Source organism: Echiichthys vipera, assembly GCF_963691815.1.
Source record: "Echiichthys vipera genome assembly, chromosome: 7".
NCBI lineage: Eukaryota > Metazoa > Chordata > Actinopteri > Perciformes > Trachinidae > Echiichthys > Echiichthys vipera.
In genome coordinates, this window is record NC_139832.1 from 13,776,658 (window position 1) to 13,889,050 (window position 112,393).

The 112,393-nt window shown below is 40.5% G+C and overlaps 14 protein-coding genes across 16 annotated transcripts; 6 read left to right on the forward strand and 8 right to left on the reverse strand.

Annotated features, from left to right (window-relative positions):
- Nucleotides 1-11,183: 11,183 nt before the first annotated feature.
- kif23 (kinesin family member 23) lies at nt 11,184-21,390 on the reverse strand (the record flags this gene model as incomplete). The annotated part of the gene is made up of 22 exons (XM_083916760.1): nt 21,331-21,390; nt 21,020-21,086; nt 19,888-20,016; nt 19,303-19,408; nt 19,027-19,163; nt 18,795-18,907; nt 18,543-18,713; nt 18,343-18,387; nt 17,338-17,450; nt 16,943-17,064; nt 16,748-16,850; nt 16,587-16,666; nt 16,384-16,503; nt 16,114-16,273; nt 15,488-15,649; nt 15,207-15,373; nt 14,936-15,109; nt 14,506-14,769; nt 12,778-13,011; nt 12,095-12,183; nt 11,923-12,001; nt 11,184-11,258 (listed from the first exon to the last, which is right to left on the reverse strand). Exons 1-22 carry the CDS (start codon nt 21,342-21,344, stop codon nt 11,184-11,186), a joined length of 2,724 nt encoding a protein of 907 aa, XP_083772886.1. The 5' UTR covers nt 21,345-21,390.
- Nucleotides 21,391-22,757: 1,367 nt separating this feature from the next.
- On the forward strand, nt 22,758-28,645 carry ddb2 (damage-specific DNA binding protein 2). 2 transcript variants are annotated; one of them, XM_083915996.1, is made up of 11 exons: nt 22,758-22,812; nt 22,904-23,051; nt 23,133-23,242; nt 23,731-23,922; nt 24,076-24,221; nt 26,047-26,146; nt 26,289-26,466; nt 26,808-26,953; nt 27,818-27,973; nt 28,057-28,102; nt 28,207-28,645. In XM_083915996.1, the coding sequence occupies exons 2-11, from the start codon at nt 22,913-22,915 to the stop codon at nt 28,473-28,475; spliced, it is 1,482 nt and encodes a 493-aa protein (XP_083772122.1). In that variant the 5' UTR covers nt 22,758-22,812; nt 22,904-22,912; the 3' UTR covers nt 28,476-28,645. The 2 variants fall into 2 exon arrangements, with proteins under 2 accessions (XP_083772122.1, XP_083772121.1); XM_083915995.1 differs by lacking the exon at nt 24,076-24,221 and adding an exon at nt 25,459-25,625.
- Nucleotides 28,646-28,734: 89 nt separating this feature from the next.
- On the reverse strand, nt 28,735-29,583 carry LOC310949775 (protein FAM180B; the record flags this gene model as incomplete). The annotated part of the gene is made up of 3 exons (XM_083917324.1): nt 29,464-29,583; nt 29,208-29,281; nt 28,735-29,085 (listed from the first exon to the last, which is right to left on the reverse strand). Exons 1-3 carry the CDS (start codon nt 29,534-29,536, stop codon nt 28,735-28,737), a joined length of 498 nt encoding a protein of 165 aa, XP_083773450.1. The 5' UTR covers nt 29,537-29,583.
- A 1,844-nt stretch (nt 29,584-31,427) lies between these two features.
- On the forward strand, nt 31,428-35,451 carry kbtbd4 (kelch repeat and BTB (POZ) domain containing 4). Its single transcript, XM_083916295.1, has 5 exons — nt 31,428-31,472; nt 33,361-33,835; nt 33,916-34,057; nt 34,282-34,388; nt 34,486-35,451. The coding sequence occupies exons 2-5, from the start codon at nt 33,374-33,376 to the stop codon at nt 35,344-35,346; spliced, it is 1,572 nt and encodes a 523-aa protein (XP_083772421.1). The 5' UTR covers nt 31,428-31,472; nt 33,361-33,373; the 3' UTR covers nt 35,347-35,451.
- Nucleotides 35,452-36,728: 1,277 nt separating this feature from the next.
- Nucleotides 36,729-43,766, forward strand: rapsn (receptor-associated protein of the synapse, 43kD). Its single transcript, XM_083915986.1, has 8 exons — nt 36,729-37,332; nt 37,919-38,257; nt 38,882-39,040; nt 40,383-40,481; nt 40,636-40,758; nt 40,889-40,942; nt 41,268-41,467; nt 41,690-43,766. Exons 1-8 carry the CDS (start codon nt 37,108-37,110, stop codon nt 41,760-41,762), a joined length of 1,272 nt encoding a protein of 423 aa, XP_083772112.1. The 5' UTR covers nt 36,729-37,107; the 3' UTR covers nt 41,763-43,766.
- Nucleotides 43,767-44,051: 285 nt separating this feature from the next.
- LOC310949449 (zinc-binding protein A33-like) lies at nt 44,052-48,604 on the forward strand. The gene is made up of 6 exons (XM_083916924.1): nt 44,052-44,466; nt 44,791-44,886; nt 45,531-45,761; nt 47,368-47,390; nt 47,469-47,587; nt 48,044-48,604. Exons 1-6 carry the CDS (start codon nt 44,077-44,079, stop codon nt 48,601-48,603), a joined length of 1,419 nt encoding a protein of 472 aa, XP_083773050.1. The 5' UTR covers nt 44,052-44,076; the 3' UTR covers nt 48,604.
- A 167-nt stretch (nt 48,605-48,771) lies between these two features.
- Nucleotides 48,772-55,039, reverse strand: ighmbp2 (immunoglobulin mu DNA binding protein 2). Its single transcript, XM_083916923.1, has 16 exons — nt 54,913-55,039; nt 53,869-53,951; nt 53,590-53,759; nt 53,302-53,497; nt 53,116-53,213; nt 52,771-52,934; nt 52,330-52,530; nt 52,102-52,249; nt 51,838-52,012; nt 51,168-51,350; nt 50,952-51,070; nt 50,771-50,865; nt 50,404-50,527; nt 49,474-50,304; nt 49,180-49,379; nt 48,772-48,989 (listed from the first exon to the last, which is right to left on the reverse strand). Exons 2-16 carry the CDS (start codon nt 53,943-53,945, stop codon nt 48,792-48,794), a joined length of 2,979 nt encoding a protein of 992 aa, XP_083773049.1. The 5' UTR covers nt 53,946-53,951; nt 54,913-55,039; the 3' UTR covers nt 48,772-48,791.
- A 2,881-nt stretch (nt 55,040-57,920) lies between these two features.
- Nucleotides 57,921-62,438, forward strand: chid1 (chitinase domain containing 1). The gene is made up of 12 exons (XM_083916338.1): nt 57,921-58,085; nt 58,409-58,552; nt 59,931-60,063; nt 60,142-60,186; nt 60,308-60,414; nt 60,501-60,562; nt 60,657-60,746; nt 60,845-60,946; nt 61,108-61,257; nt 61,996-62,076; nt 62,162-62,204; nt 62,312-62,438. Exons 1-12 carry the CDS (start codon nt 57,984-57,986, stop codon nt 62,408-62,410), a joined length of 1,158 nt encoding a protein of 385 aa, XP_083772464.1. The 5' UTR covers nt 57,921-57,983; the 3' UTR covers nt 62,411-62,438.
- Nucleotides 62,439-63,187: 749 nt separating this feature from the next.
- Nucleotides 63,188-65,819, reverse strand: gatd1 (glutamine amidotransferase class 1 domain containing 1). The gene is made up of 7 exons (XM_083916339.1): nt 65,689-65,819; nt 65,421-65,497; nt 63,982-64,087; nt 63,782-63,889; nt 63,602-63,693; nt 63,417-63,510; nt 63,188-63,326 (listed from the first exon to the last, which is right to left on the reverse strand). Exons 1-7 carry the CDS (start codon nt 65,735-65,737, stop codon nt 63,211-63,213), a joined length of 642 nt encoding a protein of 213 aa, XP_083772465.1. The 5' UTR covers nt 65,738-65,819; the 3' UTR covers nt 63,188-63,210.
- A 151-nt stretch (nt 65,820-65,970) lies between these two features.
- On the reverse strand, nt 65,971-70,497 carry cd151 (CD151 molecule). Of its 2 annotated transcripts, XM_083917419.1 has the most exons (9): nt 70,359-70,497; nt 69,359-69,443; nt 68,624-68,815; nt 67,881-67,955; nt 67,473-67,493; nt 67,083-67,187; nt 66,717-66,872; nt 66,555-66,641; nt 65,971-66,418 (listed from the first exon to the last, which is right to left on the reverse strand). In XM_083917419.1, the coding sequence occupies exons 2-9, from the start codon at nt 69,440-69,442 to the stop codon at nt 66,359-66,361; spliced, it is 780 nt and encodes a 259-aa protein (XP_083773545.1). In that variant the 5' UTR covers nt 69,443; nt 70,359-70,497; the 3' UTR covers nt 65,971-66,358. The 2 variants fall into 2 exon arrangements, with proteins under 2 accessions (XP_083773545.1, XP_083773546.1); XM_083917420.1 differs by lacking the exon at nt 67,473-67,493.
- Nucleotides 70,498-70,794: 297 nt separating this feature from the next.
- On the reverse strand, nt 70,795-78,714 carry cracr2b (calcium release activated channel regulator 2B; the record flags this gene model as incomplete). Its single annotated transcript, XM_083917391.1, has 17 exons — nt 70,795-70,934; nt 72,273-72,349; nt 72,467-72,574; nt 72,805-72,919; nt 73,057-73,138; nt 73,237-73,363; nt 73,583-73,703; nt 73,812-73,891; nt 75,706-75,760; nt 75,957-76,028; nt 76,962-77,149; nt 77,230-77,325; nt 77,416-77,506; nt 77,628-77,774; nt 77,998-78,145; nt 78,259-78,370; nt 78,457-78,714. The coding sequence occupies 17 exons, from the start codon at nt 78,712-78,714 to the stop codon at nt 70,850-70,852; spliced, it is 1,962 nt and encodes a 653-aa protein (XP_083773517.1). The 3' UTR covers nt 70,795-70,849.
- A 4,831-nt stretch (nt 78,715-83,545) lies between these two features.
- tmem138 (transmembrane protein 138) lies at nt 83,546-85,085 on the forward strand (the record flags this gene model as incomplete). The annotated part of the gene is made up of 4 exons (XM_083916994.1): nt 83,546-83,736; nt 84,500-84,671; nt 84,811-84,886; nt 84,973-85,085. Exons 1-4 carry the CDS (start codon nt 83,609-83,611, stop codon nt 85,083-85,085), a joined length of 489 nt encoding a protein of 162 aa, XP_083773120.1. The 5' UTR covers nt 83,546-83,608.
- A 913-nt stretch (nt 85,086-85,998) lies between these two features.
- Nucleotides 85,999-87,964, reverse strand: tmem258 (transmembrane protein 258). Its single transcript, XM_083916316.1, has 4 exons — nt 87,893-87,964; nt 87,509-87,618; nt 86,239-86,367; nt 85,999-86,143 (listed from the first exon to the last, which is right to left on the reverse strand). Exons 1-3 carry the CDS (start codon nt 87,893-87,895, stop codon nt 86,241-86,243), a joined length of 240 nt encoding a protein of 79 aa, XP_083772442.1. The 5' UTR covers nt 87,896-87,964; the 3' UTR covers nt 85,999-86,143; nt 86,239-86,240.
- A 3,227-nt stretch (nt 87,965-91,191) lies between these two features.
- On the reverse strand, nt 91,192-110,806 carry myrf (myelin regulatory factor). The gene is made up of 27 exons (XM_083917053.1): nt 110,600-110,806; nt 101,582-101,672; nt 101,161-101,442; nt 100,557-100,618; nt 99,650-99,872; nt 99,423-99,523; nt 99,149-99,263; nt 97,947-98,142; nt 97,774-97,850; nt 97,558-97,668; nt 97,371-97,461; nt 96,173-96,373; nt 95,776-95,884; nt 95,494-95,603; nt 95,249-95,409; nt 94,533-94,605; nt 94,360-94,442; nt 94,186-94,254; nt 93,992-94,075; nt 93,700-93,767; nt 93,511-93,585; nt 93,206-93,433; nt 92,941-93,034; nt 92,396-92,458; nt 91,795-91,900; nt 91,536-91,610; nt 91,192-91,423 (listed from the first exon to the last, which is right to left on the reverse strand). Exons 1-27 carry the CDS (start codon nt 110,643-110,645, stop codon nt 91,343-91,345), a joined length of 3,075 nt encoding a protein of 1,024 aa, XP_083773179.1. The 5' UTR covers nt 110,646-110,806; the 3' UTR covers nt 91,192-91,342.
- Nucleotides 110,807-112,393: the final 1,587 nt, after the last annotated feature.

The window sequence follows — 112,393 nt, forward strand, 5'->3', positions numbered from 1 at the left end:
TAGAGTTTTAATGACAGGAATACTAAACACTCCAGCATGCTGATCAATAACAGAATATTGTTTGTCCAAGTCTCTAATCTTGTCCTTTCACTGAGATTGGCAGATAAAGAAGCTCAATGATTTCATTTGTTATCCAGAATCTCCTGTAGATTAAATTGTGCTGGTGGATGAATCCTGAACAAACAGAAGGTGCTGCGAGCTGATGGGTTTATAATTTCCTCTTATTTTATGATTGCAAATGAGGCAAAACTCAAACATTATTCGGCTGCCCTCTGTAATCAAAGCTTTATTCAGCCACAAATATGCTTTATGCCACTACATGTTACGTGTGGATAAATCACAGTTAATGGCCTTTAGTACCGACTTCGCTTGAGTTTATTCATCCACAGCGCATTTATTGAATGGAACATTTAATTTAGTAGTTGAGCAATCAGATAGCGACAATGTCATAATCAGACTGTTGATATTGGCAGCTGTTTGACCTTGAATAAACAGGGGAAAAAAGCTCTCCTCAAAGAGTGAAACCATCTGAAGTGTTGAGCTGTTCATGTAGGACTGTCAGCACGTCCAAGCTCGACTGCACAGAGCGCCCTCGTCCAGCGGGATGAGGAACTCTGACGTCTAACAAAAACATCCACATAAAAGAAATGTCACTCTCGTCAAACACGGAAGCCACTGGGGCAAAAGTAAGTAGGAGTTTACTTTCTTCCTTTTTCTTATTATCTTTATGATTATGACTGCACCGGGCGGTCAAGGTTCACTAACAGAGCACACTTAACCATGTATCCTGTCACACACACACACACACACACACACACACACACACACACACACACACACACACACACACACACACACACACACACACACACACACACACACACACACACACACACACACACACACACACACACACACACACACACACACACACACACACACACACACACACACACACACACACACACACACACACACACACACACACACACACACACACACACACACACACACACACACACACACACACACACACACACACACACACACACACACACACACACACACACACACACACACACACACACACACACACACACACACACACACACACACACACACACACACACACACACACACACACACACACACACACACACACACACACACACACACACACACACACACACACACACACACACACACACACACACACACACACACACACACACACACACACACACCTCTATGTCCCTCTCCTAACACCAGTCCTGCTCTGTGTGCTCTGCTAATATTGACTCTCCTGACTAACACTGCCTCTATTGAGTCAAACACAGAACTGTTTGACTAGAATTAGAACATCATTGAGATAACAGCCGTGGACCTGTCCAGGCCAGAGCTGTGGTGCTAATGTAAAGCAGAGCAGGAGAACCGCAGTAAATGTGCAGTGAGTGAGCTGAAGGTGCAGAGGTGGAGCTCGCAATCTGGTCCCTACACAAATGTTTTCTCACTCTGCGACTTTTATCAGCGAAGCACAATAACAGCCACTTGTGAAATATCTTCTTGGGAAATTACACACAGCATTCTTGTTCTGCGTGGTGCAAAGCTGTGTTTATATGCGTTTGGGTTTTTTTCAGTCATTAAGCTCATTGAGTCCTTGAGGTTGTAAAACTGGCTTGTCACTGGGGCCATTGTGTTGTTTTGGCCTCCGCCGTGAAAACAAAGTGCCATCAAACTTGTTGGCAGCAGGAATAAAAGCTTGCGTTGTTTGCCAAAGCAAGTTTTTAATCTGAATGCAGGTATTAAATTCTTATCTTCGGTTACACATTGCAGCTATAATGTTAATAGCTCTACCCAACCATAAAAACACACACACAAAGAACACACAGATAAGCAAACCTACTCAACTACTCACCACTTGCAGGCCTTCTCGTTCACCTTATCGCTTTATCTCTCTCACTTACACATTTCCCAGACTCAAAATCACTTCCTATTTATTATATTTACCCTTCGCCATTTTGAGTGTGTAATTTATTTAGTATATTGTGCCATAAAATGTCCTCAATGGAACAAAAACAGCAGTGTGCAGGTCATTTACACTATACTAAAGAGTAAACTACAGAGCGTCTATTAACGGGGAAGTGATTTTGGACAGTTGACTGTAAGCTAAGCTCTGAATGGGTCTCAATGCAGATGATTTAATTATTTGCTGCTCCCAGTCGTTATATGCCCCAAATCAGAATTATGTTGTTTATGGATTTAAATGACATTTTTTCATATCAACAGTTTAAGGCTGTAGAAAAAACACAAAGAAAGACTACGTCATGTCGCGTATGTGACGTCACGCCATCACCTTTTCTCATAGCGGGAGTCTCCACATACCCAGGTGAAGTGGAGCAGAGGTATCGCCACGTCTGTACCAGAGTAGCAAGCGCGGGTGGTGACTTATGTCATTCGTGTCGAGAGCTGCGAAGAGTTGTAGTTCACAAAAACCTACCATTATCAAACTTTTTTGCAATAAATCGTTGTTTTTTTGGCATGAAAAATGATCTTTAAAATCATGGCACAATTCAATCAGGACCATAAAACAATTTTTATTAGTCATGGGAATATGTGCATCAGAAATTCATATTGAGGTCCCATGTACCGTAAATACAAAGGCGGGACTTCGCCACTCTTGACTGTCAAACTATTGGTTCTCAGGCGGCACGCAATTTTACAAAAACAACGGTGGTAGATTTACCACTCAAAATTCATTGCAATTTATATAATACTTAACATTTTTGAAACAATGTAAAGCTAAAGCTAGTTGTTGCTGACTACAGCTAACTCGTTTTTAAAATGAGAATCTGCAGTTGATGGCTACATGGATAAAGTCAGAAGTTCTCCAGCGGAAAATCAATATGGAAATAGCATTTTTCTAGTACTGCAGTGCAGAGCTAGTTAGTCTTAGCATCATCAAGTATGATGGGGAAAAAATAATTTTAATGAAACCCTGTTTAGCCTCTTAGCTCACATGCATGTTACCACTTTTAACATCACAAGAGAAAATAGAATAGAAATATTTTATTGATCCCAAGCTGGGAAATTGCAGCGTAGCAGCAGCATTACACACAGACACATCAAAACAGTAATATAAAAACACAATATAAAAAGATACATAAGAAATGAATAGATAAGTGGTCTAATTGTAGTGAAAATGTAAACATAGAATAATATAAGGTGCAGTGGACAGATTATGTTAAAAAACATATAAGGTGCTTGAGATTGTATTGTTATTGTGAAGTTTGATGGCCCTTCGATAGCGGAGCTGGAGCAGCCTGTAGAGAAGGTGCTCCGCTGTCTGACCGCTGTATGATGGAGACGGTTCTGATCATTGTCAGTGATGGATAATAGTTTATTCAGCGTTCTCCCCTCCACCACAGACTCAAAAGACTCAAAAACCTCAAAAGGTTTTTAGGATGAAGACTAACCAATGAGTGGTTGAGTTAATAGAGTGTAACTATGTAAATGCATTAAAGAGCACGACAGAGCTACCAACGTTGTCTCAAATTATGATAGATGTGGATGTGGTAGTTGCTTTTATTTAACCAAGAAAACCCACAAACATATGCAGTTAGTTAGTTACTCAGTTATTGCTGTAGGTAAGCTAGTTAGCCGGACATGCTAATGTTTAACGGATTATGTTTGAGCAGTGTTGTAGCATGTTTGGTTTTAGATCCCTCTTGAAATGCCAAGTATGTCTCTTTCTATCTGCTCACTGCTTTAACATGTGGAGTTGTTTAGCAAAAGCTCTAAATGTTCATGTTTGCGTACATTATAACACACGTCGTTGGGCCCACACATCTGGGTGAGGGGCAGTCCATGTTTGTCAGCCACATGAAAAGGGAAGAGCTAAATAAAAGGCTGCTGCAGATGGCAGAGCAGCAATCTTTTCTGCTTATGTGGTTTCATTTTATCCCTCCAGGCCCTTGTGGTATTCTGAATTGCCCTGGGTTATGTATTCACTCAGTCATGTAAGCTAAATGAACCATCCATAATGTAAATGAGAAAGAAAGAGAGATTGAGAGAGAGACAGGGATGCTAATGTAGTGGCGCCCCTGGTGCTGGGAGGGAAGAGAAAGAGATGTCAGCATTTTCCCATATTTCCCTTTCAGATGAGCCACAGCTGACTGGAGAGTCATACCTTTTGCACTGCAGATACCAAATAGTGCAGTTACATACCAAAAGATTCAACAATATGTGAATTTCAAACATCAAAAGCTTCACAAATGCGGTTCATTGTGTAATTTAGAGAAAGTGTTTCTCACCCTTGTCTTGAAATTGCATGTTGACAGATGTTTCAACAGCATCCATCATTCACAGAGTTGCTTACTCTCTCTGATGGCTGGCAGGAGTTATGTGCTTTTGTGTTTATTGCGGTTGAACCTCCATCACCACTTCTGCTATACCCACTTAGCACACAAAGTCCCAAATGCACTGTTCTCCCATTAAGGAGACGGAAAACACTATTTTTAAATAGTTAATAGCTTTCCAGGGACACACACAGGTCATGTTTTGAGTGCAGAATAATCACTGTTGGTTTTTTTTTTTGTCCGCCCGTTCAAGTCACAACACAAGGTAACCACATAAAAACACTGCTGCCTTCTGCACTCCACCTCATTTCAATCAGTAATTACCCGGCATATTTGCACTTGGCAGCGTGAAACATGATGCAAGTTATTTTGTGTCCTCGATGAGAAATATTTGCTGGCATTTCACTGCCTCCAAAGTGTTACAGCCAATTTGATATTAGATACATATTTGAGCTGGCTTACAATGAAGCATATGTCATTTGAGTTAAAGAAAAAAAAACACTGGCACTATGGATGCATTTAGCTGCTCAAGGGGAGGAAAAAGACAAGGGAGAGGCCTTGTCTGTTCTCCATTAGATTCCACTCTAGGTTCCTCTACAAACAGAGAGGATGCTAGCCAAACAAGCTTATTCAAGGGGGTTCTGTGTGGACCGTGTTAGCTCAGCAAATCCAGCTCCACAAACATGCTTCAAAGAATCCTGCTATCTCCACAGAGCCTTTGATGTGGGTATTGATCATGCAGCGGCCTGTGAGAAAGAGGGATGCAATGGAGGTTTAATATTGTGTTCTGGCTCGGATAGAATAGATAATAGCAAAAACATGCACTCCCATCACGGCGCGCTGTGCTTCAGTTATGACAGCTGCACAACCATTTTTTGGCTCTGAGGTAGATGTGATTAGGGGTAAAAGATGAGGGAAGAGCAAATCAGATCATTTGCCCTGAGGACAGGTCACAGCGAATTATGTTTACCACAGCAGAGGAGCCCGGGCAGAATACAAATAAAGCCAGAGCATGAGTTGACAGACCTCCAGGTGACAGTATAAACAATCTGAGATTTGTCCACCCACTTCTAAAAGCATGAATACATTCTCATTTTATAAGGTCACCTCATTCTCAGGAGGGAAACATGAACAACGCCCTTTTCCATAGTTCCTGGTGTCACACTACAGTGGCAAGAAAAGCAAACATAAACAAAGCCAACACTTCCAGAATCACACAGTCACGCTGCACGCTAAAGAAAGACAAACAAAGTCTGTTCTTCTTAGCATGGTAAAACAACCACCCACAGCCCTGCTCCTGTCTCACACTGAGACCATTAGTCACGATGATTTCTCTGCCAGCTGTCCTCGTGTTTGCTTAAGCTAGCCTCGCAGGCAGGTTGAGCCTCATTTGAATTCTAACTTCAGTTTATTAGGCATGCGCTGGATCATTAGTATCCAGTAAGGCCCGTGCAGATGTGTTCCGCAGGTAATGTTCAAATGCAAATCTGAACGGCCATTAATCATACGGATAAACACACTGTGAAAATCGCATGCTCTGTGAATTATATGAACCCGCAGTCATCCAGTGTTTTTTTGCATTTTGGAGCAACTGTCCCGTTCACCTTGTCAACAGCAGTCGCAGCCAGTGCTCTAATCTTATTTGTGCACATGGATGCTGTAATCTCAGCCTTGATACTCATACCCGGGCCTGTGTGTTAAACAATAAGGCTTTATTAGAATTGATTTTGCAACTTAGCCATATCTAATGAATTAAATAACGACTTCTTAATGTGCCAGGTGTAATTTGCCGACTATTTACAAAGTGCAACGTGCAAGGTACTGGTAGAGCAGCAGTGGGGCAGATTATTTTAAGATAAACTGCTGATGTGTGTGTTGAAAGAGGCTTTTGTGTTTGCCTTTGCATGGGATTTTGTGTGTAGGACAAGGGACCTGACTGAGCTTTATGTAGATATGAAAATCACGTGGCGCTATTTCACTCTCTTCCAAATGCCACCTATGATTGTTCACAGATAAGCTGATTCCAGTGTGAGTAATTTGCATGAAAGCGCTGGCAGGACAAAGGTTTGAAATACCATTCTCCTTCTCACTGTAGCAAACAAGGACTCACACATATCAGTTTGGCGGGTTAATAAGAGGTGTTATTAACGCTCATTTATTCTTTGTACTTGCAAGAACTGAAGCTAGAAGATTCATGTGATGTGAGAAAGTTGAGTCACTCTCCATCACATCCCAGATACCATTTAGTCATCATACATCATCCCGCATTGTGTTATTGACAGCACAATCATTTCTGGCATCTCCTCTCCTTTTATGTCATCAGCAAACTGCTTCGAGCGCTGCTTAAATAATCAGCCGACTGCACGCAAAGCCCAGTTTACGCCGCAGCGTTAACTAGATGAGATCAACCACTTGTAAAAAAGCAGTTGGATTTTTCTGCGAGGGACACATTGTGGTTACAATGAAAGTGAGTCAACGGAAATCAGTCATGGCAGACTGTCACCACAGTAAGGACACAGCCAGCTAAAAGTGCAGCCAAGCCACATATACTGGGAAAGTAGAATACACTCAACTGACAGCTGCAAGCACTTAGTGGGCTGCCAAGAACAAAGACAGGGAGGAAAAAACACTATTCAGTCCAATTTGGCTATAATGGGCCTACAAAACAATGGCTTCCAATATTTTCAATAAGAAATCAGTCGTGTCTTGATTTACGTTGGTCAGAGGTCAACTCTATCAATGTTGATGTGTAACCACAACAAGCACAACGAAAAACGGATTCCTCATTACAACTTGAACTTGCAATGATAACGTCAGGAAAAAATGCCCTAACATCTGTTTAAGACATCTTATGGGGGGAGTAATCAACAGCATAAAGTAAGAAATAAGATCAGCAGGATGTACATCGTCTCGCAGATCGAGTGGAGCAGCTAAGTGACATATCGTACTCAAAAGCAGAGCAGGAGGAGGCGGCAGATGGGAGGTGATCTGAACCACTAACCACATGCGTTTAAGGGTCAGAGCAATTCTCATCCAATGTGCTTCTAAACAGCTGAAAAACCAAACTATACCTTCGGGAGTCTCTGCGAGTTTGTGTCTCTTTGACCCATCTGCTCGTCACCGCCGCACCAGCAGCAAAGAGAGCGTGGGAGCTTTTACCTCTTATTAACACTGAACACGATGCCTCATGCCTCCGCTCTGCGTTTTAGTATGCATTAAGGCAGAGGAGCATGAGGTGAGCAAGCAGTGAAGAGGAGCCCTGCGAAAAGAAAAAAAAAAACAGATGAGTCCCGAGAGGCTGGGAGATGGGCTGAATGACAATTGACTGGCTGTCAACACTCATCTACATTCGCATATCTTTCTGGCCCGACACATTTAGCTGGCAGGCAGCCAAGGCCCTGACATATGAAGATGTAGTGTACGGACCCGTGCTCATGAAGTATTTACTTGTGTTTCCCCACTAATTGGCTTTCATTGTCAGGGAATTGTTATCCTCACCACTAAAAGAAGGAAGGAAACCTTGTAATGGGTTCTGGTTTAAAGGACAGCTGTGGCTGTGAGTGATTTAAGTACTTGCTTCGACATGCCCTTCAAATCAGCAACCATTCAGTTGTTATGATACAGCTTTGGAAGCAACTGAAACCGCCATCATACCTCAGATGCTTCGTACAGCCAAGTTTAGAGTGCTACTGGATAGGGTTACACTTTCATCACACCTATTTAAACCCATGCCCACTTTTCACAGCCCGAATTCAGTACAGCGTGTTAATCATGTGAGCAGAACGAGGTCAGGAACCCTCCGCTCAAGTCAAATTTTTTGATATTAATAATAGATAGATTAGACTCTGTGTAATGTGAAACGTGTCACTCGTAGTGACAGACCTACAGCCCTACAGAGCTTTAAAGAGTCTTTCAGCTTATTGTTTTGAAGGTTGGGCTCACAGCTTTACTCTTTTGGTTTCTTCTTAACACTCTTAGCAGCTGTTTTCAGTGCAACATCTTTTAAAAGTCAATGCACACTACCTGCTCAACCCCGAGCCAGCAGACAGACAAATCTAACAACCAACTGATGAACATAGTGGAGCATTAAACAGCTAAAGAGAGATATTTCCCTCAGGAGTAGATGAGGAGTATTGGACTAACATTCAAGAGTTGGACACAGACATAACTCCAAATGAATCCTAATGTGCTCCGTGTTTGCCGGATGTTTGCTAACAAGATTGTCTTTACAGCATGTTTTTTTTTTTTATAAAGTCTAGCTTTTGAGCTGTCAGTGAGTAAAATAACATGTTATGAAAGTTAAAATGATTCTAATCAGACAAGTCTTGAGGACATGATCATACACATGTCAGGTAAAATAGTGTAAAGTGTTCTTTTTTGAACCTCTAAATAATGTGTGGCCCGCATCAGCATCATAGATAAACGTAGAAATCATTTCATCCTGCCAAAAGGCCGCTTAAGACCTCTTGATCTGAGTCATTCAAGCAGAGTCAATAAAACACTGCAATTAGGCTTGCTTTTTTTAAATCTGAGATGGTCTAATTGACTGCGTGTATTCAAGTAGAACATCAGAATTCCCTCCAGCATGTTTAATATCATCGATGGGCATAATGTATTATTATAAGCCTAAAGCTGCGAAATGCCGAATGGTGTTTTCTTACCATACAGTTGGACGAATGGTGTTGTCTTCAAGACTTGGTTTATGCTTATCGGAGGCCTTTGTGTGCAGTTTGCATTTATTTGACTCAAGTGTCTCTTTGAAACTGGCGCTGTTGATCAGGGGCTCAACAGGACCTGTGGAGGGCTCGCAGTCAGGAGCTGAGGATAATCGTGTGGTGTAGCACACCATACAGAGCCTGGTCAAAAAGCAAAGCACTCAATATCTCATAGGAGTGAATTTAATGGCCACTGGTTGCTCTGAGCGCTTGACCCTCTCCAAGAGGCTCCATGTTAGTCACTCTCCAGTGCTTTCCAATTGAAACCCAGCCAGACTGGTAGATGAGATTTCAACTGTCTACTCAAAGCATGGATGACTGTACCACGAGCTTCAGCTGGTCATTACACTGGTGATGCTCTGTATGCTCATAAGAAAGCCAAACTGGATGCTGACATCGTCGGAGTTTTGCGGCAGTTTCCAAGTTTAGGGCTTTGTCACACTCCAGTCTGCTTATAGGCCAAGTGGTTTGAAATGCGTTGCAGATTGTTTTCAATCAGTAATTTGTAGTACTTTGCCTTTTTCACAGTGATGGAAAGTAACTGAGTACAGTAACACCAGTACTGTAATTAAGAACAACTTTGAGGTACTTTTACTTTACTTGAGTGCTTCCATCCTTGGCTACTTCACATTTTCGCTACATTGACTTTACGAAAGGAGTTACTGCTTAATTTAAAGATCTCTATTTTACATACAAACCATGATATACAAAATGTGATGCATGTTATTGTTAAATAAAACAAAGATTCCTACTGGTGTAGTATTGCTACTTTTACATTAAAATACTTAATAATCCTACTGCTTTTTCCACAAATACAGGCATTGGCCCTTGCCCCTTCGTTTGCAGACAAAAGTAAAAAGAAAGAAATTAAATAACATTGCTTGTGGGTTATGACCAAGTTGAGAACGAACCACACAACAGTAAAAGCTTGGACATACTTGGGGTTTTAAACGTCTGGGACCCAGCTGACTTTACCTGAAGGCAGCCAACCAGACTCATTTAATGTGGATTTATATACAAGGTGTCTTGCTTAACATAATTATCTAATGAAGCATGAGCACGGGAAAGCAGTTTCTGCAAAGTAATTGAAAGCAGTCTTTGTTTTATATGACAGAATATTGCTACACTCACACAGAGCTTTTTTTTTAAGTATCATTTTGAAATAAACAGACAGCTTCTCCTTATCAGCCCATTTCACTTCTGCCAATGCTAATCTGTTTTAAAGAAGCACAAAATTGGCCCTTACAAGTGAAGGGAAAGATGCTAGAATAAGCCACAGACACTTACTCTGTGCTTCTCTGCAGTGACATTTAGTTAGCCTTTCTTGTCATATCGTTAACATGACTACAGTATAAGGGATACCTCTTCATAGCTGTCATGGGTTGGTATTCCTGCTGTGCAACTGAACCTGTGTGCAACATGTATAATGTGCTGCTGTCCTGTGCTGCCACCTAGCGTTCAGAAATGATCCTGGTGCTGGTTGCTGTCAAATTTGCATTGTATTCAATGTATTCTGTATATGTACGGGACGACCTGGTGCTTCAAAGGGATTTTATTCCTGAGTGTACAGTGAAGGCAGGAGAATTCAGTTTCATCAGTGGCAGAAGCTAATTTTATTAAGAAAGAACTGGATTATTCAAACTCTACTTTAAGCTCAAGAACCAGAAGCCGTATGTAGCAGAAAAGAAAAACCTATATTGTGCCAAGTAACAAGATGTGAATGTGTTACACACAAATGTGCAAACAGACTCTTTTCAGCAGCAACGCCACAGTAACTACATTTTTGCCACCATCCTTGACTGAATCGCAATACACTTGTTTTCTATTGACATACAACATATAAAATATTTTTACAAAACAGCTTTTGTGACCCATGTATATACACTTTTGCATATAAAAAAAGTGTGGAAAATGTTTAAATATCACTAGCGCTAAATATAAAAAAGTTCAGACTATTGCACAACAGCCAGGTAAGGGCAGAGGGGAGTGATCACTGGAGCAGCTCTCCGCAGCCTTTAGGGTTTTCTGCGCCTGTAAAAAGCAGAAAGTTAATCAAATACCGTGCTGTGTACTGTAGAGCACATGCTATTGTCAGGTGTGATCGGCAGACGGCTTACTTGGTGATCCCGTGATGCTCATAGCCAGGACCCATATTTGATCCGGCCCTCATCTCCATGGCCACAGAACACTGCAAACACAGCACAGATTACAAATCTACCTAAGTGTTTGCATTAATCTGAAAGATGGATTAGCAACACAATGAATAGATCTTATGAAGTGTGTGTTCAGTTCTCTATTTATTTAACTCTACTGAGAGTCTGTAGTTAGAGGGGGTTGTAGTGGGCTGCATTATATTAGGTGTTGAAATTATTCGTCATCTCACATAAAATGATCCAGTAACTTGTCATGTGTGTTTTAAGTAATTTGAATATCTTTTAGGTTTTGGATTTTTATGAAGTCCTAAGAAGCAATTTTGATAATATAACATTTTGCGTAATATTCATTGATTGATGGAGAAAACAATCAACAGATCATCAATAATGAAAGTAGTTGTTGTTCGTAGCCCCTAAATCAAAGCAATTCCAAGCTGCCGTTTCTGATGTTGCCAATACGACTTGATGTTTGCTCATGGGGGAATTGTTGAGTTTAAACCTACTCTATATGAAAAGTGTCCTGAGATAACTGATGTTTTAAGTTGACATTAATAAAATTGAATGACAAAATTTTAGTCAATGCGATTTTTAACTAAAAGATGTTCGGACGTGGCAACCTAGCTTCGATACACATGCAGAGTCAAGTTCATTACACATGAGAGAGAGATCATAGGAGAAAAATCCATATTATCATCCTACCCTCGTCTCCACATCAGTCCAAGCTCCATCTGTTCGATTTTCATTGGCAGGTGTTCCTTCTGAAGATTTTCTTTTGCGCCTTCAGACACAAATGTAAAGACACACAAAAAAAAAGTTGAAACATCACTATAACACCGGCTAATCTGTATAATAATTGTCTGCCGGCTTCTACCTTGGGACTGTGGTGAGCTCCTGTTTCAGTGTCTCGATGTCAGTGAACTGGACAGACTGTCCTCCCCCTCTGGTTTTAATCACTTCACCCTGAAAAACAAAGAATAGTGAGTTAACAGGTGGTGCACGTGTTAATATTGTCTAATACAGAAGTTACACTGGGTCACACCCTTGCCTCTAACCATTGTTTCATCCCCTCCATGCAAGATGTAACATACCTGGACTGACACAGAAAGATAACCTACTTCAAATACCAGTTCATAGATGACTACTTTGCCTCATTCGATCAACTATTTGAGTTTTAACCTGTCAAAGGCCCACTTCTTTAGATATTTACAGATCAGACACTTGGTGCGGTATCAAATATCCTGCTTTCCTAAAGGCACCTGACACCCAAAGGATCGGTATCAGTTCTCATAGCTTAATATCCGGCCTGAAATCTGCCCCTTTAACTAAAATAAATGCAGCAGCTATAGCAGCTTCCACTGTGACTGAAATGTTGGTGGATAACTGACTCATTATTGAGTAGTTCAAACAAAAGCCTCTTAAAAAGAAAACAAGGACATGCTAGCAGACTGATAATCAGAATTAATTTGATTACCATTTGATTTCACTTTATTACTCAGGCAAAGCATTTGCTTTGGAGGGGTGGGTGTGTCAAACATCCTGCTGCAGCTTACTTACCTTAATAAGTTGGGTCTGTATCTCGCCGTCAGAGGCGACCTCCTGGTGCGTTAACACGTATCTGTCACACTTTGACAGGGCCTTCTCACTCGGTGCAGACACCTGGATGGCATTGGGGATGACTGGCTGCAAAACTGTACCCAGGTCCATGCTAGAGGTGGGCTTGTGGTCCACCCACTTCTCCCCGCCAGCAGAGCGGGAGCGACGGTGCAGTGGCCGCACGGGTGTCACAGTCTACAGAGCGGAGAACAAATAAAACATAAATAACTAGTGCAGAGGATTAAATCACATCATGGAAAAGAGATCCATCATAAGACTCGTTAATGGCTGTGAATGTCTTCAGTTGTAGGAACCCAAATTTGGGGAAAACTGTCGAATATTCTGCCTGAAAATCTGCACAACACTTAAAAACCTAATCAGAGACGCCAGTTTTCACTACAAAATCTTAAGCTGCTTCCTGTAGCTAACTCACTGACCCTGTAGCTTCTCTCAATTATGTCTAGATCAAATGTAGGGGAGCTGGCCTCTTCTTCTTCCCTAGTTCGACCTAGAGCTCGCCTCCTGGCCCGGCTGGCTGAGGAGCCTGCTTTGGACTGGGTTCTTGTTGGCGTGCTGGGGGAATGGTAACCCTGCCTTCTATCTTGGGCCGCCCGATGCTCCCATGAAGACACGCAGGTGGCAACAGACAAAGAGCTACTGGTGCTGGGGGTGGGGCACGCGGGCCTTGGGTTCATTTCAACCTCCTCAACTCTAGTGGCACTGACAGGACCTGGCACTGGACTGGCATGAGGAGACTCAACGCGGCACTGGGGAGCAAAGTGTAAAGACTGCACAGTTACACACATGCACGGTTAGATACAGTTAGTACAAAGAAATCACATGAGGATCACAGGTTACAGCAGCAGCAGACACTTGTACAGTCTAATATAATCAAATACAACAGACTTGAAATTTGATTTAATCGATCGTCGGTTTGAAACTCAAATCAGAAATTATATATATATATATTATAACTTGTGATGGTTCTAGCTTCTCAAATCATACAATTGGCTGCTTTTCCTCACCATGAATTATATTAGATTGGTTAATGTGGGGTTTTGGACTGTTAGGACGAAATGCGTATTTCTTTTTTACAGATTAATGTGTACATAATATATTCCAACTGAAACCAGTGTTTTTTTTTAATTGATTTACATCTGTCTAATAAATAATCAAAGCTGTTGCCAATTAATTCCAATCATTCACAGCTTGTTTAATATTGTAAGTTGAATATCTTTGGATTTTAGATAAGACATTTGAATAAGACGCCTTGGACGTTGGAAAGGTGAAATGGATTTTTCACCATTTTGTGAGACTAAACATTTGAGTGGTTGAAGTTTATAGGGAAAACAATTGTAAGTTACAGCACAATGCAATTCAAAATCACAGACAGCTTTAAAAGTTATTATAAGTCAAATTTTAAGTTTTATAACAGTTAACTGCTGCAGGACTAATGCACTGTACTACATGTACAGGTGTTTATGTTAATGCATCTAATGCAATCACATTGGGATTAGTAATGTTAGTCCAGTCAGGAAATTGTTAGTTTCAGGGAGAAGAAAACAGTAGCTGTCAACTTTTGAGGGACAGTTCTGTTTAACTGCCACCGTCTTGTAACCAAACATTTAGTAACTAAATAAATCAAGACTTAGGGAGGTGCTCTAGATGTGCATTATCGGCTCAACGTACAGGGATAGGTGAGGGCGAGGCGGATCTCTTTGCAGGGAGGCGCTCCTCTCTGGAAGGCCGCTGAGGCTGTGTCTGAATCTGAGGCTGCGCCTGGCGCTGAGGCTGTGTCTGAGCCTGAGGCTGCGTCTGAATCCGCCGTGGTGGAGGATCAGGACGACCTGGAGTCTTGCTTTCAGTCACGATGGCTTTGAGCTGCTTCAGCTTCTCGTCTTTCACCCAGAGCTTGTTTTGCATCTCCAGCTGCATAGCATTAACGCGTCGGTCCTGAACAGCAAGAGGAATAAGGTAAATAAAGTTCAACACCACTGACAAACGACCATTGGGTAAGGTGAGGAATAACAAAGCCGGAGTGGTCAGGCTACACTGGTTTATCATTGGGGGGAGGGGGGGCTAAATGATTAGTCTCTGTGTTATAGGAGGCGTGACTCACACATTCTTTCTCCCATTTGTACTGGGTGTCTGTGACCACGCCGTGCATGCGCTGCTCGATGCGTCTCTTGTCAGACAGCTCCCTCTGCAGCCTCTGCTCTCTGGTTTCCAGTTCATGCTTCAGCGAGCGCTGGTCGTCCTCATAGATTTTAGTCGTTTTTTGTAGGATGTCAATCTGGAACAGAACAGAACCATGTTGGACGTTTAAGAAACTGAGCAACATAAAGTACACCAAACCAATCAGCAATATTCCAGGAGGTTTTTTGTCCCACCTTGTGTTCTTGCATCCTGGTTCTCTTCTCCAAGCGTTCAATCTCTGCCTTGTTGTTCTGGATGATTTTGTCCTTCTCCACTATTTTTCCGTTTTGTTCATGAATGAAATTGTCTTTGGAAATGAGGTTGTTGTCCAGGTCCTGAAGCATGGACTTCATTCTGTTGGCTACAGTAAGAGGAAGGAGGGAATATCAGAGCCAAGATGAGAAAAACAACTTTAGGAGTAACCTGGAGAGCCAACGCTGCGGGTTGAGGGTCGGGCTAGGATGGGAGCAGGCACCTGCGTTGTTGTATTCATCGATCATCAACTGCCTGATCCTGTGTCTGTTCTCCAGAGCTTCGATCAGCCTGGGCAGGGTGATGTCGTCGTGGGGGTCGGTCAGCTCAGAGGAGGGCAGAGGTGGGAGGCTGTGCACCAGGTGGTTTATAACAGAGGGCACATCTGAAAAGGAAGCAGACAATTAACACAACTGCTCTTTTCTGTGTTTATAAGTGTACAAATGCAGCATTGGTCCACATATGAAGAAACTGGTGAATATATTTCTGCAGATTATGGCTTTCTTAAATGAGGAGTAATATCATTATGCATAAATATACACAGTTAAACAGCAGTTCAGCTTTAAAAAGAACTAACAAAGACCTGAATCCACTGCACCATCCATGTTCTCTTTTAGATGGTAAAATTCAAATTAGAAATGTCAATATTTTCTGTGTTTCATTTAAATGACTACTTAAATCCATTGGCGATACATTTAATGTTTAATATACATGTGTTTTTTTTAATATTAAAGTTATTGCTCCTTTTCTCTGGCTCTTCATACATTTGTTCCAATGGGATTCTATAGTAAAACATTATAGATAACCAGTCATAATTAGCAGATTTGGCTTGTACCGTGCATAACATACCTCTGTCTATCGGACCGCCACGCTCGTCCAGCTTGCGAGACAGTTCCTCCTTAAAGGCCTGGTTTCTATGGCGACGGCCCGGGGTGAAGCCACAGATGGGCCTGTCCACTGGCCGAGCCACTTCCACCTCCTGGGTCATCTCTGCAAACCTCATCACCAGCTGGACAAACAAAAATAGTCTGGGTCTTTTGTACGTCAGACGGAAAGCGGCTTACACGTTCTTTCAGATTGAACGTAAAAGGACACAGTGATGGTGCAGGAGGAGTTTACCAAGGTTTCCTCATAGTCATCTGCTTTGGGATTGACACAGACAACCATTCTGACTTTCCCCTCTCCGTCAAAGTAGTTCTTGAAAAGATGGGTTACTTTAGAGTCTCTGTAGGGGACCATCTGTAAGAGGGAAACTTACATTAGCTACATAGTTCAGCAGGAAATATAATGAAAGTATTGAGCTTTATTCTGGTGAATCATACCCTGTTCGTGCCACACATCTGGTTTTCTCGAAGTATCTCGATGCATGTCCGCAGATTCAGCAGAGACTGATTAATGTTACCTGTGAGGAAAGAATGCCGTTTGATCTCATGAGAACTTGAGCTACAAATAAAACTAAAACTTTAATGTTTGGAAAACAAACCTGCTTCACGTATACGAGTGCCTTCTGCCCCGGTCCTACCAGTACGCTCACTTCCTGCCAAGTCCACTAGGCACAGCTGACTTACCGTCACCTGGGTTTTATCCTGAGAACATAATTCAGTATCAACACCTGGTGCTCACAATTCATCCAAATATGAAACTACATGGAAGGTGTTTGGTTTCACTTTCAACTGACCTGAAGAATGTTATCACCATCTGCATCAAGAGGAGCCTGAGCCAGTTTCACAATGAAGACACTGTGGGAGCGGCTGGACTCTCTGTTCAGGCGGGTGTTTGCAACCTTCCTCTTCTTCTGTCCTGGAACAACATAGTATAGGCAACTTTTCAACCATGCTAATTAACAGGCAGCATGTTTACAGGTAATTTGAACTACTTTTGACTATTTTAGGCACTAAACTCGTATATGACCTGCTCAGAGAGAAGATTAACCGAGGTCATTTCCTGGCCAGAGTCGACCCGGAGGCCAGCAATGCCAGGTCAGTCTCATCTACAATCATCACTGCACTGTTTTATTTTATTATCTCGAATGTGACTGTTTGACTTCTAAACGCAGATCTTACAAGAACTCACCTCTCCAGAACACTTGAAATGCCTCCTCAGGAGACTTGACCTCGACCTCCATACATCCAGCCACATACATGTTGTGGTTCTGATCCTCTCTGAGGGTTTTAGACTGAGGTGGTCTACATTGAGTATAGAAAAGCGTTAGTCACAGACAACATGGAACTAAATTGTTCATGCAACACGTGGAGTATCATACATTTGGAGGGGGATATTAACTGTTACTTGATTTCAGCCATGAAAAAATGATCAGTGATAATCATGAAGCGCCATACAAAGCAACAGACATTCAGGAGCTCTGCTATAACAAAGACTACAAGCAGCAGATGGGGTAATGTATCGGGTTTTAGGACTACGAGAACATCATCAACACTGGAGACATTAGCAGGTGCAGTCTGCAGTCAGCTGCTCTGTCAGTCCAATTATGGGGTAGGGCCGAGCAACAAACGTGGCAGCGAAATAAATAATTAAATAGTAGAATAGAATTAAATAGTTATTTTGTTACTTTGAAAGTATTTTATTCAGGCAAAGTTCAGCTGCTTTTGTTTACTATCACAAGACAAAGAAAAGAAAAGCAAATGCTCACAATCTCCATGTTGGGAGAGTATTTGGCATTGTTGCTTTAGAAAAAAACACTACACGATTATTAACATGGTTGTACAATCTGTCAATTAACTAGTTTTCTCTCAAAGTAACTTGGACCATGTAAGAAATAATTCATGTCATTTAAAAAAAAATATTCCTAATTGGTGTATTTTCTAGATCCATGAATTAAAAAAAATATTGTTGTGGCATCAGTCCTGAGACCCAGCCCTACTTCTGGGTAACTTCTTAAACTAGAGTGGGTTTTTTTAGTATAAGAAGTTTCCATTACAAGTTTGTAAGTCTTAAAATGTCTCCAGTGTTGAAGAGGTTCTATTTACACGCTGATCTGCAGATATTTGTGAATCAGGGACAGTTCGTCTTAATCAGGCTACTACTCTGATGATGTACGAGTGTTCACTGATCACATACATGAACTCAGTGTTCAGGCGCACAGGTGTGCCTCCACCATTCCACCTAGTAGAAAGAAAAGACCATAATTGTCTTCCAAAAAAAGAATCACCTCTACAAACCACTTCACTTTAAATCTAATATTATAATGTCTCTGACTCTTAAATGCATGTTTAGATATCTGAATTATGTTCCTTTCACTTTGCATTTCCGGAACTCACTTTGGTTTGATTACATCCTCCTGATTTTCCTCCAGCAGGTCATAGATGTAGTTGTTGTAGATTTCTATGTAGGAGACGAAGACACTGTAGCTGCTGTCCTCGTCCACGCCATCCATTTTATACGCCTCCTCTGCCTTAATCATGTCAGCGATTTCGGGATCAAGCTTTTGTCTGAAACCACAGCAACGATTTCAGGTTATACATCAGTTACACTGCAGCAGAACACTGGTGCTTAACAGGACTCAGACTTACCTGGAGGAGGATGTTTTAGGAAGAGACCAGTTGTTTTCCCGCCTTTGGCGCTCCAATAAAGCATCGACTTCATTCTGGACCTCCATACCATTTTTGTCATCAGTCTTGAAAACCTGAAAAACAAAAATATGATGATTCAATTAGATATATTAAGTTACAGACTTTACATGGTATTATTTAATTGCCTGGGTACAAGAGATGATCAAGGACTCTTGATTTTTTCCTCTCTTACATATCTTTTAGCCTGGTATGGTCCTACACTGTTGAAGATCATGTCAAGTGAGCGAGGTAGAAGTCCACCCAGGCCTGGCGATCCGGTCATGGAGAACGTCTTTCCACTTCCTGTGACTCCGTATGTGAAGAGCAGACCTGCAACAACAACGCAGGAAAACTCAGTGGAGGGAAAATACAGAATGACTAATTATTGTGCAAATTTAGCATCTGGATATAATTAAACAGTTATCGTTTGGAAAAATACAGTCTTTCTGGAGCTGGCCGGTGCCCTTACCGTTCTTCCCATGGATGAGGTCGTCGACAAGAGGTTTGGCCACATGCTCAAACAGCTCTATCTGAGATGTTGACACTCCAAAGACTTTTTTGAAGGAATACTGTGTCTGGGAAGTGAACAAGTATGGAATATTTTAGGAGAAATGTATTATATTAAAACATACTAAGGGACTGCCTTTATCATCTCCTTTTGCTGTTGTCAAATGCCATAAAAATACCAAAACCAACAATGTGCTATTTTGAAATTTCTGTGGCATTTCTCAATCCATTTTTTCCTACTAAAGACAAAAAAAAAAGACAAAGACTGATAGATGGATACAAAGTCATTTTCAAAATCAGGCATGCGCTGTCATTTTAAATCAAGAGCAAGTGCATTTTTCAGATAATAGATACAAATTTGGTAAGCCTACATTAGGGCAGCAGGATCGTCCGTTTGAGTTTGACTCAAAAAAGTGTTTTTCCGTAACAATGGCTAAGATATATATCTGGCTTTGGCCACACAGAAAATACTTGCTGATGTACACAATGCATTATTGTTTTTGGTCTTTCCATGTGATTTGTTTACACAAATTACTCTACTGGTTACCTCTTTGTACTCTCCATTGCGGTTTGTTTTGAAGCCTTCAGGGGCGTGCAGCTGGATGGTGGTGCTGCTGATCACCTCAATGCAGCACTCCTCATCCTCCACACCCAGAGGTCGTACGCGACAGTACACCTGAGCAAAAAGTACAGGAGGAGCTTGTTAATGTTTTAAGCCACTGGTTCTCAAACTGTGGTACTTGAGAGATCTCCAAAATAAAAAGAAAAAAAGAAACCGTAATTAATAAATATAATACTAAGCTAAAAACCAAACTTTTAAGCTTTGTGAAATGTAATTTAAAATACGTTTAGCATACCCTGTTATATTTTTGTTTTGATATCAGCCGGTTACGTAGCCACAGTCGTGAGTTACGAGCTAAACTGTGATGGAAGATAGTCAGCAGAGGTAAAATGATTGGTTTGAAAACACTGACATGTCAGTTCTGATGCTATCCCTTCATACAGCGTGGCTGAAGACCGTCAACAATAAGTAATCTGCTGATTAGGAGTAAACCTTCCTGTCCGCAGCTGAACTGTGTATTTTAACATTGGTCTTAGTGATGGTACTTGAGAGAGCCTGATATTTTCCCAGGTGGTATGTCATGTACAAAGTTACAGAACCACTGCTCCAAGCTCATTGTGTCTTCTGGGGGAAACAGTTAACTTGTAACAGACTTTCCTCATAAGAAACGTTAATACAACTTGCTACAGGTATTCACATATCACGTCCCAAAAACAATGCGCCTCCAGCATCAAGTGCAATCAAGAAAACCCTCAATATTGTGACTTCCTATGTACATACACACAGGTTGGGCCTATTTTTATGGGGGCAAGTGAAATCTTTTCTGTTCAATAAGAATATGCAGTTTCCACAAACTCTATTTTGTGACTGCTAGTTATTTTTAATAATAATAGATAGATAGATAGATATAGATGTGTGTATTACCACACACCCCCTACAATTATGATGCAATTAATCCCTCAGTGCAGTATTTCCCTTGAACGCATGCTCTCTTATGCACATTTTATTGTTTACTGTAGATACTTGTGTACTCTGTTCTATTGTGGCATCTCTATTGTGTTTTCTGAATGCTAGCGTCGGTGTTTCTGATCCTTGAACAAACTCTGGGGACACTCACCCCAACCGGGTCCTTTTGGTTGCTGGGAGGCTTTTTTGGATGAGGCCTGCGGGGGGTTTTACCCTTCCTGGAAATAAAAAACACACGTCATTAGCACAGTACATTGTCAGTGTTATCTTTTCATCACAGTGAGCGATGATGCGTTAACAAAGCTAACTGGCGAGACGGCTCATTAGCTCCGGGCTAACGGCTAAGCTAACTAGTCTTCCGTTGTTTTGAGTCATAAACTCGAAATTCACCACTAGCATCGTACCTGTGGGCAACGCGCCTTAAAACAAAGTAAATAAAAACAAATATTCAGCTTTACTCACGGTTGTCTGATCATGGTTGGTCGCTGCTTCGCTGCCGTTTCGGTTCCTACAGTTTTGAACTTTCCCTCCGCCTCAAACCAGAAGGAGTTTTTCAAAACCAGCTCCCAGCAGCCAATGAGGGTTCACGACACGCGACCACGTGCTTCCGCCTTCACCTCGAGCCTTTTATGGAAACTACAGAAAAATGAAACAGTCCTCTGATAGAAACGTGTGCTACTTTCACAAGCATCGGCATCCGTCTGAGAAACTATGCAAACAAAAGTAAACAGCAACGAGGAGAACTGGAATCCTCACAGTGACAGAAGCTATCATCATTACATTATTATAATAATAATAATTATTATTATTATTATTAATATTAGAATGATTACATGATTAGAATTATTATTAAAAGAAGAAGAATTCCTTTATTTGGCCCGCAGTGGGGAAATTCAATTTTCACTCTGTCATTAATTTTCATTTTACACACACACAGGCCCGAAATACACACACATGCACAAACAGGACCTATATACATGCAACTAATGGAGAGATGTCAGAGCGAGGGGGCTGACAATGACCAGCGCCCTAAGCAGGTGGGGGTTCGTTGCCTTGCTCAACAGCACCTCGGCAGATGAACTGGCACCTCTCCAGCCACTAGTCCACGCTCTATTCATGGTCCACACAGGGACTCGAACCGACGACCCTCCGGTTGATTACATGTTGACAACTTCAGTTGTTTGGGTTGTTACTATGATGATATATACTATTTGAATAGTAACGGATAATTTGCCATTATATAGAGGCCTTAAGATTAAGTGAATATTGCATTTTTTATAGACAGATTATAAATAAATATACATGTCGCGGCCACTTTGTGGAAACTAATGTTAATCCAAATAAAGAATAAACAGTAAATATACAAAAGCTACAAGTGTAATAGATAGATGGATGGAGATGTGTATATATATGTATATAATATTTGATGCAATAATAATGCATGCTAATCTCACCAGGGCAGTCCATTTTTATCCACACAACATATCCAGTGCTTTGTAAGTTGTGCAAATAAATAAACATAATAATCATGTATCATTATTATTATTATTATTATTATTATTATTATTATTATTATTGTTATTATGAGTAGTAGTAGTATTTGCAAACGTTTTTTCTGTTTGTATAAACACATTTTAACTATATCCAACCGTGGCCTATTATGTATTAATGTAATCTGTTCTTTGTATCACCCATCGATCGTCCATGATCGTGTTTTTCATAAATAAAGCCCCTCACTGATATGACGTCATTTTGTAGTCCTGCCTGAACAACATGGCGTCCACTGAGGGTTGTCGTCGGTAGACAAACACTGACACCTACCGGGCACCAGCTGCAACACACACACGTTACAAAACACACTGTGCAGCCATTTAAGCTCTCACGTGTCCAGCTGCGTTATGCAAACACTGTTCCTGCTGCAGCATTAAACACTGAACATCACAGGTAAGAGGTCTGATTTAACTTTATTCTGGCAACGAGATGTGCGAGTGTCGAGTCAAATCCTCTGCTATGTTTATTAATGCTATTGTTTTAGTGGAGAGAAATGAAAAGGAGAGCGACGAAGTCAGCAGCAGATGTACCTCGATCGAAAAGTAAAGTGAAGACCAGGACCGAGGGAAACTCTGGTCCTACTCCCTCCAAAAAACTACGCGACAGAAAAGATGGAGAAACATCTAAACCAGGTGTGCAGCCCTGACATGTTGCAGCCTCAGTATACTGCGCGTGAAATAAACTTGTGATGACAGTTGATTTTGGTCTCGCAGGGCCTCCTCTCGAGTCTGCAGGAGCCCAGAAGAGAGGAGGGTATGGGAGCATCCTGCACTACATTTACAAGAGCACTTTGGGACTAAGTCTTCACTCACAGATGAGGAAGGTGAGCATCGAAATGTAAATCCGTGGCTTAATGTGAATGAAGAACAGTAGAGCTGCAACGATTAATCAATTAGTTGTCAACTATTCAATTAACCGGCAACTATTTTGATAATCGGGTCATTTACTTATAGAAAAAGTAAACCTTCTCTTGATGCCAGCTTCTTAAATGTAAATATTTCTGGCTTCTTTTCTCCTCTATGACTGTTAAGTCAATAATCAGAGTTGTGGACAAAACAAGCCTTTGAGAACGTAGTCTTGGACTTTGAGAAACACTGTTCCACCATTTTCATGTAAGGGACCAAACAACTAATCGATTAATCGAAAATCTAATCAACTGATTAACTGACAATTCAAATGATCGTTAGTTGCAGCTCTAAAGCAGAGCAGTACAATGTAATGGCCGTGCATCATTTTTCGCGTAGAAACATATCCGCGGCCAGATTACACAGCAGGGCACAGTTGTACATTCAGCGCTGTTGTCTCTATTAGTGTCTGCAGGAACCTTTTGTGCGCTCGCTTTCGTCCTACCATTTCCAAGGTGCTACGAGCCCCTTCGACCGCAGAATCACCTGTCTGGAGTGGCATCCCACTCATCCCACCACTATGGCCGTGGGCTCCAAGGGTGGTGACATTTATCTGTGGGACTTCGAGGAGCCTACGAAGAAAACCTTTCTTCAAGGGGTGAGTTCCTGCACCTGATACCCGACCGACCAGCAGCACGAGCTGTTCACATAATGATCAGTTTCATAAACTGCTCCTTTTAAATCATGCAACACTTTGAGGACAATTACATTTTATTATTATTATTATTATTATTATTGGTTCTCTATTTAGATGGGGATTGGAGACTCAGTAACAGACATGAAGTTTAACCAGTTGAATCCCACTCAGCTGTTCATCTCTTCTATGCGGGGCACGACAACACTTCGAGATTTCAATGGGACCACTCTAGCTGTGTTTGCCAAAACAAACTTACGGAAGTAAGGCCGAGTCCTCTTGTGTTTCTGTGAGCTACAATCAAAAAAGGGTTGAAGATTTAAGGGTCTGAGCATCAGTCTTCTTGTCAGGTGGCCCTTATTAGATTAAAGGTCCCGTTTCTTTTTATTATAAAGCAGTATGCTGTATAAATACTGTGAAAGTGTCAAAACGAGAAATACACACAGGTTAGTATTCAGAAACTGTGCCTTTTTAAAGCTGCAGTTGGCATCGTGGCAGATTGAGTTGACTCAAATTTCGAATGTTTACAACTCTCACGCCCCTCTCCCTCTACCACCGAGCTCCTCCACGCTCTCCATCGAGTGCTCGTCAATGTGCGTGCTCGTCAATGCGCGTGCACAGATTTCTGTGAACACGCCCGTGTCTTCTCTCATCGATAAACAGCACGGCGTACATGCTACATGGAGGGAGGCTGGCTAACTCACTCATAGGTAGCAACTGCTAACGTTATTTAGCATATGCCGAGCTTGAGGTGTTGTGCCTGTGATATTGTAATATGTTGTCACGTTTTATTTAAGGTTTTTTAAAGTGTCACCACTTAAAACTTTATGGGTTTGGCCATAGTTCTTGTGATAAAGGGGATAACAGAGGAGGCGGGGGACCTGTGGCGTGTGAACAAACTGAGTGGACAGGATGACACGGGCGCTGTCGATTTTTTGCAAACAAACAACAGGCTCTACTTGCACTTAGAGCACTCGCGCATTTTTTTTTTTCTGTGACCGGATGATTTATGTTGTTCTATCAGAGCATAGTGTCGACTTCAGTGGATGTGATCAAACAAATGTTGCTGACTGGGACTTAAACGAGCCGTCAGGACTTCTGTATGGTTGTGATGTCACAACTATGCTATATATAGGTAGAAAGTGACGTTACACACGTTCTCTGACTGCAGTAACGGTGCAGAGACACCAGGAGTGACGCAGAAGGCAAATACTGATCAATCAGCGCAGACTGGGCTTTTTCAGGATGGGGGTCTTATAGAGACAGATGCTAAAATGAAGTATTTCACACAGACTGTGAATACAAGTATATTCAGACCGACAGTATGAGAAAAATAATGTTGTTTTTTTTTACATTAAAGCATGTAAACATGTTCTAGTAGAAACCCAATATACAATAATGAACCTGACATGAGCATATGTCCCCTTTAATGCTAAACGTTTGTGTGGTGCTGATAGCTGCCCTGTGATAGGCCCGCTGCATTTGTGTTTCTGTGCACAGAGCGGACCAGGGGACTTTATCGGAGGGATGAAGTTTTGCCCAACGGACCTTTCCAAAGTCTATGTGGCTTCTGGTGAGGGCACATTAACCACGCAGAGCTTTGAGGGCCGCACTCCCACCGTTCTGTCCAGAACTCAAGACTGTGGCCACGATCACCACAATGTGTGGTGAGAAAACTGAGAAGAAGACTGATGATCAGCTCAAAGAGATGTTGTTAATGTTATGCTAAAGTATAACGTTTACATCTCCAACTTTTCAGTTTTGCACGAAAGAAAAATCTTTTTTTAAGATTTGTAACACTGCATTTCTTTTAGATAATTCAATCTGTTTGTATCTGTGTTTAAAGACGTAGAAGCAACCTTCACTGTGTGTGAAAACTTTTAAGATAAAGAAACACTGGTCTACAGTTATATGATTATTACATTAATTCATGTGGTCTGTTTCAGGCTTTTCATGAACCCACATCCTGTAGATTTACTCTGTTGGATCATGCGTTTTATTGTCGCACTATGAATCTTTAGCTTCATCCTCGTTTCATTTTTTTTATATGTTTCATCCAGTTAACTCACGTTGTTCTGTTTCTTACAGTTACTGGTACTGCTGTGTCGATGTGTCTGTGAGTCGACAAATGCTTGTGACGGGAGACAACGTGGGACAGCTCGTACTCCTGGGATTGGATGGCCAAAAGGTGTCATGTCCATTATTCTACTGTAACAGTGAGCTTGTGTTGTCTTCAGGCCACTAAATACAATCCAAATGAATTAAAGAAGTCATTCGAAAGAGGTTTATTTTAATTGTTAATGCCCATTGTTCTGTTTTTAATGTTTTAGATTTTCAGTGAAAAGTTGCACAAAGCCAAAGTGACCCATGCAGAGTTCAACCCCCGTTGTGATTGGTTGTTAGCGACGGCCTCGGTTGACCACACGGTGAAACTCTGGGACCTGAGGAACATCAAAGACAACAAGAGCTTCCTCCACGAGATGTCTCATGAGAGAGCTGTCAACTCGGGTAACACTCATTCAGAAAACTCTCTTACTTAAGTTTCGCTTTCCATCTTTACATTTAGAATATGCTGCAGCATTTTTGCAATTTTAAACGACTACCATTCATGTTTCTCATTAATATATATGTTAATGTAGTGCTGTAAAGAAGTGTTGTTGGTGGGCAATTAATGTGATTTCTCCGTCTTTTCTATTTGTTTAGTTCTCTTTTCTTTATTTGATGAAAAGTTAGACGACATCATTTAGAAATGTTACAGCTATGATTTGTTTTACAGTTGTTATGACAACAGGATGTAAATACTATCTACATCAGTGAGTAAAGTTGTTACTGTCGTCGTCTCCTCACAGCCTGTTTCAACCCAGTGGACTGTTCCAAGTTGCTCACCACAGATCAGTACGACCAGATCCGGGTCTACTCGTCCTCTGATTGGTCGAAGCCTCAACACGTCATCCAACATCCACACAGACAGTTTCAGCATCTCACACCCATCAAGGTTGGTTTCTTCCCCAGATGTGTGCGCGTCCTCCTGTAGCTGATCCTGAGGGATCCTGGTCAAATGATACGCACGCACGCACGCACACACGCTCGCACGCACGCACGCAACCAGCTTGAACGCCTGACACACACATCATCATATTATCGCATGTCAGGGAGGATTCATTTCTTTCTTCTTAATTTCTTTTGTTCTTTCTTTCTGTATTTCTGTCTTTCTTACTTTTTTTAAATGTATTTTTGTCTTAATTTCTGTCTCCTTTCTTTCTTTCTTTCTGTATTTTTCTTCTGTCTTTCTGTATTTTTCATCTTTCTTTCTGTATTTTTCTTCTTTCTTTCTTTCTTTCTGTATTTCTGTAGTAATTTCTTTCTTTCTTTCTCATTAAGCCAAAAAAAGTTATTAATAAATCCCAATTCCTCAAGAATTCATAGCAACCATATTGCTGCTCCTTCCTTATATAAATACAAATAAATCCTGTTTTAGTGATCTTGTTATCTATGCAATGCTTTCACACATTTAAGTCCAAGAAAATAGGCCATTTTCATATGAATCAGTTATCATTGTTTGTCACCCAAAGGGGATTTTTGCTATCAACCAGATTTACACTTAATTTTTGTGTTTCAGGGTTTACACACACACACACAATTTAATAATGGCTCTTGAAATGTGTGTCGATACTGTTTTAACAAAACTTTGAACCAATCTTTAATATCTCTTGAACAATACAAACGCAGGCAATGAATTCCATCTGTACACGACTATTTTCTGTATCATACTTGTTTTCCCTCAAGGCAGCATGAAATCCTTCTTGAGGTAGGATACTATTTGTGCAGATAACAGAATAATGTTATTATTGCTCTGTAGGCCACATGGCACCCTTTCTATGACCTTATCGTGGCGGGCCGCTACCCCGATGACCGGGTTTGCATCGGGGATCAGAGAACCATCGACATCTACGATTCCAACACAGCAGAGCTCGTGTGTCGGCTGCAGGATCCCACCGCTTCAGGGATCAAATCTGTGAGTGTGTTTTTAAAAAAACACCGGAAAAACCTAAAAGATATGAAAAGTTTAGTTCTTAACACAGAAATATTTACCTACAGATCAACAAATTCAATCCAATGGGCGACGTGATTGGATCTGGAATGGGTGAGTTCTTGAAAAGTACATTATTGACTGATGTGTTATCTGATCAAACCATTTCTGCGAGAAACAGAAGTGCATCACCAAAGCTGCTTAATGTTCACTCACAGGTGTAACGGTGCTGGTGTGGGATAGAAACAAGTCACTGATCAGTGATAACCACACAGTGAAAGAGGAAACCTCGAGCTCAGTGAGCGGTTTAAGAGCCCAGCGGAGGAGTCGGCAGCAGCAGCAGCAGCGCTCCAGCAGGGACAGGAGAGGTCCTGCTGTGGATGCAAAGGTCAGGAAGAAACTGGCTTCCCTGGAGGAACTGGAGACCAAAACCAAGACTAAGACTGGGTGTACTAAACAAAAACAAGCACAGAAGAGGAAGAAGTAAACCATTTGATGGTGTGGATCTTTAAAAATCCATGTATATATTCCTTTGTTTACCATTTGTTGTGTTTTTAGCTTCAGGGGTTGTTTGTATCTTCAAAAGAAATAAGATGTTCTTTATAAGGTGTTTTTCTACTGTACTGTTACAAAAAAATATGTTTCATACAAATCTTTTGACCATGTGATATTATGAATAAACATTAAATAAAAATTTGAGGCAAGGGATTTATTGTATACACCTTTAGCTCATACAGAAAAGCTGTTTATGCATAACTGAAGAGATAACTTCCACGTAGCTCATGGACCGTGACATTTGCCAGCTGGAGGAGCACCTCACTCCAGGCCTCCTGTTCCTCTTTTCTCTCCTGATGCCAGGCCTGCTGGGCAGAGTACACCATGCTCAGGACGAGAACATCAAACTGATCCTGAGTCAGTGGCCTCTTGCTCCTCTGACCCATTAGCGTGGTCACCATCTGCACCATGGAGCTCAGACTTCTGGGGATGTTGTCATTGATCTGAGACAGAAAAGCCCGCCCGGACCTCATCGATGCCATCTCCTTGTCGAGCAGAACGATGTTGTTGTCCCGTTGGATCTCCACCCCGCCCAGCAAGAACTGCAAAACAGGATGGAAAAACAAATACGCAACACATTCTAGGTCCATGCAAAGTAAAATTTGGTACAATGTGTGATTTAGCTGCATGCAGTCTTCTGTTAACTCTAAAAAGAAGAAAATACCTCAAACATCAGGTTTGCATCAGAGATGGGTGAGCCAGTTCTTTGAGAAGTTGGACTTGTGCCTGCACCCACATCTAAAGTAGAAGATACTGAAGTTTACTAACATAACTGAAATGCAGAGAATCTGCCTGTGCATGCATACACTGACACATGTGCTGCTAACTGCATATCGATCAGTGCATGCAGTTAAATGATAAAACAACCTAAACATGTCTATACTCAAGTCAGCCCTGTTAGATTTTCTGTTTCCACTTACCTTGCAGCACTTGCTTAAATGAAAGCCACAAAATGACTCGGAGGCAGATTTTAAGTTGTATTTTCATCTTCATTCTTTTGATTATTGCCGAGAGATAAAAGTCCACATCCTCCTCTCCTCTCTCACTCCTGTGAATCCAGTCAGAGTCCGCTCAGCCTGAATACCATTCATTTTTCCACTTTGGAAAAGAGGGACTGTAAGCCAGATGGCCGTGATACAGAACAAAAGCAGTATTTCTTTTTATATTCTGGGTCTTCGTATCCACAGCTTGAAGTTCAAAGTGGCAACTAAACTTTTTCACCTTTTACTCCTTCGCCTCATTCAGGTACAAACATTTAAGTTATTACTTGAATTATATATTTTCCCCATGATATTCATGTTGAACAATACAAAATACATGAAAACAATCATTCATAAAGTCAGTGTCTAGGGTAACAACACAGACATAAATAATCAAGTCCAATAAAGGAAGAGGTTTTATGGTGTGTTCATTCTTCTATCTGTTCAAGTATTTGCAACTATTAATGGAATAGCAACCAAATACAATTATTCAGGCAATCACAAAATCAAGATTCTACTGCTTTAATTTGCACTGGAATAAGATGTGGTCTACAGAATCCACGAGTATTATTACCCTAGTCAAATATGTTCTGCACTAATGAATTAGATGGAAAAATGTCAATCAGGATTTTTTGGCTTAAGGTGGAATTGGATGAGACAAATATAAACAATATAACCTTAAAACATCACAAGCTTGTTTATCCTCGTTACATTTGCTTCCTATCAAGTTCAGGATCCATTTTAAAGTTATTGTTCTGACATAAAGAGCCTTGCATGGTCGGGCACTGATGCATATCTCAGACCTGCTCCATCCTTACATTAATAAGAGGTCTCTCAGATCTTCTGACCGAGGATTACTGGTTGTCCCTGCACTCAACTAAAAACTAAAAGTGCCTGTGCCTTTGAAGTGGTGGCTCCAACTCTGTGAACAGCCTTTCTATTGTTTCTGTGGCCTCCGACTCACTTGTTTAAACTGTTTTTTGTCTTATGTCTGTAGTTTTGTGTGTTTAAGTCTTTTTTTGATTTGTATTTCCATTGATATTTATTTGTTGCTTTCTCATTTTGATGTTTGGATCTTATTTTTACAATTTTATCATGTGAAGCACTTTGTGACTTTGTCTGTAAAAGGTGCTATATCAAACATCTTCTTCTTCTTCTTCTTCTTCTTCTTCTTATAATAATAATAATAATAATTATTATTATTAGATATAATATAATTAGCTGGATCGGATATGGATAAATAATGTCAATCCAGATTTCTGAGCCAGTCATTTCTTTTTTAATTAATATCATAAACAGCAATACAGTAACAGTGATCTAGTCACTTCAATTCTATCTTTACAACAGCGGTTAGGGTTTTATACTACATTTTAAAATATCTGTTTGCAGTGCACTTTACATGGAAGTGTTATTTATTTCAGTCACATGGCAAGGAGGTATACGGTTCATTCATTCAACAGTAGGATCGGTATCGGCCTATAGCTCAGCCCAGGTATCGGTATCAAAAAAACTGGACCGATGCATCTCTAATTATTATTATTATTATTATTATTATTATTATTATTATTATTATTATTATTATTATTATTATGCTGTTTTTTTTCTCACTTCGAAGTGTTTACCTTGTTTATTAACATCAACCTGCTAAAGGGACTGAAGATGGAAATGAGCTACAGGCTATAATCTTGCATATTTAAATGTAATGTTTATTAATATGCACTGTCCCTATTTTAAATACATCTGAAATCTGAAATCTTACATTAATTGTTTGTTGTTTTGTCATAAAGTATTTCCAGAATGACAGTTGTAGTAACGCAGCTCCGCCACATGGAGGCAGCAGCACCAGTTGACTCACGCGACTCTTTCTGGATCTGACTGATGCTGAAGTTTGTTTACTTCCGGTGAAGAGTTCAGCTGCTCCTGGGTGATAAAGTGAAGGGAATATAAAGGTAAGCACGATTGATTTACTGGTCATTTAAAAGAGTTACGGCTCTTTTGTCACATTTAAAGTCCTGGTTATAACTTTACATTCACGGTATCACGGTTGAATAACGACTCGATAGACCGTTAGCCAGCTAGCTGCTGTGGATGCTAACGTGGCTAACGTTAGCTTCTCCCCATCACACACCTGTGTGTGTGAGCCTCTGAAGATGTTATATATTTATTTTTAAATTATAATTTCAGCTAATGACAATTTAACCAAGCTTTTGTTTGCAAAATATAACGATAACCTCAAACGTTTAATTAATTTTATAAGCTATTATTATTATTGTTGTTCTTATTATTATTAGTTAAAACTAATGCAGTTTAATAAAGCTGTCATGTAAAATATCATACCTTCATGAAGGTTATAATGGGTTTATTTAGATTCTTTTGTCAAAACTAGTTCAGGAAGGTGTTGATTCAACTGTATGGTCATTTTTGAGGCTGTATTTGTTGTGAGTTGATAGGTATGTAATATTTTGTTTAAAAAAGGATTAGAAACGCCTTCAAGCAGTGTGCAAATTAGCTTTTTTGATCACCGGCTAATTGGCTATTATGGTTATTACTCAATACAATACCATTGTTTTTTTTTTGGCTGTTGAGTGGAGAAAATTCGCTCAAAGTTGTACAACAAAAGGCTAGTGGGTGGTGCTATTTGTGTACTCACCCTTGAAATATAAGTTAATTGGTTGGTAAGTTAATTTCAGATATTGGCTATTTCAGATATATTGTGTTTTTATATTTATTGGCTGATACTTAAAAAGAAATTGGATACAAAAAGGCCAAAAAGTGTTTGACTCTGTCACCATTACGAACACCCAACAGTAGGGCTCGGCGATAATGGAGAAAATCAAATATCACGATATTCTTTACCAAACCTTGATATTGCAATGGTAGTGTATGATTGACTATTTGTGCTTTCACTGATTATTTACACCCTGAGATTTTCCCTGAATAATCTTTAGTAATGTGGATATAATGACTAAGTATTTAAAGGCAAATATTAGAACATATATATAAACAGATGCAGATATACACAATCTAAGACAATGTCTAGTTTTATATCATCATTAGTATCATATCATATCATTGAGTATGTAAAAATACTCTTTTGTTTAATGTGGGTAAGCCACATGAAAAGTAAACAAAAAACTCTAAAAAAGGGTCTGGAAGCACATTTACTTTTCTGCCTCATTGAGAAATTCTGGATCTGGCCTCATGCTAGGTTGACGGGTGAAAGAGCAGTGCGCGTCAAGATGGCTAGCGTTAGAGGATGCCCGTTTCAGCCGTACATGTTTGAGCCTGAGTCAGACCCAGACGCAGTGTCAGATGAGGAGTCTGTTGTGCACTTAAATCAGCAACAAAGAGACGTATCCGAATGCTAAGTGTAGTTAGCCTCTTTAATTTGTTAGCTTGTTACTGGCAGTGACTGACACAACTATGATGATGATGTATTTTCGCTCTGTACTGACAAGGCCACTCTGCTCTAGAGGTTTCGTTTCTTATCCCGGCTTTTGCAGATTATATTAGACAGCAATTGGCTTTCGAATCTGTGACATACCAAATGTAGCTTGTGTAGGGTACCTTTGAATCTCAGATGTTAGGGAAGTGCACAGACATCTCCCCTTTCAGTAGAGGAATGTGAAAGCACCTCTCTAGTGAGAAACTTCACAGATAAAAGTCAGTTTAGTCAAGGTTGGACATTTTAGCTGACATAAACATGAGAAAATCACATTTTTGATTGGAGGGGGTCTTTAATGAAAGCAGGATATAGTATTAGACTGCATTAGTTTTAGCCAGGCATGTTTTTCACACTGGCAACTGAGTGCAAACGGATTCTATACTGTTTGTCAGGCAAGCAGCAAAGATGGAGTCCAGTGAGGAGGGGGGCCTCAGTGTCGGGGGCTCTGTGGGAGAGGAGAACTACTTCCTAGGATACACCTTCACTGACCGCTCCCACTCCAGCCGGGTGGTGAAGAGCATCATGGACCTGTGTCTGGAGGATGGGCTGTTCGCTGATGTCACCATCACCGTGGACAACAAAGAGTTTCACCTGCACCGACTAGTGCTCTCGGCACAGAGCAGTTACTTCCGCACCATGTTCACCTCCAACCTCAAAGAGTCCCACAACCGCTCAATTGAGCTAAAGGATGTTGGCGCCACCGTCTTTCAGCTGCTTATCGACTACATCTATCACGGCACGATAAAACTGAGGGTGGAGGAGCTTCAGGACACTTATGAGATGGCAGATATGTACCAGCTGACTGCACTGTTTGAGGAATGCTCGCGCTTTCTCTCACGGACAGTAGAGGTCAAGAACTGCCTGCAGGTGATTCAGTGTTTCAGAGTCCTCTGCTACTTAGTCACAATAGTTTAGTATCAGTGTAATGATTACCTGTTTTTGCTCAGGTTATGTGGCTTGCAGACAGACACAGTGACCAGGAGTTGTATACTGCAGCCAAGCATTGTGCTAAAATCCACCTGGCCCAGCTACATCAGACTGAAGAATTTCTTAATCTGCCTCTCTGTCTGCTCTTGGACATCATCAAAGGTATGACCCATCACGGTCCTATCACTATGTGCCGTGATGTCCAAAACAGTGAAGTGTGTATTATTTACACTACAGCTAGTCAAATCATAATGTCTAGCAGTGATGACATTATACATTTTTTGTAATTAGCTAAAATATGCAGTTACAGTCCTATTAAATACACATTTTGTGGGGCGTCCTGGTAGCTGAATGGTTATTGATCACATATGTCCCTGGTTTGGTAGATGGAGTTCCGAGCTCCCAGAATCCAACAGTCGCCATCGAGTCGTGGATAAACCACAACAAGGTGGAGAGAGAGGAGTTTTCTTGTATCCTCCAGGAAAATCTCAAGGTAACATTCTCTAATCTAGAGCTGAAACATACTCTGGTTTTATGTCTGTTGCATTTAGTTGTATCTCTGATGATCTCTTTACCTTGCACGTCCATAGGAAATCGGTGAGAACGTCCATATTTACCTGATTGGTAAAGAGGAGGCGCGGACTCACTCCCTGGCTGTGTCCCTTCACTGTGACGAGGACGACTCGATCAGCGTGAGTGGCCAGAACAGTTTATGCCATCAGATCACCGCGGCGTGTAAACACGGAGGCGACCTGTATGTGGTCGGGGGGTCCATCCCTCGCCGCATGTGGAAGTGCAACATGCACACCATGGACTGGGAGCGCTGCGCCCCGCTGCCCAGAGACCGCCTCCATCACACCATGGTCTCTGTCTCCACCGAGGACGCCATCTACTCACTAGGAGGCAAGACGTTGCAGGACACACTCTCTAACGCTGTCATCTACTACACAGTGAAGGACAACATGTGGACAGAGACCAGCCAGCTGGATACCGCAGTTTCCGGGGCTGCTGGCGTTAACCTGGGAGGTACCATCTACCTGCTTGGAGGAGAGGAGAATGACATGGACTTTTTTACCAAGCCATCTCGACTGATTCAGTGCTTTGACACCGCCTCCCAGAAGTGCCAGATTAAACCATACATGCTGCCGTTCGCAGGCTGCATGCACGCCGCGGTCCACATGGACGTGATCTTCATCGTAGCAGAGGGAGACTCCCTGGTGTGCTACAACCCTCTGCTCGAGAGCTTCACCCGCCTGCGCTTCCCCGAGGTGTGGAGCTGCGTTCCTTCATTGTGGAAGGTGGCCAGCTGTAACGGCTGCATATACGTCTTCAGGGACAAATGTAAGAAAGGTGACGCAAACACGTTGAAGTTCAACCCGGCCACATCTGTCGTCTCCGTTATCAGAGGTATAAAAATCCTCCTCACAAACTGGCAGTTTGTTTTGGCCTAAACTGTCCTCTGGATGTTCACACTGTGGTCCTCCACAGCCGCCGCGGACAATCAGGGAAGACTGTTGGATAACTTACCATGACTTCATGGTTCAGACATCCTGCGAGTAGACCTGCTCTAAATGTATTTACTCAGCTGGTTTCTGTGTCACTCATTCCATTCAGACTTCAGCAGTGTGTGTGTCACTTGCTTGTGTTATTCCAGTGGGTGTCATTGTGAATCCTTCAGCTGAGAAGTCAAATCATTTGTAGTGATGCCGTAATCAGTGATGGACTAATCGACATTGTTTCCTGTGCACTGCTTGTTTATTGACGCGCATGAACAACCTCAGTGTAATTACTCGACATCTTTCGGTATATCGTACATTAATAAATGTATCAAGATGTTGTAGGTTAAATATCTTCAGATGTCAAATGTGCATAAACATGATAACAGGATGTTTTCTAACTTTTTTTTATTTTTCACAGTTTCTTGTCTTGAGATTGTATATTTTGATGTACAACGTACATGTTCAAGTAAAACTGTTAACAGAAATGTCCAATATATTGCTGTAGCCCAAGCTGTCCCTGTTTATTGTAATATATATGGCCCTTTTATTCTTTAACTGTCTTTATTACAAGGGATTTAGGAGCCTTCGTTCTTGCAATTATACAGCTATGCATTTGGAAATTGTTTGCTTTGTTGCTGTGTAGCTTTGCCACAACAAAGACATGCCTCCTAACAGTATTTATCTTTGGACTGGTAATGCATCTTGTGAATGGAGAGTTGGTAAAGGTGCCTGTTTTGTCCTTGTGGGGGGAAAAGGAGGAGCTGAAGGAGAGAAAAGCTACTACAGAGAGGCCAAAACTTTGATCCCATTGATGTGTTGCAGGAGGCTGTGCAGCTGAAACCCAAGCCCAGTAACATGTCAGACTTTGTGAACTATTCTAAGCATCAGTTGCTGACGCCAAGATGAGGGGTGGGGGTTTCTGGGGGAACATATGAGCCTCTATAAGAACTCCCAATAGGAACTGACGGCCACTACAAGCACCATCAGACATGCAGTCCCTTAATGTTTGGCAATGATGCTGTTTATAGCCCCGATATCTAGTCCCACGTGAGTTTGGTGAGATTGATTTGTCGATGTGTGTTTAGATGCTCCAGAGGGTTGTAACGTAAAAATGTGTAGTTTAGTGAGTGAGTGCTTAGTGCGAAGGTAGATCGCCAGGAGCTGTAGTGACCTTGGGACTGCTTGGTGAGGGCAGGACAAAATTCCTGAAGGGACACATGGTCTAGAGTGACAAGGCCATCTGCTGTAGCGCCAGCAGTAGGAGGAAGGTGGAGGGGGGCTGGATGGGGTGCTGAGAATTCCTTTCGCTGGGGTGTGGAGGGAGTAGATATTCTGGGATATCACTGCTCACAGTCCGCGGGGGAAACGTGTTTCTTTGGCATTTTTCAAGCAAGAAATCTGAGGAAGAATTTTTAAACACTTGATGGTGAGAGGGGATCGTTGCAGGGTTACACGGGCACGGTATTTTTCTAGTCCTCCAGCTCTCCACGAAGCGACTGGTGATAATGATCTTCGTGTGTTGCCGTTTTACTCTGTTGGATCCAGTTTCCTCTCCATCTCAGCACAGCCGGAGCTGAGAGAGCGGGATCTGGTAGGCCTACTGGCAGCGACCCTCACAGAGGATCATCTTCAAGGGATCTTCTTTGGAGTTGTTCTGTGTATGGCAAGGATCTACTTTCTTGCTGCCTCACTGAAATTGCATGGCCTAAACGAATGAATATTTTTATGAGGCGCCTTGTACCAGAGATGGGCCAGGACCAAACCAAGCAGCAAATAGAGAAGGGCCTGAGGTTGTATCAGTCCAATCAGACGGACAAAGCCCTGCATGTCTGGACAAAAGTGCTGGAGAAGACCTCAGATCCTGGAGGGAAGTTTCGGGTGTTGGGGTGCCTGATCACGGCTCACTCAGAAATGGGAAAATATAAAGATATGCTCAAGGTAAGCTGAACAAAGAACAGTATGCTACATATAATATCTGTGACCAAATACAACTAATCTGTGTCCTACTCTTGTTATTTGTATTGTCACTTGGTTTAAATAATTCATGTTAGGACATTTCTCACATTTTTACTACTGTGTGATCATATTTTGTGTGTGTCACCGACTATCCAATCGATTTTATGTCAACACATCTGCTGAGGAGCCTCACAGTTCCTGCTGTAGTAACATTTTAACATTTCTACAACACCCTGGTGATTATTGAACAAGAAGAGGGCAAAGTTCACCCTGGTTGGTTCCATTTACAGTGATCTTGAGAAGCATGGGTTAATTTGTGGCTTCCACACGGTGCAGAGTAAATAAGTGTCCTGCAACCCGAGTATCAGTGCTGGGTGTCTTGTTGACATAACCATCTTTACTCAAGCAGCACCCACTCTCTTTCGCTCTGCTTTAATGAGGACTTTTAAAGTAGAGGCTTCATGTGTGTGAATAAATGTATCCTATTATTTATTTTATTTACTATCTATTTGACTTTATTCACAATTTGCAATGCAAAGTTCTTCATCTCCTCTCGCTCTGTTCGCAGTACGCTCTAGATCAAATCGACACAGCCAGAGAAATGGAGGACCCGGACTACCTGACAGAGGGCTACCTGAACTTGGCGCGCAGCAACGAGAAGCTGTGTGACTTCCAGAAAACAGTGTCCTACTGTAAGACCTGCTTGAACATGCAGGGTACCACCGTCAGTCTGCAGCTCAACGGCCAAGTATGTCTTAGCCTGGGCAACGCCTTCCTGGGCCTCAGCGTCTTCCAGAAAGCTTTGGAGAGCTACGAAAAGGCCCTGCGCTACGCACACAACAACGACGACAAGATGCTGGAATGCAGAGTCTGCTGCAGTCTGGGAAACATCTATGTCCACCTTAAGGTATACATCTAATGAGATTTGATTGTTCTGAAAGCTTTTTAATCTCCTTATCATTTTAATGCTTTTACTTGTCTTTGCTCTGCATTACATTTTCACTCATCATCATCATCATCACATATGATAATACGAGGAGTCTGAATAAGAACCTTTACTTTTCTGTGAAAAACAAAAAGAAAGACTTCCTATCCTATCGTCGCTGACTCCTCAGGTATTTTATTTGGGTGAAAGGTTCATTGGATTGCACGTGTGACATTGTGCAATCAGTACTGATGTTGCCAGCAGTATGATAACACCGCAGAGCATCAAAGGTTAGCTCATGTGGGGCTGGGCACCGTGAAACAGGCTGGCTGCTGGGGGCTTATGTAGTCCCCTTCAGACGTCAGATTTGTATGAGTGATCCCCGGCTGGGAAAGTTTGGTCTCAATGGGGTTTGGAGGAAGTGTTGGAAGAATGTACTCACATGTCACATTATTTAATGAAAACAATTGATATTTTCTAAAACACTAAAAGGTCAAAGGAATTGCAAACCAAAAGGTCCATGTCAGTAGTATCTAAATAGGCTGTTTGCCTTAGACACTGTCATTCGTGGACAAGATCTTACTCATCAAAAACCTCTGCCAACAGGACTATGAAAAAGCCCTGTTCTTCCCCTGCAAGGCAGCTGAGCTCGTCAATGACTATGGCAAGGGCTGGAGCCTCAAGTATCGAGCCATGAGCCAGTACCACATGTCTGTCGCCTACAGGAAACTGGAGCGCCTGCCAGACGCCATGGAGTGCTGTGAGGTATTGTTTTATAACGGTCCAGCACAAGATGACCGTCCTCAGAGACAGGACCCCCCCCGACACACAAACACACACACACACACACACAAAGGCAAGACTTGTATGACTTGTGGAGAATGTCACAGTTTTTGTCTCTGTCCCCTGATGTCTTTGGCTGTTTTGATGTCGGAGCTGCAGATACAGTAGATGTTGTGCTGCTTGACAGGTGCGAGCGCCAGTTGTTCTGTTGTACCGGGCCTTAGACCTCGACAAAAATATGCTCACAAGAGGCGCTGGTTTAAAGTGTTAATGAAGAGGGTGGCTTTAGTCTTTACTCTGTTCTAATTATGTACCGAGGGTGAAAAATAACTTGATGTCATTGCCTTGGAGTTTAAAAGTAAGGTAACAAGACAGCAGGATGTATTTCAGATTTATTACATTTGCCAAATGTATTTAGACAAACAATTTACACATGTTGTCATATTTAGAATACCAGAGTAGAAGAGGAGTCCTGAAGGTGAAACAACGACATGTCACGTTTTCACATCGAGTCTCATTTCATTTGAATATATACTGAAACTGCTAAATGAAATAATGCTATCTGTAAAAGCAGTTTGATAAAAGATGCCAGTCAGTTTCAGAATTCAAACGTATTTTCATTATAAGCAACTTTCTGCTTAATGCTCTCATCTACAAAATGTTAGTTTTTTATTATTAAATGCACCCAAATAAATATTATCATCCATAATAAGACTTTATTTCAAGAAAGATAGACATTCAGGGATCGTACAAAGTCTGGAAAGTTTGGAAAACACTTTAAAAATGTAACCATTTTCAAGGTTAGGAATATGCTTGAATTTGAAAAACATAATTTAGTGTTTCATCTGCACAATCACTCTTTTAATATTTGAAATGAATTGATCCTGTCGTGATATACAGTATGTTTCTGCTGTAGATAAATCCTCTGTTGATCCCTTACTGCGGAAATGATCAAGCACTAAATAATCATGATCGAAAACAAAACATACAATCAAAGTTAATATGAACAGCTGGTAAAATAAACAAGGTGTCAATATGCATTGATTGCTGTGGATAAATTCATTGTGTACACTTTATTTTTTTTCAGAGCTGCATTTTTGCATGAAAAGTGTTGAATTTTGCTCATAAAGCTGTATGAACACTGCATTTCACTGTAAAGTTTAATACTGCCATTTATTGTCAATGTATCTGCTGATAATACAGCCCACTAACTTAAAAGTCCAATTTCCAAATATCTAAAATAAGTTTTTGATAATTTCCTATCATTAGATTAGTTTTGGTATCACAGGTCAGACTCTAAAACCTCGGTCTCACACTTCAACAGGAATCTATGAAGATTGCTCTGCAGCACGGTGACCGTCCTCTGCAGGCTCTGTGCTTACTAAACTTTGCAGACATACACCGCTGCAGGCGTGACGTTGATGTAAGGTGCCACCGTTTTTGCACACTTGTCGGGTTAAAAATAAGATATGATCTTTCAGTTTATATATTTTTGTGCCCAAATATTTCATTTATTTCTTATATTGTCGCCATGTATATGGCGAGCTTCATCTTGGTAATTCTCTTCGTCCATCTAGAAAGCATTCCCTCGCTACGAGTCTGCACTGGGTATCATGACTGAGATTGGAAACCGTCTCGGACAATCACAAGTCTACCTGGGAGTCGCAAAGTGTTGGCTTCTGCAGAAAGAATTTGACAAGGTACCTATTATTAAATGTAAATCTCAGTTCAAATATCACAGTCTTTGTAACATTAACTGTTTTATCGTTTCTCAAAATGATTACTTGCATGGAAATGATGACGCAGACTGCTTCACTGTTTATGTTTCAGGCTCTTGATTCTTTGCAGCGAGCACAGGAATTAGCAGATGGGATGGGAAACAAGGTAAGTGACATTACACGGGACACAAGTACAAACAGAGCTGCAACGATCGATTAGTCAGTAAGTCCTTTTTTGATAACCGAATAACCATTTTGTTTGTATGTTTTTTTAAAGCAAAAATGCCACATATTGCTTTGTCATACATGATAAACTGAATATCCTTGGGGTTTGTGACTATTGGTTAGACAAAACAAGACATTTTAGGATGTCAACCTCAAGGGAAGTTATAGTAGACTAGTAATTTTTAGTTGCAGCCCTGCACATACAAGCTGGTATGACAAGAGTCTACACGTCACATTGAAAGTCTTTTTTTTCCTCTGATTTGAAGCTGTGCGCGCTGAAGGTGCACTGCCTGTGTGAAGGGGTTTATCGAACCCGGGGGCAGCAGGACGAGCTCAGAGAGCAGGTGGTGAAGTTCCTGCAGTGTGTCGAGGAGCTGGAGCTCTACTGCGGCATGTGCGGAGAGTCCATCGGGGACAGGGACCAAAAACTGCAGGCCTTACCCTGTTCCCATATTTTCCATCTCAAGTGGGTGTTTTGACACGTACAGTTTAGAGATAGGACAAATGACTTTGACTTTTATTTTAATGTTATTCATACATGACTTTGTATCTAAGTATCTGGGGTGGTGTAGACTTTATTCAGACTGGTGAACACAGCACAGGAATCTACTCATTAATATTCTTTATTCTAACATGTTTACAGGCCAACAGATAACACTGCTGACACTCTGTTGTTTTATCCTTTCAGGTGTCTGCAGACAAACGGGACGAAGGGTTGTCCTAAATGTTTCAAGTCCTCCATGAAACCTGGATTTGTGTGATTGTTGAGACTGTGTTTGTGCGTTGGATCTGCAGACACAGCGTTGAAGCCTCACCGGCTCCTGACTCATCTGAGAGAAGCAGGCAGCCTCGGGATGCGCTGAAGATATTTGAGGAAGAATAATCCACTGCTCTGTGAAGAGGACGCTGACCTGAACCCAGGATGTCACAGAGCGCGGCGGCTCTGTGGACACAATCGAGGCATCCATCTTATTAACAGACATCAGTCTGCGAGTTACGGCTGACTGATGAGGTATAACTGACAGTGTTACATTTCAATATAAGCTGAAGGAGAAAGAGCCTACGTTGTCTCTGGTGACTGGCCTTTTTGTTGCAGAATTTAAATCTAGAGGAATATGGACCGTCCAAAGAGCATTTGTAATGTGTATCTGCTATTTTATGCATTAGTTGTTTCATAAAGCCAAGAAGAAATTGTCTTTAGTGAGCTCGCGGGATTTGTTGTTCATTCTACCTTTTACACAACATCCACTTTTTCTTTAATCAACAGTTCTCTGACTTTTTTTTTTTTATCAGAACACAGAGCCATTTCTGATTTCATACATGGTATATTTATTATTGTATTCATGTACATAATGTTAATTTGTTTTAAAGGTTTGCTTTATTTTAGGAGTTTTGTAATACCTAAAACGAGCAAAAATCTCTTAACCATTCAAATACTAGTATGTCTTTACAGAACAGGTTCATGCAGCTGTTTTTTTCCTTTATTCATGGAGATCTAAGGAGCCTGATCAGCACACACTGTGTTCATACAAATTCATTTGCTGTCCGTGTTTTTCTCTTAATTCTGACGTCAACATAATATTGTTGTAATTTAAGGACAAACACTGTGGAGAACCTATTGGGAAAGGATCTTCTTTGACCAACCACACACTTGTCAGATAACTATCTAGAGGCGATGGAGTATGTTTTAATGTAGTGTTTTCATATCTGTAATCGTATGTAAATATTAATTAATCTGTAAAACGTCAGTAGCCAGATTGAGATTATTTACTTGCAGAGGCATTGTAATTTGAAGGTGGTTTTGAGAGAGAAAGCCAAAAAATAATCACAGTTAATGTTGCATGTTTGATTTAAAATGCCGAGCAACAAAGGATTACATCCGATTATGTATTCATGTAACTGTATTTACTTATTTCAGGATTGTTTATTATAGTATTTCTTAATATTCAGTGGCTTATATCATTCATATTCCTTATATATTTGTTCAGTTTATTTTAGACATATTGAGATTTGGGGGGGAAGCCATGCGAATCAAAATCATTGTTTTTTTTCATATACAATTACAAAAGCATGTAAACTACTTCTACTAAATTTGAGTAAAACTGTAGTTGTAGTTTACAAAAATACTCTTAAAAACATTGATGCCAAACTGGTTAAATTTTATGGTCAAAACAGGAAACATAATTTCCACAAATACGATGAACTTTTTCTGAAACATTTATATTTAAATCAAATGTAAGGGATAAACAATACTGTCGCTTTAAAACATTTCTCTCTTTATACAACATGTGAATAGGTGGAAAGCATGAGAAGAGAGAGACCAACACATTTAACTTTTACTGCACAAGCACTTAAATTTCTCACACATCACTACTTGACCTCAACTTCTGAACAGCGCCTGGTTCTTGTTTGAGGCCCCTGCATCCAAACTGATGTTGCTTCACTGTCTATCTGTTGCACAGTAAATGTAAAACTCTTTATTCTTGGTTCTGGGGTATAAGGAAGATTTCACAGACAGCGCAGCCACTCACCTTGAACGGTTTAAACTACCTCTGTTTTTGCCTCTAAGCTTTGCCCTCCTCAGAGGATTAATGCAGTAATAACACGACATTTAAATACATGTAGAATTGTTATGTTTTTCTAGACATCATGTTGATATATCCATGGTTTAGAGTCTGACTTAAATGCATTGTTAATATATTTATGCATTGAGTCAAACCATGTTACTATGTCGAATATGGAAACATGTCATTATGAAAAATAAAGCACAGTGAAAGTGATTATATGCCTGTGATCTTAGTGCTGCTATTGACTATTTGTTGCTGACTATTTGATGTTTCATTCTAAAATTCTATGTTATCTTATGTTGCTAATTTTCAAACTGAAAGTAAATGTCGGTGTGTTTAGAAGTATAGTACGTGGAATACATCATGCATATTTAACCAGTCGTACTAGTTTGCCAGCATTTGTAGAAGTTTCACCCAAGTGTTGAGGGTTGTACTGCCTGCAGTCACAACACAGGAAGGGGCAGGAAGGAAGTTCTCCTGTCACCTCACTTTACAACACTTCAGGTTGATGGCAGCCGTTTCATTCTCTGAAGAGGACTTGCTTTGTCCTCAATGCTCTGAGATCTATTCCCTTCCTGTTCTCCTCAAATGTGGCCACAATATTTGCAGAGTTTGTTTACAGGAATTCTGGGAATGGAAAGGATGTCGGGAATGTCCTGTGTGTCGCGCTGTGTCTGTCCCTGGGAGGCCTCCTATCAATTTGCAACTAAAGATAGCTGCGGACGAGTATCAAGTGCAAAGGAGCAGCAGGAGTCAAGAGGTTTGTCCTCTTCACAACGAGAGGCTGAAGATTTTTTGTCAGAATGACGAAGAGCCCATCTGTGTCATCTGCCAATCATCAAAACAGCACAAAGTTCACGAGTGCTGCCCAGTGGAGGAGGCTGCCCAACAGAAGAAGGTAAAATAAAAGCACATCCACTCAGGGAAACACACAGTCCTACCTGTGAGGGCAAACATCTATTGCTATGCTGTGGTTATAGTTCATTCAGGCATAGAAACGTATTTAATAAAGTTTTTTATGAGCAATTAATTTTTTTCTCAGTTGATTTCATTTATTCTATAAAATGTGTCCATCACAATTTCCCCAACTTTTTAAAACTGAAAATAGAAACTGTAGTTTACAATGACACAAGCACAGAAAAACAGCAAATTGAAGTTGTCTATCGACTAATAGATCCATTGTTTCACCTTGAGAGTTTAATTCTTTTTTTTGACATTTCAGACAGAAGTTTCCTCCACGCTGGAGTCTTTGAGGAAAAAGCTCAGAATACTAAACAAGACCAAGGAGCAGTGGGAGGAAACTAAAACCTATATACAGGTAAAAGTTATTCATTGAGTTTTGTTGTACCTCTACTTATAATGTACTATATTTCACTATTTATGAACTGTTGGACATTTTATAATTCTTAACGTTAGAGTCACTAAAGACTGCCCAAATCTTCTATGCCGATACAGATCATTTCACATCTCTATATAATATATATCACAATGTAGCATGTTTTCTGCTAATTCAATAAATTAATAATTATTAGTATATCATTTTTGTATACTCCTGTGTGAATTACATACATGAAAAGTGGAAAGTATGTTCTTTTCTTTTATTTATTATTTTATGTAGTGCAAAATGAACATAACGTAACCTTCTGAGTAACTTTGCATTGTTATATCAGTGTCAAATCGCTGCAGTCCACATTGAAAAGGTCTGTTTTCATTCTAGCTCAAAGATTGATCAGCCTCCATGTTGGTAGTCTGTGAATTTTTCCCCTCCAAAGTTGGTATTGGTATCACTCTCAAAGAACCCATATCGGTCGGGCCCTAATAGAAAGAATATACGAGACATTTTTATATTATTTGCCAAGTCTTAGCGTCACTCGTTAAATTCAGTTTCAGCCCAGAGAGAAAACAATCCTTCAAACATTCCTCTGGTGTCCTGCCAAAAGTAATCAGCTCTCAACCTTGCAGAGCCAAGCATATCAAAGTGAGGGAGTGATAAAGGAGGCGTTCTCGAAGCTGCACCTGTTCCTTAAGGAGGAGGAGAACAGTAGACTGAAGGTGCTCAAACAGGAGGAAGAAATTAAGACCCAGGTGATGTGTGAGAAGCTGGAAAACATCAAGGGCCAGATCAAAACCCTCTCTTCCACCATCGGTGATATCGAGACGGCCCTCAGAGCGAAGGACTTACCCTTTCTACAGGTACATTCACTGCCAGGTTACACAACAATGTGGACATTTAAGAGCTACACACTGAAGAGCACAAACCCAAATGTCTTGGAAAAATGTCATTCCCTCTTCTAAATGTCAAAATGTTTAAAACAGGTGACCACACCCTAATGCATGCACCAAGAGGCTAATGTGCTCTCTCAGGTGTGGCCCAGGCTGACAAACACCTCAATGAGCAATTAATTAAGTGCGCAATGAAAACTATGAACGCCCGTTTGGACTGATCAAGCATATTAAAAATATCTCAAATATATTTAAACAAAGAGGCTACACGGTGGTGTAGTGGTTAGAACAGCAAGAAGGTTCCAGCTTCGCATCCCGGCCTGGGCCTTTCTGTGTGGAGTTTGCATGTTCTCCCCATGTCTGCATGGGTTTTCTCCGGGTTCTCCGGTTTCCTCCCACAATCCAAAGACATGCATGTGTTAGGTTAATTGATGACTCTAAAATTGCCCGTAGGTGTGAATGGTTGTCTGTCTCTGTTCGTCTCTATGTGTCCTGCGATAGACTGGCGTCCTGTCCAGGGTGTTCCCCCGCCTCACGCCCAATGTCAGCTGGGATCGGCTCCAGCACCCCCCGCGACCCCGACCCCGGGATAAGCGGTTGAAGATGAATGAATGAATGAATATTTAAACAAAGTGTCCAAAATTGTTGTAAGTTACATGAAAGGAAAATCCTGCACAAACTTCTTGGTGTCCGAATCTGAATATGAAAATTTTTAGTAAACTTATTTAGAATTAAGATATTCGCTATTTTAGGTGTAACTTGAAAACAGTCTTGGCAATTACATACATGTGTGTTAAAATAAAAAGACCCTAAAAGTGTCTACAGACACGCTAACACCGCCTTGTATGTGACCGGGGAACAGAAGACCTTCTCCTCTGTTTTCACAGAAAGGGTCCTATGTTCCCCGGTCTGTTATTTATTCCACAATCAGGCAAATAGGCCTATGTAGAACCTAACACTACCCCCTAACCCTGACCCTAACCCTAACAAAATGAATTAAATCATAAGACCCTTTTTGGAAAAAAAAAGGGTCGGGGAACATAGGTACACTTCCCTGTGCTTTGAGCTACATGCTAACACCGGCATGCACACACTCAGGTATAACGTTAACATGTTAATGTTTAGCACATATATATATAAATTGACCATGTTCACCATCTTAGTTCAGTATGTTAGCAGGTAAACATTTGCTAACTAGCACAAAGTACAGCGGATGTTAACATCATTAATTTTGCAGGTATTTGGTCATAAACCAAAGTAATGGACACAAATATGATACATCTTTGAGTGAAGATTTCTGTCATGTAAAGTATGTTAATGTTTCCCTTCATGTTTGCACTTGATGTATTTGACGTATTGTTGAGTATTCATTGTGTATTTCTTGAAATGTTCAGTTTTGAAGTTTATCACCCTTGTCCGTCTAGATATATTTGTGCTTTAGAGTCGGTGTGCTCCTCTTGTTTTTTTCATCAGCGTTGATTTCCAAACACCTTACACCTACATGTGATGTGTAATACTGCACCCCTCACATTTTGTAAATGAGATGTATTTCTTTACTTTCCTTCTGTAACTTAAGGACTACAGGCAGACAAAGAAAAGGTATGCATAACTTATGATCTGTCACAATTACCACTGACTTTCTCCATAAGACAATGATGTAACTACGTCATGTTTCAGGGCCAAATGCAACATTCGAGAGCCAGGCTGTATCAGAGATATCCTGATAAACTCTGCACAGCATCTGGGACTACTTGGGTTTGGAGTTTGGAAGAAGATGGCCGACATCGTCACATGTGGTGGGTGAACAGACACTTGCATAAAGCATACATGTAGTTTCTCACAGTGTGGCCCGTGGGCCAATGGCGGCCTTCAGAAACATTTTGTGTGACCCTTGAACGTGACTTAAATACTTTTGATAGCTTACATTTAATTCACTACTGCATCAAACAGTGAGCCCCTAACAAGCTTCATAACCAGCGTAATCTAGCTGATGCCTGGATAGCCATTCAGAGACACAGTAGGGACGGGTCTCCCTGTAATGCATACAGAGCCACTTTATGTTCACGTGTGGTAGTTATCGGGGGAATTACGTTCTGTCATCAGTGCTAGTGCTGTTAGAGCTTTCTCTGCAGCTTACTGTCGAGGTGAGATGGAAAATATACTTTGATGTGTGTACTTTTCCTGTTAGGCCCCTGGCTTAAAGGTAAATTATGAAGTATTTCCATTGTACTGAATTGTGCTTATACTTTCAGTTCCCATCACTCTGGATCCAAACACAGCCCAATCCAACTTAAAGTTCTCTGAAGAGCTGACCCGTGTACAATACAGCAGGAAGCAGCTCCTCCCTGACAACCCTGAGCGCTGCACCAGCCGGCTGTGTGTGCTGGGAGCGACCGGCTTCACATCCGGCAAACACACCTGGACCGTGGAGGTGGGCCAGGGCAACAACTGGTACATCGGAGTGGCCCAAGAGTCCATCCAAAGGAAGAGTGCGGTCTTCCTCAACCCAAGCGAGGGTTTCTGGGTGATCGGCCTGTGCGATGGAGACTCATACTGGGCTCAGACCTCGCCTCGCACCAAGCTTGTGTTGAAGCAGAAGCCTGAGAAGATTACTGTACAGCTGGACTATGACAAAGGAAAGGTCGTTTTCATGGACGCTGCTGATTCGACCACAATACACGCATTTAAAGACAGATTTACGGAGAAGATTTTCCCCTACTTCTCCCCTGGATTGTATGAAGAGGAGAAAAACTCCAGCCCCCTGACAATCTGTCCTGTGACAGTGACAGTGTATGTAGCCACGATGTGCTAGACTTTGTCGTGTGTGTTACAGCAGTTACAACTGACACAAAAGATAACAAGTTGCATTTGAATTCAGCAGCAAATTGTATATTTTATCCATTGAAGGCAACATACTGTGTATTTGATGAAAAGAGACAAAGAGACTGGTTCAGAACAACATCTCCTGTTATGTTAATATATAGAGCTGATTTGTTCTCATTAACTGTTGTTCTCTTTGCTTTTTGGTTTCCTCTGTGATGACATATCTTTCAGTTTAGAGTCCAGTTTCCTTTGAAGATAGGCTTTCTTATTGGGGTCCATGGATTTGTCTTTCTTCCCACTCCCGGCGTAAAGAACGCCTTCTTTGCTTATTCTCATCCGAGCATGAGACTTGGCTTTATCTCCACAGCCGTGAACCTAAAGAGGGGTTTACAACATGACAATCAGATAGCAACCACAATTTCCTACATTTAAGCTGTCACTTATGGTGGAATATCAACACAGACTTTTAGGAATACTTTCCTGGTAATGTCAATGTATTTTCAATAGCCTAATAAAAAAATACACATGAAAACTCCTATTTGTTTGGGGTCCAATCCTGTCTTACCTCCGGTATATGATGACTGAGACAATACTGCCTGTTACAGAACAGGCAAAGCTGTCCAAGTGTCAGCACAGAAGCTTTACACTTGACAAAACTGCACACACTGTCAGCCTTCTTGACAGCGTTGATAAGTGTGTCAAAGTCATCATCCAGGGCGGCGGCAGCAGCGATGCCGCAAGCGCCTGCTTTCATCTGGCTCTTTCCTGTGAGAGAAACGGTAAGAGATGAATTGATGCAAAAATAAATCGCAGCAGACAGGTTCAAATAACTCTTCAAAATCAAGTTTCTACGACAAACCTTTAGCTGACTTCTTTGATGACTGGGCCTGAGCTGGTGGGATGTTGTTCTGTTGCTTTTTTTGTTGAGCATTTTCTTCCCTCTTCTGCCGCTCCCTCTTCATGCGCTCCAAATGTAGACTTTTCAGGTCTAATGCAGGTTGAAACACTGGCTCTCCTTGAGGATTTGGGACTGGTTCTTTTACCGGAGTTTCTTCTTTTTCTTCTGCTTTTGCTGGCTCCTCAGAAAGGGTTGACACCAGGGGCCTGGTGACAGTGATACACCTGTCTTTCCCCTCGCCTTTACTCTCATGCACCAGGCCCAGTTCCTCAGCGATCTGGTGGACCAGCAGGCGGTCATGAGAGTTAAACGATGATGGGAACTGTAGTTCACTCGGATTTGAGTCCTTCAGAAAGCTCTCCACCTGCGCTCTGATCTCAGCATATCGGTTCTTCTTCTGCTCTTCCTCCGTCAGTGCTGATGCGCTGAACTTTATGTGCTTCCCTGCACCACTACTACTTTCGTTACTGCTGCTACAACTGGGCTTCTTTTGCTGTTGCTTGACCCTGCTGGGAGGCTGATTTTTACCCGTCTGTTTGGTGGATGTGGAGCTGCTGGCAGACGCATTAGCCTTTGTGTCTTTATGGTCGCGGGTGTAGTTCTGTGGCACAATGTCTTGGATGTACTCAAATGCTGTTCTGACCTCGCCAAACTCAGTCATGTGATTGATCAGGGACTTCAGGAAAGCGTGATTCTGGACAGTTTGAGTGTCGCACACAACAGCGATGTGACGTCTCGCGCGTGTAACAGCCACATTAATCCTTCTGTCCTCTGCCAGAAATCCAACTTCCCCTTAAAAGTTAAAAAATTAATAAAAACAATAAATTAATGCTGCCAACGTTCATAGTGCAGCAGAAAAAAAAGACACGACTTCACAGCAAAATAAAATACCCTTTCTGTTGGACCGAACTAACGACAACACCACGGCCTCTTTCTCTCTGCCCTGAAATCCATCCACTGACTTTATCTCCAGCTCCGGATGCCTTGCAGAGAGTTTCTGACGCAGAAGATCGACCTTAAGAGAAACAAAAACATTAAAAACTAATTTTAGAGACACAACTGTTGGATCTTTTGATGTCCCTTTAGTTTTCTAGTTTATCAGTTTCCAATTTTCTGTTTTGATGGTTTTGTTTTCATAAGTGTGAAAATGTAGATTGTTTAATCAAGAAAAAAGTAACAAAGTTTTGCATTATTGCCATGACAGTACAGTTGCTGCTGAGTTATGATATTTTTACAGTTCCTACAATTAGTGACTTACTTGTAGATTGTACGGAGCAATAACAGCAATGTCTTTAGCTTTAAGGCCAGCTTCGGTCAAGGCCTTTATGTGCAGTTCAACGATGTCTACTTCACCTGAGGATAAAGTAAACACATGCTTAAATCCCACAACTATTATAAAATTGAAATCATGTTTGTTTTTTACAATAAAAAATACTAACCTTGATTGCCTTTAGACTGCTCATCTGTGACCTCCATCTCACTCAGACCGCTGCCCGCAGTGTCAATAAGAAGAAGTGGTGTGCTGGTCTCTTCGACACAGGCGACTCCTGGTAGATCTCTTTTGCATCAAAGACATAATTATTTAAGCATCTTAATGAGTCATCCTTCACTGAAATACAAAAGTGAGACACTTGACATCCCTGAGCTCCACTCACTTTAACAAGTGTCTCTCCACAGAGCTGTGGGCTGTTAGTCTTCCCTGGTACATCTCTTTGGAGGCCCAGTCCATGATTGCACTGTTCATGCGGTATTGGACGGTTAGCATGCGGACCACTGAGTCTCCATACATCTGGATGAGTCTCTCCATTAGACTGAGGGACAAGCCTTTTGATGCGGCCCTGAGGAGCACAAAAAGAGAACAATGTGCAGCAAACTATAAAAAAAGATTCCTGAAAATGACAAAACGACGACTGATGGGGTTGTGAAGAGAACACGCGCTTTTCTCCCAACAGTTAGAACAGTTGTCTTTCTTTCAGGAGATATTTCTGTGTTTCTGTCTGTGCTCTTCTCACTGGTTTCACATGGTTTATATTTGAATCAAAATGTGATGAGAGCTGTTATTAGATTTTGCCGTTGGAGCCAGCACTGTCAAAGTCTGACCAAACCACACCCACACAGAGTTTATGAGTCTTAAGCTGTTTTTCCAAACGTTAACTCTGATAGTTTCTATTTAACCATGAATATTTAATGGCAATACAAAAATACTTCATATTTTAAATCATGTTTCAGGGGCTTTAGGATACTGTTTCAACTATATATATATATATATATTTTCATGAGTTATTTATATATCAATGCATAAAAAGAGGAATGCCTGTTTTTTACCCTTGTGATTTGATAGTAGGTGGTAACTGCTTGTAGTCTCCAGCCAGAATGCACTTGCGTGCTCTGAGCAGGGCGATCCAGCAGCTGCTCTCCAGGGCCTGAGCGCACTCGTCTATCACCACCCAATCAAAATGCTCTGCAGGCAGGAACTTCAGGGGGCCGTCACTACAAGCACCTGCAGACGCAGACAAGTGCTCTCTGATTGCCTTTCATCATCACTGCAACGACTGAAGTACATTTTCTTCACACGAGGCCTTTACTGACCTGTATTGGTTGATAACACAACATCAGCACTTTTTAGGATCTGGGCGATGGCTGTCGCTTCCCTGGTTTTCAGTTCTTTTCTTAGCTCCCCTATTTCCCTTCTGAAGTTCACCCTCTCTCCTTTTTCAGGCCTCTTCTTCATTCCCATCTTGAAAAAATACAAAAGAATATTACAAATCAGTCAAGATGGCAAAACTGGTTAGCAGGAGGACGAACTAAAATACTTACAAATGCTTTATCGATGTCTTTACGGATGTCAGCAATGATGTTTGCGTTGTCACTCTGAGCTAGGATGGCATCCAGTGAATGTTTCTGTATAGACTCCAGCAGTCTGGCGGGGTGACCCAGCCTCAGGACCTTTGCCTTGCACCGGGCTAACCTTTCCACTAAATTATCCACAGCCACGTTAGAGGGAGCACAGCACAGTACCTGCACAAACACAGAATCCAGATATGAAAAAAAAACAGTGGACGAGTTAATAAAAATCACCTTATGGCCTTAAGACAATAAGTCCTGGAAGTTTTGCTGAACATAAAATAACAAAACAAGGAAAAAAAATCAAGGCATGCCGAGTGAAATTATATAAGTTTATATTTCAAGCCTAATGGCAACAGCTTAGGCCAACGCTTATCAGCTTCATCAGGGTCTGAAAAACCTGTTGTATGTCACCTTTTGGCCTTGTTTGACTGCTTGCAGGATGATCTCCACTACTGTGGTGGTTTTCCCAGTGCCTGGTGGTCCATGAATCACAGCCAATTCTCTCTGAGACAGAGTAAAGGACACAGCTTCTCTCTGGGAATCATCCAGGTTCAGGTTAAAGAATTCAACTCCAACTGATGAAAGATAATAGAAATCCCAGTATTAATCTGTGTATTGTATGATTCATGCTGATTTGTAAGGTTTGGAGATCAGTGTAAACCGTATGTTGCATACTTGTGTAATAAGTTACCGACAAACACAGTTTCATAGAGCAACCATCTTTTAAGAATATTTGGTTTGTTAAGCGCCACTTACTTGGCTGTGACTGAGAAGAAGGTTTTGTGTCTCCAAAAAGAACGTTTATCAGATTGGCAGCTGGTCCATTTCTGTATCCATTTAATGTATTCAAGGCACTGCAACAACGAAACACACAGAGAAAATATGTTGTTTCAAGGTTGCATAAGCCACTTTTATCTGTCTTACATTACAGATGTCACTGACTTTTTCATCCGTTTGTATGTGACATCATTCGCCAGCTTCAAGAGGTTATGAAGAGCATCTGTATCAAAGCTGAGGCCATCCTTTGAATCATCAAAGGCCACACTTATAGAAGCTTGGCTGACCCTCGTCACTATCCCTGTGCCGATTTGTGAGGCTGCAGTGCATTCGCCAGTGTCATACAAGCCAACTATGTCCCCTGTAACAAAAGACATAAATGGCTCATTGAGCAAAATATGAACCTAAAGTCACAAAGAAACCCACAGATCACGTTATATTCGTCCATCTCACCAGGTCCGAAGCTGTTACTTGGCAGAGATGTGAAACCAAGATGCTTTCTTGGTTCGAGGATGACAACTGTGCGACCGTACAGGCCTGTGGACTGACTTCCTATCTGTAATTTCAGCAGGCAAACTCCTTTATTTTGAAGATCCTTGAGAGAGATGTTCTCCTGCCATATCCTGAGGTCACAAAACAAGTCATTTTATAGAGAAAATTGTTAACAATAAGTCAGGGAGGCGCTACCATGCCATTACGGGAAGTGTCGGCTCTGTATGTTAGTTTACACACCTGTTCTCCTCTATTTCAGCCTCCCTTTCCTCCTGTAGAAGCTCGAGTGTCTTTGACACAAATTGTTCAACCGCCATTACTCACTACAAAGACCGAAAAGATGATCAGTGTTACAGCACAGATCCAAAACAACATGACAGTACTTCTTCACTTAAGCTACAGAAAAAGCATAATAGGTCCTACTTACTAACTGCTGTTATTCTGCTCCTACTCCACTGCATTTCAGAGGAAATACTGTATTTAATACTCCACTTCATTTACTCTGCGACTTTAGTTACTTATTACTTCACAGATTCAGATTATTAACACAAGATATTATCAACAAATCTATAACATATATTGTTATAGATTAAGCTACGCAGCAGAATATAAAGTGAATGCAATTAGCCCAAGCTTTATCAGCTGCATAATGACTACTTTTTGTACTTAAAGTACATTTTGATGCAAACACTTTTACTTTATACTAACAGAGTATGTCTACAGTGTGGTATTATTACTTTTACTTTATACTAACAGAGTATGTCTACAGTGTGGTATTAGTACTTTTACCTTATACTAACAGAGTATGTCTACAGTGTGGTATTAGTACTTTTACCTTATACTAACTGAGTATGTCTACAGTGTGGTATTAGTACTTTTACCTTATACTAACTGAGTATGTCTACAGTGTGGTATTAGTACTTTTACCTTATACTAACGGAGTATGTCTACAGTGTGGTATTAGTACTTTTACCTTATACTAACGGAGTATGTCTACAGTGTGGTATTAGTATTTACTTAAGTAAAAGCTCTGAGTACTTCTGTTACACACATATCTTACACACATATTTTAATATATTTAATCTTGTTACAGCCCTATGTTTTGCCACCTATGCATTACCATTATATAGATGAGGAAACTTTAGTGGGATACAGCTTAACGTAGTAGTTTAAATATATGTTCACACTTCATGAAGACAGTTTCCAGAGATGCTGACATGTTAGCTTGCTATGCTAACCACATTGCTGTTGACTTTAGCTGCAGTTAGCACGAATGACACTCACCCGTTAATGTCAGTTATCTGAACAGACACCAGTGACAGCAGAATAAACCGGTCTTAACCATGCGGGACAACGTGGTTACTATCCTGGTAATGTTTCCTATGGCATTAGCAGTACACCACAGCATAGACATAAAGAGTAGACGCCTCATCGAACGTTGGGCCTATTGGCGCTGACGAGCGGTGGAGCCGCCATCTTGGCCCGGTCGCCCGCTCCACTCAGTGTAAGGACAGGACACGGTTCAGCGTATTTTAATATTCACAGTGGGATTAACAGTAATAGAATATTCTGATATATGATATATGTGATGTATGATAGGTGTTTTGCAAACACTATAAATATAAACACAACAAGAGAAATCATTTATAGAGTATTAATAGGCTATATTTCATACATGAATACATAAATCTCTCTCTCACTCACTCTCTCTCTTTCTCTCTCTCTCTCTCACACACACACACACACACACACAAACACACGCACGCACGCACACACACACACACACACACACACACACACACAAACACACGCAAGCACACACACACACACTCAGAGAAAATTAAAACACATATAAATCAATAGTATCAATACAATTAGGTCAGTGGGAGAGAGATGACATTTTGGACACATCTAAATACAAGTCAAACAGACACACTTCCATTTAAAGCACTAAAAAAAACAAGAGCCGAACCCTATATGTTTATAAATATTCAGAAATGATCCATGCTCTGCCAGTCGCATAGTCGTGGTAGTGGAGAGGAGAGGGAGCGAGTGTGTGTGGTATAAAAATATATATAACATTTTGTTAAATCGATCATTTTCACACTGTTTTGTTCTTGCACAGTTACCAATTAGAGTGTAGCTCTAATTGGTAAAGACAGTGATGTTGGAGGAGTACTTTGTATAGTATCTAAAATGACTGTGTCTTTGTTTTTAGGCAAGGTCTAATTATGTGAATGTCTTCTTTATTACATATTTTAATTATGTAGTAATTGTATTTAATGTGCAAACAAAAACACGGGGCATAGTTCAGTAATATCCATTTTAAATTATACAAACCATTTAAGATTTTTCCTTAGTTAAATAAATGTATGATTTTTTCTTTTCAGACTGTTTCAACTTCTCTGGTACAACTGAACTAAAACAGCCTGGACTCATCAGTTCTGGTTTACAAACATGTGACGTTCGTCCTGCTTTAAGTGGAGATGTGGAGAACCAAGTAAAAATGTATGGGACATTTTGTTCAGCTGTGAGAATATCGGGCACAGAGTGGAAACACATGTTCACGCTTGCCTCGTAAATCTCTAATTCATTCTTTATAATAAACCCCACATCATGTTGCTCCTGTTTGATGAAACAGTTTAACAGCAAAGGATAACGGTCAGATTCTGCCACTTCTCCTTTGATAGTCTAAACTTAAAAAAAAAGTGACATGACATGAAAAATGATCTCATAATTCATCTCAATGTCATGTTCAATATTTAAAAAAACAAAACTGAGAATATCTGAGGTGACCTGAGATGAACTGTCTCTGAAGTGTCTTCCTCTCATGAAACCACAGCACATCCTCCGCTGACCTACTGCTGGAAATGTGCAATCCATTTACACTAGACCACATGTACGACAACCCCTCTCCTCCCTGCTTCTCCTTTCATATCTACACAGGCTTGCACACACACACACACACACACAGACACACACACACACACACACACACACACACACACACACACACGCAAACACACACACACACACACACACACACACACATCTGGCCGGGGGGTAAATTAACTAACATTCCCACAGAGGCTAATCTCCACGCCTCTACTGTGACAAGATAATAATAATAAAATAAGGGACAGCAGCTCCTCTGGCAGCTAAATATGTATCTACCTGCCACAGCCTGAGGGACTCACTATAACATTCAAAAATGCATGGATTTATGTATAATTGTTTAAAATTGTACTGTACCGTACTGATTATGAATTGTAATATTGTAATATTAGATTAGAGCAGGAATACGCTGCACAGTGCTCTGGCATCTTGTTCCTTCTGCTGCTCAACTCATAGGCTCAACGAGTCACTCATAGAACTGATCTGGGAGAAGGACCGATCCAAGATGGCGGCCGCATTTCTCGCGGCCCAACGTTCGATGCGGCATCTACTCTTTATATGTCTATGCACCACAGGGTTTGTTTGACTCATGGTGTCTTCTTTTATTGTGCTAGCTTGTTAGCGACACCGCCACCTATCTGCTCAGAGGACCCCTCTCTTCTTTTTTTGTTGGCAATTGTTTTTTTTCTCAACTTTTTTGCACATTTTCACAAATTTAATACAAACATTTGTAGAACAAATTGGCGCCGTACTTGGCAGAAAGAAAGTATATATAGACCTTTTTAATAGAATTGCTATTTTTGCTAGGCAACAGCCATGGTCCTTGTTCACTTCCTGTCAGATGATGTCATTCATTTAAAGGGCAGAACATAAAACAATAAATAAAGCATAAACAAATACATACAAAGACATTAAATTAAAATCGGGCTATATTATTACAATTCCTTAAAACAAATACTGTAACTTATCAGCGGTATAAATACATTGTTATTATTAATGATTTGGATAGACTCAAAATATTAGGGATATATATAAATAGGGATAAAAATGTGTCCGAGATTTGGAGAGTTTAGTTTTATGGATATGAAATTGTCCTCGTAGAATCAGTAAGTTGACAACGAGGACTTCTCTCTTCACTCACATTTTATTTTGAAAATCACGCACTGCGGAAGTTAACCCGCTCCAGAAACACGTTGAGCTAAGTTGTCAATCAAGCTGGGGACTAAACCGCCAGATAGTGAGAACCAGGCTGTGTTATAAATTGTATATTTTATCAGCATAAAGGAGGCCAGTTTCGGCTGGTTGTCCCCATGTGACTTGAAACCGCAGGAGGATATGCGTGTTTATAATCTAAGATCAGGAAGGAAGCACTTGCTCTGCAAACCTGAGTCTCTGAGCAGCTAACCCATTTTATATGTATCTGCTTCTTCACCACTGCTGTTCACTGCCTTGTTTTGGAGATGAGAACGACATTATTCCTGCTGCTGCACGCCATCTCGTTGGCCAGTGCCACTCTTTCAAAAACTGATGCAAAGAAGTCGCATAAAACAGCTGAGGCTGAGGTGAGTCTAACTTCAATATTTACCTCGATCTGGTGAGTGTGAAGTCATACCTGCCCCTGCTATGTTTGCCTGACAGGTCCTTGGCATTACCTGAACCAGGAAGAAGACATTTAAATCCTTCCAATATTCTGTATTTTGCATCTGTAATTGATGCTTTTGTAGTTTGCACTATCCTCTTCTGCTGCTCTAACTGTACATTTCCCCACTGTGGATCTAATACAGGATTAACATACTGTATCTTACCTGTCGATCACCTGTCCAGTCATAATCATGGTGCCTTTATGGTATATTTAACTGAAACTGTTTCCTTGTTTGTTGTTTAGACGGCTCCAGCTGAGCTGTCTGTGCTGGAGAGAGGTCTGGTTGTGTCAGACCCATCATGGAAAGACATAGTGAAGGAGGAGAAGAGACACTGGGCTCACATCAAGAAAACATTTCAAGGACCTGTGCTTGGATATGTCACACCTGTAAGTTACGAACACATCTACATTCTCCCTTACTGTTATTCAACATTTGACAATACAGCATTAAAGGACAGGTTCAGATTATTTAAAGTCTGATTTAATGCAACGCTCACATGCCAATATGCAGGAGCAGAAGAAGGCAAGACATGTTTATTTATACTGCACCATATGGAGAACTAAATATGACTTATGTCCTAATAAATAAATACATAAATGGATAAACACATGTATAAATAAATACAGGAATAAATAAAAAAATGTAGGAATAAATGAATAAATACATAAATAAATGTATAAATAAATAAAAGCGTGACTAAATCGGACCTCCTACCTATACTATACGATACTACCATATGGATTTAGGTGAACAAAAATGTATAAATATAAAGCATTTATTTATTTATTATTTTATTTATTTCAGCATTTATTTATTTCAGCATTAATTATTTTCCGTATTTATTTCTGAATTTATTTTTTTACATCTATTTATGTATATATGTAGAGACTTAAGCCATGTTTAATCCTCCATAGCACCGTGGAGACACAAGACCATTGTTCGAGTACGTTACAGGGGCATAGAAATACATTAAACAAAAGTTGTTTAAGAAAACATTACAAGTGCATTTAAAAGATGATAAAAACCAAAAGCAAGCACATTTAGTGCGTTATAGACAAGTAAATATAGGGTTTTAAAATGTATCTTTTGACTCTAGAAATACTCTGATACAAGCAAATGCCCTGCATTGAAAATGTTACATATTAGCATCAAAGTTAAAAAACAAACGTAAAAGTACTCAATATGCAGAATGGCCCATTTCAGAATATATTATATTATATGTTTGTAATTATTGATGTGTTATTGTGTGTATTCCTCACTTTAATGTTGCAGACGGTAAATATGGAATTCATTTTAATGTATTTACCGGTATATATATTTTATATAGTGCTTTACATACTGCTGGGTAGATGGCGAGATTTGATGCAATCCTTTGTCTTATATGATGGTAAATTTAGTATCTGTGGATTATGATTTTTTACTATTTTCTGGAAGTTTAATAGGCCAACTAATTGATGAACTAAGAAAAGGACAGTTAGATGACTCAGTCCTGAGAAGTATTGCTACTTCTGGGCTTACCTTTAGAAGTTACACATGTGACCGTCTCTTACTCTGCAGTTGTACGAGGAGGTTATCACTTTATCGTCAGTATAGAGAGGAAGAATGATTGCAGTGACCGATAATTCTTCCAACATACCTTAAGACATGTAGCTGTTGTGTGTAGACAGACTTGAAACTATCCTTTAATATGAACCTGTCCTCTGTGTGTAGGTTATCACTCACTAAATTACTTATTATTATTCTCTTATATTTCCCATCCTGCAGTGGAATTCCCACGGCTATGACGTTGCCAAGATGTTTGGTACTAAACTAACTTCAGTGTGTCCAGTTTGGCTTCAGCTTCGCCGCAGAGGACCTGAAACGTTTGACGTTCGGGGACTCCATGATCATGACCCAGGTACAGTAAGACCCACACCCCTAACAGTCAAATGTCTTCTAGTGACTAATTCATAAAGAGGTATTTTTGTTCGCGCAGGCTGGGTCAAAGCTGTACGCAAGTCTAACAAGAAAGTCAAAATGGGTGAGTAGATGTCCTTCCCACTGCTCGCAACTCCGCTCTGTTAATGTGTGTTAAAGTGCTTTCACATGAGACTGTATTGTTTGGTTATTTGGTTTAGTTGCTTCGTTTTCTTCTCTTTCAGTGCCTCGGCTGTTATTTGATGGCTGGTCTTACCAGGATTACATGAGTGTGCTGGGGAGTGAAGATGAAATCGAAGAGCTGGGAAGTGAGCTGGTGGACGTTGCAAAGGTAATTAAGTGTTGTGTTTAGCTTGAACTCCCTCGCAGCAGCGTTGTTTGCCCTGCGTCTGTCTAACGACGCTGTGAACCTTGCAGACTGAAGGTTTCGATGGCTTCACGTTGGAGCTGTGGAGCCAGCTGGGAGGTAACAAAAGAAAGTGAGTTTTTCTGTTGACACGTGTAATATTACTCTGTATGTAATTCGTTGAGCGAAATACAAATGATCAAACGTGTAAAATCTTCTTCATACAGGGAGCTGGTGCATTTGGTGAAACACATATGTGAGACTTTGAAAGCTAAAAGACTAGACTGCATTCTTGTCATCCCACCTGCTGTGACAAGGTGAATGAAATTACTTTTAGCTCCTATACATGCTAAAAAAAAACGACTTAAATTGGTGCTGACCTTTCTTTGCTTCTTTTCTCGCCCATCATTATCAGTACGGGGCAGCCGGGTATGTTTGGCAGGGAGGAGTTTGAGCAGTTGGCCCCTGTAGTCGATGGATTCAGCCTCATGACATACGACTACTCCAGCGGTGCCAGGTGAGCGTCACAGACGAGCAATGGCCATAGATTCATTGTGGTCGTTTTTTGTTCGTTTTTTTTAGCTAGGGATATAAGTAGAGTAACTGACAACAACAAAAAGATGCACAGCATTAATGCAGACTATGTTCTGAGTTACCTGTTATTTTCTTTTTCAATAGACCGGGCCCGAGCGCCCCCCTGCCCTGGATGAGAGACTGTATTCTGCAGCTGGCACCAGACTCTCAGTGGAGGCAAAAAATCCTGCTTGGACTTAATTTGTACGGCCTTGATTTTGCAAGCCAGGGGTCAGAGCCAACCCTAGGAGGAAGGTAAGATAATACCGTCATGGAATACTTAATTAACATTTTAGCAATACAAGTTTCATATGTTTCAAATTTTAAGAGGACTCCACTGATTTAGCATTTGACTCACAATGTTTAAAAATCAATGCAGCGGAACCAGATATCGTCTCCCCTCCCCTAAACATTCTTTATCTGTCAAAACCTAGTGCATACCTTACCCACAATGCAACTCCAGAGATTCTGGTATGTTATGCTAGGAACCAGTGCTAATCTGGCTTTGAGCTGCTAGCCTCGGGCAGAGATGAGGAGCTGGTAACAACCACACAACTAATTTTTAACTCTTTAAACTGTGTTGGACAAAGGAGGACAGAGGAGTTTCAGATGAGAACCTGGGTTTTTATTTGCCCCAAAAGTGCAAAAACATTGTAAACCATGGGCCTGATAACTAGGCCTTTAAAAGACGCCAAGATCAACTAAACAAGGTGTTAACTGAACAACCTGACCTATCACAATGACACAAGGGAACATGTACGGTGGTTTGGCCAAACCAAATAACACACTTGGGGTAGCCAAGATGGACACCATTGGTGCTCCAAAGTGTGTGACATCACATAAATATTGAAAGTGAAATAACCAAAACTTTTCTAACAGTTGCAGAAAATTACAAGTTTTGTGTTTATACAGTAGCAAGAAGCCGAGAAGTTGTAGTGAAAAGCTGAAAAAAGAAAACGTTAAGCCTTTAACACTGTCTCAAATTTCCCGCAGGTACATCGAGATTTTGCGAGAACACAGGCCAAAACTTCTCTGGGACGAATATTCTGCAGAGCATTATTTCAGTTACAAGAGGTACTGGTTTAATAACACTCAAAGTCAAAAAAATGTTGCTTAAATTTTAAATATCTTTTAACAAAATCTGTTACAAATATTTCAGGAACAATGCAGTGAAGCACGTGATTTACTATCCTTCACTGAAGGTAAGTCTTTTGCACATTTTAAGATCATTTAAAACGATCTAAAAATCTATTTTTGATTAGATTTAGTGCCACACGAGGGGATTAAAATGATTTTTATTCTTTTACAGTCAATCTACCTGAGGATCTCTTTAGCTTCTGAACTGGGGACAGGGATTTCCTTATGGGAACTAGGACAAGGACTGGACTATTTCTATGATCTCCTATGAGAGATGGACTTTGGACCCTCAGCACATGAATTGTTTTGTTTTCTTTGTCCTTGAACAAGGAGCGCCAAAAATTCAAGTGCTGTACGCAGGAATTCTTATTGTTTTTTGTTTCTAAGTTACATGAACTCTGACACGAGCCGTTGACAGTATAGTTAATACTCATGCATACTTGTTTGAGGGTTAAAGTGTTGAGAAATGTTCTCTCTGTGAATAAATCTGGGATTTGTTGATTCAAACGGTAATGGCAGCAGACACAAGGTACTTCAGCATGTTTTATTTCTTTTCATTGATGTATTTTGGAAAACTTGTACAGTTCAGTCAGGGTGCAGTGACTCGTCTACTTTAAACAACAGAGGGTGCATGATCATCAATATGAATACCGTTAAATGAAGGGTTATATTCCTCTCTTGTTCACGTGCCGCAGACATCCGTTCACAGCCTCTTTTCAGTCCAAATCCACAACTCTTCTGCTGTTTTTGTTCTCACCGTTGACATTTCTGCTCTTGGATGCTGCTTTGTTTGCTGTGGAGATGCATCCTTCTCTGGCTTTGAACATCCTCAAACCACAACTGCTTTTTCTCTCTTTTTCTATTTTAAATTTCAAATCAAGACATTTGATTGTGTGGCTTTTATAAGAACAACATTGAAAAGAAACAAAGTTGTATTTACAGTGATGCCAAACATCTGTTCTTCATGTTTTGATATTTGTCTGAGATGAATGTTTGTTTAAAACATGAATATAAGTGTGGAGCAACTAAGCAGCTGAGTTTGAGTGCTCCTGATGTTAACATTTTCTATTTTTACTTGGCACTAGAGAGCAGGATTAGATTATTTACAGCAAGCGAGGTTGACTGCATATTCTGACCAGTAATTAGGTGTTTGTCTATGACTACATGCACAGCATCTTCTTGACTTGCTGCAAAACAAAGAGATAAATATGAGAGGTGATTGCTGATTTAGTGTGTACTCTACCAAACTAGAACCTTTGCTCTGCAGGTCAGCTCACCTGTGTATGATCCACCACTGTCTTTCACAAAGTCCTCCACGACCAAGGGCAGGTTGGCAAAGTCAGGCCTCCGCACCAGTTCAAACACTGACGGCTTCCAGCAGAAACAGTTACTGTCATTAAATACATTCACACATAGAGATATTTTGTATAGTGCCTTCATGTTTACTTGAGGAAATACTAACCCCTGTTAGGCTGTAGCCCCTGAAGATCCACCTCTGTCCCTCAGTGGCACAACACAGCGCAGACACTCCTTGTCCCACTGCACAGACCGGTTCTGCACACAGAGAATCAAACGAGTCTCTACACCGGACATTTAGATTACACACAGACAGCCTTTTTTAAAAATCAGCCTCACCACTCACTCTGTTGAGAGATGAAGTGTGTGAGGATGCGGTGCAGAGAGCCACTGTGTGCCAGGTCATTCAGAGCTCCGGGGCAGTCCGGGATGAGCAGCGCCTGGTATCGAGCACCTGGAGAGGGGTCATCGTGACATAACTGAGCAAAGTCCAACCAACAGCGTACACAAAAACTGGCCAAATGACCATGAAATGAATATCCTTACCATCTATAGATTCAAGTTTGGCTGGTGTTGCGTAGGGTTTCACGTTGAAGTCCTGTACCCATCTAGCAGTGCTTTCATCAACTCCAACAAAATCTATTGGCTTCCCCTGCAATAAAAAAAAAACCACTTAAACCCACCTCGGCCTTCTGTTGCCAATACTAACCTTAGGTTAAAGAAAAATCTGAAAGGTAGTTTTATCTATATTCTTTAAGTGGTTTGCATCTTCCTGAAGCTTCCTGACTGGTTGGGGCATGGCTTTGCTCTTCTACCTTCGTTCATACGGTTTACAGAAATATTGGGTTTTATTTGTGGTTTAAAACATGTCAGTGTGTATCATGTCACGATCATCCGCCAGTTGAAAAGTGTTTTAAGAGAAGTAAGTGACTCATTACGGAGCGATATTTTAAAAAAAAACTACCAAATGTAGAAAAAATAAAAAGGAGCTGTTATTTACACCTTCTATTCTTACAGCAAAATTACATTTATAATACTGGTAGTCCTTTATGTCAGATAGCTACTAAAGGACTTATGTTTGTACTTATTTTTTCCAGTGGAGTTTGTAACAATGTACACTGAGTTAATCAAATACTGTATTTGAGTTTTAAGGTATTTTACCTGAGTATGGTCACTCTATGATACTTTATACTTCTACTTAACTACATTTCAGAGGGAAATATTTTACTTTTTATTCCACTACATTTTAGACGCGTTTTCATGTAACCGCACAACTTTAATATAGTTTTTACCAGCCGGCGTTATCGGAGCCTGAAAACGGTATCTTTAAAAAAAAGGATACTTTGTTAAACGATGCCGTCTTCGCCCCATCTCGGACATCTAACCCCCGCGGCGTAACATAACAGTGCTGCTGCGAGAGGAGAGAGACACGAACCCATGGACTGAATTGTACTCTGAGCGGCCGCATTGGAATGAATTAGGCCCACCATATATTTCTCCCTTATGCTCTGAATAAGTCTCTAAATTGGTCGCTAGTCGCTTTTTATAAAAATAGTTGCTAAGACGGTGTGAAAAGTCGCTACATCTAGTGAGACAGTGGCCGCCTGTGAGTGCTTTGGGACGGGGCTCATGGCAGCACCCACTGCTCATTGAGGACAGTAACTGCAGAGGGATTCGTGCATCAGAGTCCAAAACACCAGAAACAGTCGACAGATTTCTCTATAGGATGGATGAGGATTTTCTAATGTTTATATTCATATTTTGAAAATAACTAACTTAAAAAAAAAACTAAAAATGTGCACTTTTAAAGTATATTTCTTATTTTTAAATGTAGCTATTTTTTGTTGGTTGATTATAACAATGGTGAACAGGGGACCCCTGTGAACTTTTGCCTAGGGCCCCAACAGATTCTTGAATCGCCTCTGGTTGAAACACGGTAGAAATGTTAACTTTGTTGGGTATTTCTCAGTAAGAAGCAGTCTTACCCCGGGTGTAGCCGTCTGGAGATTAAACACTGAGGTACAAAGGCTGAAGCACTGATGGAAAGACGTTGCTGACACTCCTGAAGAACAGAACGACAGTTTAACGGACGTATCCTAGCAACAGAACACTGGTTGCTAAGCTAAACTAGCAAGAAAGTGACGTCTGAACACAGCTAACAGGTGAATGGAAGGGACCACTAACTAAACTAAGGTTACATTTGTGTTATTCATCTTACATTATAACTTTACATCTACACGCTGACGGACCCACCTTGAGGAGACGCACTCGCCACAATCAAACACGTCGGTTTCGCAGACATTTTATTTGTCTCCCTGTTCCTTCCACATTAAATATATATATTTATCTATTTGATTTGAAATGAATAAGAAGATATTTGTGGGTGAAATCCTTCAAAAGGAAACCGCGAGGAGGAAGTACTATCAGCTGACAACAACATCCGCTGAAAGATTTCAGAATAAAAGCTCACTGTCAAAAGCAAATATACAATAGGCTACATGTATATTATGCAAAAGTCACTGGGAATAATAAATGGCAAACATTTTTATTTATGGTTCAACAAACAAAAAAACATTATTATATCTTCATTATTTAATTACAATTTTGGCAAGGACTGCTATACATTTAAAAAATATATATAAAGTATATAGGGCTGATTGCAGCTGTAGCCACAGCATGATAATATTTCTCTGCACTCGAAAAAGTGTTTTACGGTTACAAATTCATCAGCACATCATAATCTCATGCAATGACATTTTGCAGTAAAATAACATTGCTGCCCAGCAGCATAACACCATCTTTAGTGTGAGTATTATGATATGTAATCATCATGTCATAATTTGATATGACAACTCAATAGGATCCATAACTGTGTGAACAATTGGGGCATTAAAATACCATGACACATCAACAATGTCCAGAATCAGTAGGGATCTTCTTTCAAATTTTGATAAAGGCAGCAGGTAAACATCATCCCCACAAGCTGAAAGAAAAAAAGGGCATGAGGAACATGTTAGTTCCGCACTGCACATAAAAACAACCATTGTTTCACATTTCACGCAGCATAAAAAGACAAGTTCATATAAACCTGTGTTTTTGCCCAGTTGTTAGCACTTTACCTGTAGAAATGCAATCCCAATGCCCACTGCACCAAGAATATACAACTGACTCAGGATGAACTCCTCTAATTTCATAATGCATCCTCCCTGAAAGCACAAGAGACGAAATAAATTAAGATCTTGGAAATATTTTTACATTTATTTAGACACAGCTCTCCCTACCTCCATCTTGTAGATGTTGGAGGGATGGTCCCTGCGGCCGCAGAGGTCACTAGGACTTTTACAGCAGCTATCAGGAACGAGCCGCTCGTTCTCTTGGGCCTGGATCCACGCACAGTCTCTCCAGTCTGAGGAGTTGTGACTGCCACAACATTTAAACTGAGAGGAAAGAAAAAAGACGAGACAATGATGACGAACATTGGACTGTATCATTGGACATGCCGGCTAAAGGGACTAAACTGTCATTTCAAATTTAACATTATTTGATCAAACAGACACTTGACATTGAAGTCATTTAAGTGGTATTACTTCTCATCAGCCTGGCAATTTAATCAGCTGTGATTTAAACATACAGTATCACTTCCACACCTCCTGCTGTAGATTATCCACAGCCTGTGTGACGCTCTCCTCCCCTGGCTGCTTGTATTTCTGCTGCATGGTCACCTTCAGGTTCTGTCTGAGGTCCTCATCCAGCTGTCAGACAGAAAGCAGCACTTAAAATCTGCTATCTGCAAATCTCCTCCCATCAATAAAAATAGCCCCTGGTCAAGTTTCTTTCCTCCCCCGTAACATTCCTCTGTACCTGTGCAATGCCCTCACATAACTCAATATATGAGCATAGCTCCTCTGTTCTTTCCTATTAATTTGCAAGTAAAGATAGTTTTTGCTTGACTGACAAAGTGCAAACAAACCATTTTTTAAATCAACCTGTTAGAGAAACAGTTTGATATTAAATGGAAACAGGTGGCAGCAGATTACCTGGTAGCAGAAAGGGAAACACTGGAGCAAGAAAAGAGGGGAAGAAACAGATGTGTTAGAAGGATGAAAAACAACAAGACAAATGAAGAACATGCACAGAGAGGCATGCAGAGAAGATTTCACTACAGAGTGCAGCAACCGAGGCTTTTCATTGGTGGTGAAAAATAGAAATGATGGAGAACAGGGAATGGAGTTTGAAATCACATTCAGGGAATCGTGGAATGACAAAAATACACAAAGTACATACAGAAAGAGGAAAATGTTGGATAAATTGCTGCAGTGAGATTGAAAATAAAGCTTCAGCTGGTACATGACATACAATATTTATATTGAAAATATTATATTAGACTAATATCTGGCACTATCTTTTGGTCAAACACATGTAAACAAAAAGTTAAAGCACTTCACCTCTTGGTAGGTAATGTAAGCCAGCACACCAGCAATGATTTCCAGTAGGAAAATAGAGAGCAACAAGACCAAATACTGTAGAGGAGGGGCATGAAATACACAAGAACACAGCTGTGAATAAACTGAAGATGTAATACATACATTTCAGCATTGTATGGATGGTGTTTCAGTACATTTGCGTGCTCAAATATGACATTAAATCTGATTTTAGATATGACAAAAGCATTGAAACTATCTATGCATGAAGAGAATAACTGATTAATCTGCGCTAAAGGAAGTTACTCATTACAAATGTCGTGGTGAATATGGAAATAGACATAACGTCACAGAGCTTGTGCAGTTTTGCTTCTGTATTATATCCTCTCACTTGTGTCTGTCTGTCTCCCTCGCACACTCTTCAGTCCAAGCAGACGCCTGTGATGCCCTTCATTCCTCTGGCATGAGCCGCACGCTAAATCTAAACTCTTAAAGACACACTCTGCGTGACTTTGTCTGTTATACCTGACAGCCATGCCTGTCTGACATAATGAGCTACACTGAATAAAGGCAGACTAGACAGAAGGTCACCAAGGATTAACTTTCAATACTCGTAGACTCAGGCTAAGTTGTGAGTGTATAAACAGCAACTTAAAGTGACTTTCCTTGATTTCTGATTACAGGTAATTGCTTTGTTGGACTGGAGTGAACTAAAGCAACAAAGGTGAAGTTAATGTCTCGGTCCCAGTGTTTTGTGTGTCTATTACCACAATCAAAAGACTCTTTTCCTCCTTCAGAGTGGCACAGCATCCAATGATCCCGGTCACTATCACGATGACCCCGGCAGCTATCAGGATATAAGCTGAGGCTGAGTAGAAGCTGGAGTTTAATAAACTGATGTAGTCGCTCTTTTCCACCAGAGTCCACACTCCCACTGCCAGCACAGCCCCTCCTGCCAGCTGAAACAATCACAGTTATCCGCTTGACTCAGACCAGATGCTCATATCAAGAATGCACCACATTTTTATTATTTTTGCATGAAGGCTCCTAAAATATGATAGTGATGCAAACAGGCAACGCCTTATTGTTTCATTGTCTGCCTCAAGAGACTTTCAGCTACATTTGTTTTTATTATCTGATGCTCATAAATCAGGGTTTCATATCTGAGTGCATTCTTTGTTATACAAGATAGTCATTCAATATAGACTTAAAAACGATGTTAATAAAGTAAAAAACTGAAATTAAAAGTTCTGAAGAAGACTCTATATTATATGAAACTATATGGAGCATAATGCTACACTTATTTATAGAATATATAGAAAGAAGGTAAATAACAGAATCTGTGCAAGCTGTGAAGTGATACAGAGGCATTAAAGGTTTTTCTGCTGAAAGTAAAAACATGCACCGGTAGTGATTAATAATTATAACAGTAGCCAAAAAAGCATGAACAGTTTTGTTGTCTAAAATACAGATACAATCTTAACACTTCCTTATTAACTTACCCAAAAAAGAATGTTAAAGAGAAAAAGAAGATATTTCAGGCAAATTGTCCCACAGCTGAGTGTTTTTTCACCTTGAGCTTCCATTCTGAAATAATAAAAGTAGATGTACGTGTTAGTTCACTGCAGAGGGAGCATTAAAACTAAAAAAACATTCTGAAGAATAGATGCTACACAAGATGCTGAGAGCAGTGCATACCCTCCTACACTGCTTTCATACTACAGTCAAGCTTATTATCACACAGTTTACTATCTTTATACTATCATGACAGTGAGCCTAAGTCTAGTAGTGCTATTATTATAGTGTTGATTGAGACTTGTCAGTTGCATGTATACATAGGAATTTCCTTCCAGTCTGCTTTAGTTCCACGTTTGGCATGAAAAGGTGATTTACTGGGTGGAGTTCTAACACAACTAAAGCATAGATCATAGACATCTTTCAGGTTTTAAATGTGTTAAGTTTGAGTAACATTTACCAGTAAACCGAAAATGAAATGTTTTGCATTTGAAGCAAAGTTTGGTATAACAGAGCGATAGAAAGAGCTCAAAGTTGACATCAAATCTGTTGTGTGGTAAACATACTTAACAACTTGTGTCACATGTCAACCTGCAGACAGATATATACGTCCCCCTACCCAGTAACTTAATCTGATCTTCTCACACTGGTGGTATACTGTTGACTTTTTATCCTACAATGAACTTTCCTCTGCTTCTATTTTAAGAAAGGTTCTGAGCATCATGAGAGAGACAGAGAGAGATGGTGATTTCAGGTATCAGTGAACACTTTATTCATAATAAATACACAATAACTATAAAACTTTAAAATATTTAACAAATGAAAAATGTAATGCTGTCTTTTCCAGGCGTAAAAAAGTGTGCAAATGTGAGTTTCCAGCCGCAAAACAACATCTTCTAATGGTCAGAACTTTTTAGGAGTTATTTTTAACTCATTATGTCATGGAAAAACTGCTCTCCCTTTCTGCGGAGACTAAAATACTCCTACCTGATTTTAGATGTTAGGCTCTGAAGGATGTAGATTATCGGGGTAGCGTCTTCTCAGATCCCACAACGGTGTCAATGTGCTGCTGTGTTTGAAGGTTAAACGGCAACAGCGTTAGTTCTCAATTGACACTCAGACCAGAGCCTCCTACTCAAGCGTCTGAGCGTGTGTCCTCTTTTGGCACAGCAGGCAGCTCACCCCTCCACAAGCTATACAGAGTACATGGCTGCCCCCAGCTGGTCTCTCACGCATATGAGTTTAAAAAAAAAAAAGGCCAGTTTATAAGAATATTAAAGAATTTGAAAAAAGACAACAAAGGATATAAATATATTTTATTTGATGCATTGTAAACATGCATTACAGATACTTTTCAGTAAACTTGTTTGCATTAAAATGTCACAGTTTGTGTCTTGAAATGATATAATTGACCCTTATATCATGGGTCAAATGTTTTAATAAATGTACATTTTACTAAATGTTTTAGCTAAAAGTGTTTATGTACAGCAGCCTCTTTTAGCCGTGTCCTCAGTCAGTAAAAGTGTTCCTTCACATTGTTGATCATGCTGGGAGATTAACATCCTAAAATGAAGAAAATAACTGAGTCATTGTGCAGAAGAAACCAAAACACACATATGATGTGAGATGAGATACTGTACACTCCAGTGTGCCAGCTGATCAGGTGCATCTCTCTAGTGCTGAAACAATTCATTGTTAATTACAATTAATACTATGAAGGATCAACACATTTTAACTTTGGTCCCTACTCCCTGGCTTAAGGAGAGGGAGAGAGAGAGAGAGGAGAGAGAGAGAGAGAGAGAGAGAGAGAGGAGAGAGAGAGAGAGAGAGAGAGAGAGAGAGAGGTGAAGAGAAGAGAGAGAGGAGAGAGAGAGAGAGAGAGAGAGAGAGAGGAGAGAGAGAGAGAGAGAGAGAGAGAGAGAGAGAGAGAGAGAAGAGAGAGAGCCGAGAGAGAGAGAGAGAGAGCAGCTTTAGCCGAGTCAGCTAGAGAGAGAATGAAGTATTGAGCGCCGTTAGCAAGAAAAAAAGCAGCATAGCAGAATGGTAAGGCTGGCAGCCGTTTTTACATTTACATTTACCGTTTTCATGCGACAGGCTAACTTCTGCTTAAAACTCTGCTTAAACCTTTGTATAAACGTCTTGCCGCAAGTCGCAGACATACTTTAGTGAGCAAATGATATCTTATCCAAACGTGTCTCCAATTCTATTTCCTCGGTCAAACAGACGCACAGACCTGAATGTCTTTATACATGGCACAGGCAGAGTGCAGAGGAGAGAGACAATGGTGTAACCTGGTCGCTACATTTTTTATAGAGTTCTGCATCTACACCTTTGTTATTGGCTGTCCCGAGCACAGCAAAATACGACGAAAAGGGTCAGTGCAGATACAGACAATGCTCCACACTTCTAGTGAGGCATACGTGATGACTGACAGGGATTATTTTTGTATAAGTCCATAGCCTACCTTGGTTTTTCATGGTATGCCTATAATCGCCAACAAATATTTTCTAATTCCAGCTTCTCAACTGTGATGATTTTCTACTTCTCTAACAACAACAAGCTACAGTATCTGAAAACATGTGGTGGGAATTCTTTTACATTTTCTTTCATTTCATAGACTAAACGATTAATCAAAAATCTGCAGAATATTTGACAATGAAAATAATTGTAGGTATAACACAATACAATTCAACAGCACAAATGACAGCCCCAAAAATGACTATAAAGTGTGTTCAAGCACTTGAAGGTACAGTGCTGCTGCATGAATACCAAATAAACTGGTAACTGAGTGTATTGTGGACAAATGAACTGTCCCAACAAAAAAACAAGACATCAGATACAAACATTTTCCAAGATCCAGATGATGTGAATGATATATAAAAAAGAAAGAAGATGACATACCCAGCCAGGTAATTCATCAGCTCCTCCATGTTACATCCAGTTTTGGCACTGCACTCGTAAAACACAGCTTGGTGCTCCTGTATAAACCAGGAAGTAAATAAGCAAACATATACATTTATTTATTTCAAAGGTAATGATCTGTCCTTAGTGTAAATCACTGCGGTGAGGAGTTTGAATATTCAAATGTGCCTCACCTTTGCCAGTCTCTTCCCTTCGCCTGTTGTCACCTCTCTGCTGTTAGTGTCTGCCAGGTCCAGCTTGTTCGCTAGCAGCATCAGCACCGCACCTTCACACATCTTCTCCTGGGATGGACATACAACAGGTTAGAATACATCAACAATGAGGAAAGCTATTACATGATCTACACAGACATCAGACAAAAGGAAAATCAAAGTTGAGATGTATCACTCAGATGGCATTAGTGTCTACAGAGATTCCTATTGCACGGCATCGTCAATCACCTGCATGTGTATTCAAATAGAGACAAACTGTTTTGCATGTTTTTCCATACATTACATCCCCACGTGCTCACCTTCACAGAGTCCATCCACCCTCTCACAGCGGCAAAGGAGGAGGATTGAGTTATGTCATACATGGCAAGGATACCGTCAGCTTTACGGTAGTACTGCTCAGTGATGCTGCGAAATCTGAACAGTGAAAGCAATACGTTAAAAAAAACACCTACAAAAAGCTCAAATGGTATAATTTAAAATAATGTTGAGTTACACATGTAATTATCTGGTGACGTCTGGTAAACATGTAAATAAGCTGTTTTCCATCTGACCTCTCCTGGCCTGCAGTGTCCCACAGCTGTAGAGTGATGGTGGTGGAGCCCAGAGTTAAAGTCTTCATCTGGAAATCTATACCTAGAAGCAACATATACCCAGGGTGTCATTCTTCTCTTATACATACACTGGTTGCATTTGAATAATTGTCAAAGAGTGATCATTAAAGAAAAGCTTACCTACAGTAGCGCTCATTTTACTGTAGAAGTTCCCTGTGCAGTAGTGCTGTATGAAGGAGCTCTTACCCACCCCTGAGTTACCCAGGAATACCACCTTGAACGCTCGCTGAGGACTGACAACTGTGCTCTAAAATTCAGGTAAAGGGACCAAACTTAACATTTAGATGAGTGTCATGTCTTTGTGTTTAAGAGGACGCACATTTAATCTGTGCTCCATCATCGCTGTGCAGATTAAAAATGCCTCAGAGTATCACCTTCATCATTAAAAGGTCTCCAGCTGCTGCACCTGTTAGCAATTTAATGAATTTTTGGATTAATGTATTGGTAGATTTAATAAGTTCCCTACCTGAGTCTGCACCTGTTCAACATTTTCACACCTGACTCTACTTGACGGTTGGTGCCTCTTGGATGAATTTGTCACCTCTGTGTCTTTGTCCTGCTCCAACTGATCTGATGAGCTCAGCTGTCTTCAGAATCAATGAATACACACAATTAGTTGCTTCCCTCGAGCAATTTTCCTTCGCATTACTGCAAAGATGATAAATTTGATATCAGATGCCGTTAGTCATACAAACCTTTTCAATGGCTTGTCTTGCAGTAAGTAGTTACCTATGACTGACCCTTTCTTCTGCAAAGGCTTTGTGACATTTGGAGTCTACAAGGTTTTTGTGGAAAGTGAGGCAGAAGAAATGAGTAGCATTAAGACGTGTATAATACATTTTTTTATGGTGTAAATATACATGCTAGGGTAAGTTTCCAAGGAGCATTAAATGGATGGTTCTGATTTTTTGAAGTGGGGTTGTATTAGGTACTTTCAGCGTATTACCTGCCGTAGCTGGCAGTTGGCACATCCCCAGTTTGGAAAAGCAGAAAGGACAGGCACGCAAGCAAAGCAATGTATTGCTGTGGACGAAGGCAGCGGGTATATTTTAGTCACTTAAAAAACATCAATATCAGTTTAGGTTCATGCTATATTTAGAAAATATTACCACTTTGCCTCGCCGTCAGACAGCTGGGTTTAATTTTATGCAGGGGGATTGAATATGCTCTCTTCAAAGCCACACGACTCCATTGACAAGTCATTTTACTTGCAGGACGCAGGAGTTGCTGGTCTAGTTGCTGGTCTACCACTGCCTTGATTGGTTATTTTGATTGTTTTGTTAGCTCCTAACCCTTTTAAAACACCACAGTAACACAATAACTAACCAACCGATCGAGGCAGCAGTAGACCAGCACCTCCTGTGTTCTGCAATGTAAAATTACAGTTTTTGTCAGTGGAGTCATGTGGCTTTGAAGAGAGAATAGAATGGCTTCAGTTTCCCTCCCATGTAACCTTAAAGAGGGCTGTCTGAAGGCAAGGTAAAGTGGTAATAAATATTCTTAATATAGCATACTTACATACATTCAAAATATTAGGTGTCTAAAATTTGTTTTGCTCCTGCTGTCGTCCACAGCAGTACATTGCTTTGCTTCCGTGTCAGTACGCCTGCCTGCTTCTCCAAACTGGAGCGTGCCGAACATCATCTACTGTGGGTGGAAAACTGTAAGTACCTCATACAACCCCACTTTAAAAAATCAGAACTATCCCTTTCAGTAACACTATATTCTCTGTAGAAATACTAATTGCATCACTCAAGCGGATTAAATAGGTTTATAAAACAAGAATACAACCCAGTGGTGACATTTATTCTGCTGCAAAGAAGTTTAACATCATCATGTATCAGCAATACACTTGTTTGTTTATAAATCATATGACAAGACAAAAAGATACAGGAAATAACCAACAGGTGTTCATTGTGTTGTGGTCATTATGGGTTCTTGAATGAATATTTTATATTCTTTGTCAATTCTTTGACTTTGATCAGGAGGGATTCTTGGAAGACCAAATTTATGTAAAAAAAAACAAAAATCAAAACAAAAACAAAACATAGCTAGTTAGCTTTAGCAAAAATAGCATGTATTTAAGAACGTAGTTGGGATAAAGGTAAACCTGCTAATAGATTATTATTCCTTTACAAATTATGATAAATAAAATGAAGTATTAGTTAAGTAAATACTGACCCACTTGACTTCACCTTCATAAATAGTCACATCTCTCATCTTCATAAATAGTGCTATAAAGTATTATTAATAAACATATAAAACACTCTTTTCCTTAAGTTGGCACACAGAGTAAATGTCTTTTCAACAAAATCCTTCACTTCGCTTCGCTGACCACATCTACAAGAGAAAAACAACAATGCTGACATTGTAAAAATCCCAAATGGGTTCAATGAACAAACATTAAATTAATATATAACTAAACAATAAGAGCTGCTCATATAAATAATGATTGTCCAGAGGAGGCATGAAGCCAATCCAAGACTTAGCTTAGGTTGGATAAACCTGCTGTGTCCACGGGGAGCAAAGGTCTTCACTGAGGTAATAAGTTAATGGCAGAGGAGGAAGGACAGACCGTCTGTGACTAACCCTCTTCTGAGACTGTTGGGCATCTTTCTCATCCCGCAGCCTTTTGTTCATATCCCTGAAACAAAGAGGGAAAATCATTTAGAACCAGAATCACACTGGCTGATATTTAGAGTGGTTAAATCGTAGTACAGACACTTTGAAATAATTAATTTACAGACAATTTTCTCTGACACAATTTGTCTGGAAATTTATTTTAAATTCACGACGAATGAACTTGATTGAAACACCAGACAGCAGCAGTTTGGACTTACCTCAAGAGCTCCAGTTGTCTTAAGAGACTGTCTTTCTCTTTCTGCATATTACTTGACACCTTCATCACGTTTCTACAATGAAGCAACAAAAGATTATTAAAGATTGGCCCAAGTTGGGGACTGACTTATACGGGGTGGCACGTAGTTTGTGCACACACACGTTGTAATAACCCTTAACTCTTTACGTTCCAGCTGGACACTGGCGGGCCCACCGACTATTGTCTTTCAGAGGCTGTAGTGAGCTCAGTAGTAAATCTAGGGAAGTTGTTTGTTGAATACCTTCGGTTAGTTTTCGTTTGTAAAGTTTTATGAGGCTGCGATTACCCCAGAGGTCACAACAGCTCATTTTATACAGTGAGCTCAAGTTTCAAAAAATGCTCTCACTACAATGAAGTGGCTGCTATGGGGACTAACATCATCACACATGAATACAACTGAGCTCATTGAATCCACAAGAGTCTCAGCTTTCAAGTTAGACCCAATTTCTGCAATTCAAGGTTTATGTACATCAGTATGCAGCAGGACAAATGACACATTTGTACTGCATGACTTCACTGCATGTTTTCTGCCCCAAACCGTCATTTCATTCATATCTTGAGGTCAGAGGTCAAGGGACCCCTTTGATAATGGACATGCCAGTTTTTCCATTGCCCAGGCCATCCCCTAGAAACAACCCTGCTGTGCACGCGCTCTCTCTCTCTCTTGCCATTGAGCGTGAGCCGGGGAGGAGAGGAGGAGCTGACTTTACTGTGTGTTTACAAACATTGATTGATACATTCTACATATTACACCTTTAAATAAACTTCTGGCAGTGTTGCAAATATTATCAGATCAGCTGCCAGGGACACTGAGAACCAAGTCCAAATCGTTTTTTGTTTTTTTCCCCACATTTGCGCTGAAATAAAGTAGTATTAATTTCAGCCCAACCACAAAAAGATGGATTCTAGTCATGACATAAATTTCTGAACTTGGGACATTCAAGCAGCATCCTCTTGTGCCACTCACCTCTGTCTGGCCACTTGTTCGTGGGCAGCGCTGACCTGCAGCATGCTGAGCTGTCCCAGAGCGGCCTGCAGCTGCTCTCTGCTGCTCTCCACCTGCTCCTGTAACTGGATGTTGAGGCTCCGCAGCTGTTGGTTCTGCTCCTTGATGTTTGCCTGTTCACAGCTCAGCTGCCGGATTCTGGTCTCCAGCTTAAAAATACATGTCCCGTTGATTCACTCAATTAACTTAAACTCTTTAGATATAACATTAGCACTATTTGGATGCCTACCTCTTTCTGTTTGGCCAGAGTAGTCTCCAACTCTTGCTCCTGTATCTTCAGCTCCTTCTCAAGTTGTTGCCCTCTCTGCTTGTGTCCGATACTGTCCTTGATTACACAGTACATTCATTAAATGCAGTTATGATGATCACTTCGTTAAATGGCACAAAGGCTGGACTTAATAGCACACGTCTGAACCTGAGCAAGGCGTTTCTCTCTCTCGTCTCTGATTTGGTTTTCCATTTCTTCATATATGGACCGAACGACCTGATCATGTTCATTCTCCCGTCTAAAACAGACAAAGATTACAGCTGAATGATTAGAAAACTCAACGCAATCTGAATAATCACATATGCATAGTGCATAATGAATTGTTACATATGAAGAGGACAGTGGGAGCAAGATTGGACCTGCATAGAGCTTGTTCCAGACTATCTCTCTCTCTGATGGAGTCCTGTAAATGGGACACTGCGTGGATCAGGACGCTGTCTAGGACACTCAGCAGCTCGGGTCTGTCTCTCTGGAGTTCACACCACAGAGAAGAGAGCTCCTGCTGACTGTCACACAACACACAATTGTTAAAGCATAATTTAACCTTAACAGCACATCACTCACTTACATCACAAAAAGGCGCTGGGTTTCAATGATAAACTGTATATATATGTATATATATCAGTATCTGTGCATTAAGCATCTCGATTCCTGTAAAAATGATCCAGCTCAATGGTTTTTGCAGTTTCAGCTCAAGAAACTATAAACATTTTTTGTTAGTGATCTTACTTTTTGAAGAGTTTATCAGCTCCCAGCTCCATTAGTATGTTTACGAATCTAACTGCAGGGGGGTCCTGGGACAAGTCCACCTGGTCTGAATCCTCTTCTGCTTCATCTTGACTCAGCTCAGACGTGTCCTCCAGCCCCACAAACACACCTGCACAGACGGAGAGAAGCACAGAGGATTTGGCTTAAAGTGGACGACAGATGTTTTGCGAATGAACAGTGAAGTGAATTTTGGCCTTAAATTACACAAAACCCTACGCTCACCAAGTCCTGTGTTGAACTCGGCAGGAGTAAGGAATCCATTGCTCTCGCGGTCCAGACTGTCAAACACTGTCTCCAGCTGTTCAGGGGACAGCGGCAACTCCACTTGTAACCTCTGAACAGAAGATGAAGATGAAGATGGAAAGTTCAAGACTCTACAGTTGGCCTAAATGTTGTTATTCTACCACATTGGCTGCTCACCTGCATATCCCGTTTTGTGATGAACCCTTTCCCCTCTTTGTCACACAGCACAAAAAGCTCCTTGGCCTTGCCCATGGTCTCTGCCAGTGGGCTTACTGGCACTGACTCCCTGGTTCTGGGTGAAGTCAGTGGACTACGTGTACTGCAGCCCGGTCTGGGGCTCCCAGCTGATAGACCCCGCGGTCTGGGAATCATTGGTACTACCTCACCACTGCCTTCACCCACCAGCACTTCACCATTATTCAGCCACTTAGACATTACTGCACACAAAGAGAGGTGAACGAGTATGGGTGGGGAGTTGGTGTGTTTTTCATGAAGTATAATACACACTTGAGGATAAAATATAAATGAATTATAAATACTTGATTTATTCTGAAATATTGTTATTTTTTATTGTTCAGAATTTGACAGAATATCCACTGTGGCTATACCACTGCTGTACAAAAAAACAGTGAGCCATATTAGAGAACAGTAACCATTGTGTCAGAAGAGAAGATTTCAACAATGTTTTCTTGGGGCTATAGGATTAAAAAATGAATAGGAAGTGTAGAGGCCACAGCTTTGAATGACTTCAGCACGTCTGCGCCCACAGGACATCACTAGTTTCTCACACTGCGCTGGTTTGATCTTGGTCTGTTCTTCTTCAGTCTCTTCTGCAGTTCAGAAACTGTAGTGGGTTTTTTAACCATTACTTTGTTGCAAAGGATTTTACAGAGATTCTCTACGGGGTTTAGATCTGGACTCTAACACTTCCTCCCCAAATTTAACCGACTTTGTTAGACACTTGGGTTCAGTCGTTCCCCAGTCCGACACCGGATTTAATGTTTCCCATCAGACCCAAATAAATTGAGCTACATGGCAGGGTGAATGCAAATGTTTAAGTAAACCTCCTTCAGCAACATGTAATACCTCCACTGCCAATGTCTCCCAATCGGCTGCAATTTTCATGCAAGGCAATTCCCCCTGTCCCACTGCAAAACAGGTTACACAGTTCCTTGAAGCTAAGAATATTGAAACAATGAAATGGATAAACCAAATCAGAATAAACCAAGTATAAATAATTTGTTCTCTAATTTTGATCTCCAGTGAACTTGTCGACCCCTCAGTTTGTCATTTGTTATTGAACGCTTCACTTTCTTTGTCCTGAGTCATGAGAAGTAGAGCTGAAATGTGACACATTAATTAACAAATAATCCGAACCTGTTTTGATAATAGGTTAATTAAAATGCCAACCACCGAATCTTTGTTCCAGTTGCTCAAATGAGAGGATTTTTTTTTTTTCTTGGTCATAAATCATTGTAAAATAGTCTTTGAATGTTTTACTTGTGGCCAAAAAAAAGAAGATTTAAAAGCACCAATGGGGACTTGATGGTGCGATAAGCAATTTTCCCCTATTTTTGAAATTTTATGAACTAAACAAATTGAAAGAATAAACTAACTTTTTAGACAGTTCTAATGAGATGTTGACGTATTTCAAAAGTGTAAAAGTTATCTATTTCTGGATACAACCAGAGACATTCATGTTTACTTTCTTGATGAACCAGAATTAGCTAAAAGACACTCTGAATCTTCAATCTTAATGCTGCAAGATCTTGTGAGACGCTGGCCCTACAGGTCCTCCCTTGCCAAACATGAAGTGCAGAACAAACTAAGCTCTGACTGTACACATTATCTACAGCTGCTGGGATCAGGTGTCTGACGTGTCTACACTCAATAATGCATTACTGTTTAAAGTATCCAATACGGCAGCATGTTATTTTACATATTTCTGTTAAAAAAAAAGTTAATATCCCTAGGCAAGGCAAAGCATACATTCTTAGCTTCATGCAGCAAAACCAGTTTCACTCCCTGTTTATTTAGAGGAGGGAAATGTAAATAAATGAGATGATGCCACTGCTAGCGCCCATGACTGTGCACCAGGATGTGCAGCGGGTAAAAAACAGGATGGTGTCATGTGAGAAGAGTTGGTGTGTACTCGAAGGGGAGGGCAGATGGGGAAAGGAGATGCAAATAAAGCATTTTCAGGTGTTTACATGGTCAGAATTACCACATTTGCAAACAGATTTTAAGCTTAAGAACTATGGGGAAAAAATGTCCTCAGTATCTCCATGAACGTTCATAAAACAGTGATTTATGACAGATACAAGCATCTAGCAAGGTCTTCAGGTTAGATGGCATTTCTATTAAACAGGAAGAACATAGATGGTTACATTTCAATATAATTAGATATAGATTATAAGATATTTCTGAAGGTTTTCCCACTGAACTTAAATCTGTGTCAGTGTTAAATACAATATAACCTCTCCTTCCTATCTCTCCAGTGCAATATGATCATAAACTCAATACCTAAAAAGTATGCACTGATAATAGCTAGTAAAGCATCTTGCTGATGATCTATGAAGAACAAAACTTATAACAGAAGAGATATACTAGGATCCCAGATAAGGGACTTTGTAAACATTATATGTGAAGGATTTTGTATGTCAGTCCGCCAACAGCAACGCCAAAGGTCAGATAAACTTACACGCCTAACACCATTTAGCAAGGTCGGTGTGAGAAGCAAGGTGGAGTCTCTCTCACATTCAGGGAAAGTAAGTTTACAACATGTTGTACACTACAAACCTGTCTGTCACACTTCAAAAAGCCCTACACTTTCTTTCTGCCTGCCTGACAGTGAGAACATATGGTGGTTGAAAACAAACAGTGTGACAGCTCTTATCATAAAGTTAAACAGACAGTTTGTAAAAAAAAATGCAGATTGGGGGTTAGAAAGTTTGACTGTGACTCAGCTCTAAAAAAAACCTACAGTGAATAAAATGGCTTACATGCGACTACATTTTCTTGTAGCTTCTGAGGTAACCAAAATCAGAAGAATGACATGTACATGTATTATTAAAGGAGAAAATAACCTCACACAACCGGTCGTTAATGCGCCACAGCGGGAGAAGTGAACATACACGCTGTTTTCACATCTCTAATTGACTCACACTACTCTATTTTATATCAATTCAGCGAAATTGTAGAAACTTTTAACTACTCACCTGCTGGTGCACTGGACGCAGGTGCCCACTACCTCCGCTCTGCTCACAGCACCTCAGTCACGTACTGACGTCAGCCGCTGGGTGGCGGTACGCGCCCTGTGTGATGGAAGGTTACCGTAATGTTTGATGTAGCCGGTTAAAGGCGCACACACTCTTCTCAGCCTAAATGTGTTTTGATTTGTCTCAAACACTCAACATACGGCGGTGGAAGAAGTACTCAGAAACGTTACTTAAGTCAAAGTAGTAATAACACACTAAAAATACTCTGCTACAAGTAAAAGTCCTGCATTCAAAATGTTACTTACTGTAGGAAAAAGTACAACAGTATTAACATCCAAATGTAAGTTCTCATTATGCAGAATGGCCCATTTCATAATATTCTATTATCAGACTGTAATTATTGATATATTTGTGTAGATATCATTTTAAGGTGGCAGCTGATAAAGGTGTAGATCATTGTATTTACTTTACTGCTGTGTAACGCAATCTATTACAACATGTCATTCTATTTGTTTATAATATTTTGTATGAATAATATTTATCTGTAAAGTAACTAGTAACTAATGTTACCAAATACATGTGGTGGGGTAAAAAGTAAATGTAGTGGAGTAGAAGTATAAAGTAGATGAAATGGAATTACTCAAGTAAAGAACAAGGACCTCAAAATTGTACTTAAGTGCAGTACTTGAGTAAATGCAGCCTACTGCGTTACTTCCCACCTCTGTGTACAACAATAAACGGACTAAAATGCTAATATATATATATATATATATATATATATATATATATATATATATATATATAAATTTATATATATATATATATCTATATATATAAATTTATATATATATATATATATATATATATATATATTCAATTTATCAATTTAATTTAATTGCTTTCACTTACACACAGCAGCTACTTTTCTAGTACCATTTAGGAAATAACAGAGCCATAGAAAGCAATACAACGATTAAATGTACCGTAATCTCTCTAGTTTTTGTATTTTCTATAGAACCTATACGTCCGTTATTACGGTAGAAAGGAGCGTTACCATGGCATTAACGGAAATGCATGCTGAAAAGCAGAGGTGGAGGCTCCAAGTGGATAGTAGCACAGTTTGCCTTGAAAAGTAGGACTATTTAGTGGTTCTTTTTGTTCCTGGGCAGCTTATTTTTATTCTTCATGCGTTTTTCTCCTGGTAAGTAGGTGTTACATGGTGTTTGTGAAGCTTATTTAAACAACAGTGAGCAGAGTCGATGTTGTGATGGTTAAACGTGTCTGCGGGGAGCTCCTCGAACTTAAAAATCTGAGTCGAGCCGCTGCCAACCGAGTGTGTCTGTTGTTGAAATTAGCCTGCGAAACATTAGTAACTCGATTATCCGTCTCCAGGATTATCTGCAGCCAGCACTAGATAACATTTGGCTACCGTCGTGGGTAGATTAGATGCGTGAAAAGGGACTGTGTCACAACAACACGGGAGCGGTGTCCGCGTAACGTTAGGTGAAAGTAATCTGTAATGCCAGTTTTGACCTCGCCACGCTTGCCTGTGTAACATCTTGAGTAGGTTGGGTTTACTGCGGCAGAAGACACGTTACATCAACCCTCATCTGCGCTGGAGATGGCTGCAGGGCAAAGATATGTTGCTTCACAGTTTTTCTGTTCTTCCCAGCAGCAAACGAGGAGACTTTCCACGGCAAAGGTGACAACGTGCAGCATGAGGGATGATCTCAAACATCTAATCTGACATCTTGGACTTCTTCCTGCAATCATCACGAAGAAAATTTACCCTCTGAGGAACAAAGAGCAAACAGCATGTTTTTGAACAGAGGGACAAACCGGAGTGAAGAAACCCCAAAGCAATAGAAAATTAAAGGGAAAAGACACCAGTTTCTGGCTATGATTGGACAACTTGTGAAGTCAGTACCGTCTGCCTGCTTATCTTTGCAGTGTTTTTGTACTCCAGCATGTAGGGGGTGAATCTGCACTAAATAGACTAGATAGTGTCAACATCAAGTACCTGCTTTTTTGCAAGTGTTAAAGAAACAAACCCAGAAGCAAGGGGGTGAATACACTGTAAGGTTTGGTGGTTTTCAGGACTGCCCCTGAAGATGCTCCAGACCGGCAACTACTCACTGGTGCTGCTGATCCAGCTGACACTGTTGGCCTATGATCTCTTTGTCAACTCCTTCAGTGAACTTCTGAGAGGAGCGCCTGTGATCCAACTTGTGCTTTTCATGTAAGACACTGAACCGCATGCTAAAATGATGAGATGACTTATCAAACATTAGTCAAGTTGTTAAAGAATTCAGCTGATTGAGTTAAATTTTAACAACAATTTGTTCAAGTTCCTTTACTTCTTATTCAATATTTTATACGTCATATAATTATTAAAAATTGGGATTTTATATAATAAGCAGTGGCTCTCATTTGGGAGAGAGGGGCTAAAGTAAATATGATTAATGTTGAAAATAGCACCAATTGATGTTTAATAATCAAATCCCCAGACTGATTAAACTATCAGCCAACCAGGTATTTCCTAGAGATTTACATTACTCAGATACTTACACACACTTTACTTAACTCATAGAAAGTCTTTACATTTTTTTTGGTTTATCATCTTTGCGGCTGTAAATCAAAATTATTAATTTTCTTATGCTTTTTCAGTAACTGGTAACCATCAAGACTCCTTCACTTTTGTTTAATTATTTTCAGTGCAGCTGCTCCAATGTCTATATAATACTAAATATATATTTTTTAGACGAACAATTTATATCCCATTACTTTGTCTGGTCAGTGATTGAAGCCATCATAACTAGAGTAACTTTTTTTTACGAGTCAGTACCATACAGGTTCTGTATTCATTTATTCTTCCTGTGTTTAGAAAACTGATAATGTGCCAGTCCTGCGCAGCACCCTTCTTTTTGACATGGTCACATACACTTTGTTTACTTCGTCAGAAACCAATATTACAAATAAACCAGTAAAATCTGTGTCCACAGCATCCAGGACATTGCCATCTTGTTCAACATGATCATCATTCTGCTGATGATGTTCAACACCTACGTGTTCCAGGTCGGCCTGGTGTCCCTGCTGCTGGAGAAGTTCAGGGCTCTGCTGATCTTCTCGGCTCTTTATCTGACCCTCAGCATCTGCTTCCACTGCTGGGTGTTGGTAAGCTCACACTAAATCAAAACGGTCACATTTTAACTGAGTGAAATACTGATGTAACCAATGTCGTCTTATATCAGAGCAACTGTGCACAATGTTGATCCATGCAAACTATACCTGATGATTATAATCTTTTTCCTAGAACCTTAGATGGCTCGAGTCAAACCGCTTTGTTTGGACGGACGGTCTTCAAGCTCTTTTTGTTTTCCAGAGAACAGGTAATAGGTTAAACAATTCACATTTTCCAGCATAATCAAGCTATTTTTCGTAGTCATTGAGTAACTGTACTTCTGTCTGTTAACAGCGGCAGTGTTGTATTACTACCTATACAAACTAACAGCAGAGTGTATGGGAGACCCAAGACTGTATGAGGACTCTCTGTGGCTGCGGGACGCCTTCGCCAAAGCTCGTCAGTGAAGAAGAGACCATGTGGAGAGAGACTTAAAGGGATCTGCGAAGAAAGGCCCTTCTGACATTATAACACCAGCTGTCTTCATTAGCTTTTATGACATTTGGACTATTTGTACATTTAAAGAAGAAAACAAATAGTTAAGGATGAAGATGAGTCTCAGTTTGTGTTTACTGGCTCTTCGTAGCCAAGAGGGCAGTCAGTTAAATGGTTTACAGTAGCAGGTATGCCAGCCATAGCAGTATTGTATTAATCAGGATTGTGTCTGGTAATCTATGTGGCCTTTGTAAATCAATTTGAGTTGCACACAGAATGCAACACATTTGTTAAAAGTTTATGAAGAGCTGTTGCTGATGGCAGGTCTGTTTTACTGTACAATCAAATGTACCATTTGTAGAACACATAGTAGTAGTTTTGTTATTCCCCCGCATAGGAGGAAACCTTATGGTTTATTTTGCCTTATGTAAGGTTAGCATGTGCTGTTTACATGGTTAATGTCATTTTAAATTGGCCAATTTTCATGTGAAACCCAGTTGTTTTTGAGTGGGGATCTTTGAATTGCGTTCCCGCCGTTTTTATTAAATAATCCTTCTCTAATCCCGATGTAATCCTTCATCACTAGGGTAATCAGTATTATCCTGTAGACAAGGTGAAACAGTTTGTGCTATTTTTAACACAAAGATTAATCAGGGATTGGGTTTTAGGCGCCACTCGTGAAAAACACCATAAATAGTCCACAGTGTGTCAAAATAACCTTCTAATCTCAAGAACTCAACAGGTCAGGTTCAATGAACTTCAGGTCTCATCTAAATAAAAGTATTATTAACATTTTATAAAGCTGTTCAAATCTACGAGATACATGGATTATTCTAATCATTGCAGATATTAGGCTGAACAAAGAAAGACACCAAAACTTGTACAAATCCCCTTTACTTGTGACCAGAAAACCAGAGTCCATACTATTCCAAAATGTCGTCAGTGCAGTCCAATTAAATCCAGTCTGTTGTGTGTGATGTCCTTCGCTCCACTGGAATGTGTCATATTCTTTCAAAACAGTCACGCGAAACTGCAAGGAACGAGGGAACAAAGTTAACCACCACAAAACTGTTTCAGGGATTAAATCTAAAAACTAATAGACCGTGACAAGATTTTAAAATTTACCTTCATACGTAGATGCCAACCCAGAGAAGTAGGAACAGCACACCGAAGCCCATGAAAAGTGAAGCAACAAGGGAAATCAGCAGCTCTTTGTAGACGTCCCTGGTGTATTTCGTTGATGTCACCTCGTAGCTGAAGAGAAGTTAAGGGCCGACTCTTAAAAAAGTGCAACCAGCAGCCAAGTTCTGAGCTCTCTGCCAAATCTAACGCCTCTTCCTGCGTCACTTACCATGCAGCCGTCCATAGCGTACTTCACAATTTGGCCATTTTATGCAAATGTTACATACTGAGATTTCACCTTTGTCTTATTTCTAGAGACAAAGGAGGAAGACGCTTTTCAGATGTTTCTAAAAGATGTGCCAAATAAGATACAAATCATTACAATATTGTTTTTAAGGAATAGTTTTTTGGAAAAGGTGCTCCCCAGCTTTCTTGCCAAGAGTTAAATTACAAGACCGACCACTCTTCCAGACTCTTAAGACACGGCCTACCCACAGAAATGAACGAGAGCAGAACAGCCATTCCCATTCATATGAAAAGAGCAGGGAGGTCAGAGCGGTGGTCACTGTTATTATATTTATTGTGTATATTCTGCGTCGATCGTTGATTGTATCTTTAAATGGTTTAATTTGTGTCCATCAGCATGTATTGCATTATGATGTACAAGTTAAGCCTCAATCTCATATCTAGAAATCACTGAGTGAAAATTAATGTTAATTAAGACAATTTCTGCATGAACTGAATGTAGTTCATATTTCTTAAATAGTTTGTGCATCTATCCCTAAGTCTGTAAAGTGCCATGTTTGGATGCACAACAGACAGTTTGGGTAACACTTTTATCATTCACCTTGATTTTCTCTTGCAAGCATTGCTCACCTGGGAATTTGTTTAAAAATATTTTGATAAATATACTAACTTTCTTACTCTCAGCAATGAACTCTGCAAGCTTGGTGTTATTGTTATAATAAAACCATGGGTTGAGCTATGAAAATAAGTCCCATGTTGTAATAAATAGGGTTTACCATTTAAATTCCCCTCTGTGCTCAAATGAGTGGACATCCGTGGGTGCCTGGAAGATAAAAAACCTAATGGTTGTATAGTTTGCTTATTATGCTCAAGTAAGCTTGGCTTCAACATGTACTGACTTTCCTAATCTTGTACGGTTTTACTGTAGGTTACTGCGTATTTTGCAGCAGCCTGAATGTATCTGGTATGATGGCCATGTTAACCGCATACACAGTGTTGTTATGTGGAACAAGCAGTGGAAGGATACACGAAGAACCAGGCGGTGAAGAACATGCCGATGGCCAGCAGGACGACAGTGAGGTGGGGGAACACAGCCGGGTTCACCGGGCTGGTGTATCTGGTCATAGCCTCGAGTTCCTGCAGAGAGTTAAGATACAAGCAGGTTAGGCGAGCTAATCATGGTTGGAAACGTATTTATTTTGTTTAAATGAAGCGGTTAAATTAATGAATTTGACATGAGAAGCTAACTTTGCTTTGCTAATCTGCAAATCTTTTATTTAACAAAGCATCATTTCGCAAAGAAAACGCACTGTTTTGAAAGTGAAATTGTGAATAACGTGTACAGATAAACCGCAGTATTGTATTTTAACATTCGCACGTCTATAAACGAGATGAAGATGAGTACTTCTACCATTTTAGCGATGAAGCGGAGCCCTTGTTTCTGGTCCAAGATGATAAGGCCACGTACTGACTAGCACTTCCTGGTTCTTTCGTGACGTACAGTGACGTCGCTTTGCTGTGGCGTAACCCTCAGTTTAGACTCTCAGGCGCTAAATGTAATGAGGCTGCATACAAATCTGGTTCAAAGAATGTGATTCCACTCTGTAGCTTTTTCTAGGAAAGAAGACACTCCTCCATATTTTACAAGATTATTGGGCATGATCTTAAGTATATACCAAGTAAAATACTTTTTAGAAGGGCAGATTACTGAATGGGTGTACCGGGTACAGGCCCAGGGGCCCAGGGATTTAGGGGTCCCAGACTCACATAATGTTGCTGAGATAAAAACAACACAAAAGGACCACAAAAAGAGACGCTAAATAACTGAAAGTAGATGCAACACCATTAAAAACATACACGTAACACAAAACGACCCCACAGAAGAGTAAAACCACTAAAAATCGGTGCAAAACGCCTAAATAAAAACACAAACCTACTACTACAAGGGGACGTAAAATTACCACAAAGGGACACAACATAAGAAAGTCGACTGTCTGAGTTTGGAGGTCTTGTTATCAGGCTGTTAAGTCGTGACATAACACCCTTTCAAAATATGATTTGCGTTCCGAGCCTCGTATTTCTACAACGCCACAGTGCCAAGTTCCCCGTTGTTTGAACAGATCTGAGGTTTTTGTTTTAAACATAATTGTCATTTACCTATTTATCGAGGAAAAAGGTGTCTAACTGACGAAAGAGGCGATCGTAATTGTTCACGTTTAGCAGTTGTCTGTTTTGTTTCAGCCGGGGGCTCTTTCAGGTCTGTGCACAGGGGCCCGTTGTCTCAAAATCCATCCATGTCTGAAAGGTTATTTAAAGGTGTGTTTTTTATAATGATGAACAATGACTAAAACTATAAATATAACAATCACATCTCTATTTTTCATTCACTTAGGTGAAATTGAAGCGTAGAAGTAATGGAGGTTCACTTTCAATGAATGCACAAACACTTCCGTGACCTGTCGCACACTTCTTATCAGAGGGAAAGGAAGCTTCTCAAGTTTCCTTGTATCGACGACACTCCGCTACCTGAAAGGCTAATATGAAGGCAGAGTTTACCTTCATCCATCACCTTAAAGACCTTAAAGACAAATACTCCACTGCCATCTAATGGAGGGATTGGGCAATTGAGCTCATGAAGCAATTTGACAAACACAACAGAAAGTTCAATCACAAATTTATTTTACTACATGCATTTACACATTTTTGACAAAAGGTTTGAAAATGTAATGATAAAATGGGCTAAAAGGATAAAGTAGTGATATTAAAGTACTCAATGAGTTTTAGTGTTATGGCATTTTCTCTCGACAACAAATAGTGCTAAAATTAGAAGTGTGTGTGTGTGTGTGTGTGTGTGTGTGTGTGTGTGTGTGTGTGTGTGTGTGTGTGTGTGTGTGTGTGTGTGTGTGTGTGTGTGTGTGTGTGTGTGTGTGTGTGTGTGTGTGTGTGTGTGTGTGTGTGTGTGTGTGTGTGTGTGTGTGTGTGTGTGTACATGCTTGTCAATCATTTCTGGGCTCCATTAGCCAAAAGTTAATATATTATGGATAATGCAACAACCCACAAAAAAAATATCAACTATAAAACAATATGATAAAACACATCAGATAAAAAGGAGCACTGGTAGTAACAAAATTAAGCTATACAGTTACATGTAATGCAGTTCTGCCAGAGTATTTGAAAACAGTCTGGTGCACTGGATAGAGCAAGAGCAGTTCATATATACAGTGCAAAAAGTGCTACAGTGGTTTCATTATGCTAGCTGGTGCATTATAAATAAGCTAAAATAGTACACTACACCCACTGAAGTCATAATAAGTATACTGAGAGCATTGTACAGTGTATTAATATTACGATATATTCCATAAACTTTTGTCTGATGGCTGTTTTCCTATTTAATATTGATTTTACATTATTGTTTTTTCTTTCTGAATACAGACACACCTGGAATGTGGATTTAAAAAAACAAACACATTTTGACAAAAGCAACAGGAGCTTGGTGGAGAGATTAAGTGGAGAATGGCTTCAAAACGAGAACGATTATAGAAAAGAAAACTTCATACAATTCAGTTATACTCAAAGTGTTATCACTGCGTATTCTTAATTGTATAGGCACAGGAAAAGTATTCAAAACATCCAGAGAATTACACCATACAGTCCAGTGTAAAATATCCTTTATCTCTGCAGTGTGCGTAAATAAATGCAACTCCTCCTCAGCTTTACGATCGGACCATTACAATTGAATTCCCATAGCTGAAGCAGCATTCGAGTTGCCTCTGAGCTGAGATGTGTTATTTGAGAGAAATGATTGGGCATGCACCTGGAATGATATATGCCATTTTTGCCTTGCCAGCATTCTGTCCAGTTAGCAAAATACAGTGTAAGCTATTCCAGTGTTTCTTGAAATATTGTCAGTGTTAGACTTGTTGCATTTCCACTATCAGATGCTAAGAGCTGTCAGTGTTTCTACATGGTCGTTTCAAGTGATTCCTTTACCTTTCCAGTCTTAACGCATGTCTTGCAGTGAATCTGCTGACCTGTATGCCTTCATTTTAGGAACGATAAAAAGGGTTTCTGTGTAATAGTATGCACGATGCATACACATTTAACTTAACAATTTGATGTTTCATTCAATGTCCCAATTGAGACAGAAATACTGCACAGAATTTCCTTCTCTGTGCAGATGCTGCATGAGGAGACAGCAGACAGTCGACTGCAGCAGCCTCAAACACAATGCTCAACTGTAGGGACCCAGGGTTTGCCAGTGTGCACTACTGAGGTATATTTTCAGTGCGAGTTGCAACCATTCACTGAGGCCTTCAGCAGAACCAATGATCTTCTCTCCAGTGTATAAAACTACTATTGAAAAGTGTTTTTGTTTTCCGTTGACACTGGTTTCAGTGTGCAAACAGATGCATTGTATTAAAGAGAAAATGTGTACAGAGTCATTAATAGTATCTTAGCCTGGACTTCATTTAGAAACTTGAATTCTGCTGAAAAGTAATAATGGATTGTATTAAGTATGGACTGATCATTAATAAAATGAGCTATAAACCCATGGACTCAGTTAACGCTGACACTACACAGTCCTCAGTTACAGTGATCTAAAACGTTTTCAGTGACAGAAAAAAACCCAGTGTTTCAAACTCCAGTGATCAGAGCAAAAAGAGATGTCTTAATGCATTTACGTACATATGGAGGGGATTACAATGGGGACAGTCGTATATAGTTTGCTCTGTATGAATATCTTTAAAAATAATGTACAATAATGAGATAAAACTCTATACTATTACAACAGTGAACAAATGCAACCACAAATGAAAGACGTGGTGTGTTGTATAGGCACTCGGACACATCGTCTTCCCCCTCACACACAGCTGCTTTGAATGAGGAAATGGTAGTCAGAGTGTGAGGAAGTTTCTCCTTCGGTGGCACAGCTCACGTCACTCTGTCAATGAAAAGCATGTGGAGATAAAAACATTAATCAGTCATTGACGTTATTCAAAATAAGTATGACAATATAAGTACGACACCTGAAAGCCTATTGAACGTTTACTCACAGACAAGGAGACACGGAAGTGGTAGGTGATGTCCTGGAAGGACCGCACGGGCACTGACCACAGGTGATGGGTCCCCTTAGAGAAAAGAATAAATAATATAATGAGCCAGTAAGTAAGTAAATCATTTGCAGTTCCCTAGAGGAAATGCATTTTGACAAATACTTGTGCTTGTTTCAGATATAATTGTAGTGGTTAAAAAAATCAAAAAATAACAAAATATGTTGTGATTATATGATGGATCCAGATGATCAATACGTACCTTTGTTGATGTACTCTGTCCACTGTACAGCTCTGTCTCTGCGTGGTTGGGGCATAAACGTCCATTGGTGGCTCCACATTGTCGTACCCACACACTGTTTCTGGACCTGCAGTGAATTAAATATGCTTTATGTATCTGTGGCCGTACAGTTGAAATGTTGTTTTTAGTTGCACGGGTTACACTATGTTCTATGGAGCTGTTATTTCCTAACAATTTGTCTCAATGTAATTTGGAAATGATTATAGAGAAAAGTGTATTCAAAATGTATTCATCTATCATCTATTATTGGCAAGTTTTTTCTTCATTACTGAAAATAAAATTATAGAAAAGTAAAAACTAATACAAATTAAATTAAAAAAATGCACATTTCTGCATGTTCATCTAAATCTCCATAAAGCTAGTTTAGCAATTAATTGGAATGTATTCATTGGAAGTATACGTAATTAAAGCCAGTCTCTATTTTACTAATAATTATTGCCAAATTACAATATTAATTTAAAAGAATTATTAATTAATTTAAAAGAAAACCTACTCGGAAATTATTATGACATGGTAAAGTAAAACGTTAGCATTGCATGCCTTCAGTCGTGTGTATACTCACGTCATGTGCAAAGTGATTTGTGAGATGGAGGAATTTCTTTTTCCGTGGAGTGATACTGTATAGCTTGAGTCAAGACAGATAAAAAAATAACATCAACACTAAGCAAAAAGACCTGAATTAAAACTGTGTAAACAAGTGAAATAAAGTAAAAACTTGAATAAATGAGTGGAAGAACACAATAAATTCAGATACTCCCATATTGGGCATGAGGTTCCATTGAATAGTTTGATGACTATGAAAAGTATGTGAATCGCATGCTATGACTTTCACAATCACCTGAACACAACCTGACTGAACCCCTTTGGGAAAGTTTATACCTAGGAGTAATACAGCGCTCTCCACCACCATCATAAACCCCCATCATTATCCCTCCGTAGAGTTCAGAGACTTGGAGAAGCTATGCCAAGGAGCACTGAAGCTGTTCTGGCTGCTTATGGACCATGGACTTATGGATCACCTTACTAGGAAATTTTATGTTGCTTTTTTAATTTGTCACCCATCTGTTCAACGTCAACTCAAGACAAGTGTACTTTTTAAGTATATACCTGCAGCTTTCAGGTGTTGCACAACTCGGTGCTGTGATCTCTTGGTTTGTCTCCACAATGTGTAGACTAGTCAGAGAGGGAGCTGACCTTCCTCCTGCAAAAGAAAAGCGTCACTACGAGCACCTTACCCATACTGTAGCATTCCGTTGTGCAGTGTGTAGATAAGCTTTGTTTGCTGCTCAAACACATGACTGTGCTGTGTTTGCATACTGTATGTTAGATGTGAAAAGAAAGTGCCATGTCTGGGCTGAATTTGTGGATTTACCTTTTGTGTGTAGGCTGCGTTGTCTGCGTGGCAGTGGCGTTTGACCTGGGGGCAGACGATTGGCAGCACCAACTCCACCCAGATCCGTAGGTGCCGGCTTTTTGGACTTGGCAAAGTACAAAGGTGCTGAGGTGTGACTCAGACGATTTCTACTGCGGTCCTTGTCCATTTGTCTGGATTTGCCCTTTTTAAGCATAGTGCCTAGTGTGGGCACCGGGCTGCCTAAATCTAGAGAAGGAAGATAATTAATCAGCATTGAAGACAGAGGTAAACTACAGGAAAACATCTCATATTTACTGACTTACCCGGTGTGGATTGGTTGTTACTCAATGTCAAATCTGTTGTTGATTGGTTGTTTATGGCTGTAGTTGAACAGCAAGCTGCAGTTTTTGTGAGAAAAAGAGAAAATGATCAGATCTCAGTAAAATATACTTCTATTTAGCATGCCTTGAGCCATCTTGTTGTCACTGTCCATGGTCAGTCACTCCACTCACCTGGTGCAGGGGTGGTGGACACTGGAGTATATGGACTCTTGCGTGAGGATCCTAGTGCAGCTCTGGACCTAAACCAATCAAATGGCAGTACAGGACGTCAAGAGCATGCTTTAGGTAAAATAATGAAACATTTAAAACCCAATTTATTTTACGGTGTTTAGATACATGACTCAAGATCTCCTTCAGACAGGAAAAAAGAAACACCCAACTAAGCAATCACAGATAAGACTGAAAGAGTAGATCAGAAAACAAAACAATGAAGCAGCAAGATAGGCAGGTGTTGAAAGCGTACCATGGGCAGACAGGTGGACAGAAAGATAGAGTGGCAGTGAAGACGGGCATCCAAGAGATGTAGAAAACACAGGAAGGAACATAGCTACAGGAAGCAGGAACAGATTATATAGAAAGACATTAATGAAGAAGTGGAAAATTAGATTTTTCTTTCACTGTAAAGCTCAAGGGTCTTTCTCCCTTAAAGGCACATACCCGTCTTTCTCTGTGACGTCTCCTCTATGGTGAAGAGTCAACACATAAAGGACAGACATGGAAATGACACTGTTGGGGTACAAATCAAGATCATGTCACTACTGCACGCAGATGAAGCTGATTTTTTTTGTTCATCCAGCATTCCCTCTCCAAACACATTTTTCTCAGTCTAACCTGAAGGCCATGACAATGACGAGTGCCAGGATGGTTCCCTGCATGAACCTCTGGCTGATGCAGCCTTGATCTGGAGCAGAAGTCTGAAATAAAAAATACACAGTTTACATTAAAGTTGTAAATCCTGCTGTTAACTTAAAGCACTGTATAAATACATCATTATCGCCACAGACCTTACTCCCAGGTTTAACTGGCTTCTTTCTGAGTGGGCCACTTCCTGTTCTGCTGAAATAACTCCCTGATTGGCTACATGGCAAAAGAAAAACAAAAGTAATTCATTAATTATTTTTCAAATCATACAAGATTCTCTCTTCTACACCCAAACCTGAAGCCTAAGGCCGCATTCACACAGCCTCAGGCAACTCCGGCAAATTGCCGCTGGCTTGTCCAGCAGTGGGAGTTTCACCTATGGCCTGTTTGTTTGACGCCCTGTTGTGTTCTTTAATGTAGCACAAGTAGACATATTTCACAATTATTGTTGTCATTGTTAACTATCTTATGATTGTTGTTATGCTCTTGACATTTCCAACCGCACTTGAAGGCAGCTTCATTTCAGGGAAAAAGAGAGAAAGAAAAGAGACGGAGGGACTGAGCTTTGTGCTGGTGTTTTGCTTTTTTTTACCCTTTTTGGGCAGGTGATAGAGGCAGGGTTGTTTACTGTTGACTGAACAGGAATCTCACACCGCCCCAAAGAGACTGTGACAAGTCTGATCACATTGGCCACTGCATCGTGACGTTAGATTGCGTTTCTTCAAAAGTTGAATTCGTCTCAACTTCCCACGCCAGCCTGCTCTGTTTTCTTTGTCAACCCCCTGCTGCTTCCACCGCCACAGCCTGAACACTCTACCTCTGTTTAAAATGAATGTGAGGACATCTGCTCATTACTCACCTGACAGTGCCCCCACTCACGGTGCTCTTCATGCTGTCAAGACGACGCAGTTTGGCCAGTTTGCGACTCCAGCGCTCCAGCTCGTCAATACGAGTCTCCAGGTTGTCTGTCAGCTTGCATAGTTCCTTCACTGCTCCCACATTCTCCATGAAGATACGGTCCTTTGAAATAAGAGGAAGAGCTGTTATTGTGTATGGAAGTGACGTCTGTATACACTTTCTATGTGTGTTGTGTGTTTTCATTACCTTGTTGACCACTAACAGGTTGGGGATAGTTTCACCATTTGCGCACACCACATCACCACCCTCCTTCACTGCTTCAGGCAAGATTTGCTGAACCTCTTGAGCAATCACTCCTGCAGGAGGTAGCATAAACATGAGGACATGCACAGATACAGAACACGCTTGTAAAACAATTCACATGGAGAAAAAAGCAGATCAAATATTAAGACATGGAGATGATAACATGTACAAGGAAATGAGATGATGGAGGGAAACATTTAAATTTGTTATCTATGAAGTTGTTACCAGTCTCTGCAGTGTTCTCTATGCCCACGGTGGCAGCAAACTCAGGCTTGTAATGATAATGGACCAGCCTCATCTGAGAAATCCGTTTCAAATTGTCTGTGGTGTCGACCTACGCACAGACAGAATGACAGTGACGTCATGCAGATGGTATGAAAACATTGCAGATGAGATGCTTGGATCAAGAACAATGAAAAGACAAAACTCAGAGTTAAACTGCACAGTCATCTGTGCTGAGCATGGGCATTTGGATGACATGATTCATGATGACAAGAGGACAAGGCTCACAATGACACACGCACACGCACACACATGTACACACACACACACATGCACGCACGCACACACACACACACACCCATACACACCCATATACATACACACTGAGTGTCATCCTGACCTCCTGGACATTTTCTTTGGCCCTGATGTCAGACGGGTGAACAACGGAGCCCATGACCTTCAGGTTGCCATGGACGACAAGGGCCTCGTCCGGCCGGTCGGTGTTGATGCCGACTCTCCCGTGGTGGTAGACTGAGTCAGGCAGCTGGCCACGCTGCCACAGCACCTCGTTGTCACTTTCAAACTGGCCTGGGTTGGATGCCTGTAACAGAGAGACAAAGAAGAAGGTGCACAGACAAACAACAGTTCAGATGGTTATAAAAGATACGCCAAACAAAGACATACAAATCATTACAAGATTTTCTATTAATAGTTCGACATTTTGAAAAATGTGTTTATTTACTTTCTTGCCAAGAATTCAATGAGGAGATCAATACCATTCTTCCAGACTACCAGTGGACATTCCAGTAAGTGCTCTGCACTGCGGCCAGTGAAGAACACATACTGGTAATCTGTTTAGCTGGCTAGCTGTTTCCAGTCATCATGCTAAGCTAAGCTAACCAGCTGCTGGTTTCATCCACATATTTACCGTACAAATATTAGGCAAGAAAGCAAATAGGCGTATTTCCCAAAATCTGGAACTATTCCTTTAACACAAGCCTAAGATATATAGGGTGGCCTTTGTTTTAGACCTTATAGCAGTCAGTGTTTCTTTTGACTAAAGAAACAAAATTGTTCACTAAACTAGTGGTTTCATGTTAACCCACTGGCTAAAAGTGAATTCTTGTTTTAGCTTTCAAATATCTCTAATACTTCTTGAGATCATGCAGTTAAGTAAATATAATATAGACTGTAATTCCATGTTTTACACATCTGGAGTAAATGCATTGCCATCGCTGTCCAGTGAAAACCATAAATCCCTGCTTTCATTTTTTTTTTTTAGATCAGCTGTACGGTCAAATATTCCACTACAGTTTAAGACTCTTAATTAATCACAGTTGTTTTTCTTATGTCACAAAAGGTTGACATTTCAGAGATACCGGCGTTCACAGCACAGCTCACTGAATATAATGGATTGTACAATAAGTATGCTGGGGATCACAGCCACGCAGATAAAATGAATGGGAAGACAGAAAATGGCGAAGATGTTAAGATCTACACAGTGATTTTGAAGAAATAAACATAAAGTAGACCAAAGGGGTCACATTCACAAGGGATATGATTGTTGTAGGAGGCAGACAGACATGGCCAGACGTTACCCTGACGATGATCCTCTCAGACGCTTGGGCAGCCACAGTGTAGCTCTGACTGTGGGACTGAGCATGCAGCGCCACCACCAGCATGAAATACCTGCGAGGACAAAAACATCAGGAGGAGATGTGACTACTGGAACTATGATGGGATCCTGGTCAATCCTATGTTCACATGTGAAGGCACGTCTTTCACCTCTGGTCAGGGTTTGGTTTGCCCTTTTTCCTCATGTTATTCGCCGTTGTCTCGCTGAAGTGGAGCCGCCCCACTGTGACCTTTGTGACCTGCTCTGAGGGCAGGGTGACCCTGGGGGAAACAAAATCATAAACACATTATTATTTTTTTTTTTAATCCTCCTTCTATAGCTGTATACTGTATCATGACCTTATCCTTTAAAGTGTTCAGACTTACAGCACTGGCTTAAAGGGTCTCTTGCTGCGGTCAGACTGTGACTGCTCCACACTGATGGACTGATTCACAGCCTCCACCTGGTAATGAAGAGGGAAGTAAAATATACACTTAATACTCTAGGGCTAATTATCTAGTCAAGCTGATGTTGTCTTCACCATTTTGCCTTTGCGCACTTTTACTCCATTGAGTTTGAGATAGAAGCAGTCGATGGGCTGCAGGCCGTCACTCGTCTTGATGTACTTGGGATCTCCCAGCATGCCTACGTATACTGTGACCTGGAAATGATTCTTCTTCTGGCAAACAAAAGCATCATCAGCCAAGGAGAAGTTGAAGCCCTTGTCAGCATCAACACGGTAGGTCGGCATTGGACTAAAGACAGGGAAAGAGAGCGTGGCATTATTCATTTGAAGTTGAAGCTCATATTTGTTGTAAGAAGACTGTTAATACAGCCAGAGGGTGCAGAGTAATGAGTTATCACAAGGGGGAGACTCTATTTCAGGGGGCATCCATTAGTTTTTAGGTCCAAGTCCTCAGAGAGATACACACATATGTAATCTATGTCATTTTTTAAAGAAATGGACAATATTTTATAATCTATTTGAGGTCAGTGGTCACGTACAATTACTTTAAAAACTATATAGCTAAATTAAATGTCTTATTTTAACCCATCCTAAGGAGCAGTGGGCAGCTAAAAAGCACCCTGGGAGTAATTGGGGGACCGGTATCTTGCTCTAGAACACTTCAACATGTAGGCAGAAAGCAGAGAATCAAACCTTTAACCTTGTGGTTTAAAGCACCGCTGCTCTACCTCCTGCGCCACAGTTGACCCTTAAGATATATTTTAATGTCAATAAAGATCTCCTCATTGGTTTGTCTCTTTTTTTTGCCATTACTTAACGACACTGAGGACTGAGATCATCTGAAAGACTTAATAAATCTAATTTAAAACCAAACTAAAAAACCCTCCTTTATGTAGGAGTAGTGTGCTAAATGTTGTGATGGGCAACCAGGTGGTTTTGATACCATATCTGAAAGGTCTTGGGAGTTCATATTAACCTTCCTCCCTATACTTTTTTTCCACTTTGGCATCGCAAAAAGCACAAGTAGGTGTACACTTTTTTCTCCCCTTACCCCCTCCTCACGTTGTCTTTCTAAGCCGAAACCCTGCACTCGTTCACTCCCCCGCACGGCTCACCTCTGAGGAATTTGTAGACCTCTGCAACCTTGCTATTGCGTTGCCACTCCCGCTGTATACTTTGATGTATAATTTGTTTAACCAATTATATCTTCTTTCATTTTTGGCTGGTTTTCAGCTCCCCCCCAAAAAAATAAAGGCCTCAAGATGCATAGATATGCCAACATAAGTTCCACCCACAGCTCTTTGTAGTTTGCGTCATACAGTGGTGTCCACTTGTTCTGCTGGTGAGGCTGCCACTTAATGCACTGATAGTTTGGGTCCAGGTAAGAGTTGTCTGCATCCTGCATTAAACCTGTGACAAACAGATCAGCAATTAAAGCAAGACGGTTCAGAAGCATGCTAAGAATGTCTGCAACTGTTGTAAATGTCTTCTGTGCAAAAGTTAAAGAGTAGGTGAGAGCAGGTGAGCCTGAGGTGGAGGGGGTGAAGGGGAAGAAAGATGCCTGCCTACCTGGTTCTTGCTTGATGATACCTGTGAGGATTTGGGAATTGAGGGTGCTGTTGGGCGAGTCAGAGTGCTTCCTCTTCTTGGCCTGGTGAACAGGAATGCCGCTGTGCGAGGAAATGGAAACACAGTCAAAAGTTGCACGTATTTCTACTCCTTCCCATCATTCCTTCTGCTCCATACAAACTGGATGGCACAACCCTCCCTCCCTCCTCTGTGTCTTCATGACTCACTCCTGCCCCTGAGGATGCTGCAGTAGCTGATGGAGCATCTGAGTCTGCTGCATGTCTCCACTTCCGCTTGTGGCTGGACCGATGGGATACTGTGTTATCATGGGCTCAGGCTTCAGGTACATGTCCCGATGCATGTTGGGATAGTGCCCGTGTGGTGGCAGGGGTGGCGTTGGAGTCATGTGACACATGTTCTCTGGTGTCATGGTCCTGATCATGTGAGGATCTAAAAGACACAACAAGGAAGGAGCATAACGTCTTTGTGGTTACACACACTGTTTTTCCGAATACATTTGATCACCTCAAGACTGATCTGTCCGTTCTGCATTTCAGACTGCATTTTATTTTTCTTCCCTGGAAACCTTAGCTAAAACTATTTCCATTTGTCCATTGTCAAACTCGAGAACTGGAAGGATGCCCATCAGATATAACCACACCTTTTTACTAATGGGCAAGACCAACACAGGTGTGAGCGGCAAGAAGTACATAATGACTTTATGTACCGTTGGTGTTCAACTCGTATGTTGAAACAAGCTGGTTCATTCTTTGTGGATTCAACAGTTGGTTTCAGTTGATAAAATCAATTTTCCAGACAAATAATGTCAACAGTTTATTAATAAATGACAGATACACGCTGCATAAAAAATATTGATTGGTTTTCACACAAACTTCTTTTTTACTTGCTCTGTTACAATACAACAAAGTGATGAGTAGCACACGCATATTGATTTGACTGTGACCCACTTACACCTTACATACTTCAGTGGCTTCCTCCTCACTGTGTGTCTGAGTGCAGTATACAGATTAAAGCACATGTCCTGCTTGTTATGTTCTGTTAAGTGTGTGCTCTTTGTCACATAATTTCTAGACATTTTTTTAGGGAGCGAAAGAAAAGAAAATTGTTACTTACCATTCACCTGTTGAGGAGAATACGGCTCTGAGCTGGAGTCTGGGGGGGACTCAGGTAGTGTCCTAAAAAAACAGAAGGTAGATGTTATATGTAAAAAAAAACAGTAATATTCGACCTTCAAATCATAAGAATCCTCATAGAAATACCATGCTTGAAGTTGAGAAGCCCTTCCCTCGTATATTCTTCAGATTTTCTCAACTGCCATTATATTTAAAGGAAAAACTCTCCTTTGGGATCAGAGTGAGTGTAGACGTTCTTTACACAAGTTTGTGTGCGTCAGGATTTTTGCTGGATGTAATTTGACTCTCTCTCTCTGTCTGTTATCAGTCTCCCTCCCCCTCTTGACCAGCTAGTGTTTTATTTGTACAAATGAAGCTTAATCAAGTATTGATTGCATAATGTGCCTGTAGCAAGGTGTGTGTTTGGTTTCTTTGCATGATTAAAAAAAAACATGCTGCGTCATCTGCTACAACTTCTGCCTGATTTTAGGTTTAAAATGTGAGTTGCAGGAGCATCGTGAACATTTTGAACCCAAGTATCAGCTCATTCTATACTTTCTCCCGTTTGCACCTTTATCTATCGACCTCTATGATATTGTGCTCACCCTGGAGCGTAGTGGCCCCTGTGTTCAGGCTTGATGTGAGCCTGCTGTTGCTGCTGCTGGTGTTGCTGCTGCTGCTGTCCCAGGCAGAGGTAGTTGTGTCGGAGGCCCAGGGATGGACCTGGGGGGTAGGCGTTCTGACAGCTAGGAGGCCCAGGAGGAGGGGCTCCTTGGCGCAGTGGAATGGGGGGGCTCACACCACACACCAACCCCCCAGAGGAGGACACTCCTGCCTGGGGAGATGAGTAATTTGGTCCCGGGGTGCTGTGGACCTCTGAGAAACAGCTGGGAGAAAGAAGAAGAAGAAGAAGAAAAAAGCGATTAGCCTTATCAGAAAAAACAAATTCCTTTGTAACGACATGATCTGATTCGGTTGGTGCATGTTGTTTTGACGTTGCTGTGTCGGTTTGGAGTCACTACTGACATGTCAGTGCTATCGTCCTCCTTGCTGATGTACTCTTCCAGGATACTGGTGTCGATGTTGGCTGGCTCCAGAGAAGTGATAATATCATGACCTGTGGTGAAGGGAGGGTCGGGAACACAGAGGGGAGATGGAGAGCATCTGGGAATTAGCAATGGGAATCTTTCAGCAACTCCAAAAAACGCTACACCACTCTAGCTTCAACACATTGCAACCAATTTATTATTAACTCAGTTTGTTTTTAAAATGTATTGTCAGATTCCAACTAACCTGATTATATTGTATCAATTCCTTTATATCAGTAATAATTAGAATATTTCACTCAACACATAATCAAGATCAGGTAAAACAGAGGAGCTCTGATTTGTTTTCTCAGAATTTAAAGATTAAGGTTACAGGAGTGACCCACAGTCTAATTATGTGTTAGTATTCAACATTACAGATCACATACTGATGACTCAGTTCCTCTCATTCCTCATATTGACTGGAATCACTCCAGCTGACAGTTTCTGTTTTGTACCTCAGCTGCCTTTCCCTGTTAAAAAACAGATCACACAGGCTGCGATACCCAAATAGGCCAGGGACGTAAAGTGGTGGAGCAATAGTCCCTTGAACTCAGCCTTCGCAAAATACTCAAAACCTCTGTGGCAGATCCCACTACAGTAGGTGTCTCCAGGACCACATTTTGCCATGACACACACACACACACACACACAAGGTGAAAACAATATCAGATCAATTACCAACCGAGTGACTAAAATAGATTGTGTTGTCCCCATTTTTCTTTGTTCATCTATAATAAAAATGAACTACATCTTTTAATTGTCTAGCCTATACGGTACATATACTAGTAATTTCATAACTCCCTAATGCTCCCCTTACTTCACCCCAGGGTCATTTTCACCCTTTGATAATCAAAGCCTCACAAATCCCAAACACATGACCCCACTTAATCTTTAAAACACCAAAATGCAGAACAAGCATTTGCTTATGCATACATTTAGAACAGAGTAAATCACTTTATATAAAGCAACCTTCCCTGATGCACCCAGAGCATTCGACTCAAATGTTACATGAGACAGAAAGTGATACATTTTCTTTAAAGCTGTCACTAGTTGTCCCAGACTGCAGATGCTGGAAACAAAGTGAGTGTGAGAGAGGAGAGGGGGAGCAGGACGGAGGGGGTGAAGCAGAGGGTAAGGACCTGGTATATAGTGGGTGGGCAGGCAACCCCAGTCTTCTCCTTCTCTGTCTCCTTCTCCCTCTCTCTCTCTCTCTCACACACACACACACACACACACGCGCGCACACACACACATGCACACGCACACGCGCTCACCCTTTCTCTGATAGATTAAGCAGCTACTCAGTCGGGAATGTAAGGAATTTTTGTGTTAGCATTGAAAATTGCATCTCTTTATCCCTCTATTTTTTAGTCTTTCACTAACACTTCACTTTTAACCAGAAACCAAACACAAATGTTACTTGTTAGTGTTATTTTTACTCTACACACATTACTACCGTTCACCAGAAATGATTTAACAGACAATATTATCTCTGGAACAATAAAGCGAGAGTTGACAGCTTAAAACATCAACATCTTACAACCTTCAATCATAAAACCCATAAACCAAAACACTGGTCTCCAAGCAATTAAATCAAGAACAGCCCAAACGATTTTGTTTAACATTATAAATTCTCACATTACCATGGTTTTGGAAACAACTAGCCTGTTTACACTGACTGACTTTCTTTGCTGGATAGAAACAGATGGTTGATGTCTCTTAATACGTGCCAGTGCAAGGGGAGCAAAGCAGGATGGTTCCCCTTAAATAAGATCCAGATGTGCACCCCACCCAAATAGGCAGTAAATTTAAGCTGGCAGGCCTGATAACGAAAAATAGAGAGATGGAGAGAGAGGGGAGAGTAGATAGATGGAGGGTTAGGAGAGCGGGGGCAAGAAAGGCAGAATACAAGTTTGATGTCCAAGGATGGAATGATGAGGGAAAAGCCTACGAAGAAGACTGAGGAGAAAACATGAGGGCTGTAATCAAGTGTCCGAGACAAGTCCAAGATCGAATGTGAGCGGAGTTCAAGTCAAAACTACCAGAAGTTCAGGACCTTGATCGAAAATGAAGAGAGACGGGTTGTGTGTGTTAAATATTTTTGTACTTTGATTGTTTTTGAGTTAGATGCTACATTTCACAAAAACTCGGTAGAGTAAGACACTTGGAAACAAATTCTGTTAAACAGCTCCAAACAGAGATGTAGGATCAGGCTGAACTCTCACAGGCAAATTTGTGATTTGGGGGAAATGAACATGACATTACTGAAATACACAAGCGGGAAAAACAGACATTGATAACAATAATGTAAATTATTTTTTAGGCCACTGGGGCAGCGGAAACAAGTAGTGAATATATGACTGACATGTGACACGTTTTAAGTTGATATGAAAAACTTCTTAACAGGTTCTTATTTGCATATAGGGAGCAACATTCTCATTCATTTAGAGTTGTGTGTCTGTCCACCTGATCAGTCCAACATTTACTATCTTTTAGCTCTGTTTTTGGTCTCCTCCAACTCCTGATGGAAATATCTGGCTCTGCTGAAAGCCAGGCGGCTAAACAATGAGCTGAAACCCGCTATAAAGTTCCCTAAATCCGAGGGCAGCTGCAGAGTTGAGTGATAAGCTTCCATGATTACTACAAGTGACATATTTTATTTTTTCACATTGTTTTCACATTGTCATTTGATACATCGTTATAGCATTTTCACACTTTCAAAGATTGAGGCATGAGAAAATAAAGGTTTCAGATGACAATGTGACACATTTATATATTTATCTAAATCAATTTTTAGGGGAACAGTAACATGGTAATCTTATTTGTAGCCTCATTTATCCACCTGCATGCCCCAATGTATGCCCCTGCTGCTTATGAAGTTATATTACTGAGAACCAACGCACTAAAAAAAGGCTTTCAGGTAAGTTGATCGCTGTTTGGAGACAAAGTTAACATTGAAAGGAGGTAACAGGAAGTTAACAGGAAGTTAACAGGAAGTAAAAGTGGATGAATGTCAGACTACACTGTGGAAGTAGGATTTCATTAGTGACATAAAATCACAGGAGCATAATTTGTGGTGGATAGAAATGTTTCAAAAAAACTAAATTACATAAATAAAAATCCAAGGCCTAACAAATCTAAAAAGCCAGGGCATCTCTCATGACTCTGTAGCTGATGAACATGTTCACTGAGAACAGATACCATGTGCTTGATGCCTCTTGAAGATGCTTTCACCACCTTCGTAACGTGTGACGTCACATTCGTTGTGATTTAAGGGAAGTTATGGGTCACGCAGTCATTAAATGCTAATATTATAATAGAAACATAAATTATCTGTAACCTCCAGCTCACTGAATCGGTAAAGTTTTAAATTGCTCTGAATGGGATGTGTAGATCTCCCCACCCTCTATGTGTTTTCTCTGTCCAGCTGTGTTCAACAAGGAACAGTGAAATGATTGTCAGTCCAACTTCGATACAGACTGGCCTTTTGAGAGATTAGGGGATGTGTGTGTGTGTGTGTGTATGCCTGTAAGCATACGCGTGCATGTGGGTGTTTGTTTGTTTGTTTGTATGTGTGCGTGTGTGTGTGTGTGTGTGTGTGTGTGTGTGTGCGTGCATGTGAGTGTGTTATGCCACCATTTCAATGCCTGGGTTGTCAGCAGAGTAATAAACTAAAATGAACACAAACAGAGGACCAAGTGTGTGAGTGCCCAATAAACATGACTTGACTTATATCAGTCAATCAAATGCCCAACTTTTCCATACATGTTTTCTTGTTGTTGTTGTAATGTAGTATATTATGTAATTATCTTCCCGTAGAGTTGTGTAAACGATTATTTAGGGCCACAGACAGACAAGAAAACACATTAGAAGGAATATAAAATCTAAACAAAACTTAAGTTTTTCAGATATTTTTGTCTCCTAATGAGATTTGTATGGACTCACATTTGTGTGTTAATAATTAAACACTTTGAGAGGAGGAACAAAGTCCATCTGATTATCAAACACTTGGACCAGAATGAACTTGGCTGCACACCCACAACACATACAGTATACACACATTGTACAGACAGTGAATACAAGAGATTTAACATCAAATGACATCCTGAACCAATAATAAAAAAAAGGTTGCAACACACATTAAAACAGATGTTTGTAGAATAATTCCAGGTATTATATGATAGATAGATGCCTAAAACAGGAGCCAGATGCCCTTTTAGAGATACTTTTCACAAAAATCAACTAAAAATAACCTGAAAGATCTAAGCAATATCAATACAATCAATGTACACAAGCAAACAATCTCTCAGTTGTTCTACAGGAGGCTGCACAGTCTAGGAATACCGACATTGTGCCTGCAATGTGCAATTTAACAAACATAGGGACACAAATAGTAAATGAAAGCACGTGTGCCAAATCTACACTAGAAAGTGTTAGACAGCTCTAATAGCTCGAGAGTTATATACCTTCTCCGTTGGTTTACAAGACAGTGTTACTGATAAAAGAGTGAAGAGCATCACAACGACACAGATTAATTAAGAAGACAATCAGAGAGCCCCTCGTCAGGTAGGGACTGATAAATCACAGCTAAAGAGTAGCAGAGCAGACAGAGCGGCAGAGTACCTGCACGTAGCCAAAGCATGTTGACGTCCTTGAGATGAAAGCACCTGAAACAGAAGATGAGAAGAACAATTCCTCTCTAATTTTCACATGTTTCCCTACTCGGGCTGAAAGACTTTCTTCTGTAGACCTGAGAGTCGCAGATCAGGGTAACAAGTGTGTGTGTGTGTGTGTGTGTGTGTGTGTGTGTGTGGGTGCCTGCGCGTGCATGCTTGTGTGTAAAAGCATATGTGTGTGTGTGTGTGTGTGTGTGTGTGTGTGGGTGCCTGCGCGTGCATGCTTGTGTGTAAAAGCATATGTGTGTGTGTGTGTGTGTGTGTGTGTGTGTCTGAGAGAGAAAGGCTCGGAGAGTGTTATAATGAGGATTATTCCCCAGTCATGAGAAAGGGCTGTACCAGGCTACCACACACAGCTCTTGTCGCACACAAGCACTGGTCGCACCGGCGGACCTGGCTCAGGAGATTACAGGAGTGACGAGGCTGGGACTGGGACACGGAGAGAGGCTGGAAAAAAAACCTGAAACACTGCAAATGTGAGGTCGAGTTTGAGGGCCAATGACAGACAGATTGACAGAGCATGGTGTGAGAGAGACGATCCAAGAAGACACAGGAGACATTGAGGATGAAAAAGAAGAGAAGGGTATAAAGAGGGACATGAAGAGCAGAAATACGAAGATGTGGACTAACATGAAGAAGAAGCTTATTAGACTGAAAATGCTAAGAATTTCATAATAGATAGTCAAGAGATAAGGCTCATGTAGATGAATAAAAACTATTACATTTCAGTCAGAGTCACTCTAATAAACACCTGCAGTCAACATGTTACAGTGACTCATATACTGTATGACAAACAAACATCCCATTACGCTCCTATACTGCTGCCAAAGTGTCTTTCCTCATAACAACCTCTCTTTAAGTAACACAAACACACAAAGACATAAAAAAGTGAATTAATCTTCCTGAAGTCCAGTTCAACCCCAAACAACACACACCGACTGAGGATTACTCAGTTGGCAGTCAGCACTGATGGGAGTAAGGCACAACAATGAAAAAAAAAACTTTTCGTAAGTCCTGTAAGCCTGGCTGCTCAAAAACAATACATTCCTCTAAGTGCAATTCACTGCTAAATCTGTAAATCAGAGGAGCCGTCCAAACGTCGCTCTGTTTCACACAGGTTTTCCAAGATGGATGACAACCTTCCCATCCATGATTCACAACTACTGTGGGAGTACAGCCAGTGGGACTTCATAGGAATTTAGATATAGTAATATGTGTGATGAGTTCATCTTTTAAGGGCAATATGGAGTAAGAACGTGATTAATTCACCCTCAGACTCACATGGTTAAGAGGTGAATATGCTTAAGTTTATTTCTGGCACATACAGTTCAATAACAGTGTCTTCCCACTAAACAAGTTCATTTTAAATTGAACGGTTTTCCGCCACATTAGCAGATAAATAAAAGTGTTCATGGATCCATTATCCAATAGGTTTGAAATCCTCTTCAACCTGTTATCTATGTTTTTTAGTTTGACTATAAATGTGTGTGCCTTGTGTTTTTGTCCGTTTTGAATCCGATGAAGACGCAGTAGAGTCCAAACATTAGTCTGTTTGCACTATTAAAGACTATCAGTGAGCTCTGATACTCTTTTCTCCCTTGGAATATCTTGAACTATTGGATGGATGCAATGAAACAGCTTTTTAACAGCTTTGATGATCCTCTGATATCTAAAGACAACATCAGGTCAATACTGTGTCAGATACCTTGGTTTACAGCAAAATTATCAATCAATGACATGCCTTCAGACTCAGCTGTTCCTTCTTTTGTGCTAAATTAGCGAATGTTATTGTGCTAACATACTGAACTAGATGGGAAACATGGTGGACATTAAACATTTTAACATTATCATTGTGAGCATTCTGACTACAACTTAAACAATTAAATGATCAATCAATTAGTCAATTAACTCTATTTGCAGATTAGAAACCATTATTATTCCCATTTGTTTGTAGCAAATACAAAATGTGTGCCAAAATACATCGGCCCCGGCTTCTCAGTTGTGAGAATGTGCCAGTATGTTGGTTGGACAAAACAAGACATCTGAAAGCATCACTGGAAACTGTGATAGACCAAATGATTAGTATATAACATGCAGTTAACGGTGGCTGGATCCACATTTATTACAGTGGAAAAAAAACATTTGTCTTCATATGTAATCTTCAAAACATTGTACATGAATGTTTCAATTCCAATACATTTTGTCTTCAGGACATGATGAACATGTAGAACAGGCAGCGTGGGTCACCGTTTAATCAAGTGTTTGGTTGACTTAGGACGGGTAACAATAAATGTCACGATCATTTTATGTGCAAACATGAGAGTATACGCGACTGTTTGTTGTCTAAGTGAGTCAGAGAGGAGAAGGTCAAGTTTTGGGGGAGGTTGGTTGGTTTAACTGGGTTTCTCTCAACAGGCCAGTTTCTCTCCACCCTGAGTCTGCACTATCTCACCTCCTCACCCTGTCTGCTCACTGTCACTCTAATGGAGTCAGAGAGAGTGAGCGCCTGGGGAAGGCCAAATACTCGAGGAGAAACACCAGTCTCACCTCATTGTGTTTTAACAGCCACCAGGGCTATGCCAGGAATGTACACTGTGCATTAGTGTGAATGTATACATATTTTACTAATCCTATTAAAAGACAATTTACAAGTGCCAAAATCCATTATAGTGTAGTGTGTGTGTGTGTGTGTGTGTTCCTGTGTGTCTCTTTCAGATAAAGGGAAAGATGAACATAGACATTAGTTATCTAATACATCAAACTGAAACTGCGTATTGATGTTACTTTCTGTCACAAATTTAAACTCAACCGAAAGGCCTGAATCTGAGATCGGAGAGAGATATAATCAGTAGTTTCATATCACTAGGGTATGTTAAGAGAAAGATCAAGTTAAATAGGAAAATAAGCATCAAGGCGGCAACTACTGCACACTACTCGTGGACAAGCTGACATTTTAGTCCAAGCAAAAAGTGGCTGAAATAAAGCCAAAGTAAGAATGTGTCTTTTACTCCCAAAGCAAGAATGTAAACACACTAAATTCCTGTCAGAGTGGCAAGGAACCTCTGACAGTCATTGATGTCTGTGTATATTTAAGTCAACACTCTGTGTATACTACAATCAAGTGTTAAGTCTTTCTACAGATAACTTATTATACATAAACCACAGTATGTGTTTTATGTGCACTTGACTTTTGGAACATTTGACATTAAGTTTAAAAAAAAAAACTAATTAGCAAGATGTGAATTCTGTGGCAAGCTCGGCAGCGCACAGTAAAAACTCTTCAAACAAAGGTGACAAAATGTGATTGTCTTGCCTGAGAAGTATGAAACTTACTGCAGGAATATGATGGACAAAATGTTAACAAAGGCATGAATATTCTCATGTTCTAGTCTCCAAGTCAACACACAACTAAGATGTATACATTTGGTAAATGTGGGGATGTAATACAGAAGAAACCAACAAACTATTTTTGTATATGTTGGAAAAAGTTTACCACCTAAAAATCTTCATTCATATATATCATTATCAAGCCGCATTAATGGTGATAAGCAAAAATTAGCACTTTTCCGAATTGACTTTGGTCCTACTTGTGGTTGTGTGCCTTATAATGAGCAACACTACATCACTGGTTAAAATCACATTGCTCACGTCTGTCTCTAACACACACATTGTGCCACAGCACCCTTGCAAAACACACCATTTATCTTGACTTGAATTCCTGCACCCTTCCAACCCTCAACCCCACCCTCCTCCACCTCATTTTTTTCTTAGGATTCCCCGTTTAACTTGATCTGTTACCCATCACCAGCACTTTTGCTCCCTGCACCAGTTGAACCTCCTGCCTTGTTGCGTTTTTAGTTTTTAAGATGAACAGCTTAGAGGAAAAGTCTAAGTGAAACAGACTTTTACCGTTCCCAGTGCACATTAAGTTTGGGAAACATTCCCCTTAAAGTCATAACACAAAAAAACATAAAAGCAAATATTATAGCCATTATTATTGCGATGTAAACCACCTGTCATGTTTGCATCATAATAGTTTAAACCAGGCTTTCTCACACTTTAGTTAACCTATAAATACAACACAACAGGTGAAACTACATTTGACAAGAGCGGACACTTAAACACATCACTTCCTTCACTAAAGCTAACTATTTTGAAGTCAAAGTTGTTGTTAAAGTAACAAAGTCACATATTTTTCGATCCACTGTTCATTTTCTGTACAGTGCGTTTTTAATAGTGAACTGTATTGATAAATATATATCATAATCAGACAATCTTACCTTCAAAAAATCTCTGTAACGCTTCTGTTTCATCTACCACGTCCATCCTAGCGGGTCCCACATAAAAAACCCATTAAAGTCTCCCCTTGTCCGAACGAAATTAATTCGGATGGGGAAACTTTCAAACACACATCACGGAATCCAGATTATTGACGACTTCTTGTTTTTAGATCACATAAATCCAACACTTCATGCGGACAACTTCTTTCTCCGGTTCACCCTCTTGGCGCTGGATTGACGTCCCTTAACGCCTCCAATGACGCTCCGGTACAGGCTATAACTTCAAAACTATACTTTTAATTAAGGTGCCAACAAAAATCCATATAAGACCAACGTTAAAAATGTTGCCTTCAGGCGCACCTTCATTTCAGCTCCAACAAGCAGTGTCATAATAAACGTTGGAGAGAAAAAACACCATTGATGTGTTGATGAGGAACATATAAGTCTTCTCAAATGAAAAGTGTGCGTAAAAGTTTGCTAAAGTTTGACTCAGAAGTCCCCCTGTGTTGATCCTCTTCCTCCTTCGCCTCTCCCTCTCAGTCAGGATGTGTGCAGCACACAGTCGGAGGAGAGGAGCTGAGGCAGGTGAGGGATGTGCGCCAGGCTGCTGAAAACATCCCCGGACAAAAGAAAGAAGTGGACGTAAGGACGCGTGTGTCTGCGGAGGCTGCTCGCAGAATGACGGGTCATCGAAAGAAAAATGAATCTGCGACTATTTTGAAAATCTAACAAGCACAAATGACTGAACTGTTACATGTATAGTACATTGGTGCTCTATATGTTGTCATATCTTAAATGTATATATTGTTTTATTGCAACAATGTCAATTTCTAGCTTGTCAAACAATAAATGACTTTCTTATTTTAGTTATTTCCAGTTTCTGAAGTAGGATTTGCTGCTTTTCTTTGTCATTTATGTAAACTCCAACTGAAAATTGAATTAATTTATTAATTATAAATAATTTTTATTCGTAGCGTTATCTCTTACATTACATGAGACATGTAAATATTTGAAATACATGTATTTTCCCTAAAAAATAATAGGGACAATGCTCTAAAACAAAGCTGCTTTTTTTGAAAATGTGATATTTGGGCTCACCTTGTGGGAACAGACGCATTAACTCCCTAATTTTACTACTTTGGTCTATTCAGTATATGACACCTAGTCTTGTCTCAGGTTTTAATATATTGAGTTTTTTTGCGTATATTCTAACAGAGGCTATAGAGGGTGTTAAAAAGATTTAAAATCCTTTGACTTTGCGTTGACGTAATGAAAAAATGCATGCAGTCAGGTCAGATCTGAGGGTGCCTTAGAAAAAAGCCTTCCAACACACTCATGTGCTGTCAAGTTCAGTTTTAACACGACCTAATTCATGGTCCTAAAAATAAAAATGTTCTCCCTCCTTTATCCAAAAACATAAAAACATTAGATGTACAGTATGTTTTAGTGCTTTAAAAAAACTTCGGTGCAGCTTTTTTAAATTCCATCTTAAACAACCATACATTAACAGGAGTGTTTTGTGTCGAGGCTTCCCAGGGGGAGGATTTGAAGGAATGATCCATTTCTCTCAACCTTATCAGCTGCATCCCACCCCCCCTTATAACAATGCCACTGTGTGCAGCCCCCGCGGCCTTGACGCCCAAACCCCCCTTCACCCACATGTGAGATGCTGTTGTGTTGTCTTGTTCCCCCACAGCTGGAGCATCTCCCTCACCACCCCCTCCACCCCTCTGCTTTTCCTCCATTCAACCCAAACAACGCCTCCGTTCTTTCAGCCACACTATGCAGATTGTT

What these genes read in the sequence shown, in the direction of transcription:
- tmem258 (XM_083916316.1), bottom strand. An exon ending in TTCACCGCCTGGTTCTTCGT is followed by an intron (nt 86,368 to 87,508) that starts GTATCCTTCCAC and finishes ACTTCTCTTCAG; the next exon opens with CTACGAGGTGACATCAACGA.
- rapsn (XM_083915986.1), top strand. Translation starts at nt 37,108, where the DNA reads ATGAATATTTTTATGAGGCGCCTTGTACCAGAGATGGGCCAGGACCAA. An exon ending in ACGCCATGGAGTGCTGTGAG is followed by an intron (nt 39,041 to 40,382) that starts GTATTGTTTTAT and finishes ACACTTCAACAG; the next exon opens with GAATCTATGAAGATTGCTCT. An exon ending in TCCCATATTTTCCATCTCAA is followed by an intron (nt 41,468 to 41,689) that starts GTGGGTGTTTTG and finishes TTATCCTTTCAG; the next exon opens with GTGTCTGCAGACAAACGGGA.
- kbtbd4 (XM_083916295.1), top strand. Translation starts at nt 33,374, where the DNA reads ATGGAGTCCAGTGAGGAGGGGGGCCTCAGTGTCGGGGGCTCTGTGGGA. An exon ending in GCTCTTGGACATCATCAAAG is followed by an intron (nt 34,058 to 34,281) that starts GTATGACCCATC and finishes CTGGTTTGGTAG; the next exon opens with ATGGAGTTCCGAGCTCCCAG. An exon ending in TCCTCCAGGAAAATCTCAAG is followed by an intron (nt 34,389 to 34,485) that starts GTAACATTCTCT and finishes GCACGTCCATAG; the next exon opens with GAAATCGGTGAGAACGTCCA.
- myrf (XM_083917053.1), bottom strand. Translation starts at nt 110,645, where the DNA reads ATGGACGTGGTAGATGAAACAGAAGCGTTACAGAGATTTTTTGAAG. An exon ending in CAGCATCCTCAGGGGCAGGA is followed by an intron (nt 99,524 to 99,649) that starts GTGAGTCATGAA and finishes TTCCTCGCACAG; the next exon opens with CGGCATTCCTGTTCACCAGG. An exon ending in GTGAGTGGGGGCACTGTCAG is followed by an intron (nt 94,606 to 95,248) that starts GTGAGTAATGAG and finishes TTTGCCATGTAG; the next exon opens with CCAATCAGGGAGTTATTTCA.
- LOC310949449 (XM_083916924.1), top strand. Translation starts at nt 44,077, where the DNA reads ATGGCAGCCGTTTCATTCTCTGAAGAGGACTTGCTTTGTCCTCAATGC. An exon ending in AAACTAAAACCTATATACAG is followed by an intron (nt 44,887 to 45,530) that starts GTAAAAGTTATT and finishes TCAACCTTGCAG; the next exon opens with AGCCAAGCATATCAAAGTGA. An exon ending in AGGACTTACCCTTTCTACAG is followed by an intron (nt 45,762 to 47,367) that starts GTACATTCACTG and finishes CTGTAACTTAAG; the next exon opens with GACTACAGGCAGACAAAGAA.
- chid1 (XM_083916338.1), top strand. Translation starts at nt 57,984, where the DNA reads ATGAGAACGACATTATTCCTGCTGCTGCACGCCATCTCGTTGGCCAGT. An exon ending in ATCCCACCTGCTGTGACAAG is followed by an intron (nt 60,747 to 60,844) that starts GTGAATGAAATT and finishes CATCATTATCAG; the next exon opens with TACGGGGCAGCCGGGTATGT. An exon ending in CATTATTTCAGTTACAAGAG is followed by an intron (nt 62,077 to 62,161) that starts GTACTGGTTTAA and finishes CAAATATTTCAG; the next exon opens with GAACAATGCAGTGAAGCACG.
- cd151 (XM_083917419.1), bottom strand. Translation starts at nt 69,442, where the DNA reads ATGGAAGCTCAAGGTGAAAAAACACTCAGCTGTGGGACAATTTGCCTG. An exon ending in CTTACATTACCTACCAAGAG is followed by an intron (nt 67,494 to 67,880) that starts GTGAAGTGCTTT and finishes TTCTTGCTCCAG; the next exon opens with TGTTTCCCTTTCTGCTACCA. An exon ending in GTTTCCCTTTCTGCTACCAG is followed by an intron (nt 67,188 to 67,472) that starts GTAATCTGCTGC and finishes TCTGTCTGACAG; the next exon opens with CTGGATGAGGACCTCAGACA.
- ddb2 (XM_083915995.1), top strand. Translation starts at nt 22,913, where the DNA reads ATGAAAAGGAGAGCGACGAAGTCAGCAGCAGATGTACCTCGATCGAAA. An exon ending in TGGGATTGGATGGCCAAAAG is followed by an intron (nt 26,147 to 26,288) that starts GTGTCATGTCCA and finishes TTAATGTTTTAG; the next exon opens with ATTTTCAGTGAAAAGTTGCA. An exon ending in CCGCTTCAGGGATCAAATCT is followed by an intron (nt 27,974 to 28,056) that starts GTGAGTGTGTTT and finishes ATTTACCTACAG; the next exon opens with ATCAACAAATTCAATCCAAT.
- gatd1 (XM_083916339.1), bottom strand. Translation starts at nt 65,737, where the DNA reads ATGTCTGCGAAACCGACGTGTTTGATTGTGGCGAGTGCGTCTCCTCAA. An exon ending in GGCGAGTGCGTCTCCTCAAG is followed by an intron (nt 65,498 to 65,688) that starts GTGGGTCCGTCA and finishes TCTGTTCTTCAG; the next exon opens with GAGTGTCAGCAACGTCTTTC. An exon ending in TCCAGACGGCTACACCCGGG is followed by an intron (nt 64,088 to 65,420) that starts GTAAGACTGCTT and finishes TTTTTATTGCAG; the next exon opens with GGGAAGCCAATAGATTTTGT.
- ighmbp2 (XM_083916923.1), bottom strand. Translation starts at nt 53,945, where the DNA reads ATGGCGGTTGAACAATTTGTGTCAAAGACACTCGAGCTTCTACAGGAG. An exon ending in GCTGAAATAGAGGAGAACAG is followed by an intron (nt 53,760 to 53,868) that starts GTGTGTAAACTA and finishes TTGTGACCTCAG; the next exon opens with GATATGGCAGGAGAACATCT. An exon ending in GCAGTCTAAAGGCAATCAAG is followed by an intron (nt 50,866 to 50,951) that starts GTTAGTATTTTT and finishes CTTTATCCTCAG; the next exon opens with GTGAAGTAGACATCGTTGAA.